General features: G+C 40.4%; 1 protein-coding gene across 2 annotated transcripts; it reads left to right on the plus strand.

The window, feature by feature from the left end:
- Positions 1 to 38,285: 38,285 nt before the first annotated feature.
- Positions 38,286 to 117,794, plus strand: AGL (amylo-alpha-1, 6-glucosidase, 4-alpha-glucanotransferase). Of its 2 annotated transcripts, none has more exons than XM_056139097.1 (34): positions 38,286 to 38,387; positions 38,981 to 39,118; positions 54,908 to 55,118; positions 56,138 to 56,304; positions 57,129 to 57,332; positions 62,364 to 62,545; positions 62,688 to 62,799; positions 66,676 to 66,802; positions 67,298 to 67,400; positions 67,501 to 67,598; positions 68,632 to 68,771; positions 70,795 to 70,982; positions 72,241 to 72,364; positions 73,367 to 73,530; positions 73,809 to 73,910; positions 76,402 to 76,557; positions 81,603 to 81,753; positions 84,004 to 84,128; positions 84,214 to 84,326; positions 84,426 to 84,560; positions 87,609 to 87,739; positions 89,994 to 90,130; positions 90,380 to 90,513; positions 91,598 to 91,773; positions 95,707 to 95,809; positions 99,137 to 99,362; positions 101,076 to 101,187; positions 105,575 to 105,710; positions 108,042 to 108,154; positions 109,302 to 109,513; positions 111,020 to 111,117; positions 113,553 to 113,640; positions 113,743 to 113,876; positions 114,943 to 117,794. In XM_056139097.1, exons 2-34 carry the CDS (start codon positions 39,037 to 39,039, stop codon positions 115,058 to 115,060), a joined length of 4,602 nt encoding a protein of 1,533 aa, XP_055995072.1. In that variant the 5' UTR covers positions 38,286 to 38,387; positions 38,981 to 39,036; the 3' UTR covers positions 115,061 to 117,794. The 2 variants fall into 2 exon arrangements, with proteins under 2 accessions (XP_055995072.1, XP_055995073.1); XM_056139098.1 differs by lacking the exon at positions 38,286 to 38,387 and adding an exon at positions 38,484 to 38,558.
- The last annotated feature ends 4,102 nt before the right edge of the window (positions 117,795 to 121,896 follow it).

Genomic DNA, 121,896 nt, shown 5'->3' on the forward strand with positions numbered 1-121,896 from the left:
TGAGAAGCAATAAACATACTGATTAGGTAAAACAGCATTAGTTTCTTCTATGCAAAGGACATTACGAAGTCTGGATAACCTTTTTTATTTTGTCTATGTGAGTCACACTAGCTCTTTCTCAGAACTTACTACTGACTCAGTGCTCAGGAATCATTCTTGGCAGTGCTCAGGGAACCATGTGTCATGCCAGGGATCAAACTGGTGTTGCTGCATGCAAAGCCATCTCCTTATGTGCTATACTATATCTCTGCCAAGAGTAATATTTTTAATGAAAGTTGTCAGCTCACATAACCATTGTTACAAAAACTCCTTTTCCTCTAGTGGGTGAAACACCAGTGTTGTGTGTTCCATGTTTTGGTTTTGTTTTTCAGTTCAACAAACTTAAAGTAATCAATAAGATAAATTGTTATGGTGATGGTGGTGAGGTAAACTTGCACATAAAAATCATCAACATTAACAGTGGTATTAACAATTTTACCTCAATGACATTCCTGGGTGTGCTTCCCCCCCAAAAAATGAGAGCTTTGGTTTTGTAATAGAATAATGTCCTTGATAATAAATGGTTCTAAAATTCATTGTTAATGTCACTATCACTGTCCTCCCGTTGTTCATCGATTTGCTTGAGCAGGCCCAGTAACGTCTCCATTGTGACACTTGTTACTGTGTTTGGCATATCGAATACAACACGGGTAGCTTGCCAGGCTATGCTGTGCGGGCAAGATACACTCGATAGCTTGCCTGGCTCTCCAAGAAGGGTGGAGAAATTGAACTCAGCTCAGTCTGGCTGGCCACACGCAAGGCAAACGCCCTACCGCTGTGCTATTCATTTTTATTTTATGTTGCATTATTTTTCTTTTCCTTCTACATAAAAGAGACAGATGTTAGATCATCAAGATACCAGGATATGTGTAAACTCAAAATAAGGACAGCAGCAGCAGCAGTCTATCTGTCCCGCCGCCAGCGATTGGTAGTCTCGGGCCGCTTCCCCCACCCCGGAGAGGTCGATGGTGATGGGCAGGTGAAGGAAGGAATGAGGGCCAGGCTGACTGATGTCAGTTGCAGTTTATTCCAATCCTCTCTGTCTCTCTCCTCTGCCTCCTGTCCTGCTTCTTCTTCCCCCATGCTACTTCATTCTCCTTCTCTGGAGTCTGGATTCTGATCCCCTTTCTCCTCCTTCTCTGGAGTCTCAATTCTGATCCCCCAGCCCACTCTTACAGTACAGTAAATCCCAAAGCATGAGGGGTTGGGGTAACATTTACACATAGGGGTGTGATCACAATCAATAGGGTTAGAATTCTTTCCCTTGGGGAAAGCTGCTTCTAGGACAGACACTGTCTCAGCAGGATGACCCACCCTAGAGCGGGAATCCCATGGGTGTGTTTCTCCTCTCCTTGTCCAACAAACATATATGCATTCATTATATAAATCATTTTGTATGGATACAGTAAGAAATACCTTAAACTTATAGAATTGCTCTCCTAGGGTCATCTCAATCTCAGACTACAGTGCTCAGGCCAGACAGTCTTTTCTATCCCTAGCAGGGTCCTAGTCTTGTCATTAGTTTTGGATCATGACTGCATTTGTCTATGATCAAGTTCTTAACTTATAGTTAAGAATCGTGGCATTTTGGCCTAGCCCATTTCAATGCCAGGGTAGCTCACTGCTTGCCCTGGGTCCATTCAGTCCCTCATTGGGACCCTGCTTTTGGGGTGCTAGGAACTAAGGGCAACTGAGGCTTAAGTCGAGAAAGCAGATGCCTGGGAGTCAATAATATTCAAAGTCAATTAAAACCTAAGTTACAAAGCATAATATTAACGGTCTTCCTGTAGCTATACAAAAAGGACATTGCTTTAAAGTAAACTATTCAAAAGACATAAGGAGAGGAGACAGGCAATATTAACTTACAATACAATTTCAGTGTCCTAGAAGGATCTGACCTTACAAATAAACAGATACTTATTAGGGGGGGAAGCTGATTAACCGGTTGGGGAAGAGAGAATAGAGAAGTGGTTACAGATAAAGGAAGGAATAGGAGTGACTTGGGAGCACTGTGATGGGTATAACCTGATAAACCTAAGCTCCCTGTGGAGAAAGGGAGGAAGGACAAAGCAATGTCATCCTGCAAGGATGTACCAAGGAAAGGGGTGAAAAGAGAAGCATGAGCAGCTCTTTGGCTTCAAGGACTCTAGTTAGCCAGCCTTACTGGCTCTCTTTAACTACTGATTATTCATTTATTCTCTCTCCCATATTTTGAAAACGGGCCTGAACTCCTTTGTTTTCTTTTCTTCTCCTGACCAAATCTAAATCCACAAAGTCAAGATACTAATTTTTGTTTCCACAGGACGGAGCTTCAGTAGTAGTGGGGACAGACTTCTGGCATCCTAAGCTGTATCATCAGTCAGGCAGTGTGGGGTTGATTGGGCCCTGCAGAGCTGGAGGGCCACCAGGGTCCACTGGGGCTCTCAGAGGTCACCACGGTCAGAGCCAGTGATATTCATGGGAGCCGTGTGGTGCTAGGGTCAAATTCAGGACCTCACAAATGCTAGGTATATGCTCTACCACTCAAGGTGTCTTCCCACTAAACACCCCCCACTAAGACTTTTTTCATTTGGGGAATAGTTTAGTTTACTGATAAATGGTAGGAAAACAAGGTCCAGAAAAGGAAGGTATGAAGAAGAGTTTATGAATCCTTTATGAATCCTTGGAGCTTACTTATGTTATCCTAACCATTCCTCAATTCTCTCTCTTTCTCCCTCTCTCCCTTCCTCCCTCCCTATCTCTCACAAACACACTCTTTCTCCCTGTCTCTCTCTCCTCTCTCTTTGTCTCTTTCATGCATGTATTCCCTTGCTCTCTTCTCTTTTACTGTATCTCTAGATGTCCTCTTTCCTATAAATAGATAAAACTAATACTAGTATCATAAACTCCTTCACTCCCTTCCCTCTTCCCCCTTCCATCACTTGATCACTTGACTTCCTGTTAATCGGCAATTTGCTTGAGCGGGCGCCAGTAATGTCTCCATTTGTCCCTGTCGCATGCTAGTATAGCCCAATGGTGTCTGTTCGCTCTAGGAACATGAAGCGCCTCAAACCGGTCATTCATGCTCTTGATGAAGAAGTCTGACCATCTGGTAGGTGGGCGGCCACGCTGTCTTTGGACATCCCGTGGAATCCAGTCGGTAACAGCTCTAGTCCAGCGGTCGTCTTTAAATCTCATTACGTGACCAGCCCATCTGATTTTCGACACCTTGGCAAACGAGACAGCGTCCCTGATTCTTGATCGTCGACGGATGTCGGAACTCCGGATTCTTTCTCTCATTTGAGTGAAACGTGATATTCCAAGCATAGCTCTTTCGATCCCTCTTTGGGAGACCCGAATCCCCCTTCCATACACACTCCAAACATCATTTCACATGTTAACTTCAAAATCAAATGTGACCTTCGAGGCTGAGGCTGTAGCTCTGTGGCAGAGCACTTGCCTGTGTGTGTGAGACTGGGGCTCTACCTGACACTGCAGCAAACAAACAAGCGCCCTACCTCACATAAGCATCAAGAACATAGAAACACTGTCCATCTTATTTTGCACTCTCCGCTTTGCACTAAGGCCTAAATCCAGGCCAATGCTTGATTTGCGCCTGTTGGAGATGAGTCGGGAATTACCGATGCAGTTCCCACTCTGTGGCACTTTGTCCATTGCGTGGTCCTCCTCACAGAGGAGCTATACTAAAGAGATCAGGCACAGGAAGCTGATTCTATAACAGCTTTCATAGGAGGGGAGGGACAATTCTGAGCACAGTGTTATTTGTCATGTTTATTTTGAAGAACAAGCCTGAAAGGATTTATATTGAAGCCCTGTCCAAAGAGAAGTGATTGACATAAAACAAACAAACAAAAAACTAGATATTAATCATCCAGGGCTGCATAACAAATATCACATATTTAATGCTGAAAACCAACCATGGGAGCTGGAGGAATGGCAGGGACTGTGAGTGGCCCCTATCCAATCCCCGTGGAACATGAGTACAAATCCTGTGTCCCACACGGGTTCAGGCAGTTCTGCAGACACAACAGACAATTTCACACACACCAGAGGTGTGTGTGTGTGTGTGTGTGTGTGTGTGTGTGTGTGAGCATCACTAAAAGATGTATGACCCCAGTGATTGTGCCACAAACAAACAGAAGGGCCAACACCATAACTGTGAGGTGACACGGCAGCAAGCACTGCAGTGTGCCCTGGTGACCCCCAGAGCCACCACCTGGGTGCTTTAGCTAAGAGCTCTGGAGAGCACTGTGCAAGTAGGTGACTCAAGGTGTGAGAACCTCCAGGAGCACCGTGGTTGAGCCCCTGGCAAGCCCCCAAGTCCTTGGCCCTCACAACAATAAAGGGAAAGGGGTACTGGGTTAAAAGTAAACATCTGGGGGAGCTGGGAGATAGCACAGCAGTAAGGATGCATGGGCCTGGGTTCAATTCCCAGCCCCCTCTGCTCTCATGAGTATCCCAGGGTGTAATGTCGGATGCCCCCAGCATCTCCAGGATGGCATAGGCACCATGCCTCCCCACACACATCAGGGCCTAAGTGGCAGCATATCTCCACACCCTTGCACTGAATCACCAGCCCAATAGGCTAGCAGGACCCCAAGTTCTCCTGGGCTGTGGGGCATGAAGGGTTGAGAGAGAGTGAATGAGGAGAAAGGCGGAATAGGCAGAAAACAGGAAGCTAAGATCCATAGAGGCACTGAGGCAGACTGGTGGGCCTCTGATCCATCCTTATTCTCTTCTTTCTGTCTCATTTTATTACTGTCCCATTCGCCAGGGCCCGCTGAGTCTCTGCTCTTCTGGGCTAGCCCCTGTGGAGGTTTGTCTCTGTATACACTGAGGCCCTCAGATGTGTAAAGTCTAGCCTGGATAGATTAGAAAAGCTGGGCAGTCATGGCATGCTGTTCTCTTCAATGACGGCTAGCTCAGAGCAACGAGCATCGGACACGAAGCACCATCGGGGCCAATTCCATCCTTATTCTCTTATTTCTGTCCCCTTTTAGTACTGCCCCATTCACCAGGGCCTGTCCCCAGCACCGAGCACTGCGCAGGAGCCTCCCCTCTGCCAATATGTACTTATTCTCTCACAGACCAGGAGCACAAAGTAAGCCAATCTTCTTTGTCAGGTTCTTTCTTGAGCCTGTCCTCAAGGCGTTGGCAGGGACTGGCTCTCAAAGAGAAACCCAGCGTGGGCGCCTCTGGAATTTGCGCGGTGGCAGAAAGAGCGCGCCTGAGCCTCCTGATGCAACTCGGAAGCTCTGGTGTTCCACGTGCGCCAAGCATATCCTGGTTGCTCTGTTGTTTGTGATCCCTGTGCTGCAAGTGATTTCCAGACACACCAAGGCCAGGGATGCAACACACACACACACACACACACACACACACACACACACACACACGGACTGCCAGTCCCAGTTAGCACAGCAACTGAAAAAAAATTGCATGTCCCACAGCCAGGATGTACACCCCCTGAAGAGCAGCAGCTGTGTGAGCCCAGCAGTGATCCCCAGGGAGCATCGCAACTGTGACTGATGCATGCCAGCAGTTTGTGCCCGTGTGAGCAAGCGTACATGCACAGCCACCAAAGAAGTGCACTCCCCCAGCAGGCACCAGGGTCAGGCACCCCCCACCCCCGCCCCTCATCATCACATCAATGAAAAGAGCAAGAAAGTGGAGAGAGAGAATGAAAACTACTGATAAAAAATAAAGAGCGAAGAAATAAAAATCTTCTAGCAATTTGGAAGTTCCTGTGCACCATCAGTGTAAGCGCGGAAGTATCCCTGACCTCTGCCATTCGCTGCTGGCTCCAAAGCAGCGAGTCACAGGTGTTTCTCACGGTCAAGGTGAAGAACTACGCGAGCGTAAATACCAGCAGACAGATCAATGGAGATCATTCTAGAATCTCTCTGCCTCAAATTGATTTATCAAAAACCTAAAAGCCACTGGGGGTATCAACCAAATGACTTAGCAGGTAGAAAATGCTTTAACAGAGTGAAACATGGAAGGAGTTAATAATGGAACCTCATTGTGACTCTGCAGAGTACGGAGACGGAACAGACTAGGAGCTCATCTGAAGCTGAAGGACACTGAATGAAAAGTGTACTTGGACTGAGGATCTGCTTTAACAGGGAAGCACTAGCGTTTGGCGTTAATGAATGTAAGTAACCACACGGTGGCAGCAGATACCCGAGAATTCTAAGTATTATGAGCCCCTGAAGGCACAAAAGGGCAAACTGATCTCTGATCTCCTGCACCCGCCCACAGTATCTTATTGTCTGGTCACTGACAGAGAAATAGACAGAGAAATAACTCGTATATTCTACCCACCCACTCCCAGAATAATACCCATAAGTAATTTCCCATGAAGAATGAGGACTGAGAACAGAGGGGAATGCCTGCCACAGAGGCAGGGGGGGAGGGGGGAAATGGGGGGTGGGAGGGATACTGGGATCAGTGGTGGTGGGAAAATGGGCACTGGTGGAGGGATGGGTATTTGATCATTGTATAATTGAAACCCAAGCACAAAATTTGTAAGTCTGCAACTGTACCTCATGATCTCTCACTGTTAAAAAATTTTTAATTAAAAAAAAAAATGAGGATTCACACAATTCACCCTATTTGCCCAGTTGCTGGATTGACAGAAAGGTCTTAAAGGGCGTCAGGAGGAAACAATATGAAATAGGTGCATTTGAGGACTTCTGGCAGTTACACTCAAATATTAATTTAAACAGTGACATATTTGGTACAGACATGACTGGAGCTAGAGCGATAGTACAGCGGCAGGGCGTTTGCCTTGCATGCAGCCAACATGGCCGACCCGAGTTCGATTCCTCCCCCCATCTCGGAGAGCCCGGCAAGCTACCGAGAGTATTCGATATGCCAGACACAGTAACAACAAGTCTCATGATGGAGACGTTACTGGGCCAGCTTGAGAAAATCGATGAACAACGGGAGAATAGATAGGATAGATAGATAAGATAGATAGATAAGATAGATAGATAGATAGATACAGATAGATAGTGACATATTTAGTCTGCTGTTAATTAAGTCTTGCTCAGAGTCGAAATCACTTTCAGAGTGGAACAGAGCAGAAGAAATGTTAAGTTCACGAGGGCTATTATTTCTACAAGGGATCACATTAAGAGACATAGGTAATACCAGTATATATGCCCATGTACACACACTCGCATATTCACACACTATACAGAGATTCGTGATCAGCAATACCCAACCAGAGAAGTAGATCTAGCATTAATTTAGTGGGGGAGGGGATAAGTACAGAGTGCCAAGAATGTTGCACAAAGTTTAATTGTCTAGACATCTGTATAAACTCAGAAATATTTTTTCAAATTCATTTTGTATTAAGATATTGTGATTTGTATTAAGACAAAGTTATACATAGTTGAGCTTCGGGCATACAATATTCCAACACCAATAACATTACCAGTATCAGTGTCCCTCCACCAAAGTCCCTAGGTTCCCTCCTTTCCTCCAGCTTTGGGGCACATTTTTGTGCCTTGATGGGCACATTTTGAAGTTTAGTTGCTGCAGTTTGGGTCTCGTGATTGCAAGTGTTGATGAATCTGCATCAGGCTCCCAAACAATTTCTTTCTAATACCTTTAGACACAGCACCAATACATCCAGGGTTGTGAGTCTCTGCCTATGTGGTTGGCACCCACAACTGACAGCAACAAAAAAGACAAGAAATTGGTCATCAGATGGCAATGATAGGACCCCAGAGGTAGGAAGGAGAGGAGAAGTTACATAGGTGGGATTTAAGCCCTTCACTCCCACTTTGAGTAGTTCTAATTTTATGTGAGTAAGGCATAACCTGTCACAGTTTAGCATTAAAATTATTACCCTTTTTTTTTGGAAAAAAAAATAAATAAAAGAAACATCCCATGGGACTCAGAGAGCCAGGTCACTGCTCAACCTTGCAGTGTGGGCCTGGCAGTTCATGCTGGGGCCCACTGCAGGAGGACCCACCAGTTCTACACTCAGTGGCATTTGGGAAGTCACGATGTCCTGGGAATCAAACTCAAGGACTCACACGTGCTAGGCAGGTGCTCTGTCTCTTGGGCAATCTCCCTGGCCTCCTTCTAGTGCAATAACTTGGTAGCCTCCCACTTCGTGAATATGAGAAAATAGAAGAGGAGCTTCAAATTGGAGGCTTGTTAAAGAAAGACAGTATTTTCTCCCCCTCCTGCAAAGTTGATTGACTTTTCATTTGCATCTCCTCAGCTCTGGATAAAAGTGGTGTGAGAGCTAGGTAGGAAAGTCAATCTCTCCTTCTATCACCACAGAGATGAAAATTTTGCTTCAGGAGACTTGAAATTTTCCTCAATTGAAGACACCAATATTCTGCTCCCTTTTCTGTGAGATCCTGGGTCATATAGACTCTGACCTGTCAGAGATAGAGCTTAGCAGTAAAACGCGTGTGTGCAATTCATGAAAATTGGGGTTGATCCCTAATGGTGAAAAAAGTGTGTGTGTGTGTGTGTGTGTGTGTGTGTGTGTGTGTGTGTGTGTGTGTGAGTTCAAGCTAGTCATAGGAAATTCAATGAATTTTATGAAATAAAGTTATTATGAACATATAGGGGAGAATAATGTCCAGCACTGAACCCAGTTCTGACCAAGGGAGGGGAAACCTTTAAGAGGCGAGGACAGTGTATGATGGAGTCCACCCAAAGCCAGTCTATCTTGGTACAGACATGACTGGAGGAACCACGGTGCAGATTCACTAAAGTCTTGTGTCAGGATCCTGGCTTACGGCAACAGCAGACTCTGTCAACCAAACCTGCTCTCGTGAATGACTACTTGGTTCAAACTCTGAGAAAGTAGGCAAGGGAAGAAATGAAAAGATTCTTTAACTATGGTAAGTTTGAATGGGCTCTTTTAAGAGCAGCACAGTGTGGAACTCTGGTCAAGACAGCAGCAGCTGGGGGTGGGAGGGATATTATCCATGGTGGTGGAAAATGGGCACTGGTGGAGGGATGGGTATTTGATCATTGTATAATCGAAACCCAAGCACAAAAATTTGTAAATCTACAACTGTACCTCATGGTGTTTCACTAATAAAAGTTAAAAAAAAAAAAAGACAGCAGCAGTGCAGAGGCAAGTGCCAGTGTTGATGGAGGGATGGCAGCTCCCAGTGCTCTGAAAAGCCGATGGGGCCATAATATTTCTGCGTGAGTCAATGTGGGTGCCCTTTGGATATTCTGTCTCAAGGAGACAGCCATTGAGCAAAACTGTCCTGTCGCCTACCACAGAGCACCTGTTTGGAATGGACTCTTGAGTCGGGATGGGCTACCTACCCTCATTTCCCAATACTCCTGGAAGCACTGGCAGTCATCCCCATGAGCCAACTCCAGCACCACCATGTAAGCTCTACTACTGACCTCATTTCAGAGACCCATAAATAAATCTCAAAAGAGATCAAAAGCCACAGTTAATCTCAGACCCACGCAAGGCTGAACAGACCAGGGTCCATAGGAGCGGAGTGGGTTAGTCAGGAGCCTGCCCAAAAAATGCCCCTGAGAGCTACTTACTCCCACAATCCAAAATCGCTGCCATGCCCCCAGCAGGACTCTACCAACTCCACACTGACCTGATGGAGATATTAACCTGCTGAAAATTCAGGTATGTGGGTTTTGTGACTGAAATCTTCAGGCTTTTTCAGGGCTGGGATGGGCTACCTTCCCCCACCTACCTGTACTTCCAAAAACCCCCCAGCAGTCATGTCCTTACTTCAAAGACGCCACACATTAAAATAAACAGTTATGCCAGCCTTACTTTCCCAATAAAAATAATGAACAACCTGAACAAACAAGACATGATACAGAAAATAATATTCTTAGTACCTGTATTGCAGTGGAGGCATGGGTTTTGGAACATTGGATAACCGAAACCCAATCAAAAGAAGCTTTGTGATAGTCTATCTCACAGTGACTCAGTAAAAAAAAAAAAAAATCAAGGCAGTCATTAATAAGGCTTATCTTTAAAATCATAATAGAAGAGATTAGAGATTCTCTCTGGAATAAGTGTTATGTAGTCATTTTGTAGTAAAGTAAGTAAAGTAAAGTAAAGGCCCTCCCATTGATCATCAATTTGCTCGAGCGGGCCCAGTAACGTCTCCATTGGAGACTTTGTTGTTACTGTGTCTGGCATATCCAATACGTCACGGGGAGCTTGCCAGGCTCTGCCGTGCGGGCGAGATACTCTCGGTAGCTTGCCGGGCTCTCCGAGAGGGGCGGAGGAATCGAACTCGGGTCGGCCATGTTGGCTGCGTGCAAGACAAACGCCCTACCGCTGTGCTATCGACATTTGTAGTAAGCTAAAGAAATTTGCTTTCCATCATATAAAAATAGCATAAAAGAATGTTTGTAGAAAACCATACATATAAGTAGTAAGAGTTATGGGAAAATGAAAATTCCAAGTTAATTTTTTTAAATAATAAGGTCCTTTGGTAATGAAGCCTGTAATTAGTAATGTGTATTTACAAAATTTATGTGTATGTGTTTAGTAATGTGTATTTAAATGTCAGTTAAAACATACTTCAATAAAACTGTAGTGAATAAAATTTTATGGTGATGATAATGGAAAATCAGTATGTGTGGTGGGGAGCAGGGAGAACAGTTAATGCAGGCCAGAAAGATGGACTGAGCACATGTTATGCAAGGCAAGAGCCAAGCTTTAATCCTCGCATCACAAAATGTGACTTTAACACTGAAAAAGACAGGCGTATGGTGCCACCAACAGGTCAATTTGTACCTGTGAGGCGAGTGCATCAGCAGCCTGATGGGACTGTCAGACTTTCAGATACCCCTAAATTTCTGCTGTGCCTTTGGCCCGACCCCAAAAACTTGGGGCAAAGTTTACCAAGAAAGTAAATGGCCAAAAGTTAGGTATGTGGGAAACACACCCACAAACCACCTCTGGCCTAGCTCTATAATTGGAGGCAATGGCCTCTCTGGTTCCTGCTCTAACTGCTTGATGGCCATGATCTCAGAGACTCAGAAACGAATCTCGAAACCCAAAGGCTTTTGGCGGAAATGTGTCCTGTTCTTGCAGTAGGTTACTGGCACTGGGCCACTCCAGGTGGGAATAGGTTTCATGCCTTGGCCTGCTCCCCCTGGCAGCCAGGTGACCGCCATCCTCCAGAGGCCACTGGACAATCTGGTTTGGGCCTACAGTGACGAGACACATGGGACCTCACCAGATGGGGGTGGAACCGGCCCTTTCCTCCCCATTCCAACAAGACCCTGAGTCACCGCCTACAAATGGCCTCTCTGGCTCCTGATCAAGCTGCTTAATGGCCATGATCCCAGAGACTCAGAAACAAATCTCGAAACCCAGTGACTTTTGGCAGAAATACATCCAGACCGCATACAAGGTGGCCGCCACCTCAGAGCTTATTGGAAAGTCAGGTATGGCCAGCAGTGACGGGGCAACTGCAGTTTCATGGGAAGGGAGGCGGTACCGGCTCATCCTTCATGCCCTACCGAGGTCACAAGTTGCTCCCCATGAGTGGCTCTCCAGCACAGCCATAACACCAGACGCAGAAACCAATCTTGTAATGATCTTTGCAGAAATCTAAAATCATTATATGATTCTCATAACCAACTATAGAAAACAAAGTATTTCACAATGCCTTTTCAGCAATTCTGATTGTTGGGGGGGGGGGGGGGAAATTCTGAACAATAATGGTGCATCTTTTGTCGAAATAATGAGTGTAATCAATATAGAGAAGAATTAAGTAGAAATCATCTGCCTCACAGGCATTGGGAGGGGTTGGAGAGAGGTATATTGAGGTTTTTGGTGGTGAAAAATGAGTACTGGTGAGGGAAAAGGTGTTTGATCATTGTATGACTAAGACTTAAACCTGAAAGCTTTGTAACTTTTCCCACAGTTATTCAATAGATAAATATAAGAAGAAAAAAAATTATGAAAAGGGGAAAAAAAGTAAAGTGGAGTTCATGCCCAATTCAGCTAATCAGTGGCTAAATAAATAGCAGTACTCCTACATAAAAAAAAGAAAAAGAAAAAACACTGAAAAAGAATAGAGTAGTTGAAAGTGAGAGTAACAGGAAATACCTTCAACTATCATTGATAGCTCCCAGCCAGTCCTACAAGGGATTTAGCCTGAGGTATGCAGGGAAGAGCTTTTGAACTAAAGACAGACCACTGACAGTGCAGATTTGCCAAAAGGATGCATCAAAGACCAACTCAGTTTCTCCCAAATTCTCACTTGTTCCTAAGTACTGAAAAGAAATGCACCAAGTTTTCCTAGACAAACTAGTGGGTGGCCTTCGAGGAAATTGGCCAGAACTGCACATGGTATAGACATCCAGCGCTGCATGCCTTTTCCCATATTACTAATGAAATTTATTTCCACCGAACACGAAAGAAAGTTAATCTCAATTATTTTTTATAAGTATTAGGTCTTAAAATAAGCAAACCAGCCCAGTGTTTTTCCAGACTCCAGTCTCCACCCATTTGATACAGCTGTCCACTGAAATCTGCTAAAAATAGAAGGCTGAATCCTTAAAGGAGCCATGAGTGATTTACATAATTTTCCATTTTTATCTGCCTAGATCATTTGTCTCTTTGGTCAAAATTTTTAGGATTATGTATCCATCACAATTTTTTAAGTTGACCCCCTAATATTTTAATATGTTTAACGATTTACTTATTCATGGGTTTCTATGACTTCATTGATAAACTAAATCAAAATTTAGCTATTCCCATTTTTATTTACATTTGTGGCACAAAAAAAAACTCTTCTATTTGTACATCAGTAGGTGAAAATTGAAGTTCTACTAAAACTTGAAGTACGTTAAGTATATATTATACATTCATTAGATTAACATAGAGAGGAAGGAATTTATCTTCATTTAACACAGCTATTTTCTAAAGTTTAGGACATATTACAGTTAGGATTTTTCTGCACCCATATACATTAGTATAGTTTTTTTTTTTTAGAGTAGAAAAAGAAGTGGGAAAAAAATAAAGACATAAAAACAAAAGATATCTATTACTGGGGGTCGGAGCAGTAATACAGCAGGAAGTGCATTTGCCTTATGTGCAGCCGACCTGAGTTCATATACCAAGTCCCACCTGGAGTGTTCCCTGAGTATAAAGGCAGGAGTAAGCCCTGAGAACAGCCAAATATGGCCCAATATCTGCATACACCGTCTGCAGTTTTTAATCACCTTTTAAGATTTTTTGGGGGGTGGGGAGCTTCTTAAGTGTGCCCAGGAGGTCCAGGAGCCCCACTGTTGTTTATCGGCCAACCAAGATGGCATTGCAGTTCAAGACCCTAAGGATTCCAGGCTGTATGGGACCTGCTGTGCCAGAAATTATCTGGGTCAACTCATGGGTGCTCAAGGGACATTGTGGTGCCAGGACCTGAACTTGGACTGGGTACATACTAGGCCTGTTCCCTAACCACTTTACTGTCTCCTGGCCCTGTATCTTTCAAGATTTTTAATCACCTCCTCAAATGACAATGACTTTTTTTTTTTTTATCATTTTCTAGGAAGGAAAAAAAATGAAGACATTTGTCAACTTTTTAAAATTAGTGACAATTTAGGGAACTTTTCTGTTTTTCTCATTATTGGCCATTATTGGTTAATACTTATCATTTCCTTCCAGCTTTTTACTCTGGAACTGTGCATTCTCCAGTGCTGTGATTGGTTAAGGGGGGAGATGGGACATCAGCACCAGCAGAGCATCCATCAGGGCCTCCCTGACTGCTTCTCACCCCACCTGAATGTTTTGCTCGGATGTGACTGTTTCAGATAGTCAGGCCAAACTTGTCATTGCTCCAACCTGCTAAATTTGGAACCTCCCAACAAGGATCAAATTACCCCCTTTCCAATGCCCTGACTCACTCAACATATTCACAAAGGACAAAAAATGGCAGTGACTTGTGAAAATTTATGATTTTCCACAAATGTATTAAAATACTTGTCCCTGTGGAGCTTTTATATCCCAAAGTGATATGTCAGAGATTAAGGATGGGTAGGAAAAATTCTTTTCTTTTGAAAAGTGGAAATATGATCACTATAAAAGGTAATTTAAGAAGAACCTGCATTAACATATATTTTATATTTGTTGGATTAATTATCCCCTGAGACAATACTAGTTTCTGACGAGAGCCAACATTAAAATAATTATTTGTATTATTCAGATCTCCTATATCTTTAATAGGATTTTATCTGTTTAATATATATTTGTAAGAGATGAGACATTTCACTTTTATTATGAGTTTGTTAATTTATCAATAGATTTATATAATTGGGCATGTTTTTAAGTATATGAAATATAGAAATGTGTGATAAATTTAATACTATTCAAACAACTTATTTCATTGTATTATAATAGTTCATTCATTTGTACATTTCCTAATAGACTGCTAGCTTGTTGAGGAAGGGTCAGAATTTGACTCATTAGTGAATAGCTGGTGTTATTATTATACACCAGACTTATGGTACCACTCTCCTTCCTATTTTAACCTTTTAATAAAATCAGCACTAAACAGCCAATTTTAGCCCCTTGAAGTCCCTGTTGGACTGATCTTTGTAGAGAACATCTCTTATCTTATCACTCTTTCTAAAATTGTGGGTTTCGTTGAGCACAGGAGAAGGTACATGGTCCACAATTAATCTTTAAATTTTTTTCCCATAAAGAAAAATGCAGGGGTCCAAGCCATATAATGGACTTTAAGTCCAGTATCCAAGAAAGTGACCTCACTGCACTCTACCTCTATTCTTAGAGAGCCAGCATGAGAGCCACCTTATCCAAAAAGAGAAGTTGACATTTGAATGCTATGTAGCTTTGTAGTCTGAATTACATGCTCTTTGTTTAGAAAAACTCACTGGAAAGATAGCTGCCTGCAAGGAGGATTGCCAGATACCACAGAAAGTCTTAGTTTTAGGAAGCCTGTACAATAGTGCCATTATACTGACATAACGGAGAGTTCAACTGTGACTTCTCCCAACGATAATTTCTCATTCTAGCTGGTTTGTTGTAACTTAGAATGCGTTCTGAGAGTCACTTTCAGAGCATTTTATTTCCTGTGTCATGAAATTCTATCATTCAGTTGATTACATTTAGAGTGGCTTGTTATGTTTCAGCAGACCTCTTTGACTGTGTTTCTTAATCATCCTGTGTGGGGTTTTTTAGAGGAAAAGAAGAAACAGAGGATATGGTTTCAAAGCAATAGGGTCTTACAAAACTAACCATAATGTTGTTAATACCAACTAAGAAAATTTCATTGTAACCTACAGGGTATATTTCTTTTTTTTTCTTTTTGGGTCACACCCAGCGATGCACAGGGGTTACTCCTGCTCATGAACTCAGGAATTACTCCTGGGGTGCTCGGAGGATCATATGGGTTACTGGGAATCGAATCTAGGTCGGCAGTGTGCAAGGCAAATGCCCTACCCACTTTGCTATCACTCCAGCCCCTGCAGGTTATATTTCTAAGCATGACTTCTGTAAGTAAAAAATACCATATCTTTCAAAATGTCAGCAAATTCCATGAGGAATTTTTCCCTTCAATAACAAAGGAAAAATAGATAAACAAAGAGCACAGAGAGGATTAAGTGTTCAGTGAAGATTTTCCTTAAGATGGTCTGAACTTTTAGAACAAAGTGTTAGAAAATGTATGGGTAAGACATAATAAGTAAGAAGACATAAGAAGACTTATGGGTAAGACATCTTGAATTTCAAAAATTTCTGAAGTTCAAGATGTTGAAGGCAGGAGATAGATAGGTAGCAGAGAGCAGAGCACTTGCCTTACAGGGACTAAGCTTGGGTTCACTCCTGCATACCTAATATGGTCCCTTGAGAAACTTTCAGGAGTGATCCCTGAGTTCAGAGCCAGGAGTAAGCCCTGAGCACTGCAGGATGTGGCCCTAAAACAAAACAAAAGTTTAACATAGCAAAACGGTTATAAAGCAATCTTTTTGGTGGCTTTTTTAAGTGAATTTTTTTATTTAGAAAAGATGATGAGAGAGAGAAAGAGAGAGAGATAGCAACAGAGACAAACAGAGAGAGTCAGAGAGAACACAGAGAGAGACATACACAGAAAGAGAGAGAAGAAAGGAAGTCCCATACAGAAATTTTACAACCCCTGAGCTGGATAACAGGCACCTCCAAAAGGGAGTGTGCTTAAGAGCCTTTACTACGTGTTTTGCATTGTTTGTTTTTGACCCACACCTGGTGGTGGGCTCAGCCCACAGTGCTCAGACGAATATTCAGTGCCAGGGATCAAACCCCTGCCTCTTGCATAAGGGCATGCCCTCAACCCACTGAGCAATCTTTCCTGCTTCTGGGGGCTTTATTTCTAAAGTGTGTGATACTGATTTTAATAAATGCTCACCTTTGGGATAGAATTTAACAGCAAACAGTGATCTCCATTTAATTGCAGAAGATGCCAAGGGGAAAAGTCTTCAAGTTGATCCAAAAGAAAAATAGATCACCTAGAAGTTAGATATAATGCTTTGCCTACAAAAAAAATCAATTCAAAAAGGTGGAGAATATAGGAATGCAAAAAAAAAAAGTCTTCTTTGTTTGACGAAACAAGGAAGGAACAGCTTAAGACATACAGAGTTGGGCCACAGAGATAGCTCAAAGAGCTGGAGCATGTGCCTAACATGCACAGGGTCCTATGTTCAATTCCTTCTTGCCTGAACCCAAAGAGTCTCCTGAGTATTGCTGTGGTAGCTCTGATGGCTGGGTGATCCTGCCCAAACGAACAGGAAGATATGCAACACTCAGGAGGCCTGGAGGTCTACTGCTAGGTCTAGATGCTGCATTCCTAATCATTTCTCACTTAGGTGGTACTGATTTTACAGGTCTTTGGATCACATTTTGAAAAGCAAAGTGCTGATGATGTTTCTGATTAAACATACTATCTAGGGAACCCAAATAGAAACTCTCCACATAGCCATCATTTAGCTTTATGATCTTGACCACATTAGGAAATTGGTGGCCTAGGGAAACAATCTGTTACCTTTGCATATGAACTGTTAATTTAATTTCTGCTTAGCAGTGCAATCAGGAGAATATCAGTGCTATTTTTCAGATAATCCCAGAAACACTGAGAAAATAATATAAGTTTACTTGGCAGAAAATATTCCTGGGATTTATTATAAAATGCAGAAGCACCCATTTACACAGGTAATGTGTGGAAACTTTATACTTGTGAATCTGTGGATATCTGTAGGCAGAATATTTCATTTTGAACTCAGGCAAAGCACATGGTTTGTAAGCTGAACCAGGTTCTCAAGTGCTAAAAAGGAGTAGCTTCTTGCTCTTGCCCAGCTGTGTCTGTCCATCAAGGAATATTAAAGATACCCAATCAGCAGGGTTGGAGAGATAGTACAGCAGGTAGGCAGTTGGTCTTGCACACAGCCGACCTAGGTTTGATAGCTGGCATCCCATATGATCCCCTGAGCACCGCCAGCAGTAATTTCTGAGTGCAGAGCCAGGAGTAACTCCTCAGCACTGATAGGTATGGCTCCCCGCCCCCCACAAAAAAAATGAGATCAGGAGATTGAGTCCTACTAGTGCGAATCATGCCTGGAATCTATTAAAGGGTCTAGAATTGGTCTTTTCTTCCCATCTTCACTGATAAGCTGAGTCTTCAGCCCATTATAGAGCAACTACTTCCTCTTTAAACACCAGACCCAACTCATACAGTTTCCCCAGTGTTTTGAATATGCAGCCTCAATAAATCAGCCCCAATTTTGACTTGTGCACCACCTCTGAAGCTAAGATTTGAGCCTAGAAAATGATTCTAAGTGTCATGATTTCTGGGACCCTGGCGTTGTAGTCCTTTGCCAGTTAACTCCCCTTCACTGTTTATATCTCCTAGCCAAGGCCCAACTTCAATGTAGTTGGAGAATGATTCTTCCATTTGATTCAAAGTATTGTGATTAAGGCTTCTATTACCATATCTCAACCAACTAGATTGAATCTGTGCCTATTTATACCAGCCTGGTTGAGATCCATATACCATCTCTGAAATTCTACAAAACATTGGTTCTCTGGGGCCAAGTATGTGGGACCTGTGATACAATGCATATCTTGTGTTTAAGAGGCCCGGATTCAAACCTTATTTTACTACAAGAAAAACTATTGATTTTGTGGCCTATTCTGTGTCATAAGTCTTTGTAACCCATAAGTCCTTGTGGCCCCATTTAGAAATTTTAAAAGCCTAGAAATCATTTCCTTTTTATTGTTGACTAATAAGACTATAATACCCAGATAACTTTACATTTCAGGACCTTATTTTAAATCTATAGCATGGAATTAGTGGGCTGGAGCCATAACACAGCGGTAGGGCATTTGCCTTGCACTCAGCCAACATGGCCGACCCAAGTTCGATTCCTCCACCCCTCTCGGAGAGCCCGGCAAGCTACTGAGATTATCTCAACCTCACGGCAAAGCCTGGCAAGCTACCCGTGACGTATTCGATATGCCAAACACAGTAACAAGTTTCACAATGATACTGGGCCTGCTCGAGCAAATCGATGAACAATGGGAGGACAGTGACAGTGACAGCATGGAATTAGTAAGCTTTCCTTCACACACAAAAACATCACTTTGACAATTGAGTGGAATCACAAATATTGCAACACTTTGAAAATCTATACAATACCAACTATGCAAAGCTACCAGATACTATCTTTGACATTGAAAGTTTAACCTGGCCGGTGAACAACTACTTTTATTCTTTCGGTTGGCGGCATTCCCAGCAAGCCCAATGAGGTATGCAGTGCCAGGAATCAAGCTAGGGTACTTGGGATGGTGTCAGAGATAGAATCCAGGGCTCCCACATGCAAAGCTTACATTCTAGTTCCTTGAGATATTTTCTCAGCTCTCAAGCTACTTTTTAAAAGGATTTCTCAGGATATGGTAGAGATTATCTCTCAAAGTCAGGAGTAAAGAATGAAAATTTCCTCCTCTGCCTCGTCTTTGTCCTTGTCCTCCTCCATTTTTCAGCTTTCTGCTTTTCAAACCCTAAGGATATGGAGACAATTTGTACCATAATCATGCTGCCAAATAGAATATAATTAACTTGCATGATTTAAGCAATCCTCTGGGTACTAGTTAATGAAGCGTTACTATTGAACTTGTAGTTGTCATAATATCCTGTGGCTCACTTCTTTGCATAAAAACTAATTCTGTTATTTTATGACTTCTATATCCCTTTCTGTATATTATGAATCAATTAATCAGTTATTATCAGACATTTTCAGACAATTAGATTGTCTTGCATTGAGCAGATTTCTACTACTCTAAATAGTGAAAAATGCAGTGAACTGTGTCAACCCAGAGATGATGCAATTTATAGTACACTTGGGGCTGGAGCGATAGCACAGCGAGTAGGGTGTTTGCCTTGCATGCGGCCAACCCAGGTTCGATTCCCAGCATCCCATATGGTCCTCTGAGCACCGCTAGGAGTGATTCCTGAGTGCAGAGCCAGGAGTAACCACTGTGCAATGCCAGGTGTGACCCAAAAAGCAGAAAAAAAAATCTATAGTACACTGGATGACATAAATATTTGACTCGAAGAATTATTCAAGGGGCTGGAGTGATAGCACAGCAGGTAGGGTGTTTGCCTTGCTGCTGACCCGGGTTTGATTCCCAGCATCCCATATGGTCCCTTGAGCACGGCCATGAGTAATTCCTGAGTGCATGAGCCAGGAGTAACCCCTGTGCATCACTGGGTGTCACCCAAAAATCAAAAAAAAAAAAAATTAAAAAATTATTCAAATAACCTGTACTCATTTTCCAATATTTGGAGAATAAAGGGACCAGCAAGATCGTACAGCAGGGAAGGCACTTGTCTTACACGTCACTGACCCAGGTTTGATCTCTGGCATCCCAGTAGACTTAAGCACCACTAGGAATGACTCTGAGCACCAAACTTGGATTAGCTCTTGAGCACTGGCAGATAGAACCCCAAAAATAAACCAAAAAAGTAGCAGCAGCAGCTAGGATCAACCCAACTAGTGACTTGGCAGGGTACGGTTATCTCACTTGACATATACTCTAAGTTATTTCTTTTATGTTACCTTACCTCCTAAACAATCAAAAATTATGAACTCAAGAATGTGTAATATAGTAGCACTGTCCTCCCATTGTTCATTGATTTGCTCAAGCAGGCACCAGTAACATCTCCATTGTGAGACTTGTTGTTACTGTTTTTGGAAGATCCGCAAAGATAGCTAAGCTGAAACTCCAAGCTTTATCCCATGCATCCCTTGCACTGCTGAAATGACCCAAAAAAGACTACCCCAAGAAAGTATAATTTTTAAAATATAGACTACAAAGATTTTTTTTAATTAAATACAAAATTAAAGACCCTAAAATTGGGGGCCATCCCAACAGTTCTCAAACCTTGGTCTCTTGAGTTCAAAGCAAGCAATCCCACCCTCTGAAAGCAATCTTTTTAAATATTTTAATACCTAAGAGTCAAAAAATATTGGGAAAGAAAGAAAAATAGAATTCAAGATGTATCTTATGGAGTATATTAAATGAACATGAAATAACTTTGCAAAATCAACTCAAAAGCTAAATGTTTGAATTCCTCCTGAATTTTTTCAGGAGGACTTTTGTGTATTTTTATGCTTGAACTTCAAAAGTACCTTGACTATCAGATTAAATAAGCATTTAAATATAAGTTTAATATATTAATCACTAGTTCTTTTCAATAAAGCAAAAAAAAGTGCAAGCTTATCAGTATTTTGGATTACAATCATTTGCCGTGATAAGACATGCAACCTATACTTATGGAATAAACTTTCCAAAATACTTATTAATTTTAATTAACCTTGGAGTTTTGTTGGTTATCTTCTGATTTTTCATGATATACAATCCTTTTATCTCTTTGTAAGCAGGAAAATGACTCCCACAGTAAATGGAGAAGAAAGCTTTTTTTAAACCTTAGGCAATTAAAATAGATTGGCCTTTGTAGTTATACTGTTGACCTTTCCTCTCAACTTACTTGACTAGCAGTGAAATATTTCTGTCAAGTGTTCTGGTAAAGTTGCTTGTGTAGGTCAGAAAACTGAGAAGGTATAATGAAGTTATAATTCATAAACCATATGTGACCGAAGTTTTCCCCCACACAAGGTACTAGAATGTAAACACCCATTTTGAGTAGTCAAAATACCTTTACTTCAATTTTGACTTGATACTATATTTATATTAATATCAAACAATCAACTTAACTTTTGAGAATTGAAAAATGTATGAGTCTACAGTGCTTTGAAATGAGAAAGTAATCAATAATGGCACAGTACAGAAGAGCATACACTTGTCAGTTCTAAAATCGAAATATTTCAGTTCAACAATTGAGTCAACAACATTGAGTCAAATGGAATAATTTCTCAACTTGCATTTCTCTGCAGAACCTACTCACTTTCATGTTTATACTTTTTATATGACTATATATTAGTCAAATACTATATGTAATCAATCTGTGTAATCATAAGAACCCTAATGGTTCCTAATATTGGATTTGCAGTGATTCCTAGCATAGGACCTAAAAGGCACAGAGAATGAAAAAACACTAGGAAAAACACTTGGTTTACATTCCCAGTATCCTTCCCCAAGCTAAAAAAAAAAAATTGGACTTCTGATAATTAAAATTTTCCTTGTATCAGAGAATACAATCACAGAATAAAAAGGCAAGTGCAACACACAAAGTGGGAGAAAATATTTAAATATCTTCTATCTGGTATGAAACTCCATGAAGTATCGAGAGAACTCATGAATGCAAGCTCAATCCAAAAATTGGCAAGGATGTTCTTTGCCAAAGAAAACTTTTAAAATTATTAACATACACCTGAAATGGTTCTCAATATTATTCATTTTAAGGGGATTGAAATAAAAACCACAGTGAGTTGTAGCCCCTCATAAACATAAGATGGTTATTATCAAAAGATGAACAAGTAACCAGTGTCAGCAAGTATGTGAAGAAATTTGAATGCTATATGTTACGGGTTGGGCTAGAAAATAAAAGTTACAGCTGCTCCTAAAAACTGTAATATTATTCAAACAATTAAAAATAAAATTATAATATGACTCAGGCCAGAGAGATAACACAGATAACAGAGATAACATTCTTGCTTTGAATGTGCCCTAACCTGATTTGGTCCCCAAGTCACAAGGTCCTCTAAACACGGCCAGTACTGATCCGTGAGTGAAGCCAGGAGTAAGGCCTACATATACCAGGTGTATCCTCCAAACCAAAACCAAACCAAATTACCAACTCCATTAGCCTAATCAATGGCTGAATACATAGCAACACTCGTACATTAAAAAAAGAATAGACTTACCATACATATGATTCAGCAATTCCACTTCAGAATATAAAGCCAAAATAATTGAAAGTAGAGTCTCTCTGAAGAGGACCCTTTACTCCATGTCCACAGCAGTGTTTTTACAAAAGCTGAAATGAGAAAGCAACCCGTGTCCACTAACAGATGAATGGATCAACAAAATGTGGTGCATACATACAATGAATTATAATTCAGTCTTCAAAAGAAAGGAAATTCTGACATGCTATAACAAGCCTAAACCTTGACAATATTATGCTAAAGGAAATGCTAGGTCAACCACAAAAAGACAATTCTGTGATTCCTCTTTTTTGTTTGTTTGTTTGTTTGTTTGTTTGGTTTGGGGGACACACAGTGGCATTCAAGGTTTACTCTGTCTCTGTGCTAACAGATCAGTTCCAGCAGGGTCTGGGACCATATGCAGTGCCAGGGATAGAACCTGAGTGGGCCACATGTAAAGCAAGTGCCTTATTCACTGTACCTTCTCTCTCTCATATGAGATGCCCACAGTAGTGAAAAATCATAGAAGCAAAAAAAGTAGAATGGTATTTTCAAAAGGCTGGAAAGATTGGGAATGGATAGTTCATTTTTCAATGAGCATACAGATTTCCAAGATTATAAAAGCTCTGGAAAAATGGCACAGAAACATGAATGACATTCCTATCAACTTTAAAATGTCTAAGACTGAACTGAATAAATTTTATAATGGTTAGGCTTTGCAATGCATGCAGTTGACCCATGTTCCATCCCTATACCACAAATGGTCCACAAACCTGGTCAGGAGTTATTCCTGAGTGCAGAGCCAGGAGCTCTGAGCCTACTCAGGTGCAGCCCAATACCTCCCCACATAAAAGAAATTTTTAAATAAAATAAAATGCCTAATGACCTCCAGGACCAGACACCACCATGCTGAGACCACTCTCTGCACACCTGAAGGTACCGGCAGAGGGACAAAGCCACGTGGGTTCCGGCGCCGAGATCTCCAAGCCTACTCAGATTGGAGTCGAGCATCCACCACCCACAGATCAGATCACAGATCATCCTGTTATTCGTCGATTGCCTCGAGCAGGCCCCAGTAACATCTCCTTCATCCTAGCCCTGAGATTATATTCAAGTCTTTTTAGGAGAATGAGACCCATCATTGTTACTGGTATTTGGCATATTGGGTACGCCACGGGGAGTTTGCCAGACTCTGCCGTGTGGGCAGGCTACATTCGGTAGCCTGCCAGTTTGTCAAAGTAGGAATGAGATGTCATAATAAGATGTCCGGGAGCTGGTTTTTATAGTCTCAGAGTCTTGGCCGCTGATGGGATTACACGGCGCCGGGGGGCCAGTTGGTGGGTGTGACCCCCGCCTACTGGAATTTGGAGGATCTGGGTGGAGGATGCTCGACTCCAATCTGAGTAGGCTTGGAGATCTCGGCCCCGGAACCCACGTGGCTTTGTCCCTCTGCCGGTACCTTCAGGTGTGCGGAGAGTGGTCTCAGCATGGTGGTGGCTGGTCCTGGAGGTCTTCGCCTGCTGGGGCCCAGGCCAGGGCGGGGAGGAAAGCTCAACCCGCTCCCCTCCAAGGGCCCTGGCGAGGAATAGCCAGGCACAGGGGCGGGAGACTGCGCTCTTCTCCTCCGGGAGCTGGTTTTTATAGTCTCAGAGTCTTGGCCTACTCGGATTGGAGTCGAGCATCCTCCACCCAGATCCTCCAAATTCCAGTAGGTGGGGGTCACACCCACCACCTGGCCCCCTGGCGCCATGTAATCCCATCAGCGGCCAAGACTCAGAGACTATAAAATCCAGCTCCCGGACGAGACCAGTGCAGTCTCCTGCCCCTGCGCCTGGCTATTCCTTGCCGGGGTCCTTTGGAGGGGAGCGGGTTGAGCTTTCCTCCCCACCCCGACCAGGGCTCCGGCAGCCACAGATCTCCAGGACCAGCCACCACCATGCTGAGACCACTCTCCGCACACATGAAGGTACTGGCAGAGGGACAAAGCCACGCGGGTTCCGGGACCAAGATTTCTAAGCCTACTCGGATTGGAGTTGAGCATTCTCCACCCAGATCCTCCAAATTCCAGTAGGTGGGGGTCACACCCACCACCTGGCCCCCTGGCGCCGTGTAATCCCATCAACGGCCAAGACTCAGAGACTATAAAATCCAGCTCCTGGAACCTGACATCTTATCAGGACATCTTTATATGACATCTTATTATCTCATTCCTACTTTGGACACACTTGCAGGCTATCAATGTAGCCTGCCCACAGGGCAGAGTCTGGCAAACTCCCCGTGGCGTGGCGTACCAAATATGCCAAATACCAGTAACATTGATGGGTCTCATTCTCCTAAAGAGCCTTGAATATAATCTCAGGGCTAGGATGAAAGAGACGTTACTGAGGCCTGCTCGAGGCAATCGACGAATAACAGGATGATGACTGAATGAATGAATGAATGAGTCTTGGCCGCTGATGGGATTACACAGCGCCAGGGGGCCAGTTGGTGGTGTGACCCCCGCCTACTGGAATTTGGAAGATCTGGGAAAGGGAGAACAGATAAAAAGAGAAGAGAAAAAGATAATAGGAGAAAGAAACCTATATACACCCCCTCCACCCAGATCCTCCAAATTCCAGTAGGCGGGGGTCACACCCACCAACTGGCCCCCTGGCGCCGTGTAATCCCATCAGCGGCCAAGACTCAGAGACTATAAAAACCAGATCCCGGACATCTTATTATGACATCTCATTCCTACTTTGACAAACTGGTAGGCTCCCAAATGTAACCTGCCCACACGACAGAGTCTGGCAAACTCCCTGTGTCGTACCCAATATGCCAAATACCAGTAACAATGATGGGTCTCATTCTCCTAAAGAGCCTTGAATATAATCTCAGGGCTAAGATGAAGGAGACGTTACTGGGGCCTGCTCGAGGCAATCGACGAATAACAGAATGATCTGTGATCTGTGAAAATGCCTAATATTACCAATGTTATGTGCATTCTACAAGAGTAAAAATTGGGAGCCAGAGGTGGGGGATAATGTAGTTCAACATATTAATTTTGGAAGCCTTAGCTAATGAACTAACCAACTACTTACACAATACCAAGATAATAATGACAATAATGCTGTAAATAATAATTCCTCAATAAAAATGGGAAAGGGAGAACAGATAAAAAGAGAAGAGAAAAAGATAATAGGAGAAAGAAACCTATATACACCCCCTCCCAACTGCTAGAAAAGGCTCCCTACATCAGAGCTGCTGTTGGATGTCTGTGCAGTGAGTCGGGGGAACTCACTATAAGTGAGTGGGGATACTCCGGTGGGTTTTCACAGGCACTGGGCTGAGTCTAAGTTCTCACCCCACATTAGAGGGAAAGGTGCTTAGTGAACACACGATGGTAGAATTCCCATCAGGTTTCACTTGAGTTAGTGCATGTGGAGTGTGTCTGTGGGCTGATGGTGGGTTTGCTGAGGGGCCGGATGAGAGGATCCTGAGGCACATTCACAGAAGCGGATGCTCTCTGGTTGATGGTCACAGAGAAAATTTGAGAGATTTTGACAGAAAAAGTCCTCACAGAATATTGTTAAAGGAAAAGCATATTTGCACAAAAGATATCTGTGACTAAAAAGAAATAAAAAATCCTCTTGGTTAAAAAAAAAAAGTGGGGCTGGAGCGATAGAATAGTTGGTAGGGTGTTTGCCTTGCATGTGGCCGACCCGGGTTTGATTCTCAGCATCCCATATGGTCCCCTGAGCACCACCAGTAGTAATTCCTGAGTGCAGAGCCAGGAGTAGCCCCTGTGCATCGCCAGGTGTGACCAAGAAAGAAAGAAAGAAAGAAAGAAAGAAAGAAAGAAAGAAAGAAAGAAAGAAAGAAAGGAAGGAAGGAAGAAAGGAAGAAAGAAAGAAAATGTTATGCAAGATAAAAGGATTTAAGATGTCAAAAAACCAATTGAAGCAAGTTGCTTATTATCTTTACGTATTTCTTTGTCTTTTCTGCATAATGCATTATTAAATGCCTTCAAGTGCACTGTATCACACAATGGACACAGATGCAATGGTACAGGGCTTGGGGGGGGGGGGGCGGTGGCCTCCTGAGATGTTCTCGGGAGGTTTGGGATCCCACTGATGATTCTCAGCTAAGCGGGCTGGGGGTTCATTGCATTGAACCTTGTGGTGCAGGAATACCGTGGCCCCCTGTGAATGCTGGGGGTCTCCACAGCTGCTTGGGTCAGGGGTCCCTGCAGCTGTATCCAGCTGTGATCAAGGACCATGTGATACCAGGAACCAAAGCCAGAAGTGGGCGTGTAAAACATCCACCCTAACTGACGTGCTATAGGTTAAGCTATTAACCTATTAATGCGCTTTCTCATTTGTTTGTATTACATGCAAGACTTTCCCCATTTAGCCTAAGACATCCATCTACCTCAGCAGGGGACTTGGATTATTACAGAACAAAGGGTAAGAGAAGAGTGAGAATTGAACATTTGACATTCAAAGTAAGATTTTGTAGCAAGACTATAGACACTTTTAAGGGGGCAGAAGAGTATGTGTTGTTTTATCTCTCTCACAGAATAGCCAAGAGAAATGAATTTGTTTCTGCCTGGTACAAACACTGGGCACAATGCGATATTCTAGGCAAATGGAGTATCCCACCTTTCAGGCCCAGCACAAACCTATGCCTCCCATATGCAAAGCACATACGCAAAACACATTAGCTCTGTAAGAGATCGATAGAAGGAAAGTCTGAGAATGAATGATGCGTGCGAGAAACCATTGCTAACAGTACTATGAAATACAGAATCTCAATCAATCATATAATAAAGAGAAAATAGAATGAAGTTAAGATCTGCAGAGATGGTGCCTTGCAGGTGGCTCACCCTGATTAATCCTTGGCACCACATATAGTCCCTGAGCACCTCCAGGAATAATCCCTGAGCACAGCGAGAAGCAAGCTCTGAACACTGCCAGATGTGGTGAAATATGCTGGGTTTACAACACACTATATTAGTCAGCACAACACACTATATTAGTGAGAAAACAGGTCTTCGAAGATCTAATCTCACTTAAGAGAGAAAGAAAGATAAAGATAAACATTATATCACTTATATGTATCACTGTATCACTGTCATCCCTTGTTCATGGATTTACACGAGCGGGCACCAAGTTACGTTTCCATTCGTCCCAGCCCTGAGATTTTAGCAGCTTCTCCTAACTGTCTTTCCCAACACTGCCATATTGGAGGCTCTTTCAGGGTCAGGGGAATGAGACCCGTTATTATTACTGTTTTTGGCAAATCAAATACGTCACTGGTAGCTTGCCAGGCTCTGCCGTGTGGGCGGGATACTCTAGGTAGTTTGCTGGGCTCTCCGAGAAGCATATATGTAGAATCTTAAATACTTAAATTCCATAAAACATAATAGAATGCTGGCTATCTGGAGTTGGAGTTAGGAAATTTAAAAAAGTTACTTTTACAAACTTGCAAGTAGTAGATAAACAAGTCCTAAAGATTTACTACACAGCATAGGGATAATAGACAGTAATCCTGTGCTATAAATGTTAAAGATGCTGAGAGAAGGTAATTTTGTTCCTACAAAAGAAAAATGATTATGTCAGGATAAAAGTACAAGCTAACTTTGTAAGAGTAATTATATTTATAGATAAATGTATCAAAACCTTATACAAATTAAACTTAAACAATGTTCTGTGTCAATTGTATCTTAATACAATTGTATCTTAAAACAAGTTGTCTTTTTAACCAAGGAAACTTCTTGAGAAAGTCTCACAGCCAAAATTACTCCATGGAAACAGGCCAACTAAATGCAGTGTATACCCTGCTAGGATCCTAGAACAGAAAAAGAACAGTATGTAAAACTAAGGAAGTATGAACAAATTAAACTGTAGTTATTGGCATCTCCATACTGGTGCATGATTTTTTTTGATGAGTTGTTGGATTCATTTTGCTAATATTTTGATGAGGATCTTTGCATCCATGTTCATCGGGGATATCAGTCTGTAATTTTCTAGTATCTCTGTCTGCTTTTGGTATTAGGGTGTTATGTGCCTCATAGAAACTGTTTGGGAGTGTTTCTGTTTCTTCAATTTCCTGGAAAAGCTTGAAAAGGACTGGCAATAGGTCCTCTTTAAATGTTTGGAAGAATTCACTAGGGAATCCATCTGGACCTGAGCTTATGCTTTTTGGGAAGACTCTTGATTACTGTTTCAACGTCCTTGTTAGAGCTAGGTCTATTCAGGTATTCCAAATTTTCTTGGTTCAGCCTGGGAGTATTATAGGAATCCAGGAATTTATCCCTTTTTTCTAGGTTCTCTTGTTTTATGGCATACAGACTTTCAAAGTAATCTCTGATAATTTTTTGAATTTCTTTGGTTTCTGCCTTGATGTCCCCCATTTTCATTTCTGATTCGGATTATTAGGGTTGTCTCTTTCTTTGTGAGTCTTGCTAGTGGTTTATCAGTCTTGTTTATTTTTTCAAAGAATCAGCTCTTGGTTTCATTGATCTTTTGGATTGCTATTTGGGAATCTAGCTCAATGACTTCTGCTCAAAGTTTCACTATTTCTTACCTCCTGCCTGATTTGGGCTCCTGTTGTTTGTCATTTTCTAAGATCTTAAGCTGTGAAGTTATTTATGTGGGCCCTTTCTTCCTGAGAAAGGCTTGCAGAGTTATAAATTTTCCCCTTAACATTGTTTTAGCTGTGTCCCACAAGTTCTGGTAGCTCGTGTCTTCATTCTCACTTGTTTCCAGGAATCTTTTGATTTCCTCCTTGATTTCCTCTCTGACCCATTCATTCATTCAACATTGAGCTGTTTAATTTCCAGGTGTTTGATTCTCCATTTCTGTAAGTGATTAATTTTTATCTTCAGTGCATAGTGGTCTGAAAAGATAGTTGATACAATTTCTATATTCCTGATTTTACTGAGGTATGTTTTGTGGCCCAACATATGGTCTATCTTGGAAAATGTTCCATGTGCACTGGAAAATAATGTATATTCAGGTTTTGGGGGATGAAAAGCCCTGTATACATCTACTAGCCCGCTCTCTTCCATTTTTTTCCTTCAGAGCTAATACTTCCTTGTTGAATTTTAGTCTTACTGATCTATCCAGAGGTGGTAAGGCAGTATTGAAGTTCCTTACTACTATTGTGTTGCTACCAATGTCCTCCTTAAAGTCTATTAGCAGTTGTTTTAAGTATTTTTCTGATCCCTCGTTGTTTGTGTATATGTTTAGGAGTGTGGTTTCTTCCTGATGTTCATAACCCTTGATTATTAAAAATAATTATCATTAACATCTTTTGCTGTTCCTTCTAATCTTTTTCAGCCTGAAATCTATGTTGTCCGATGCTAGCATGGCCACCCCAGCTTTTTTGAGAGAGGTGTTTGCTTGAAGGATGGTTTTCCATTCTTTGACTTTGAGTCTGTGTTTTCTCTGACACTGCAGAATTTTTCTTGAAAACAAAAGTAACTCTTCCTGAGCCATCTGTTGTGCTCCATATTGTTTTCATAACAATTAAAATAAATATTAAATTACCATGCCTAATATGTCTCTTTGTTTTTGTTTTGTTTGTTTTGTATTTTTGGGTTTTTTTTTTCTTTTTGGGTAACACCCAGCACGATGCTCAAGGATTATTCCTGGCTCTGCACTCAGGAATTACTCCTGGTGGTGCTTGGGGTACCATATGGGATGTCATGGATTGAACTCTGGTCAGCTGTGTGTAAGGCAAATGCCCTACCCACTGTACTATTGCTCTGGGCCCTAATTTGTCTCTCTGAATAAGGAGAAAACTCAAGATTTTATTAATTTCATTGATACCTTGACAAAAGCTACATTTGTCTGTACCGTGCTACTAGATTTTGTTTAATGAGATGAGTAAAAGACCTTTTGATTTGTCTTTTCCCTTCTTTGGATACCCCACCTTCATCTGATTTGTCTTACTGCCATCCTTGCTTGACTCATGAAAGATAATTATTCATCTCTCTTTCGTTATTTAAGTTATCCTTTATTAAAAACCTACTGTATACTAAAGGTAATGTTAGATACTCCAAATGCTTTCATTATTTCATTTAATCTTCCAGAGAGTAGTCCCTTTGAGAAAGGTATTGTTCTCTTTATCATAGATATGAATCAACTGTGATTCGGAGAGATTAAAACTCATCCAGACTCAAGATTAAATATCTAAAGAGATGAAAGCCAAACTGCTAAAATTCAGGCTGAAACCCTGGGTCACCCTTGGGAAGGGGACAAGCAGATTTCTCACCTTGCCAAAGCCCCAGCAGCTGCACTCACACCTCACAGCTGCCTCGATGCCAATGTTCCAAATCCAATGCTTCATGATTAATCTCTGCAGAGATGCCAAACTGATGAAAATACCAAGTACAAAAGTTTCCAGGCTGAAAACACTGGGATCTTCTCAGAGTGGAGTTGGCAGCATTACCCCAGGCTATCAGAAGCCCAGACCCCCATACTTTCAGAAGCCACACCCACATCTCACAACCATGTAAACTCAGAGCCTAGTTAGAGATCCTGGAGTTTTTGGAGTGTTCACACCTCCAAATTCCACAATACTGATGACATCCCAGTCAGACCACACTAAATTAGATGGGAAAGTAACACAGATGCCACCTAAACTCAATGCACAATAACACAAAAGGCTCAGATGCAACAGCTTAGTAAACCCTAGACAAGGACTTAATGACCGCATGGTGAGATATAATAATTTTCATAAATTTTATTTTGCTGAAGTATCGTTTGTAATTCCATTAGCCACTTAGCTGTAACAAGCAATATAAAATAAATTATTTTGTGCTGGCTAAGGGGGCAGGTGTGAGGAAGTGGTTGGGAAAATAGCAACAAAGGTCACATTGGTGGTAGGATTAGTGTTGGAACATTGAATGCCTGTAACAACTGTATTATGAACAACTTTATAAACCACTGTGTTTAAATAAAGGGAAAAAGCTCATCTAAGGTGTGTTTGTCTCTAAGGCCCGTTATCTTTATATTGTACTAACTCTCACACTGTCTTGAAAAATCTTTCTGTTTCTCCACACCTCATTTTGTTCAGGTCCTCCTAATTCTAATTTCAACTTCAACCTTCCCTTCTCAACAGCTCTAACTAATGTTTCCCAAAGGTCAAAATAATAAGCTGTTCACCTTAGAAGAAATTTTGGAAACATAATTAAAAATTTAAAAAAGTAAAAATATATGTCAGCATATATCCTAGAAAGTTAAATACACAGAAAATATGAAGAACATTAAGAAAATAAGGTTCCATCCTTTCACATTTAGATAATAAGACCTAATTATACATAATAACTTGCAAATAACTTTTTTCCCTTGAGAAAACATACACATAGAACATAAATCTGAAATCACAGGACTATAGTTCTTATCCTCCTCCCCAAATGAACTAATCTCAATGTATTAGACATTAAAAATCACTGTAAAACAGCTAAGATTATCCAACAGATGTTTCTCAGGGATTCTTCATCTGACATCTCTGGCATGAAATTATAGTGTGTACATATAGATTACTGTCACGCTAAGGACAGACACATGACAAAAGTCCACCAAAATGAAAGCTACTGGTGTCATCACTGCAGTCCAAGAACTTCACAAACAGCACACTAGCGTGACTTTTTTTTTTCTTAAAGGACGCTATGTAACTTGTAAAATTAATTTTGGAAGCATTAAGTCACAATGTCTCCATCAACATTCCCTTATAAAACCTCCACGATGGGGGTAGGGGGCAGAAGCAATAGTACAGTGGGTAGGGCCCTTACCTTGAATGCAGCCAACCCAGCTTTAACCCTCTGTATCCACATGGTCCCTAGAGCCCAACCAGGAATAATCCCTTAGTGCAGAGCCCAGGGCACGTGTTGAGCACCGCTGGTATGACTCCCTCACCAAAAAAACAATAACAAAACAACAACAACAAAAAAAAACCTCTACCATTAAGTCATTTTGATTAACAAATTTTCTTTTAAGATTCAAATCTCCTTGGAAGAATAATTTGCTACAAAAAGAATTTGTTTCATCTGTCTTTTTCATTCCTTATTTCTAGCTGAAAGATCAGCTACCAAAGTGGATGTTTTGCTAAAGTAAGAACAAAAGGAACGACTACTTTGCTGAAGAGTGAGCAACAAGAACGTGATACAAGACTGATTGTGGAAGGAGGAAGGAACGAAGAGTCTGAAGGCCGCGGATGTGGCTCAGTGGTAAGACACATGCTTTATGTAATTGAGCTCCTGAGTATTTTGCTCCTGAGTTTATTTTGCCCAGCAAAAATAAAGACAAATATGTATGTATGGTTTTTTTCCCACATGGTCAGAGCCTCATTCTGCTCTGTTTGTGTACATACATACTGGTATGTGCAAGACAAAGTTGTAGGTAAAATTTAACTTGTGGTAGGCACTATTTTTATCCTTGTTTTACATTTGAAAAATTCAAAAAGCAAAGAGCTTGAGTGTCTTTCAGAGTTTCACAGCAGCAGAGATAAAATTCAAAGTCAGCCAGTATTTCATAACCATGGATTATGATTCTATGTTTTACACAGCATCTCTTTAGAGCTGTGGCTCTCTAGCCCCTGATTCACAGATCATATAGTAAAAATATATGATCCAGTACATCAAAATATAGTAGGAGGAAAATTTGGCAAAATATCGCTCTTACCAGGTACAGCACAGTTGATTTTTTTTCTCTTTATAACGTGTGGTTGCAACTCATAAGTTGGTTTTATTTACAATCCTCCTGTTGATCACAGTGACTTCACAATTCAAAAAAACACTGTTTTAGAGACCAGCCACTTTTCTCATGAAGCTACTGCAAACTTGAAATGTAGGTATATGTATTGAAACATTCTGTAAGAGCAAATGACACACCAGATTTTCAAGGCTCAGTATGAATAAATAATATGAAATGTCCTAGTAACAACTTCAAATTGATTATTTATCTTAGATATATTGTTTTCATAAGCAATATATTATATATTTATATTTAACATGTTTTAGATTACATAAGTTAGATATATTGAGTTAAGTAAATAAATTATTAAAACTAACTTCCTATTTTTTAGAGTGGCAACTTGACATTTTAAATTATTTATATGGTATTTTATATTTCTATTTAATAGTCCTGATATGGCTAATCAGGCTAAAAACCTTGGAATCATCCTTGACGTTCTTTCTCTCAACAGGCAAATATAGTAAGTTCTATCTTCAAATGATCCAATGTCTTCACTGCTATGGCTTTTTCTAACACACACACACACAGAGACACACACATCACTGTCACACATCACTCTCTCTCTCTCTCTCATACACACATGAATACATGTATTACATGTGTGTACCAATTACTAGTGTGGGTCTTTAAGATAGTTTCCTTACTGGTCTCTTTACTTCCTTATCACACCCTACAGTTTATTTCTTACAATAACCTGTAGTTTGTTTGCTATTTCCTGTAGCGTGCAGAGTGATCCATTGAAAAGGTCAGACTGTATCATCCTTAGGTTAAAATCCTCCAGTGGCTCCTCTTTCTAGGATTAAAGCAAGCCCAAGTCCCTGCAATAACTTACATATGTGGCCAACAATTCCACCCATTGATCTGGTCTAATTTCTTGCTCCTCCTTTTCCTTCCCTCTGCTGCTGTTGTGATGATTAAGGATCACACACCTAGCTGTGGTGCTCATACATTGGCCACAGTGCTCATGCTTTCATTTTAGTTCTGGGCTCCAACATTGGCACCTGGGGTATCACACTCATATGAGTATGGTATCCTTCCTCATGGTGCACAACTGTAGTGGTTGTAGTGCATGCCCAGGGGCCGCTGCGGTACATGCTCTGGTGCATATTTGGCATGCTCACCTGCATTCCAGCCGCAGCGCTCATCCATCGTTAGTTGGGTGCTCGCACACTCCTGGTGTAGTGCTATGACTGGACCAGGGTCCCAGACAGCAGAGCTACTTGGCCTATCTGAGCACATAAGAGCAGTGCCAGAGACCAAAAATCATGTCCTTAAACTTTCAAGGCTGGAGCGATAGCACAGCGGGTAGGGCGTTTGCCTTGCAAGCGGACAATATGGCCGACCCGAGTTCGATTCCTCCGCCCCTCTCGGAGAGCCCGGCAAGCTACCGAGAGTATTCGATATGCCAGACACAGTAACAACAAAGTCTCCAATGGAGACGATACTGGGCCCGCTCGAGCAAATCAACGATCAACGGGAGGGCCTTTACCTTTTTAACCTAAACTTTCAAGGCAGTCATTCTGAGTCACCAAGACATCCCCTATACCAAGGATGGGGAACAATTTTTCTGCCAAAGGCCATGTAGATATTTATAACCTCATTCCCAGACCCTATGATACAAGCAGATACTTGTGAGCAGCTGAGGAGACGCACATGATCTGGCTGTCATAGACGAGGGTCAGACATCATGGTTTGGCAGACCTTATACTGATGGCCCAAGGTACCACATCATGCCCTGGGCCTTGGCCTATTCCTACTACTCTCTTCTTCATTCAGTTATAGTGGCCACTATGAATTCTGAGTATGCTCCAACTATAGGGTTTTTGCACTTCTGCTACCTCTGAAGTAATCGTCTATCTCACATACTCTCTTGAAACTTTGTATTAAATTTCCATTTACCAGCAAGTTTTTTATAATTGTACTGAGAACTGTAAATCCCTCTCCTGACATTTCTCCCTTCTCTGCTTTCTTACACTTTTTTCTTTTTCTTCTCTTTTTTCTTTTTTTTTCTTTTTGGGCTGGAGCAATAGCACAGCGGGTAGGGCGTTCGCCTTACAAGCGGCCAACATGGCCGACCCGAGTTCGATTCCTCCGCCCCTCTCGGAGAGCCCGGCAAGCTACCGAGAGTATTCGATATGCCAGACACAGTAACAACAAAGTCTCCAATGGAGACGCTACTGGGCCTGCTCGAGCAAATCGACGATCAACGGGAGGGCCTTCTTTTTGGGCTACTGGCTGATGCTCAGGGGCTACTCCTGGCTCTGCATGGGGCCATATGGGACACTGGGAATCGAATCCTGGTTGGCTGCATGCAAGGCAAGCACCCTACCTGCTCTACTATGGCTTCAGCCCCACACATTCTTATCACGTACCACTGTAGCACTGTTCTCCCGTTGTTCATCGATTTGCTTGAGCGGGCACCAGTAACGTCTCACAACAAATTGTGAGATTTATTACTATTTTGGGCATATTGGATACGTCACAGGTAGCTTGCCAGGTTTTGCCGTGCGGGCGAGATACTCTCGGTAGCTTGCTGGGATCTCCGAGAGGAGCAGAGGAATCAAACCCGGGTCAGCCGCATGCAAGGCAAACGCCCTACCCGCTGTGCTATATCTAATTAAATAACTTAATCCATTTGTTTATCTATCTCCCACCCATAAAATGGAGACTTTCAAGACAGATCATTGACTCCGACTCACTATTATGCTGCCTCCCACCTGCATGTCTGGCAACTACGAGTTGAATGAATGAGTCAGGTCCCCAAACTCAAGTTTTGGCTTGTTTGTAACTTGCCATTCTCTACTGAAGCAAACATTTCAGATTTTTAACATTTCAGATTATTATTCTTCCTGAATCTCTAACTATTTCACAATAAAGACAGAGAGATTTTTCTCTTCACTCTGCTTTGTACATTATTGTTTTTCATGCTTCTTTAAGGACACTTTTAAAAAAAAGTACTACAGGAAAATATTCATTCAAAGGAATATGCACAACATTGCTCATTGCAGCACTTGGTACAATAGCTAAGGTTTGGAGTCAATCAGATGTCCAACAACAGATCAGTGAATCATGAAGATGTGGTATATCTAAACAATAAAATACTATGCAGCTACAAGGAATGATGAAATCGTGCAATTCACTGCCACATACATGGAACTGGTAGATATCATATTAAATGAAGTAAGCCAGAAGTAGGATAAACATAGGATGTTACCACGTATATGTGGTATTTAGAATAACTATATTAGTGCATGCAAATAGTTTAAAGGGGGGGGGATGCCTAAATCGTCCTTGGCCCCAGAGTATAGGGAGGAGAAGGGAAAAAAATAGAGGGAAGAAGAGGGGACGAGAGAGATGAGCAGCAGTGGGAGTGTGTGTGTGGGGGGGGGGGGGGGGACAGAAGCAAAGGGGTCAAGGGGATTCAGGTACATCCATGGTGTCAAGGAATGATAGAACTAAATATCCAAACCATGAAGTCAGCAACACTGGAATCATGAGAGCTAAACTATGATCATGATCATCCTGTTGTTCGTTGTTTGCCTCAAGCAAGCACCAGTAATGTCTCCTTCGTCCTAGCCCTGAAATTTTAAAAAGTGCCATATTTAAGGCTCTTTCAGGGTTAGGAGAATGAGACCCATCATTGTTACTGGTATTCGGCATATTGGGTACACCACAGGGAGTTTGCCAGACTCTCCTGTGGGCACATGGGCAGTTGGTGGGTGTGACCCCTGCCTATTGGAAGATGGAGGATCTGGGTGGAGGATGCTCAGCCCTGATCCAAGCAGGCTTGGAGATCGCAGCCCCAGGACCCGCATGCCTGTGTTCCTCTGCTGGTTCCTTCATGCCTGTGGAGAGTGGTCTCAGTATGGTTGTGGCTTACTCTGGAGTTCTTGGGCTGCTGGGGGCTATACTGGGGCAGGGAGAGAAACTCAACCCGACCCCCTCCAAGGGGTCCCAGGGAGGACAGCCAGGCGTGGGGGCAGGGATAGGGGATAGGGGAAGGAACCTGGAAACATTCTGGTGGAGGGAAGTTGACACTGGCGGTGGGAATCACTTCTGAAACAGTGTATGTCTAAAATTCAATTATGAATAACTTATAAATCACAGTGCCTTAATAAAACTTTTTAAAAAAATTATAAGTCCTAGAAGATGGATTTTTCTTTCCTTGCAGGCATAAAATCTTGACTTTAGACAGCTGTGCGTCTTTCTGCATTTCTAGCAAAACGATCTGCAACGACAGCCAATGCTGATCCTATGCTATGCCTACATTAATTACAACCTGCCGCTGTAAACACTAATGGTGTCTGCACGCTCATTTGGGGACCTGCCACACTTCACCTCCCTACCCATGCTGCTTCTGTCGTCAGAAAGATGCGGCCTTTCAGTGTTACTAGTAGAGATAGGGGGCTCGCGCTGCATCACACCAGGGTGTATAGCCAGTCCCTTTAGGTCAGATACAGAGAAGTCAAGAAAATTTAGGCCAAGAAAACACTGGCCGCCTTTAGGAAGAAGAACATCAGCTGGAGAGAGCGCAGTGGGGTGGACGCATGCTTTGCACGTGGGGAGTTCTGACTTGAGGCACAAGGTGCAACTTTTAGGCATACTGTGTGTCGGGGCGGGGGTGGGGGAGCCCTGAGCAGCGTGGGTGTAGCTTCCCTGGGTGGGGGAAGAAAAGAAAAGCAAAGAAAGTGCAAAGCAAGCGACCCACACATCGTTAGTGGGAAGAGCAGGGAGTCAGGGCGCTTGCTTGACACCATACAACCCTGTCTTCAAACCCCCCGGCCGGCTCCAGCTCCATCCAGCACGCAGCCTGCTACTGCGGGGCTCCCAGGCTCCTGCGCGCGGCCTCCGCGGGTGTGCAGGGCGCAGGGTCCCCGCGGGGCGCACCGCAGCCGGCACAGCCCCCCACCCGGGAGAGCACACTCTCGCGAGACTAGCGGTCCTGGGCGCGCGGGGCCGGAAGTGGGCGAGGAGGGGCCGTGACCGCTGCGCCCCGGAGCGTGGACGCGCGCGCGCGGGGGGCTGGGGTCTCCGGGGGCGCGCGCGAGGCGGAGTCAGCGAGCTGCTGTCCGGCGCCCGGGCCGACGCCCCGCCCCGTGTCCTTCACGGCGCCCGGAGCGTCCGGCCTGTTTCCCCCCCCACCACCACCACCACGCGGGGCGTTCCCCCGCGCCCCCCAGCCTCGACTCGGCCTCGCGGGAGCCGGGGGGTGGCGCCGAGTCCGGAAGCGGCGGCTGGACTTGGTCGCGGGTAAGGGTCAGGGACGCGCGGAGGCGGGGGACGGGCTGCTGTCGAGGGCCCCGTCGGTGCTTCGTGGGTGGGTGACAGCTCCTCCGGGGTCAGCAAGTCTCCCGATTGGTGGCCGCCGACCCCGGGGACGGGGCGATCTCCCACCTGTTAGCACCCAGCACGGATTCTCGGGTTAGAGCGCGTGCCGTGGGGGACGCTCGCAGCGCCTTTGGCTCTGGGACTGGGAATGTTTCTTCCCCGAGACGTTTCCAAAATGTATTGCTTTCCTCTTGGAATAGGAAATCGCTATAGGATTTTTCGTTTTTTGTTTTTAACCTTGTTGTGTGTGTCCCTTTCTCGTAAGGATCTGTCATACCGCAATTTTTATTTATTTTTATGATGATGATGTTCTTTTACCTTTGGTCTCAGTGGTGATCCAAAGAATGAGGCAGCTCTTAAGTTTGTCTTCTCTCGTTTTCTTTATCAGATTTGTTTGGTGTCCTTTATTCTTGCACGGTGATCAAAAGACACGTAGGACGTCTTCAGCGCGGCTTGTCAGTCCTAGGGAGGTGAAGGTCAATGTTTTCTTGTCCTAATTGCTCTTTGTTTCGCAGGAGTGACTTCGGAGTTTTCGTTCTTCTGCAAGATTCCAAATCCTCTAGAAGCCAAAATGGGACACAGTAAACAGACTAGAATCTTACTTCTGAACGAAATGGAAAAGCTGGAAAGGACTCTCTTCAGACTTGAACAAGGTCAGCGAGTAATTTTAAAGACAGAGCCAGCAAGTCGATTTGCTCTGTCTTTAAAATTTTCTGTCCACTGACTGTCATAAACTTTTGAGATTTTGAATATAATTCCCGTGGACCTTTCCATAACTTGATTTGTTCAGAGTTGATTCAGTGCTCTAGGAACGAAATGAAAGTGATGTTAGCGGAAAATATTTTTTTGCCTGCCAGGTTAGAATGAGGATATGTAACTTCTACTTAAAAGCAGAAGTTGACTCTATGATCAGAAGAGTCACTACATTATTTCTAAGACCATGATGTATTGGTAAATTTCATATGACTTACTTTGGATACATATAGTTTTGCTTTTTTTTTTTAATAGCTGTTTTCCTTTTTCTAAAAAAAATTTTTTTGCAATGCCCAGGATCAAACAAAAGGTCCAGTACATGAAAAACATGCACTTTGCCACCAAGCTTCATCCTGCCCCTTTCCTGGTATTTGGGATTAGATAAATAGATCCTAACAGAAAAGCAAACTGTACTTTATGGTTAGCAAAATTTTTTCAGATATAGAGAAATTAAAAGCAAAAACTGGTTGGTTTCTTGTTTTCTTTGTTGTTACTGTTGTTTCACAGCAGTACAAAAGATGAAATAGCAGATCAGGTCATGTTTAAATGCATTTGAGGTGTGATTTAAAAGATTTCAAGGAGGCTGGAGTGATAGCACAGCACATAGGGCATTTGCCTTGCACACAGCCAATCCTGGTTCAATTTTCAGCATCCCATTTTGAGCACCGCCAGGAGTAATTCCTGAGTGTAGAGCCAGGAGTAACCCCTGTGCATCACCAGGTGCGACCCAAAAAGCAAATTAATTAATTAATTAAAATAAAAGATTTCAAGGACCAGAGAGGTAGTACAGCCACTCAGCCGACCCGGGTTTTATCCCTGACACCACATATTATCATTAAGTCCCACCAGGAGTGATCCCTGAGTGGAGAACCAGGATCCCAAACTAAAGCAGGTTTTTTTTTTAAATAAAATATTTATAAAATACTTTTTTTGGCTTTTAAAAAAATTTATTGAATCACCGTGAGATAGTTACAAGCTTTCATGTTTGGGTTACAGTCACACAATGATCAAACACCCATCCCTCCACCAGTGCACATTCCCCACCACCAATATCCCCGGTATATTCCCCTTTTCCCACCCTCCCCCTGCCTCCATGGCAGACATGATTCCCCATAATCTCTCTCTACTTTTGGGCATTATGGTTTGCAATACAGACCCAGAGAGGTTACCATGTTTGATCCTTTATCCACTTTCTGCACACATCTCCCATCCCGACCGATTCCTCCAGCCATCTTTTTCTTAGTGATCCCTTCTCTATTCCAGCTGCCTCTCCCCTTTGCTCATGAGGCAGGTTTCCAGCTATGGAGCAATCTACCTGTCCCATGTATCTACTATCCTTAGGTGTCAGTCTCATGTTATGTTGTTTTATACTCCACAAATGAGTGCAGTCCTTCTTTGTCTGTCCCTCTCTTTCTGACTCATTTCACTTAAGCATGATAATCTCCATGTCTATCCATTTATAAGCAAAGTTCATGACTTCATCTCTCCTGATAGCTGCATAGTATTCCATTGTGTAGATGTGCCAAAGTTTTTGGTCACATCTCGTAGTTCTCAGGGCTTAGTTCTGGCTCTGAACTCAGGAATCACTCCTGGCATTGTTCCGGAGACCATATGGGATGCTCGGGGATCAAACCCGGGTTGACCATGTGCAAGGCAAATGTCCTACCCACTCCAGCATCCAAAAAGACTTTCTTTAAACTAGTGTCATAATCAGAAAATTATTTCTTAAAAAATTACAACCCTCAAATGTGTTGCCAGATCTTAATCATCTTCAACTTTGGTGTTTGGGATCACTGGGTACACACTCCATTATTGACCTCCATTATTGATTTTCCTGACTATGCCCTCTTTTGCTCTTCTGGTATTGATTTTTTTGGGGGGGTCATTTTTCCCCTTACTCTCTTGAGTACTCCTGGTGGTGTGAGCTCTCACTTCCATGTTTTAATTTTATGTGATTCTGCAAGAAATCCCATTTTTTTGTGCTTCAAAAAGTGTACATTTGTATGGCCTCAGCATTGCCTGCATGCTGGTGACCTGTTTTGAAAGAAGATTTGAAACACTATAATTGTAAATGTAAGAGTTGTAAACACTATAATGTTTAGAGCTGTAATTCTAAACATTTCTTCATTTGTGCACTAAAGTATTGATTTCTGGTTTTCTACCTAACTGAATGTTGAAAATCTAAATTAATGTTTCTAAATAGATATAAAGCATTAAGAGGTTACCTAGTCTCACTCTGGTTGCTTGGCTTCATCCCAGCATAAATCTATAGAATAGTTTCAGGACAGCTTCACGAGGAAGATTTAAATCTAACAAGTCCAAAACTGTCTTCTCATTCCCAACCCTTTGTTTTCTAATTCCCCTGTTTGGTGACATTTAGTGATACAGTTTCGAAAGTTGGAACCTACTCTCATTTATTCTCTTTTACTGCCATCTCTAAACTCTATAATTTCTTTCCAAAGTTCTGCTAGTTGGTTACTATGTTCCTTTCATATGCCTAAATAAATACTGTATCCCTTTCACACCAAAAGAGGAAATAGTCTTATAAAAATCTCTCCCTTGTTTATTAACTTGTATCTCAAATTTAAACAACTCTTCCTGACAGCCAAGACATTCTGTTTTGGAATTCTGCCTTCCATAGCCAAGTTTGTGTCTCTCTGTGTTCTTCACTACTAGCATCTTTCATCCTTTAATACCTTTTGGAAACTCCCTTTCCATTCCCAAACTAGTAGTTTTTCTCATGTCTGACACCTCCATTAAATATCTCATGGCTGATACTGCCATTAAATTCCACTTTTGTTGTCATTCTTTGTGTTACCTACCACTGAGCAAAAGTTCCACCTGTTCCATGGAGTCTTTCCTTAATTTTCCTTTATTTCATTTCATTTCTTTGATTTTTCATAATACAATGATTACAGACATTACAGAATAATATAATAGTGTCTAAAGTTTGAGTCTCAATACTGTCTATTTAGAGCTTGTAAAGATAGCACAGTATACTTGATTTAATACATTCTTGTTTATTGATTCCTACAACTCCAGTTAAAGCAGAGAAAATAATAAAGTCAGCCATGTATTTGGAACCCTGTGGAATATTTAAGAATGATATGGTTGACTCAAACTCTAGTTAAACCAGTAAATTCTTCCATATGACTTGATGAGAACATGTCAGATATTTTTGTGTGTACGGTATAGGAATGGTGTGATCATGTTATTTTATAGTACAAAAGACAAAAAGATGGGAGACTAGAGAGAAGTCATTGAGAAGACTTTTTAATTCTTCTTTTAAAAACTTGTCTGTTAAAACTACGAGCTTAGTTCAGTGTTTGAGACATTTTTAAATACTCAGGACCTGGTGATCTGATAATACAAAGAAAAACTGACCTTTTATTGCTTTCATATTTAATTGACAACTTTTTATTAAAAGACCATATAAAATGGCCAAAAATGCCATTATTTTTCTTTTCCAATTACACACAAATACATTTGCATAGATTTCAGTTTAAGATATGATTTCTTTTCCATTTTAAATATTCTCTTTATAGATTCTTCTAAGTCAGGAAGTAGAAGAACAAATTATTGTCATTTCTTCCCAGAGTTGTGGCCTTTTTCTATATGGAAAGAATAATGAACAAACTCAGTAGTTTTCAAACGTGGAATTCTTCCATCGTTTATACACACTAGTAAAATTTCAATTTTACATTTTCTTGAGTCATACCTGGTGATACTCAGGGTTTACTCTGGCTCTCCCTCCACTCAGGAATCACTCCTGAGGTGCTTAGGGGACCATAAGGGCTGCCAGGGATTGAAGTCACATCACCTGCATGCAAGGCAAGCACCCTTACTTGCTGTACTATTGCTTCACCCAATTTTACCATTTTTAAAAAGAAAATGTTTACATATATAAAGTGTGTGTGTGTGTGTATATATATACATATATGTATATATACATATATATAAAGCGTGTGTCTGTGTGTATGCACATACACATATATAAGATCCCTTGAATTAGGAGCTCAAATTTATGTAAATTGAGTGATGGAAACAAGATAGAAAAATTTAATTAACAATAGTCATATAATCACACTTGATCACTTCCGGTTAATTGTCGATTTGCTCGAGCAGGCGCCAATAACATCTCCATCTGTCCCTGTCACGTGCTAGTGTCGCCCAATGGCATATAATCACAGATCTTAAAAATATAATCACAGATCTTGCTAGTTTCCTATTGGAAGAATATGGCAAATCTCAGTAAAGTATTCCCAGTATTAATATGAGGAATAAGATAGCTACACTGTGTACTGATATGGTTTAAGCTAATTTTATCAAACTCGGCAACTACTTATGAAACCAGGCATACTCTAGATATTCTAATATTTCATTTACTGTATATAAACATTTTAGGTTCAGTGACTTAGAGGTATATAGAATATGTCTTTGATAGTGTGCTATGATCTATCTGAAAGGCTATAGAAAGAAAAGATTCGTTTCTTAATTTTCATTTATTAATTTTTATTTTTAAGAAAAGATTTCTTTTTCTTGCCTTTGTCGTGGCTCTGCAGTGATCAGGGATTACTCACACATATGGTCATCCTGTTTGACAAGGTTGCACACATACTCACCGGGAACCACACTCCTTTAATTGTCATTTTTATCAGCAGTCACTGTTACTTGGGTCATACTCCTGACCATAGTGTTTGTATATCTTTAATTTTGATGCTTGCTAGAGGTCACATACTGTAGTTGCAATACTCGTAACTAAATGCACCCGGTTGAGGTGTGCACAGATCACACATTCTGTGGCCACACTAGGGGTTTTAAACAGCAGAGTCACCAGGACCCATGGCACACGTGGGAGGAGTCACAGGGATGAGCTCAGGTCTGTGAGCCAGGGACTTTTTTCATTGAGACATTCCTTGGGCTCCAGAATTTCTTTTTCTCTTTTTTTTCTATGTTTATGTCTATTTATTCACTACTTTTCTGCACATTTTTAGTTTTTTAAAAGTGAATATAGGGGCTCGGGAACTAAGTCAGCAGCTGGATCTCATGACTTGTATGCTCAAAACCCAGGTCTGGCACCACAGGGATCCCTGAGTACCTCTGAGTATAGTGCTGGTGGCCCGTGAGCATCAGGGAGTCCCCAAAAAAGGATTCTGTTTTGCTGAAATAGTAGCCTTAACATCAGTAGATTCTGGGAAAATGACATTGAGCAAACGGATATATAACCAAAGTGTGATTATATAAAAGGCTAAATTAATGTAAATGTTACTTAGTTCTGCAATTCATTTCTAGTCACAAAACATCTGCAAATGTCTAAACAAAGATCCAATATACTTTTAATATCACACAAAATTTTTGTTCCTTCACTATCTAATCCCCTTATTCCAGTTCAGTTCACAGCAGATCACTGACATAGTGGGACAACCCTGGGCAGGAAACCCTGCAGAACTCACACACATCCTCACTCAGACTGGCACAATTACAGCTATCTGTAAGCCTCAGTCCCCATTTGAGGGATGTAGGAGGAAACTAGAGTGGGAACCTATGAAGACACAGGAAAACATGCAAATGCACTGATTGGCCGCTGCCAGGAAGTAGCTTACTTTTTCTTGCTAGTGTTAAAATGTTGTTCAACGAGCTGCTGTATGTCAACTGACATTGGTGTTCTCAGTTTGCAGTCACATAAGTTATAAAGAAAAAATAGTGAAAGAATTAAGATCATAGAACTAGGGCCAGAGTAGTAATTCAGTGGGTAGGGTGCTTGTCCTGCATGCAGCAAACTCTGGTTTTGATCCCTGGTACCACATAGGTTTCCCTAAGCTCCACCAAGAGTGATCCCTGAGCACAGAGCTAGGAATAAGCCCTGAGCACTGCCGGTTGTGACCAATCCCTCACTTTGCACTCCCCTCCAAAAATCAGCAAAAAAGAGCTAATGAATATATATAAATATATAAATATAAATATATATTGAATATAATGAAACTAAAATGTTTCCATAATTCTATTAATAAAGGTTTATTAAATGTGTTTCAGAAAATACAAATAAGAGGGATGTGGCTTAGTGGCAGATTTCATCTTTCATATGTGTAAGACCTTAAGTCCCAGCACTTCATAGAAAAAGGAAAACAAATTCATTGCATCATATTGCTTTCGGTAATATGTTTAGTGAGAGCCAAATTATTTTTCCATCCATTGAAAAATAAATTTGGTTATTTATTGTTTTATCACTTAATTTTAACATTTTAATGGGATTTGTTTTCTTTTGTTGTTTTGTTTTATTTTGGGGTCACTTCCCAACAGATCAGCAGCTCACTCCTGATTCTGCGCTTAGGATCAGTTTTGGTGGGCTCAAGGGACCCTATGGCAATCAGACTTAGGATCAAACCCAAGTGGGTTGCATGCACGGCAAATACCCTACCCACCCTGACCCCTGATGTTTAATAATTTACACAACCCATTAAACTGTCATACAAATATAAGAATAATTATGTATGTTTAGGGTACATTTGTCATTTTTTTTTTCTAATGTAGACCATTGACCCAAATGTTTTAGAGGTTTTGGATGAGTTTTGACCTTTGTACTCCTAGTTCTCTGAACCCTTGTGTAATTAAAAAAATTTTTTGAATAAACTTATCACGGGATAGGTTATTTAAATAGGCTTAAGCCATAATCTCTGCTATCTATATCAAAATAGCATCATTTCATCTATTACAAATTTAATCATTTTAATTCTCATTGTCATTAAAGTTTTATAGCTATTAAGTGTTTTTATTCATGTTTCATTTCTTCGTGTAATTATTTCTTAATCTCATAATTATAGCTCATTTTAAAATGATGTCTTCCTAATTATAAAGTTAGAAATAGTAAAAAACCCTTTTCCGTCCTTTTTATTTCAAATAGATTTGGATTTAGACTGTCTAAACAACTTGGAAATCTGCTCACACCATATTTTGGTGTCTGACTTCTTCCCTGATTATTGCTCCATTTAGACATAGTGTCTTCTAGAAATTAATTTCAGGAGAGTTATATAGATACATAAATTTTAACAATGTAGAGTAAAAAAATCATTGTTATTTTCGATAATTCTGACTGGCTTTATGTTTCAATTTAGAAAACATCATCATTTCTTTTTCTTATTTATGTATTTTTGGCTTAGGGGCCACACCCATAGGTGCTTGGGGGCTACTCACAGCCCTGTACTTGAGGGGTTGATTGCTCCTGGTGGCACTCAGGGGCCATGTATTGCCATGTGTTGCCAGGGCTCAACCCACTGGCTCTACGACTCTCTTTTGCCATTTATTTAGTCATTCCCAGTAATTATATATTTTGATTATTGTCATTTTAATTATAAATATGGAATCTGTGAACATCCTACCTATTATAATCTATGTATGTCACTGATTAATTCCTTAAAAAATATGTCTGAAATTATTGGGTTTAAAAATATACAACTTAGGGATCGAGATGAGAGCTCTAAGGACTGAGATGTATGCCAGGCATATACCAGGTTCCATACACAGTTCTCAGCATGACATGGACCCCAGTCATTGCTGGGGGCAGGGGTCACTCTGGTAGTGCCCAAGCACCACTGGGGTAACCTTGGTATAACCCTCAGCCCTGTTGAGTCAGAGCACCACTGCATTTCCAAACCTGAACATTAAAAATCTGCCTCACACAGCTGGGTAGAATATCACTAGGATAGCCCTGAAATCCTCCTGAATACTGCTTGTGAGGTTCCCACCCATTCACCACCGCAAGCACAGTGGGTAGGGCGTTCGCCTTACAAGCGGCCAACATGGTCGACCCGAGTTCGATTCCTCTGCCCCCTCGGAGAGCCCGGCAAGCTACCGAGAGTATTCGATATGCCAGACACAGTAACAACAAAGTCTCCAATGGAGACGTTACTGGGCCTGCTCGAGCAAATCGACGATCAACGGGAGGGCCTTTACCTTTACCTTTTATAAAACTTATTAATACTCAATGTATTTGTGCCAAATTGTTTCATAGAGAAAAATTTGTGTTTAGCTAAGTAGTTGAATATGAGAAGTGAAAGTGAGTTCCTGGATTTTTGCAAATACTTAGTAACTTAGTGACTTTATTTCCTATAGCCATCTACTAAGAATAAATTTGTATTCCTATGTTAGCCAATCCAGGAATCAATTTAGCATTGTTTATCATTAGTTTATCATTTTTTCAGAATTTTTATTTCTTCATATTATCCATACTGCAGTGTACAAAAGGGGCCATTCATGCATTTATAGAAAAATGTACATTTAATTGGTTTAGAATAAAGTGGAAGAGACTACCCTTATCTTAATGTCTGTCTGTCTGTCTGTCCTCCCGTTGTTCATCAGTTTGCTTGAGCAGGCCCATTAACTTCTCCATTTTGAGACTTCTTGTTACTGTGTTTGGCATATTGAATACGTCACGAGTAGCTTGCCATGCTTTGCCGTGCAGGCAAGGTACTCTCGGTAGCTTGCCGGGCTCTCCAAGAGGGGTGGAGGAATTGAACCCGGCTCAGCCGGGCTGGCTGCACACAAGGCAAACACCCTACTGTTGTGCTATTGCTCCAACCCTCTGGTTTCTCTTCAGATTGTATCTTAATGTATTTTACTCAGATCTTTTGTTTTGCATACAATGCCTTGGTGTGTAATATTGTGATGTAGAATCTACCTGCTATACAATAATGGCTCTGAGGAATTTTCTATTCCACAAAGAGCAGTTTTAGTCATAACAAATATATCTATGTATCCTTCATTTCAGGAAGTGGATGAACCAAACTGACATCTCTTTTTATTTAAGTAATTATCTTTTAAAAAATGTTTATTTAAGCACTATGGTTTGCAAAGTTGTTCATAAATACAGTCGTTACAGGCTTTCAGTGTTCCAACAACATTCCCAGCACCACAGTGACCTTTTCTAAGTAGTTTTATTTAAAGAAATTTGCTTAGAGAAATATGAGGAGAGAGAGAATGACAGATAGATGTTCAGGAGAGAACATGGGCTTCTCTCTAAGGGTGAAAGCAAGAGTACACATCTCAGGTCAAGATACAGGCCAGTGTCCAGGGTGGAGAAGGAGCCAACACTGACATTCTTCACATAAAAATAGAGCAGTTCCTGCTGACTTCCCAATTAATAACCACCCAGCCCAGTTCACTGTGGCTTCCCTTCCTCCTTGCTTATTTGTAACATCAGATTAGGGGCTGGGAGCGGTGGAGGGGGGGAGGGGAAGCATTCTCCGGAGCCTTTGCTTTTGAACCAGAGCTTCAGCAGGGGTAAAAATCTTGCTGACGGTTTTATTCTTTTGGAAGTTTTAAACATGTTGCATCATAGTTGTGCGTTTGTTTCTCATGAGAAATCTGGTACTCTTTCTTATCTTTGTTCCTCTAACACACTCTTTCTCTTTCCTTCTCTCTGGCTACTTGGAAGATAATCTTTTTGTCACTGGACTTTCAGCAACTTGAATTTGATATTCCTGATATAATTTTATTAATGTTTGGGCTATTTGTTTAACTGTGTGCTGAAAGGTAAAGGAATAAACATGATACAGACAAACATGATAACCTCTCAGTACCTGTGTTGCAAACTATAATGCCCAAAAACGGAGAGAGAGAGAGAGAGAGAGAGAGACGAGAGAGAGAGAGAGAGAGAGAGAGAGAGAGAGAGAGAGAGAGAGAGAGAGAAGTGCCAGGTGCCTGCCATAGCGGCAGGAAGAGGGGTTTTCAGGTGGTGGGAGAGAGAGGGGCAGGAGGGAAACTGGGGACATTGGTGGTGGGAAATATACACTGGTGGATTTAGTTCTGAAATAGAGTTGTTCCTTAGCAATACTTTAATCCTTTCAGTTTTTACTTAATGATTTGTTGAGCCAGTCTAAAGCTTGGCAGGCAGTGTTAGGACTTTGCTTGATTTTCTGTCTCTTAATATTCAGAATCTTAAAAAAAAACCCAATAATTTCCATTGGTATTGTTTTAACTTCAGGATGAAGAATAAATCCTTTTTTTTCCAATGCAAAAGTCTTAGATCATTTACAATTTCTTTTTTTTTTTTGTAATGAATCACCATGAGATAAAGTTACAAACTTTCGTGATTACGTTTCAGTCATACATTGATCGAGTACCCATCCCTCTGCCAGTAACCATTCTCCACCACCAATGTTCCCAGTATCCTTCCCTCCACCCCCAACTTATCCCCCTGCCTGCCGCTGTGGCAGGCACATTCCCTTTTACTCTCTCTCCTTTTCGGTATTATGGTTTATAATACAGGTACTAAGTGGACATCATGTTTGGCCCATAGTCTGCTTTCAGCATCTATCTCCCATCCTGAGCGAGCCCTCTAGTCATCTTTGTGGAATGTTTGATAACAGATAGTGTGTGATCAATTCCTGGTCCCTTTTGGTGGGACTTTTTTTTTTCTGAATGCTGATTGTTGTATTTTGTTGTCCAACTTGAAAGGAGTGGTAAGTTTTGCTTCAGCAACCATTTATGTTATCTGTGTATCAGTTTAGACTTTTGAGAATTTGTTTTTAAGCATTGGTAGGAAGCTTTATAGTAGTTTTTACTATAAATGTCATGCTTTAAGTATAAGAGCATGACATATGAATACTTTAGGTCTTCAACAGAGTCTTTTCACTATGCCTCAAAAAAACGTAATCCCTGGACTGGAAATGTGGCTGAGTTATAATGTATAAGGCCCAGTGTTCACTCCTTGGCAACACACAGACACACACACAGACACACAACACATACACAGCGTCTCATGCAGGTGCAAGACAATCCTGGTTAAAGTTCTGGAGCTCTGTCTTTGATAACTTTCTTCTCTTCTGTGATCACAAATCACAAATCATCCTGTTATTCGTCGATTGCCTCGAGCAGGCCCCAGTAACGTCTCCTTCATCCTAGCCCTGAGATTATATTCAAGGCTCTTTAGGAGAATGAGACCCATCATTGTTACCGGTATTTGGCATATTGGGTACGCCACAGGGAGTTTGCCAGACTCTGCCGTCTGGGCAGGCTATATTCGGTAGCCTGCCAGTTTGTCCAAAGTAGGAATGAGATAATAAGATGTCATAATAAGATGTCCAGGAGCTGGTTTTTATAGTCTCTGAGTCTTGGCCGTTGATGGGATTACACGGCACCAGGGCGCCAGTTGGTGGGTGTGACCCCCGCCTATTGGAATTTGGAGGATCTGGGTGGAGGATGCTCGGCCCAAATCCGAGTAGGCTTGGAGATCTCGGCCCTGGAACCTGCGTGACTTTGTCCCTCTGCCAGTAGCTTCATGTGTGCGGAGAGTGGTCTCAGCATGGTGGTGGCTGGTCCTGGAGGTCTTTGGCTGCTGGAGCCCTGTTCGGGGTGGGGAGGAAAGCTCAACCCGCTCCCCTCCAAGGGGTCCTGGCGAGCGAGGACAGTCAGGCGCGGGGGCAGGAGACTGCACTGTTCTCTTCCGGGAGCTGGTTTTTATAGTCTCTAAGTCTTGGCATGAATGGGATTACATGGCGCCAGGGGCCCAGTTGGTGGGTGTGACCCCCGCCTACGGGAATTTGGAGGATCTGGGTGGAGGATGCTCAGCCCAAATCCGAGTAGGCTTGGAGATCTCGGGATCTCCTGTGATATGCCCTAAAAATTTCAATGTCTTCAGCCTCCCTATACTCTGAAACTCCTGTCTTTTCAGTTCAGGAAGATCACTTTTCCTCTTCCCTATGTGACAGCCCAGAGATTCCCCCAACTCTTAAGAGTTCATAGAGATCGCCCTTTTTTTTGCATGTCTATTGATCCTCACTTTCTCTCTCTGAAAACATTTGCTTCTAATTTGTTTATAATTTTTCAGCATAATGCAAGTTCTGGAGCGATAGCACAGCAATAATTTTTCAGCATAATGCAAGTTCTGGAGCGATAGCACAGCGGGTAGGGCGTTCGCCTTACAAGCGGCCAACATGGCCGACCCGAGTTCGATTCCTCTGCCCCTCTCAGAGAGCCCGGCAAGCTACCGAGAGTATTCGATATGCCAGACACAGTAACAACAGAGTCTCCAATAGAGACGTTACTGGGCCCGCTCGAGCAAATCGACGATCAACGGGAGGGCCTTTAATGCAAGTTCCATACCAATTACTCAGTAATTGTGGCCAGTAGCAGAAATCCTCAGAGTAATGTATTTTGGGGTGAAGAAAGATGAGCTGGGGGCCTTTCTGCCAGTACTCAGGAGTCACCAGGACTACAGCCTGTGTTTAGAGAGGACATGAGGTATCATGAACCCAGGGCTTCACATTTAAAAGGCATGTGCCCTGCCGTTTAAATTACATCCACAGACAGTGACATTTTAAACACATTAAGTCATGTCACACCTTTGCTCAAAACTGTTCATTCACTCCTCCTTTCAATTAGAATACTTTAGATGCTTATAAGTATGGTCTGCTTCCCCTGTGAATTCTACACTTCGCCCAACTTACTCCATTCCCGGCATTCTGAGCTTCTTGTTACTACTGGAACCATCAAGCATCCTTGACCTAGGTTCTACATCCTCTCTTTTTCCTTTCCTTGGTCAGCACTTGTTCTTGATAGGCATGGGTAGCCATGGGCAGCCTTTCTCTCAGACCTTTCAACTTCTTAATAACCTTTCCTTTTAAAATGTCTGTCATTTCTTTACAGTATCCAAGTATCCAGCCTTTTTTTTTCACATCACTCTGATTTTTTCCCCTAAGCATTTGTCTCTTCCTGACATACTATATTTTTCTTATTTTTCTCATTCATTTCTTTTCCCCCCCCCCACTTTATTTAAACACTGTTATTTACAAAGTAGTTCATGATGTGTTTGTTACAGGCAATACCTGTATATACTGTGTTTGGTCAGTATTCAAACACCAATCCCACCACCAGTGTGACCTTCCCTCTAACATTGTCCCCATTTTCCCAACCATCCCTCAAGTCCATCCCCCTTAGCAGGCCCAAAATAATTTATTTTATGTTACTTGTTACCATTAAATGACTAATTTAAAAATTGTTAATTAAAAATAGTAAAAGAAAATTTGTGAAAATTGTTATATCTCACTATGGGGACCTTACATGCTTGTCTGAGGGTTTACTATGCTATTGTTGCTATTTGAGCCTTCTGTGTTAATATTTTGTTAATTGAACTTAGTTGGATGCTATGTTACTTTCCCATCTAATTTTGTTTGATTCTCCTGGGATGTCAGTATTGTCCCATTTGGAGAAGTCCTGCAGCCCCATATGTGGCCACATGCTCCAGAAACACCAGAATATTTAATCGGGCTTGTGCTTACATGGCAAAAGTTGTGGGATATGGGTGTGGCTCCCGGGGCTTCCAGAAGTATGAGGGTTTGAGGAGAGGAGGCCTTCTTCCCCCACTCCAAGAAGACCCCAGAGTTCTTGGGGTGGGAGTGGGGAAGGTGTACCTGGAAATTTTGGCAGTTTGACCAATCTGTGCCATTCAGTCATGAGGTGGTGGGATCTGGCCATTAGGAAGGCAGCAGCTGTTCCGGTATGAGTGCAGATGCCAGGCTTGGGCAGGTCAGGACATGGCCCACTCCCCCTTCCAAGAGGGAGTTATTTACAAAGTTACAGTTTTTAACAGTGTTTACTTTGTAAATAACAGTGCCCCAGAGTTCTCAGCTGGAAACTGCATATCCATGAATATTTGGTGGCTAGTTGATCTCTTCTGAGATTTGATTATGAGTCTGTAAAGTTGGGCCAGTAGATGAGCTTACATGGTGGGTGATGTGGGATGTGGGTGTGTCACACTCATTTCTTACTGCATTCTGCCTTAAGAACCAAGCTTCACAAAGCCAAGGATCATTTGTCTGTCTTGTTCCCTATTACATGGTATATACTGAGTATATTATTTTATTATTTTATTTGATATTTTTTAAGTTAAACACAGAAAGTTAATATTAACATACTGCATTTTTCCTCAAAAAGTCCCTTAAGAATTCAAGATATAACTAGCTAAAACAAAATTTCTTGCCCATGATTAAGTGAAATTTCTCACTTACGTTTCAAGTTTATATGCCTTGCTTCTTCCTTCCTTCCATCTTTCCTTCTTTGTCTCCCTCTTTGCCTCTTTCCTTTCCTTCCTCACACTTTCAAGACAAGCGTTGTACTTCTGAGCTACATCCCAGCCTTTAGATGATTCATATTTCCAATAGACTTTTCTATAGTTACAATTTCCATGTCTAATAATTGCATTGTTTAAAGTCTGCCTTTAACCAATCAAATTTTTGTTTAACATTCCATTTGTAAATGTAGTATGTTAATCCTCCCCCTTAATGACATAATAATTGCAATACTGGACAGCGATCTCAGATTTCAATAGAAGAAGCCCAACTTGCACCAAAGTTTTTCGCTCTCAGAATTTCAGGAAAGGTTCAAGTAACTGAACCAGGAGGAGTAGGGGTTTAGATAGTTGTGAACTGGAGATTCTTGGGCTGACTCATAAAAACTGGTTGTATAGCTCTCTTTTCAGTTCCACAGTCAGTGATGTTATATTGGTTGCTTAAGTTTCTCTGTGGTAATACTCTCTGCAAGAATTAGATAGACACTGGAAAGAAAGGCCTCTTCACCACTTCTGTTCTCTTCCCTTATCCCCACTTGCTGTTTGTTAACTCTTTTACTCCACCACTAAATTTGAGCAGATAGGAAAAATGAAAGCTGGTGTCAGGGGCTTATAGGTCTTCAGAATTTTGCTGAGAAATCTGAGTTCTTCGCAGAGGTTCTTTTCTCAGGAAGGCTGACACCCTCTAATGAGATAGGCCTCCCGTAATGCCTCTGAAGTTAATGTTACTGCATACTCCAACACCATAGAGAAACTCATTTTCTCAGTTACAACATGCTAGAGAAGGTCCTTGGTTAGATTGGCACTGCTGAGTTTGGGGGACAGGAGGAAGACAAAGAAATTGAGGGCATCATCACAGATGGGCTATATTTATCCCAAAATTGCCATTTGAAGTCTCTTTCTTGAGGGAGAGGGAAGGGACTGTACAGACTTGATGTCTTTACTATACTTGCTCAAATATAAACTAAGTACAAATGCAAAATAGCTCACCAATAACATTTTAGTTTTGAATTTATTTTTCAAATAATTTTCATCATGCTTTAAACATCTATCTTGATAGAATTATTTCTTGGCGATAGCACAGCGGGTAGGGCAACTGCCTTGCACGCAGCCAACATGGCCGACCCGAGTTCAATTCCTCCGCCCCTCTCGGAGAGCCCAGCAAGCTACCGAGAGTATCTCGCCCGCACAGCAGAGCCTGGCAAGCTCCCCGTGATGTATTCGATATGCCAAACACAGTAACAACAAAGTCTCCAATGGAGACGTTACTGGGCCCGCTCGAGCAAATCGATGATCAACGAGAGGGCCTTTACTTTACTTTGGAAATTGTGTTTCCCCTTTCTCTCCCTTTCCATTGTTGTGGTGGTGGGGATGAGTGGGTTGAGCTCTTGATTGTGGTGCCCATACAGCTGATTGCAGTCTGCTGGTGGTCACACACTGGTTTTGTGGCCCAGGAGACTCAACTTAGCAAGAAGTTCAAGATCTCACTGGCATGGGGGCATAGGAGACAGGGCCCAGGATTGAGGCCTCATTTGCCTGCAAGTAAGGAACTCTGCCCCTGAGCTATGTCTGAGCCTCTAACGTGGTCATTTAAAATGTTGAGATGAGTTATTTATTTATCTTTTAGGGTTTGAGCTACAGTTTCGATTAGGCCCAACTTTACAGGGAAAGTCAGTTACTGTGTATACGAACTACCCATTTCCTGGGGAACCATTTAATCGAGAAAAATTCCGTTGCCTGGAATGGGAAAATCCAACAGAAAGAGAAGATGACTCTGATAAGTATTGCAAACTTGATCTTGAGCAAGCTGGATCATTTCAGTATTACTTCCTTCAGGGGTAAGTAGGATGTTCTGTTTGAAAAAAAGAGTTTACTTATTTTATAACTTTTAAGTTATCTCACTTACAAGAATGGAGCAATAGCACAGCAGGTAGGGCATTTGCCTTACACGTGGCTGACCCGGGTTTGATTCCTCTGTCCCTCCCAGAGAGCTTGGAAAGCTACTGAGAGTATCTCACCCACACAGAAGAGCCTGGCAAGCTCCCCATGGCGTATTCGATATGCCAAAAACAGTAACACCAAGTCTCACAATGGAGATGTTACTGGTGCCCACTCAAGCAAATTGATGGACAGCAGGATGACAGTGCTACAGTGCTACACTTATAAAAGTTACCTGAATCACAGCAGTGGATTTTTTACTAGAGTTACTTGAGATGCAAAAAGAATATAGCTGTGTTTTGGAGGTTGATAACAAAGCTAATTTGAGACAGTATTTTAATTTTTTTAAGTAATGCCATTATTATTATTCTAGTTTTATCATACAGGCTAATTATAGGGTGGTATTTATTTGGGTCCTCTCATTATTATTAAATGATTTTAGTATAATGATTTTTTCATTAAACTAACATTGTTATATACTTTATATATTGTATTATATAATTACATGTAAAATAGAAAAGGATAAAGCTGGATTTGTTCATTAATTTGTATTGCAACATTTTTGTTGTTGTTGTTGGGGGCCACACCTGGCACTGTTCAGGGTTTACTCCTGGCTCTGTGCTCAGAGCTTTCTCCCTGCTCTCTGTTCAGGGTTTACTCCTGGGCATGGGGGACCTTATGGGATACTGGGACACCTGCTGGCTTCTCTTGGTGGATTGGGCACTTGCAAGGCAAGTGTCCTCCCTGCTGTAATATCGCTCCAGCCCCTAACAACATTTTAAATAATTTTACATGCTTATAATATGTGGAATGCATTTTAAAACAGGACAATTCACCTTCCAGTTAAATAGAACTGATAGATGAGAAATTTTTTTTTGCCATTAATTGAAAGGTTTTTGTTTCGTTTTTTTCCCCTTAGAAATGAAAAGAGTGGTGGGGGTTACATAGTAGTGGACCCTGTTCTACATGTTGGTACTGATAATCATGTGTTACCCTTGGACTGTGTGACTCTCCAGACATATCTAGCTAAGTGTCTGGGACCCTTGGATGAATGGGAAAGCAGACTCATGGTCGCCAAAGAGTCAGGTAATGGCAACTTGCTTTCTTTTTCTCTTTCTTCTCTTAAAGATAATATTGTTTCCTGTCCTTTGTTGTACAGATTTTAAAGCCTTTTATTTTCATTCTGTTTCTTACATTATTAATAAGTTTAGCTTAGAACCATATGAAATTTTTGAAATGAGATCAATTGACAAGTTATATGATTCAACTTAACACTAATAAAATAAAAACATTTTTTCCCAAGACATTGTTCTGATACGGTTTTACTCTGACACATGAAAGTTGGTAGTAAACTACTCACTGTGTTAGAAAAACATGAAATCAATATATATATATATATATATATAATATTAACTTCTCCATGTGGAAGGCATATGCTTCATTACATACCAAGCGTAAAATGCAAATTAAATTGGAATTTACCTTTTTTAAGATTAATATTAATTTTACCTTCAGGTTAAATCTACTGTGAAATAATAAATGAGAACTTCATTGACTTAACTGTAACAGAATATAAAAACTATGGAACATCAAAAACAAATATGCCATTCAACAAATATAAACTGAACTCAGTTTCTAGACTGTTATTTTTTTGTTGCGATATTATATCATTATCCCTACCTTAAATTTGAAGACCCTGATATCATTACCAGTTTCAGTAACTTTATCCACAAATGCTCGATTAATCAATTGCATAATGTCATTTGTGGTAAAGCCAGATTTGAACCAGTCTTTGATTACTTTTTTAGCTCCATAATTGTCTTGCTGCTTAGAATTAGAGCTAAAATTTATATTTTGCTTAATTCTGTATGACTTGGTTTTTCAGTAGTCTTTATTTTCTTATATTACAGGTTACAACATGATTCACTTTACCCCACTGCAAACTCTTGGCCTATCTAGGTCATGCTACTCCCTTGCTAATCAGTTAGAATTAAATCCTGACTTTTCAAGACCTAATCAAAAGTTTTCCTGGAATGATGTTGGACATCTAGTGGAAAAATTGAAAAAGGAGTGGAATGTTCTTTGCATTACTGATGTTGTATACAATCATACTGGTATGAGATTAACTATTTTTATTAATTTTGATGAGTTTTTTACTCTAATTATTACATTTTTGTTTCGTGTAACTTCAGTTTTGAAAATATAAGTGTTGTTTAAATATTCTTCAATTTAAATCACCTTATGTAGCAAACCAATCTTTCAAAGAAAACACTAATAGTTGAAGATAAAATCAATATTCAAACATTTCCTATATTATATTTATAAACATAGGAAAGTGATCATTAAAAGAGCAGAATTAGGGGGTATGGTGCCTCCAGCAGGTCAATCTGTACCTGTGAGGTGAGTGTATCAGCAGCCTGATGGTGCCTTCAGACTTCCAGATACCCCAAAATTGCTGTTGTGCCTTTGGCCAGACCCCAAAAACTTGGGGCAAAGTTTACCAAGAAAGTAAACAGCCAAAAGTTAGGTATGTGGGAAACACACCCACAAACCACCTCTGGCTCAGCTATATAATTGGACGCATGGCCTCTCTGGTTCCTGATTGAACTGCTTAATGGCCATGATCCCAGAGAATGAGAAACAAATCTTGAAACCCAGTGGCTTTTGGCAGAAATGGTCCGGTCCCTGCAGTAGGTTACCAGTTCTGGGCCAACACAGGTGGGAATAGGTTTCGTGCCTTGGCCTGTTCCCCCAGAGGCCCAGTGGCTGCCATCCTCCAGTGGCCATTGGACAGTCAGGTTTGGGGCCACAGTGACGAGACATGCAGGGCCTCACAGGATGGGGGTGGAGCCGGTCCTGTCCTCCCCACCCCAAAGAGACCCCAAGTCATTGCCCACGAACGGCCTCTCTGGCTCCTTATCAATCTGCTTAATGGCCATGATCCCAGAGACTCACAAACAAATCTCGAAACCCAGTGGCTTTTGGCAGAAATATGTCCGGACCCCACAGTAGGTTACTGTCGCCGTGCCACCCCAGGGGGAAAGGGTGTTATCCCTCCGCCTGCTTTCCCCTGGCAGCTCGGTGGCCGCCAACCTCCAGAGGCCACTGGACAGTCAGGCTTGGGCCCACAGTGACGAAACTTGTTGGGCCTCATGGATGTGGGGGTGCCGGTTCTGTCCTCCCCGTCCCAACGAGACCCCAAGTCATTGCCCACGAATGGCCTCCCTGGCTCCTGATGAAGCTGCTTAACGGCCATAATCCCAGAGACTCAGAAACAAATCTCGAAACCCAGCGACTTTTGGCAGAAATGCGTCCAGACCACGCAGTAGGTTACTGTCGCCGGGCCACCCCAGGGGGGAAAGGGTGTTGTCCCTCCGCCTGCTTTCCCCCGACAGCTTGGTGGCCATGATCCTTCAGAGGCCATTGGACAGGTTTGGGCCCGCAGTGATGAGACATTTTGGGCCTCAGAGAATGGGGGTGGAGCCGGTCCTGTCCTCCCCACTCCAATGAGACCCCAAGTCATCATCCACGAACGGCTTTTCTGGCTCCTGATCAAGCTTCTTAACGTCCATGATCCCAGAGACTCAGGAGCAAATCTCAGAACCCAGCAGGTCTTGGCAGAAATCCCTCCAGATTTAAGTGTTAAAATTTCAGAATTTCAAAATTGTGCGGCCACTACTGCAGCCACATGACATCATATGTTATTCATAACCAGCAATAGAAAACAAATTGTCTATTGTTGCCTTTTCAGCAGATCTGAGTGTTGGGGTAAAATCTCAAATAATAATGGTGGGTGTGGTGTCGAAATATTGAATGTGATCAAGGTAGAGAGAGAGTAATGTGGAAATCATCTGCCCCACAGGTGGGGAGAAGGTGTGGGATGGGGGCATACTAGGGTTATTGGGGGTGGAGAATGGGCACTGATGAATGTACGGGTGTTTCATTGTATGACCGAGACTTAGACCCAAAAGCTTTGTAACTGCTCTCATGGTGATTCAATAAATAAAATTATAAAAAATTAAAAAAGTAAGGTGGAGTTCATGCACAATTCAATCAGCTAATCAGTGGCTGAATAAATAGCAGTACTCTTACATAAAAAAAGAAAAAAGAGCAGAATTATTACATCACATATTTCATCTTACAAATCCTATGTTGTCATAGGCTGCAATTGTGTTATATAATTTTAAAAAAAAACTAGGGCTAGAGAGATTGTTCGAAAAGCTAAGCAAGTGCTTTGCATGTAGGAGGCCCAAGTTGAACCTCATGGTCCCCTGAGTGACCCCTAAGTACTACGAGATATGGCCTAACTCCCCCTATGACTGAGTAACTATTATTTAAGAAGGGGAATTATTGGTAAATTCTTAGAATGGAAAGCTGAACAAAGAAATGTTTTTTTCATACTAAAAGGGTTCATTAAAGTTGAACTTTTGGAGACTGAGATTCCTCAGCAGTATATAAGTCTATAAAATATATCACAAGCTTTCCAATGGTCATTTTCAGGAAGATTATTGTTCCCTTCTCAGTCAGAGCAGCAGGACCTGGAGAATTTTCTAGCATTGATCAGCTTTTAGTTTAACTCAGTATACCTGGAGAATATTCTCTTCCACGTCTATACAATATAGAGAAATCTGAATACATTTTTTTCTTTTTGAGTCACACCCGGCGATGCACAGGGGTTACTCCAGGCATTTGCACTCAGGAATTACTCCTGGAAGTGCTCAAGGGACCATATGGGATGCTGGGAATCAAACCCTGGTTGACCGCATGCAGGGCAAACGCCCTAGCCACTATACTATCCTCCAGCCCCGGAAGTCTGAATACTTTTTGTGTTTTCTTTTTGTTTTTTTTAGGGCTACACTCTAAAGGTGCTCAAGGGATACTTGTGGCTCAGTGCTTGGAACTGAGAGTCACAGTTTGGGTACCTGTGCTGCTGGAACTGAACCCTGGACCTCCCAATACAAAGCTTGCACGCTAGCCCTTTGAGTTATCTCCCCTGGCCCTGAAAAACACTATCTTTTATCAATATTTATTTAAAATGTCATTATCTCAAATTCTTCCCAGTATCTTGCTTTTATTTATTAAAAAGTCTGGGAATCTACCAAGTAAACTGGTAAACTACCTTAGCTATCCCTTCCTTCCTTCCTTCCTTCCTTCCTTCCTTCCTTCCTTCCTTCCTTCCTTCCTTCCTTCCTTCCTTCCTTCCTCTCTTCCTCCCTTCCTCCATTCCTTTCTCCCTCCCTCCCTCCCTCCCTCCCTCCCTCCCTTCCTTTCTTTCGTCACACCCACCAGTAAAAGATGGTTGCAATGTACTTGTTGCTTTGTCAGTAATGTATACAACTAAACCTCTGGAGGTTTGTTACTAAAGAAAGAAAGGTGAATAAGGGGCCAGAGTGATAGCACAGCACATAGAGCGTTTGCCTTGCAGGTACCTGACCCGAGTTCAATCTGTGACATCCCAAACACTGCCAAGAGTAATTCCTAAGTGCAGAGTCAGGAGTAATCCCTGAGCATCACTGGGCGTGACCGAAAAAGCAAAAAAGAAAAAGAAAAAAAGGAAGAATAAAAACCAGGAGACAGAAGCCTCTGCCAAAGACTTTTTTCTGAAATATCTAATACATTTTGTACAATATAAGAGAACTAGTCTTTGCCTCAACCTAACTTATGAGTATTACAGATGACAGTGTGCTTTCTGTAAAGCAGATAATTTATTTTAAAAATTATCCAAGGCGAAATAGTTCAGTAAGATGAACACATACTTTGTATCAGGAAATCAGTTTGGTGTCCATCACTGAATGACCCCCTGACCACTCCTGGGAGCAGCTCCCTGAGCACCATCAGGTGTGGCCCCAAAACAAGAATTATCATAGGAGAGTCAAAATCCAGAATGACAGACGAGGACTTCACAGGCATACCCAGAAAAACAGCCATAATTGGCGAAAATTATTTTTTTAAACAGCCATCTAAAAATCTATGGAAATTTCCCTAAGTGCTTTCAGCTTATGGAAAAGCATTTATTCAAGAATATCAACTACTAGGCCCAAGGAGATGGCTTATTCCTTGTCTTGCCGACATAAGGCCATGAGTCCAGTTACCAGTGAAATCCAGTTACATATGCGGAGCCTGGTCTCCAGCTCTGTCATGTGGGACCCCCAACACCACAAAGAGTGTTTGATCTCCAACGCATAGCCAATTGTGAGCAGTCACTATAACCCAAGTGTATATACTGTAACGAAAAGATGCGTGAGCACTGAGGCCAGGAGTGTTACCCTTAGCCAGCACCACAGCTAAGTGAGCTCCCAGAATGCACCCAAGTCAGACATGCAGTTCACCAGGCACCCCACAAACAAGTATGTTCGACAACCCCAGTCACTCCCAGAACAGCAAAACGAAAGGAAAGGAGCAGAAAAGAAGGGTGTCCTAAGTGATAGTACAGTGAGCAAGGTATTTGCTTTGCCTGCAGCCGACCTCAGTTGGATCCTTGACACCCCATATGGCTCCCCAAGCAGCGCCAGGAATAATTCCTGAGTACAAAGCCAGAAGTAACCCTGAGCATTGCTGGGTGTGACTCAAAAAGAAAAAAAAAAGAGAAAGGAAATCTTCTAAGTCTCAGTAAGACCAGTGAGTGTCTGTGACATTGGAATCACAGCCCGCTTTCTCCTTCCACCCCGCCCTAGCTCCGAGTAGCAAGTCTACCACTAGCTGGCACAGCCAAGCATAGGCTCTCTCCAGCCTAAAGTTATTAGACTTTAACAATTGCAGTCTAATTAACAGTTGTATGGAGCAAGCTCTCAACATTGCTCATTCCCCCAGTGCTCTGTTGCCAGAACTCTGTATTCTAGGTAAGAACAGCTGAGAAGTCTGGGGCTCACTTACTCTGCCTATTCCCCATACAGTGAGGGATACCTCTACCCTCGGCATGGCAAGTCAGGAATACGCGGCTCCAAACGCCTTTGCTTCAGATTTCTTGTGAGGTGGAGATTCCACACCTGTAAAGGCAAGCCAGGAAAACCAGAGACTGCTGTCTCCATCACTAGTTTGTAGGGCAGTGACAGGGAAAAGATGAGTGTTGATATCTTGTTTCATCTTTAAACTTAACATAGGTACTAACTTCAGTTTATTTACAATTTTTTTCTTTTCTTTTTTAGCAACTAATAGTAAATGGATCCAAGAGCATCCAGAATGTGCGTACAACCTGGTGAATTCTCCACACCTGAAACCTGCCTGGGTCTTAGACAGAGCATTCTGGCATTTATCCTGTGATGTTGCAGATGGAAAATACAAAGAAAGAGGAGTCCCTGCTTTGATTGAGAATGACCATCAAATGAATGTCAGTATGTATAGAGGGGTACCACACTAAAATGATAAAATTTTAGTAAGCGTGTGGTGGAAAATTATTCAGAATCTTTTAAAATTATATATAATATTTACTAAAATCTATATATTTATGTGTAACTATTAAAATTTTTCAGTGCATTCGAACAATCATTTGGGAGGATATTTTTCCAAAGCTTCAACTCTGGGAATTTTTCCAAGTTGACATTTACAAAGCCGTTGAGCAATTCAGAGGACTTCTTTCACAAGGTGAAGTATCTGTGTGTATATACCAGAATGTTCGTATCAGTTAAAAAATTAACATGACTCTTAAGTGATAACTATATCTTCTTGATGAACAATTCAATATTTTATTGTATAAATAAAAATAAAATTTTAATTAAATTTTATTACATATTTATATTGTTGATTCTGTAAATTATCTGAGAGTTAGCTGTTCCAGACAGCTAAAGGCATAATTGAGATCTTGAGATCTTGAGACCTTTTCTTACTACTGGTTCCTTAATGCAGTGCTCAAAACACAGTAGAGTTCAATGTATGTTTCTTAAATGCATGAATGGAAATTGGACAGTGATTTTATCAGCTGACAGCAGGCTTGGAGGTGAGAGCTCTAATAAAGTATGTAGCCTGCAAACAGAGAGCATTTTGTGGCTATTCAAATAAGGAATTATAGAGCTAGAATAGATCCCAGAACTACTGCCTTCAAAGTAGGACCAGTATGGCGTCTTGGGTCAGATTCACGTGTTACTCTTAATACATGTATCCTTGGGGCCAGAGAGGTATTAGGTTCTTGCCTTGCTTGTGGCCAACCTGAGTTCAATCTCCAGCATCCTATGTGACCTTCCCTCCCCCTTGCCCCGCCAGGTGTGATCCCTGAACACAATAAGCCTTGAACATCACCAGGTGGTGTGTCCCCCAAACAAAAAACCATGAATGTTTTGACATTAATTTTTCCTCATGTCTCGTTTTGCTTTTAAAGGCCCTCTGTGTTCCCTTTCCTCTCATGTCTTTTCTCTTTCTAACCTATGTTTTATTATGCAGTAAAGAGAGGGAAAGTTAAATAATGCACAAATAAGACATGTCACTTCTTTTCCCCAAAATTTTCTTAGAGAGGACTATTAATAGGTTCTTTGCTACCCTTTGATAATTATGTTTCTTCTCAGACTCTTTCAAAGATACTAACATTAATGTCTTTTATGTAATTATGTGTGTATAAAAGATACGCATACACGACTACAACGTACTATTTAACAACATGCTCTTGTAGTTGACAGGAAGATTTTATTACAGCTAATTTTTTTCTTTTACCTTCTGGGTAGCAGCATGCTATTTTAAAATATTTAGATTCCTTTAGTCTGTTCGATAGATTGTATTCACTTTTTTCATTGCTCATTCAGTTGGTTTGAATGGAACTGCCTCTTCTGTGTTAGGGACTCTTCCAGACCTGGGCCTTCGGTGGTCAATGTAGCAAGGTCCTTGCCCGAGCACAGTTTCTATTCTTTTTGTCTGCCATGGGGCCACACCCACTGGTGCTCAGAGGCTCCTCTAGGCTCTGTGCTCAGAGGCTTCTCCTACCAGTGCTCAGGGACTATGAGTACCAGAAGTCAAACTGCTGCTTCCCATAGGCAAAGCGTGTACTCCCCGCCTCCCCCCTCATCCTAGAGAACTTGCTGTTTTGATGGTGGGATGGTCTCCCCACTGTTGGTGCCAGCTGGGCTATCGCCAGTGCTGCTTGGAGGCTCTGCAGAGCCAGGGCGCAGAGCAGAGCACTGTGCCTGCCAGGCCTGGGCACCGCCTTTGAGCCAGCTCCTCAATCTTTAATTTCTAGAAGCCAAGCTAGAGAATATTCATCCTCCTACCTGTATTACTCACCTGAGTAGTCAGGTATAACAAACTGTTAGGCAGAATTACTGGGTCCCAGAACATACAAATCTGGTCAGAGACATATCCAGGGGTTAAGGTGTGTGACTTGTACGCAATGGAAACTGCTTCAATTCCCAGTCCTACATGGACCCCCAGACATCCCCAGAGCTGTCCTGGAGTCCTCCCAGCTCTCTTGGGATGGCCGAGGGATTCCTCGGCACCACACTGACCAAACAGCACCATCTTCTTGGGCCTTAGCCTTGACCAAACAGCTTTCTAATAAAATATGTATCAGTTCACTAAGTCTATACCCTCACCAACAATAGGTATCACTGATTTTTATAAGTTTTGGCAATCGGGTAAATATTCTTTAACTTTTATTAGCTAAATGTATTTTCACTGGCTAGCTGTCCATTTAATTTATTCCATCAATTTCTTATTAATGTGCTTTTTCGTTAGAAAATTGTGGACTCTTAAAAATATATTGATTATAGTTGTTGGTATTAGTTTTTTCATCTTCACTTAGATGTACTGTGTTGCTTTTGATCTTCCAAATTTTTTTGTGATAAAGCTGTCTTTTAAGGCCATATCCAGGAGTGCTCAGGAGCTGTTCCCAACTCTGTGCTGTGTTACCCCTGGCAGTGTTCACGGCCATGCAGTACGGGGATAAACCTGCCCCTTCCTCATGCAAAGCATGTGCTCAGCCCATTGAGCTCTCTCCGGCTCAAAGCATTTTTAATGTAGTCAAATGTGTTCTTCTTTTCTTTCATGACTACTGATTTTATTTATATCATGCTTAGAAAAACCTTCCTCTATGTTTTCTCCTAATAATTTTGTGTTTTACATTTTACTTTTTTTTCTTAGCTTTTGGGGTCATACCCGGAAATACACAGGGGTTACTCCTGGCTCTGCACTTAGGAATTACTCCTGGCAGTGCTCAGGGGACCATATGGGATGCTGGGAATTGAACCCGGGTCTTCCTCGTGCAAGGAAAACACCCTACCCACTATGCTATTGCTCCAGCCCCACGTTTTACTTTTAACATTCCCAGAATCTGTTGTTGTGTTATATATATAAACATATAGGTGACCTTATTTTTAAATGATATTTAGTTATAAACAATCTTTTTACACTGCTTTCCAGTTCTAGCATAATATTTCATAGTGTGTGATCATATCACTTTCACTGTCACTGTCCTCCCATTGTCATCCATTTGTTCGAGCGGCCACCAGTAACGTCTCCATTGTGAGACTTGTTGTTTGGGGCATATCAAATACGTCACAGGGAGCTTTCCAGACCCTGCCCTGCGGGCAGAATACTCTCCATAGCTTGCTGGGCTCTCCAAGAGGGGCAGAGGGTGTAATCATATACTAAGTATAAATTCATCTCTGCTAGTCTAGTGATTTGTCTGTCCTTTATTTGACTATTAATTAACACTTTTATGCTTTACATTGATTACATAGCCTTTTCTCTTTTTTTAAGTCTCCTGGAAAGCTTTTCATTTTTATACTCGTCCATAAGAACTGCAGATACTAGATTTTAAGATTTTGTATTTTATTCGATTTTATCTTGCTTTTATAAACCATTTCAAAGTCTCTGAAATAATCCAGATAAGGGTGACCTCCCAAATAAACAAGTTCCTAAAAGAAGAATAAAAATTTCTCCTACATATCATTACTTTTTTAATTACTTTTCAAAGAATGTACTATTTAATGAAAAGGAGAATATATAAAAATCAGGCCAGTTTGCCTCTTTCATAGCAAGTCAGGTTCTGGATAAAGTTCAGTTTAAATAAATGCAACTTGAGGCAAAATTAAAAAATTAGTTCCTACTTGGGCACATCAATTAAAAGAGAATGTGTACCACTAAACATCCTCAAGGTACTAAAGAATATATAGAATAATAAGTGCTAGCTCAGGCTGAAAAGTGAGACTGGGATTGAACTGGTAAGAATGCCTGAGCTTTTCTTCTGTGTTCTTTTATCTCCATTGTTCAATTGGTCTATCTTTCTCTTTCCCTTTTCCTCGTCTCAGTTTGTGTGTGTGGTGTGCATGTGTGTGTGTGTGTGTGTGTGTGTGTGTGTGTGTGTGTGTGTGTGTGTGTGTGTAGAGGAGGATGGAGGAAGAATTAGGAAGAAAGCTTGTGAACTAATACTTGTCTTTCTGTCTGAAAAAAATGAAGACAAATAATTGAGGAATAGTAATAACTATAGTTTCTCTCTGAGATGTTTGCACTTAAAATATCATCTTCTTTTTCTTTTAGGAAATAGGACAATAGCATCCAAGCCTGATCCAGGGCAACACCTTCAGATAATTCAGGATCCCCAGTATAGACGGCTCGGCTGTACTGTAGATATGAACATTGCACTTGCGACTTTCATACCACATGAGTATGTCATCTATTTTTCATGTAAATAAATAAGATTATTACTTGTAAATCTTTGTGTTTAGTATATGTTTACAATGTTGATTCAGAGCCTGAGTAGAAAATGAAGTGACTTACCAGAGAGTCTACTGTTTCAAACTCCTGACATTTTCTCTTTGTCATATGTTAGTCCAAGTTCTTAGACATGCATTTAAAGTTTTTACAATTTGAGAACTTCCTTACCGTAATTGAGGTACTGATAGCTGAATTTATAGTTTCTGTGGGGGACTGAGAGATACTGTGGTGGCTGGGGAGGATGCCTGCCGTGCGTGCTGCCAACCTGGTTCAGTTCCTGGCACCACATCTTACCTGTAACACTGCCAGGAGTGAGCCGCCTGGTTGTCAACCCCAAAAAAGAAAATAAATTAAGTTTATATGACCTTTATTAAAAAATTACTAGATGTATAATTTGTAAAAAAAAAAAAACTAAACTAAAATTGTATTGTTCTATCTGCTGTAGCAGTGGACCAGCTGCCATTGAAGAATGCTGTAACTGGTTCCGTCAGAGAATTGAGGAGTTAAACTCAGAGAAGCGTAAAGTCATGAACTATCATCAGGAACAGGTTTGACCCATTTTTGAATGTATGTTTTCTTTTGGATTTTGTCATTGTTGTTGTTGATGATGATGAAGATGATGATGACGTAACACTTCATGTTTCCTAGGCAGTGAATTGCCTTTTGGGAAATGTGTTTTATGAGCGACTAGCTGGCCATGGTCCTAAACTCGGACCTGTCACAAGAAAAGATCCGTTAGTTACGAGGTATTCCATTTTGTTTTCATTTCATTAAAGGTTAAGAACTGAACATTGTATTTTCAAATTAATCCACATTTTCCCCTTAATATGTGACCTTTGGGCCAAAAAGTCCAATACAGTAGGTCGGGCTCCTGCCTTGCTTGTGGCTGACCAGGGTTCAGTCCTCAAAACCTCATCTAGTCCCTCAAGCCCTCCAGGAGGGATCCCTGAGCACCAAGCCAGAAGTAAGCTGGGTGTAGCCAAAAAAAAAAAAAAGTGACTTATAAGTTTGCAGAATTGAAATAGGACTTTTTATTTGACAATAAAACTTAATATTAATTCATTTTGTTAGGCAAAGGGGTAGAGCGATAGCACAGCGGGTAGGGCGTTTGCCTTACAAGCGGCCAACATGGCCGACCCGAGTTCGATTCCTCCGCCCCTCTCGGAGAGCCCGGCAAGCTACTGAGAGTATTCGATATGCCAGACACAGTAACAACAAAGTCTCCAATGGAGACGTTACTGGGCCTGCTCGAGCAAATCGACGATCAACGGGAGGGACTTTACCTTTACCTTTTGTTAGGCAGATGCTTAGGGAAACTATCATCACATGAACCAATGTACAATTGTATCCATTGTTTCTGAAGGACTGTATACTGAATAAAAGCTCAACATCCATGAAATTGAGCATTTATCACCTTTATAAGTAGTACAGCTTAGACAACTGAAGTATAGTAAAAGTATAGTTATCTACCTTTGGAAGGTAACATCTTAGTAATTAGTTATAATATAAGATTTTTAAGTACTATTTAAAATGTCAACTGAATATTAATGTTAACTGGATGTACTCAAAGCTAATTTCCATCCTGCAAATCCTACTATATTTAATAAAGTCCATTGATAATTTTTTATCTGTATTAGTTTGTTTTTTAAATAAATGACAACAAACTAATTTTTTTATTCCATTGTTAGGGAAGAAGTTTAATATTAATTTTAATAGTGATAATTCAAATTCTCTTTCAAGAAGTTAATATGTGTATAATACTTAATCATGTCTTTATAGATATTTTACTTTCCCTTTTGAAGAGATGACCCTTTCTGCAGAAGAATCTTTGATTCATATTCCAAATAAAGCCTGTTTTCTGATGGCACACAATGGGTGGGTAATGGGAGATGATCCTCTTCGAAACTTTGCTGAACCAGGTATGTCATTTTCACTAATTTATTTATGAGTAGGAAAAGAAGAATATATGACACGCACTGAAGTATAAGAACTGTATATAATTTGGAGATAGAGAAGAGATTGAAAGATAGCATAGTATTTGTTTTCTCCGTTCTCCTTTCCTTTATCTCCTCAAACAGAATAACTGTATTTTAATTTATTGAATTACTGTGAGATACAAAGCTACATAGTTTTTTATGATTGAGTTGCACGCATGTGGTGTTCAAGCAACCACCCCTCCACCAGTGTCCCAATTTCCCTCCTGCTCCGCCCCCTCCAGCCTGCCGCTATGGCAAACACTTTTCTTTTTCCTCTTTTCCTTTTAGGCACTTTGATTTATAATTATGTTATTGAAAGTGTACCACACATATCTCTTTATCTTCTTTCAGCACCCAGTTTCTTGTCCAGAGTGACCACTTACCATTATTATTGCCACAGCAGTCCCTTCCCTGTCCTGTCTGCTCTCCCCTCATCTTTATAAAATGATTTTAGGAACCATATCAGTTGTACAAGAGATAAGGCACTTCCCTTGCACGCAGCTGTGATGACTGATCTGGTTTTGCCCTCATTGCTGCTCCAGAGCACTAAGCCAGGATTAGTCCCTGAGCACCACCAGATGTGGCCCCAAAACCAAAAAAAAAAAAAAAAAAGAAGTTGAAAATATCTGCTATTACAATTATATTGTACAAGAGAAATTTTTTTTTTTTTGCTCTTTGGGTGACACCTGGCAATGCACAGGGGTTACTCCTGCCTCGTGCACTCAGGAATTACTCCTGGCGGTGCTCAGGAGACCATATGGGATGCTGGGAATCGAACCCGGGTCAGCCGCGTACAAGGCAAATGCCCTACCCGCTGTGCTATCGCGCCAGCCCCATACAAGAGATATTTTTATTAATTTTTATTTTTATTAATTGGCCAGACGGGTTATTTGAATGGCAGTTACAGTCGGAACCAATTGCTTTTAGGTTTCTTTTTACTTAATCCTAGACATGAAAAATATGAATAATAGTATGAATATGAATAATAATATGCTTACTTTGCATGCTGCCAACCTGGGTTCAATCCCTGGAACCACATATTTTACATAATCATGAAAAATATGGTTTTTCATGGCCAGGAAGAATTTTTCATGAGACCCATAAATGTGTTAAGTTTTCAACACTAAAATACTAGAAATTTGTTCTATTGCCATTAAATTTAATTCAGAAACCTCACTTTTTATAAGAACATGGCTTGAATTCAGATATCTCTTCTCTCTCCTTTCTCAACATGCTAAATGTAAAAGCCATTCTGCTCTCTGCCATAGCTTTGTTGTTTTCATTACTATTACCTTAACTTGAATTTTGACATTAAGCGCACATCTTTACAAGAGACGATGGCAGAATTTTTTTTTATTAGTGAAACACCATAAGGTACAGTTGTAGTCTTACAAATTTTTGTGCTTGGGTTTCGATTATACAATGATCAAATATCCATCCCTCCACCCATTTCCCACCACCACTGATCCCAGTATCCCTCCCACCCCCATATCCCCCATCCCACCCTGCCTCTGTGGCAGGTCCTTCCCTTTTGTTCTCTCTCTCCTTTTGGGTGTTGTGGTTTGCAAAAGAGGCATTGAGTGGCAATCATGTTTGGTCTGTAGTCTTTCAGCATGCTTCTCCCATCCTGGGAGGATCCTCCCAACACCCTTTATTTGGTGCTCCCTTCTCTATCTGAGCTGCCCTTTCCCCTAGAATGCCCGGCTGGCCTCTAAGCCATGGAGTAATCCTCCTCGTACTGATCTCCATGGCAGAATTTTAACAGAACATTCGTGGTATAAAAAAAATTTCCTCTAACCATATTAGAAATAATTTTTAAATATAATTTTAACCAATATTGTTTGTGGTAGAAATTCTTTTGTGATTTAAAAACAATTATTTCTTTTATTGAAGTAATTAACTGAATGGAAGTAATTGTTTTTATTTTATTTCTGGAATGATTATAAGCAAACTCCTTTCTTAACAGGTTCAGAAGTTTATCTAAGAAGAGAACTTATTTGCTGGGGAGACAGCGTTAAGTTACGCTATGGAAATAAACCAGAGGATTGTCCTTACCTCTGGGAACATATGAAAAAATACACTGAAATAACAGCAAATTATTTCCAGGGAGTACGTCTTGACAACTGCCATTCAACACCACTTCATGTAGCTGAGGTACAGATAAAACAAATTATGTACATTATGAAATTGGCTGTTCTTTCATAATTCACTTTAAAGCATAATAAATCATTTCCAATTGCTAGTTGGACACTGCATTGACTTGGTAGTGGTATTTAACACATGCATTGTTTGCATGGTTCCGATAGACTCTTTTAATGCAATAGTTATGGTATATTGAGTGTTTAATAGTGATATTTTTTCCAGTTTGTTTTGTTTTTGTTTGAATTTTGGATTTGGGTTTTTTGTTTTGTTTTGTGGCCAGATCCGGCAGTGCTCAGGGCTCACTCCTGGCAGAGTTCAGGGTATCCGTTTTTGGTGCTAGAGACTGAACCTGGGTTGGCAGCATGCAAAGCCAACACCTAACCCACTGTACTCTTTCTGTGGCACATATATCATATATGTATGGTTCAAATTGTCTGGAAAAAATTTATTTGAATTAAAGAATTAAAATTAAAGTGGAAGAGCATTTTTAGTTTCCCAAAATGGCAGAGGCCTAAAGTGTGTATGTGTGTGTGCGTGTGTGTGCATGCATGCACATGCAACTTTAGTGAAAGCAAATATATATGTATATATATAATTGTTTTAATATATAGCAAACAATACTAAAACTTAACTTTGCTTAACTTTAAGTTACACAATCCTTTAGGAACCTACCTGTTAGCAGCTTAGATGTCAAATATTTTATTAGGGTTTGTCCAAACTTGATGTTAAGAATTATTTTTGAACCTTTCTTATTTTAGAGTAATATTCTATTGAGAGGATGAGTTCTAGTCATTCAGACTTAATTTTTGTAGTACCTAAATGAATTCACCAGCAGTAAATTTATCAATAATGGCTTAGCTGTTTGTTACTTAATAGTGATATTAGATAATTTACAAACAAACTACATATAATATAGCAGGAAACCTAGAAAAATTATAGAAAACTAAAAAAAATTTCATTTTCTAAATGACACTAACATTTTTTTCTTTCTATTTTTTCCTCCCTTGTGTGCCTACATCTTTGCAAATATGATTTTTCTTTAAACTATTTTATTCTCTTTATGAATTCTTTTGTTTCTTGTGTGTATGGGTCTGCTTTATTTTTCTTAAATATGTGAGTTGTATTTATTTGGAAATTCTTGGATTTCCATTTTGTCTTGCCACATGAAATTTTCCTGTGTCAAATCTATGCCTAGTCTTGCCTCCTCTCCTTCCCCACCTCCCACTTTGCTTTTCTCTTTCTGTTACATTTGTGACTGTACTTTTTGCAGTACATGTTGGATGCTGCAAGAAAATTGCAACCCAATTTATATGTAGTAGCTGAACTGTTCACAGGAAGTGAAGAGTTGGACAACATCTTTGTCACTAGACTGGGCATTAGTTCTTTAATCAGAGGTAAGCTTGTTGAAACATATTTTCTTCCTAAACCCTAACTTTTAAGATTACAAGTTTAATAGTTTTACGTATACTAAATAGTAATTATTGACATGTCATGTCTTTTTTTTTCTTTTTTTGGGGGGGGAGCCACACCTGGCGATGCATAGGGGTTACTCCTGGCTCATGCACTCAGGAATTACTCCTGGCGGTGCTCGGGGGACCATATGGGATGCTGGGAATCGAACCCGGGTTGGCTGTGTGCAAGGCAAACGCCCTACTCGCTGTGCTATTACTCCAGCCCCATGTCTTTTAAATATTGTACACAATTTTTCTAATATAACTCAGTCTGTTATTAGTAATGTTTTTTCCACCATGGCATGATTTATTTTAAGTTGAAAGACAAATGTAATGAATTGATGACTCGTGACGAAAAGTATTCTTGCTGTTGTTGCAAATATATAAATCTGAGAAGGAGATAGTACAAAAAGCTAGGGTCATGCATGTGGAAGCCCAGTTTTAACAGTCCCCCCAAAACTGTAGCTGCCAGAAGCAACCCCCAGGCAACTCTAGGTATAGCTTCACCCCCAAAAAGGAGAAACTATTTTCACCTGCTTTATATCTCCTGCTTGGATATATGATGTAATCTTTATATCTTTCCCATAGATTTTTATATAATGTGATCCCAACAACCAGGTATTTCTTATTACCTTTGTGAGTTAATACCTATAGTTAAGTTACAGAAAAATTTTTTGTCACATAAATAAATAGGTTTGTTTTTAGACTAATGAGTAAATGGAAATTTTTTGTATTGTTTTATTTGTGATAACATTTATGATTTGGGAGAGCATAAAATAAAATATTTAAGAAAAAGAGAAAGTAGCAAAGAGCAAACATTATTGCATGCTTGGGGAGTAAGAGCTCGAGGGGAAACACCAATATTTGTGTCTTTAAGTCACTGATGATAAGAAGCCTTGGGCATTAACAATGAAGTTTGTTAAAATATTTTCTCATACTTTGTAGAGGCGATGAGTGCATATAACAGTCACGAAGAGGGCAGGTTGGTTTACCGATATGGAGGAGAACCTGTTGGTTCCTTTGCCCAGCCCTCGCTGAGACCATTAATGCCAGCTATTGCGCATGCCCTATTTATGGATATCACCCACGACAACGAGTGTCCTATTGTGGTAAGCATGTCATCTGTTTCTGACATTCATTTTGCCAATCATGGTATTTAATTTTCTGATAGTGACAATAATATTCACATACTTCAGAACAGTACCTTCTATTTTTGTTAGTGATTGTGTAGTACATCATTTTCTGAATGTCTTATCTCTTGTTTTAAAACAAACACTGTATCTTATAGAATGTATTTATATAATTATCCCTTTAATTTATTACGCCATCAGGTGCTCAGGTTGCTCTTGAAAGAAGTAAACTCTTGTGTCCTTTGGCTCTTTTCCAGCATAGGTCAGCACATGACGCTCTCCCGAGTTCTGCAGTCGTTTCTATGGCCTGCTGTGCTAGTGGGAGTACTAGGGGCTATGATGAACTCGTGCCTCACCAGGTGTGTTTGTGCTATCCTGTAATTTTTTCATTTTTATAAAGTTGTCCAAAACAGTTTGTTACACTTAATATTCCAACACCAATCCATCACCATTGCACTTATCTACCTCCATATTTCAAATGTTTCCACCTAACCTCCAAACCCTCTCCCCAGAGTCGGATCTAAATAATTTATTTTGTATTGCTTGTTTTGAATAATCTACTAAAAATGATCCAAAAAAGTTTCCTTAAAAGAAAGTGTGTGAAGATAGTTGTGTCTCACCCTGGAGCCAGTAAGCTCTTGTATAAGAGATTACCAACACATAAAATGTCATGTGGCCAGAAATGCAGCTGCATGCTCCAGGAATTCTAAATTTTTAAATATATAAAATATACAGCTGAGGTTAATTTACTTTTTTTTTTAACTAAATGGTGACTCCGGGGCCCAGAAACTACTCTCTGGTGTATCATTCTGTATTTCTCCCTTCCAAAAGCTTTATTTGTGCATCTCTGTATCATGGCCTTTAATTAGCTTAGATGGCACCAGAGGCAGCCCCTGGGCATGACTGACAGGCTACCAGAAGCACAGGGAGACAGAGGGGAGGTCACCCATTCCCAACTCCATGAGAGCCTGGAGATTTCAGTCACAAGTTCCACATACCTGGGTTTTTGAGCAGATTCCCTAATGGATGAGGCTACTTAGTAAATTTTACAACACTGGCCACTTTGTATGTTTCATAGTATCCAAGTTCACCTTGTAATTAAAAAGCATATGCTGCTAAAAGTTTTTAAATATTAATAGGTGGTCTGTTGTTTACAATGCTATTATAATGCTCATATTTTTTACGATTTAACATCTTTTATTGATTAAAAATCTTGCAATGAGTTAGGTATAGAATAAATGTACATCAAAGGTTATATTTAAGCTCTCTGGAAAGAAAGATGGCGGCCGCACGGGAGCCTTGTGGACAGCAGGTTTGAGCCGGGCTCGGCGGGAGTGGCGGGGACCTCATGGGAAGGGGGGCTTTGTGGGCCGTCCCCCACGCCCCACCGAGGTCACCAGCTGCCCCCCCACGAGCGGCTCTCCGGCACGGCCATGGCCCCGGAGGCACAAGGACTTAGCACAGAGAACCAGCCGCTTGGAGCAGAAAAGCAAATGGACTATGTGTTAAACCGCGCCACCAAGCCTGCCTGGAGGGGAAAGGGTGTTGACCGGCCCGCCCGCTCCTCTCTGGAAAGAAAGATGGCGGCCGCACGGGAGCCTTGTGGACAGCAGGTTTGAGCCGGGCTCGGCGGGAGCTGCAGGGACCTCATGGGAAGTGGGGCTTTGTGGGCCGTCCCCCACGCCCCACCGAGGTCGCCAGCTGCCCCCCACGAGCGGCTCTCCGGCACGGCCACGACTCCAGGGCACAGAAACCAATCTCTTAACTATCTAACTTTTAATAGAAATTCTTCCAGGGTTAATAAGTAAAATAGCAGAAATCCAAAACCACGCGGCTGCAATAGCGGCCGCGCGACATCATTTTATTCTTAAACCAAGTTGTAGAAAGCAAATCATTTCACAACGCTGTTTCAGCATATCTGATTGTGGGGGGTGGGTCGTAAACTCTAAACAATAATTGTGCATCTTCTATCAAAACAATCTATCTAGTCAAAGTAGATAGAGTATTAACTAGAACTCATCTGCCTCACAAGAATTGGGAGGGGTGGGAGGTGGGGGTCTATTGGGGTTCGGGGTTAAAAATAAGTATTGGTAAAGGGAAATGTGTTTGATATTTACATGACTGAGACCTAAACCCGAAAGCTCTGTAACTTTTCCCACAGTGATTCAATAAATAAATAAATTATTAAAAAAAAAGGTTATATTTAAGAACCATATTGACATCAGGCTTAACAGTGAAATTATTTTTTAAATTTTTATTAGTGAAACACTGTGAGGTACAGCTGTAGACTTACAAATTTTTGTGCTTGGATTTCAATTATACAATGATCAAATACCCATCCCTCCACCATAATGCACATATTTTAAATACTATAGCAATTACCAATGCATCCCTCCATCCCCCAAGGACCCAAGTGCCCCTTCCTTTCCCCAAGAAACCTGAGGAAAGGAAACATTCCTTTCCCCAAGAAACTCCTCCCTTCCAAGCTCCCCCTCACTCAGTTGTATGGATCAGATCTCCCAATATGTTGCCTTGAGCCTTTGTTGCTTCCTTTGCCGTGTATCTTTAAGTCCCTACTATGAGAGATCATTCTACATCTATTCCTTTCCTTCTGACTGACTTTACTCAGTATGATACCTTCCAGTTCCATCCATGCTACTGAAAATTGCATGATCTTGGTTTTTCCCATTCTGTATACTACAAATTATTGACCCATTCACCTATAGCTGGGCATTGAGATTGTTTCCAAATCTTGGCTATTGTACTAAGTGCAGCAGTGAATATAGGTGTGCTTATGTCCTTCTGAATTGATGTTTTTGTGTTACATGGCTAAGTTTTAACTTTGTTTAGATTTCAGTGGTTTCTGAGGAGCGGTTTTACACTAAGTGGAATCCTGGAGCTTCGCCATCAAATTCTGGAGAAGTTAATTTTCAAAGTGGTATTATTGCAGCCAGGCGTGCTATCAACAAACTTCATCAAGAACTTGGGGCCAATGGTTTTATTCAGGCAAGAAATAAAATTTTCTTAATTTCTTTTTAAATTTATATTTTGTTTTGTTTCTTTTCTTTGAGAGGCTGTTTTTTCTATGGGGAGGGCACCATACCAGACAGTGTTCAGTGCATACTACTAGCTCCGCACTAGGGGACCACTTCTGGTGAGGTTTAGGGACCATACGGGATGCCAGATATCAAACCTCTGTTGCCCGCATGCAAGGCAAGTGTCCTACAGGCAGTACTTTCTTCGGCCCTCTCAGTTTCTTTTGTTTGATTTTAAAAGTTTTTTATTTTCCTCTATGAAAATAATTAAAAAAATTTATTTATTGAATCACCACGAGATATAGTTACAAAGCTTTGGTGATCAGGTTTTACTCATACACTGTTCCAACACCCATCTCTCCACCAGTGTACATTTCCCATAGTATCTCTTCTGCCACCACCCCCTCCCCCAGCCTACGTAAATGGCAGGCACTCTCCCTCCCTCCCTTCTTTCCTCCCTCCCTCCCCCTCCCTTCCTCTCTCTCTCTCTCTCTCTCTCTCTCTCTGTCTCTCTCTCTCTCCCTCCCTCCCTCCCTATTATGATTTGCAATACAATACTGAGAGGCCATCATGTTTATTTCTTTACTCACTTACAGCACACATCTCCCACCCAGAATGATCCCTTCCAATCATCATTGTCATAATGGTCCCTTATCTATCCCGGGGGTATATTCCCACAGTTGGTATTACTGGGTCATATGGAAGCTCAATTTCTAGTTTTATTTTTTTTTCCTGGCAATTCTTTTTTTTTTTTTTTTATCAGTGAGGCACCATGAGGTACAGTTGTAGACTTACAAATTTTGTGCTTGGGTTTCAATTATACAATGATCAAATACCCATCCCTCCACCAGTGCCCATTTTCCACCACCACGGATCCCAGTATCCCTCCTCCCCACCCCTCCCCCCCATCCCACCCTGCTTCTGTGGCAGGGCATTCCCCTCTGTTCTCTCTCTCCTTTTGGGTGTTGTGGTTTGCAAAAGAGTCATTGAGTGGCAATCATGTTTGGTCGCTAGTCTACTTTCAGCATGCTTCTCCCATCCTGGGAGGACCCTCCCAACACCCTTTATTTGGTGCTCCCTTCTCTCTCTGAGTTTCCTTTCCCCCTAGCATGTGTGGCTGGCCTCCAAGCCATGGAGCAAAATTCCTGGTACTAATCTCGGCCACTCTTGGGTGTTAGTCTCCTATTTTGTTACTTTATGTTCCCCAGATGAATGCAGTCTTCCTATGTTTGTCCCTCTCTTTCTGACTCATTTCGCTTTAACATGATACTTTCCATGTAGTACGGCTTGTATGTAAATTTCAGAACTTCATCTTTTTCTCGAGCAGGCCCAGTAACGTCTCCATTGGAGACTTTGTTGTTACTGTGTCTGGCATATCGAATACTCTCGGTAGCTCGCCGGGCTCTCCGAGAGGGGCGGAGGAATCGAACTCGGGTTGGCCATGTTGGCTGCGTGCAACGCAGACGCTCTACCCACTGTGCTATTGCTCCAGCCCTCCAGGGTAGGGCGTCTGCCTTGCACGCAGCCAACATGGCCAACCCGAGTTCAATTCCTCCGCCCCTCTCAGAGAGCCCGGCGAGCTACCGAGAGTATTCGATATGCCAGACACAGTAACAACAAAGTCTCCAATGGAGACGTTACTGGGCCCGCTCGAGCAAATCGATGATCAACGGGAGGGCCATCTTTTTCTAACAGCTACATAGTACTCCATTGTATAGATCTGCCACAGTTTCTTTAACCAGTCATCTGTTCTCGGGCACTCAGATTTTTTCCAGATTCTGGCTATTGTAAAGAGTGCTGCAATGAACAAACAAGTGCAGATGTCACTTCGACTATACTTTTTTGCCTCTCTGGGATATAATCCCAGGAGTGGTATTGCTGGGTCAAATGGGAGTTCAATTTCTAATTTTTTGAGAATCGTCCATACTATTTTCCAAAAGGGCTGAACCAGTCGGCATTCCCACCAGCAGTGAAGGAGGGTCTCTTTTTGCCACATCCACGCCAGCACCGGTTGCGTTTGTTCTTTTGGAGGTGGGCCAGTCTGTGAGGTGTGAGATGGTATCTCATTGTGGTTTTGATCTGCATCTCCCTGATGATTAATGATGTAGAGCATTTTCTCATGTGCCTTTTTGCCATTCAGATTTCTTCTTTGAGAAATTTTCTGTTCATTTCATCGCCCCATTTTTTGATGGGGTTGGATGTTTTCTTCTTGTGGAGTTCAACCAGTATTTTGTATATCCTGGATATCAACCCCTTGTCAGATGTGTATTCGGTGAATATCCTTTCCCATTCTGTAGACTGTCTTTGTATTTTGGTCACTGTTTCTTTGGAGGTGCAGAAGCTTCTTAGTTTAAGATAGTCCCATTTGTCTATCTCTGTTTTCATTTGCTTGGCCAGTGGCGTGACATCTTTGAAGATACCGTTAGCTTCAATGTCATGGAGGGTTTTGCCAACTTTTTCTTCAATGTACCTTATGGATTCTGGTCTGATGTTAAGATCTTTAATCCACTTTGATCTTACTTTTGTACATGGCATTAGGCAGAGATCTGAGCCCATTTTTTTGCATGTAGCCATCCAGTTTTGCCAGCACAATTTGTTAAAGAGGCTTTCCTTACTCCACTTCACTTTTCTTGCCTCCTTATCAAATATTAGATGATCATATGCTTGGGGGGAGATGTCGGTATATTCAACCTTGTTCCATTGGTCTATTGCTCTGCCTTTGTTCCAGTACCATGCTGTTTTAAGTATTACTGCTTTGTAGTAACGTTTGAGGTTAGGGAGGCTGATTCCTCCCATTTTCTTTTTCCCAAGAATTGCTTTAGCTATTCATGGGGGCTTATTGTTCCATATAAATTTCAGGAGTGTTTGCTCCATTTCTTTGAAGAATATCATGGTTATCCTAGGGCTGGAGCGATAGCACAGCGGTAGGGCATTTGCCTTGCATGCAGCCAACATGGCCGACCCAAGTTTGATTCCTCCGCTCCTCTCGGAGAGCCCGGCAAGCTACCGAGAGTATCTCGCCCGCACGGCAGAGCCTGGCAAGCTCCCCATGACGTATTCAATATGCCAGACACAGTAACAACAAAGTCTCCAATGGAGACGTTACTGGGCCCGCTCGAGCAAATCGACGATCAACGGGAGGGCCTTTACTTTACTTTACTTTATGGTTATCCTAACAGGGTCAATTTCTAGTTTTTTGAGGAGTGCCCATATTGTTTTCCAGAATGCTGGAACAGTTGGCATATTCCCACCAACAATGAATGAGATTCTCTTTCTCTCTGCATCCACACCAGCACTGGTTATTCTTATTCATTTTGATGTGTGTCAGTCTATGTGGTATAAGATGATATCTCATTGTTGTTTTGATTTGCATCTCTTTGATGATTAGGAATGTAGAGCTTTTTTTCATGTGCCTTTTAGTCATTTGTATTTCTTCTTTGAGGACATTTCTATTCATGTCTTCTCTCCATTTTTTGATGGAGTTGGAGGTTTTTTCTTATAAAGTTCTGTCTGTGCCTTATATATCTTGGGTTAATATCCCTAACCATCAGATATTAATCCCTTATCTGATGGTTATTGGGTAAAACAATTTCCCCTTTCATGGGCTGTCTCTGTACCTTGGTCACCATTTCTTTTGAAGTTTAGAAGCTTTTTAGGTTAATGTTTGCTTTTTGTTCATTGCATTTGGGCTGGAGCGTGTAGGGTATTTGTTTTTCATGCGGCCGACCTGGGTTGGATTCCTCTTTCCCTCTCAGAGAGCTGGCAAGCTACCGAAAGTATCCCGCCCACACGGCAGAGCCTGGCAAGCTCCCCGTGTTGTATTTAATATGCCAAAAACAGTAACAACAAATCTCATTTTGTGTTCCTGGAGCAAGCAGACAGGGACGAATGGAGATGTTACTGGAGCCCACTCAAGCAAATCAATAAACAACAGGACGACAGTGCTACAGTGCTACAATGCATTTGTTTATCTTTGCTTCCACTTGTTTGATTAGTGGTGGTTCATCTTTTTTTTATGTAGGAGTACTGCAATTTATTTAGCCACTGATTAGACTGATTGAATTGTGCATGAACTCCACCTTACTTTTTTTTCCATTTTTTATAATCTTATTTATTGAATCACCATGAGAGTAGTTACAAAGCTTTCGGGTTTAAGTCTCGGTCATACCGTGAAAGTGGTGTTTCATCTTTAAAGTTGCCTTTAACTCCAGTGTCATGGAGGGTTCTGTCTACATTTTCCTTCATTACCTTATGGATATGGTGTACTTGATATGCCAAAAACAGTAACAATGATGGTCCTAATTTCTCTAACCCGGAAAGAGCCCCCAGTATGCCATTGGGCTACACTAGCATGTGACAGGGACAAATGGAGACATCACTGGCGCCCGCTCGAGAAAATCGATGAACAATAGGTCTTTAATTATATTTGAGGTCTTTAATTATATTTAATTATATTTGATATTGAGATTTTTAATTAATTTTGGTCTGACTTTTGTGCCTGGCATTAGACAGAGGTCTGAGTTCATTTTTTTTTTGCATGTAGCTGTCCAATTCTCCCGGCACCACTTATTGAAGAGACTTTCCTTGCTCAACCTCACATTTTCTTCTCATTTTTCTTTTTCCTTTTTTTTTTTTTGGCTTTTTTGGGTCACACCCAGTGATGCTCAGGAGTTACTCCTGGCTCTGCTCTCAGGAATTACTCCTGGTGGTGCTTGGGGGAACATATGAGGGATTGAACTCGGGTCATATTCAGTTTCTTTCTTTTTTTTTCCTTTTCGGGTCACACTCGGCGATGCACAGGAGTTACTCCTGGTTCATGCACTCAGGAATTATTCCTGGCGGTGCTCAGGTGACCGTATGGGATGCTGGGAATTGAACCTAGGTCAGCTGCGTGCAAGGCAAATGCCCTACCCGCTGTGCTATTGCTCCAGCCCCTCAGTTTCTTTTTATAGTTCAATTTTAGAGTAAATATTTGCAGTTTAAGCACTGACCTTTCTTTCTTTTTCTGCTTCTCAGGTTTTTGTGGATCAGGTTGATGAAGACATAGTAGCAGTAACAAGACATTCACCTAGTAGCCATCAGTCTGTTGTGGCTGTGTCTAGAACTGCTTTCAGGAATCCCAAAACTTCATTTTACAGCAAGGAAGTTCCTCAAATGTACATCCCTGGTAATTCAATTTAAAAATTATTGCTGAGGGGCCAAAGTAATAGTATTGTGGTTAAAGCACTTGCCTTGCATACAGCTGACATGGATTCAGTCCCCTGCACTCCATTTGGTTACCTAAGTCGACCAGGAGTGATCCCTGAGCACACCGTCAGGAGTAAGCCCTGAGTACCACTGGTTGTGTTCCAAAAATAAAAGATTATTACTGTGATTATAATATATTGCTCTATTAAACTTTGTCACAGTAGACTATTGTATATCATCTGTAATAATAAATTGTAAGTGCAGATGTAGTTAAGAAGAGAACTAACAATTTGGGGTGACGTTTTTTTAAACCAATGGAACAAACCCTGGACATAAATATTCTAAATGTCAACATTTTCCCCTACTCCTCTCCCCTCTGTTGACATATGTTATTGTGATGACATGGGACTTTTCATAAACACTTGGTTGTGTGCTCACACATTTGGTTTTGGTGCTTGCCATAACCACAGTGCTCACTATGATTCACACTCCTTCAATTGAGGGCTGGAGAGATAGAACGGGGGTAAGTCGATAAGTCACTTATTTTGCAAGTAGTCCACCTAGTAGATCCGCTCGCACTCCATGTGTTTCCCAAGCACCACCAGCAGTGGTGAGCACAGGAGTAAGTCCTGAGCACAGCCAGGTGTAGCATAAAAACAAAGCAAACAAAAAAAAATTGGTGTTATCTGGTGAAGGGAAGGTGGCACTGGTGGTGGGACTGGTGTTGAAATGGCATTTGCCTAAAACTCAACTATCAATAACTTTGTAAATTACAGTTCTTTAAAATAAAGATAAAAAGATAAAGATAAAGGCCCTCCCGTTGATCGTCGATTTGCTTGAGCAGGCCCAGTAACGTCTCCATTGGAGACTGTTGTTACTGTGTCTGGCATATCGAATACATCATGGGGAGCTTGCCAGGCTCTGCCGTGCGGGCGAGATACTCTCGGTAGCTTGTCGGGCTCTCCGAGAGGGGCGGAGGAATCGAACTCGGGTCGGCCATGTTGGCCGCTTGTAAGGCAAACACCCTACCGCTGTGCTATCGCTCCAGCCCCATAATTAAAAAATTAAAATAAAAATTATTTTAAATTAAAAAATAAAAAAAACTCATCACAAGAGATAAAAAGGTGTTGTTCAGGGAAACAACATATATGTAGTAAAAGAGACCAGAGGAAGCCCAGAAATACAGTTTAGGAGTTAAAGCAATGCTTGCCTTGCACATGACTGACCCTGGTTTGAGCCCCTGCAGCACATATGGTCCCTCAAGTACCACCAGCCGTGCTCCCTAAGCATATAGCCAGGAGTAAGTACTAAGCACATCCAGGTATGGCACAAAGATAGATAGATAGATAGATAGATAGATAGATAGATAGATAGATAGACAGACAGACTAGCTGGTAATTACCTCTGAAAGGAAAGCAAGAGTATACAGAAACTCCAGTTGTATTTGTAACTTTTTAAATCCTTTTAAATCTGAGTATTAGAATTTATTTGGTGATTTCTTTCTTTCAGAATTTCTGATACTTTGCGTTTCTAAAGTAAAAGTCAAGTGATTTACTTATTCTCTGTTCAAAATTAGGAGGATTATGTATTGTTTACTCAAGCTTAGCCATTTTATTACTTGATTAGATATCTCCTCAAATAAATCTTTATTTATTAGGTTTTGATTTTAAAAAGAAAAAAGAAAAGAAAAACTGGGACTGGAGCGATAGCACAGCGGGTAGGGCGTTTGCCTTGCATGCGGCCAACCCGGGATCAATTTCCAGCATCCCATATGATCCTCCGAGCACCACCAGGAGTAATTCCTGAGTGTATGAGCCAGGAATAACCCCTGAGCATTGCTGTGTGTGACCCAAAAAGAAAAAAAAAAGAAAAAGAAAACCTTTGTCTGAAAAATGTATGTCTTAGAATCCTGTTTTCAGATTATTTTGGTTTGGAGTCTTTGTTTGTTTGGTTTGGGGACACAGACTGCAGTGTGCAGGACTTCCTCCGGGCTCTGCATTCAGGGATCACTCCTGGCTCAGAGAATCACGTGGGATGCAAGGAATCAAACAGGGGTCAGACACATGCAAGACATGCGCCCTACCTGCTGTATATCTCTGCAACTCCAGTTTTGCATTTTTAATTGATATTTTGTATTCAAACTTATGCTTAATGATTTAAAACCTCTTCATCAATGCCTAATTTTGGAGGGTTTATAGTAAATTGTGTGCAAAATTGTACGTATTCCCAGGCAAAATTGAAGAAGTAGTTCTTGAAGCTCGAACTGTTGAGAGAAACACAAAACTGTATAGAAAGGATGAGAGTTCAATCAATGGAATGCCAAATCTCACAGTCGAAATTAGAGAACATATCCAGGTATGTGGGATTCTCTTCTTCCTGCTATGTTGAACATTTTAAGGAATTAGAATTATTTTTGAGTGGTTTTGTATTTTTTCCGAAGCTTAATGAAAGTAAAATTGTGAAACAAGCTGGGGTTGCTGCAAAAGGACCCAATGAATACATCCAAGAAATAGAATTTGAAAACTTGTCTCCAGGAAGTGTTATCATCTTCAGGTATGCTCTGACTGTTGATGTAGATTAAAGTAAGTCAAATAACCTGTCTATTTCAAACAAATTACTTCTAAAAATTTTTTTCTTCATTAATGTTTTCAGAGTTAGTCTTGATCCACATGCACAAGTTGCTGTTGGAATTCTTCGAAATCATCTGACTCAATTTAGTCCTCATTTTAAATCTGGGAGCCTTGCTGTAGAGAACCTCGATCCTATATTAAAAATTCCGTTTGCTTCGTGAGTATTATTTATTGTATATACTTGCCACTTTAATAACTGATATGTTACACTGTTCAGGTTTAAGTAGTTTTATGGCTCCTGCACATGCTATGTGCTATTTAAGAACCAGCAGTAAGAAGCGAAGCTATTAACATTGTGCCCTACTGCTTAATGACTAGCTCATGTATTTACGTGTATACTGTCCCATTCAAGTACTCTCTCTGTGAATATATACATGCATGCATCTACACACATGTATATACATACGTGCATACAATTTTTCTTAACTATCAATTTAGAAACAATTTAATTATTTAATTAGAAACTGAATTGCATGCATAATACCTTATTTTGTCCTTTGTGGACATGGGTAAGAGGGGGCAGTTCTGGTTATACTCAGGTAACACTCGTGGTTTTGTGCTCAGATATGGCTCCTGATGCTATTCAGGGATTACTCCAATTCTGTACTCAAGGATTACTACTGGCAAGTTCAGGGGACCATATGCGAGGCCGGGGATTTGAACCAGTCAGTGGTGTGCACAGCAAGCCCCTTACCTGCTGTACTCTCTGACTTATCATTCTTGAATACCAACATACAATCCTATATTATAGTTACATTCCTATATTATAGTTACATTATAATATATTTAATATTGGTCCTTTGTCTTTGGACACTTAGATTGCTTCCTGATCTCTGTACTGTATGTCTTAATGCATTCCTGTTTTCCTGTTTGTATACATTGTTACTAGCTGGTACCACATAGTACTGAAGAATACTGTGAAATTTAGAGTTGTGTTTAATGCCAGTACAGCACTGTCAAGTGTGGAATTTTTCCTTTCTTTTTCTTTTTCTTTTTTTGGGGGAGAAGGGTGGTGGTTCTGGGTCACACTCAAGAGTGCTAAGGCTATGTGCTTAGAAGTGATCCCTGGCAATGAACTGTTCAGGGATCATATGTCATGCTGGATATTCAAACTAAGCTGTTCTGCATGCAAAGTAAGCATATTACCTCCTGTGCAAACTCTCCAGTCCCTGCCAAGGTGATGTTTGACAAATCATTTAGACATTCATTGTCTGTTTCCTCACTTGGAAAAACAGAACTTCTAATAGTACAATTTCTTATATTTTGTAAGAATTAAAAAAAACAAGCTAACTAATTCCTACCATAGTAATTTAATGTATGGCACATAATAAGATTCAGTGTATATTTTCTATCATGAATACTAGGGTAAATTTCCAGAGATAGAGTTTTTGTAATAACTATTTCTATGTTCGTCGATTTCAAGCTTTTAATATTGCTAACTCCTTTTTCAGAAAGATTATCGTATTATTTTCAACCATACATCCTTACCAAATTTATATATTATTATAATGTAATGTATCAATTACAAGAGTATAAAGTATGAAACCTGGCTACTTGGGTTTGAGTCTTAGCCTGTACAACCTTGGCTAAGTGCCTCTCTATTAGAGCTGTGAGAATTAATTACTTAAAAAATTTAGAAACAGTGATTGACACAGTAATGTTTAACCAGGTAAATAACAATGCAGTCTCAGAGGGGAAAAGAACAGAAGTACAAAGGCAAGAGTACTGTAGTACTTCTCTGATTGTTTATTGTGACTTTTGTCAATTCCTTTATTAGTCCTTTGGTAATATTTTAAGATAATATGTCTCATAGAAGAATATGCAAAGGAGGTTTAAAAACTATGCCCAGACTAGAAAGGTTAAAAGAAAACAAATATGAGAACAGGGTTATAACTCAATAGTACTGCATCACCTTTCTGCCTTTTTGTGTGAGGTCTAGGTTTAATCCTAGGAAAGTGGGGACACACACACACACACACACACACACACACACACACACACACACACAGTAGGATAAAGGATCTAAGGAATCCAAAGACTTTTGTTTGTTTGTTTTTGACTTTGGAACCTTCCCACATGGTACTGAGGGCTACCCCTGTCTGAGTTAGCAGGTCATATCTCTCAGTATTTGAGGGAGGAGGGGGGAGAGGCTAGAAGACTCTGGAAACCAAACCTGGACCTCCTGCATGCAAAGCATGTGCTCAGTCCATTAGGCTCTCTCTCTCTCTCTCTCTCTCTCTCTCTCTTTCTCTCTCTTTCTCTCTCTCACTCCCATTCTCCCATTCTCTCCCTCCCTCTCTCTCTTTCTCTCTCCTTTCTCTCTCCCTCTCTCTCTCCCTTTCTCTCTGTCTCTCCATTCCCATCTCTCTCTCCCTCCCCCTCTCTCTTTCTCTCTCCCTCTCTCTCTTTCTCTCTGTCTCTCCATTCCCCCCCCCTCGCTCGCGTGCTCTCTCTCTCTATTCCCAACTCCCCCCCACCCAAACTTTCAAGGATAAAATTTGGCTCCATTTGATTTTTTGCTTTTAGAGAATTTATAGCATATCTTATCCTTTGTTACTTACAGTGTATGTATACTACTTATGTAGCACTGTCCCCCCCCCCCCCTTGTTCATCGATTTGCTCGAGTGGGCACCAGTAACATCTCCATTATGAGACATGTTGTTACTGTTTTTGGCATATTGAATACGCCATGGGGAACTTGCCAGGCTCTGCCGTGTGGGTGGGATACTCTCAGTAGCTTGCTGGCTCTCTGAGAGAGATGGAGGAATTGAACCCGGGTTGGCCATGTACAGGGCAAACGCCCTACCTGCTGTGCTATTGCTCCAGCCCACTGCTTATATAATATATATTTGATATTATATATATACATATACACACAAAAAATAAGATATTGGGAGACTGGGTTTTTAAAATATACATTGCTGGAACCAGAGAAATAGTTCAGGAGCTGAAACCCTTGCCTTGCATGGGGCCAACTCCAGTTCATTCCTAGCACCAAATATGGTCCCTGAACACTGCTGGGAGTGATCCCTGAGAATAGAGCCAGAAGTAAGCCTTGAGTACCACCAGGTATGCCCCCCAAAATAATAAACAGATACATATATACATGGCTAAGATATTCTGTGCTCATATTCTGATTTTTTTGTCTTGATTGTTACTGATAAATTTTCAATGTATTTATGAATTGTATTTTTCTAATTCTTAGTATTGCCTCTAAGTTAACTTTGGCTGAGGTGAACCAGGTACTTTACCGATGTGAATCAGAGGAACAGGAAGATGGAGGAGGATGCTATAACATACCAAACTGGTCATCACTTAAATATGCAGGTCTCCAAGGTAGGAAAATATAAATATAATGAAGCTTTCTGGTGTTTTACTAGGGTCATATGTTGTTTTCTTTATAGAACTAGAACTGTAGATTTGTATTTTATTTTATTTGGTAATGGTTTGGAGTTTTTTCTGTTGTGTTAAAATGGAAAGGAAATCCATATGGGGTATCCCTGGGATCTGGGAGAGGCATGCAGTCATGCCCAGCAGGTAGGCGCTGGAGGTGGCGGGGGGGGGGGGGGGGGGCGGTTGGGAAGGGTCCTAGAGTTACCCACGTCATTTACCCCTGAGCCGCAACCTTAGCCCAATAGAAGTATCTTAAAGTTGGAAATTATTTGATTAGTAATAACAAATTTCATTTTTCATCAGACTAGCAGGATCTGCTGCATAAACATAGGAGTTCTAATACTTCTACTTGAATATTTGTTGAGGATATACCTATATACTTCACTTTTAAACTGTTTGGGTCCCAGTATTTCCTTCATATTTCAAACATTCTTTTAGAAGAAGAAACTTTGGTACATCTACACAGTGGAATACTTTGTAGCTGTTAGAAAAGATGAAGTCATGAAATTTACATACAAGTGGTACTACATGGAAAGTATCATGCTAAGTAAAATGAGTCAGAAAGAGAGGGACAGACATAGAAAGGTTGGATTCATCTGGGGAACATAAAGTAACAAAATAGGAGACTAACACCCAAGAATAGCCAAGATAAGTACCAGGAGGTTTACTCCATGGCGTGGAGGCCAGCCGCACATGCTAGGGGAAAAGGCAGCTCAGATAGAGATATAAATATAAATAAAGGGTGTTGGGAGGATCCGCCCAAGATGGGAGATGCATGCTGAAAGTAGACTCTAGACCGAACATGATTGCCACTCAATTCCCCTCTTGCCAACCACAGTACCCCAAAGGAGAGAGAGAACAAAAGGGAATGACCTGCCACAGAGGCAGGGTAGGATTGGGGGAAAGGGGATGGGAGGGATACTGGGATTAGTGGTGGTGGAGAATGGGCACTGGTGGAGGGATGGATACTCAATCATTGTATAACTGAAACCCAAGCACAAAAATTTGTAAGTCTACAACTGTACCTCATGGTGTTTCACTAATAAAAAATTTTTTAAAAAGAGGTGACACCTAATGGATTAATATACTTACATGTTATACAATATTTAAAAAATATCAGACATTCTTTTTAAAGTTAATTTTACTCATACTTTCTTCACAGATGTTCCTTTTTTTCCAGGCACAAAATAATTTGTTTATATTGCGTGATACAACAAAATTCTAATGGAATTATAAAAATAAAAATAAGTTTTTAGTAAAAGAAACTTTGTGAAAGTTGTTAAATCTCACCATGGGGTCATTAAGTGATTGTGAGGGTTTACTAAGCTCTTTGTTGCTAGTTGAGGCTTCTGTATTATTGTTTTTGTTTATTGAGCTTAGTTAGCTTCTGTGCCATCTAATTTGGTGTGTTCCTACTGATATGTCAGTGTTGTGGAATTTGGAGATGTTACATGGCCACACATGAAGCCGCACACTCTGGGAATTTCAGCATCTGTAGAACTGGGTGGATGAGTTCACATGGCTGCAGCTGTGATATGTGGTTGTCACTGCTGGGGCCTGCAGAAGTTGGGAGAAATGGAGGCTGTCTGCCCTCACTCCAAGAACACCCCAGAAATTTCAGCCTAAAAGCTAGTGTACCTGAAATTTTTGTGGTTTGACTTCTCTGCAGAGATTAGTTGTACATTAGTGGAATTGGGCCATTGGCATGTTGGCGTCTGTGGGGTGTGGGTGTGGGTGCGACTGCTAGGACTTCAGCAGAGCAGGAACATACCCTCCCCCTCCCCAGGACACCCCCTCCATAGGTGTTCTTGCATTTTAAACACTTCTGTAATTCTATGAGAATCTGTCGGAATGTTAATTGTCTTTTCAGCATAAAAAGACAAGCATCACTTAGGCAGGGAAAACACTTGTTACCTTTGATTATTGTGACATTAATGTCCAAAGGAGTAAGGCCAGTCTCACAAGGTGGAATCCTGGAAAGTTCTGCCTAGCTCCTGTGGTAGTAGCTCCTACTCTCAGTTGACCTAAGTAACATGGCTCATTCATGGGAAGTGCTACTCACTGAGGATCATGTGATCCTTTGCAGGCAGCCCCAATATCTATTTAGCCCACATCAGTAGAGACTAGCAGTAGCCCAGACCAAGGGAACAAGTCGTCTCTACCAATAACATAACAGGATATCTTTCTAAACTTTCAGGATTAATATCTGTACTGGCAGACATAAGACCAAAGAATGATTTGGGCCATCCCTTTTGTGATAATTTGAGATCTGGAGACTGGATGATCGACTATGTTAGTGGCCGACTTCTCACGAGACCAGGCGCTATTGCTGAAGTAAGAAAAAAAAAACTATACTTTAATCCAAAAAAAAAAAAAGGATACAATAAGAACTGAGTTGCATGTGGTATTTGCAGTCTTTTCTAACATGGACCATTTTCCTCCCTTATCACTTTTTAATTCTAATAAATGGAAACCTGGTTGATAGATTGCTACGTGGTATCTTTGCTTGTTTGGATTTGCCTCTTATAATGCACCTAGCCTGTAAACACACCAAATTAACTTTTAAAATTATCTTTGTAACAGGTCGGTAAATGGTTGCAGGCTATGTTCTTCTACCTGAAGCAGATCCCACGTTATCTTATCCCATGTTACTTTGATGCTATATTAATTGGTGCATACACCACTCTTCTGGATATAGCATGGAGGCAGATGTCAAGGTATAACCAAAAAAGCTTGAATGAATAGGCATTTTTTTCAGAAACCATATGCAAAATCAGGCTATACACCCTTTGAAGACCAATACACAAGGTTTTGTCATAGATTCAGATGACTGAAAAACGTTTGAAAATGAACAGCAAATTAATTAACTGTCTTTGATCTGGTACATATTTTTTAGAGCTTAGTGAATTCTGTTCTATAACTAATGAAAACTATACTGATGAAAAATTTTAATTATTTTATATTTTATTGACTTACATTACTTTGTATAATATTTAAAATCACTGTCACTGTATCACTGTCCTCCCATTGTTCATCGATTTGCTCAAGCGGGCCCAGTAACATTGTGAGACTTGTTACTGTGCTTGGCATATCAAATCATCATGGGTAGCTTGCCAGGGCTCTCCGAGAGGGGTGGAGGAATCAAACTCGGCCATGTTGGCTTCGTGCAAGGCAAACGCCCTATCTGCTGTGCTATTGCTCCAGCCCAATATTTAGAATATACATATGTAATTTTTGTAATTATTCACTAAGACAAACATATTTTATCATCATGAATAAAACTTATCTTTAAAAATGAATTTCCCTAAAATGAAACTAGAGATCTGAATGTATCAGTGAGGAGACACTAAATTGATTTGGGCTTATTTGTGCAGAAAGAACAAAACATGAACCTCGTCATTTATTTTGTAACATGCCTTAGACTTAAAACCTGTTAGAATATTGAGTGAAATTAAAACAACTCTGAAAACTATCTAAATTGAAATTTTTTCAACAGACAGTAACACTATCACACATTTGTACAGTCTATTTGAAAAGAAACCAAGTAAAATAAAACTTCTAAAATATTTTAATCAATGGTTATGAAATTTTAATTATATACTTAATAAAGTTTGGAGATCTGCTTATTAAAAAACAGCATGCCTGTATGACATTACTGTATTGGAATCTGATAAAGGTATATCTCAAGTTACACCTTCTGACCACAGTTAAGGATTTTTAAAATATGTACTACAGTTTTTCTAATTGTTATTAGTGTAATTGCAATTGATAATATTTTAAGTGCTATTACTTTTGTTGCAGTTTTGTTCAGAATGGTTCTACTTTTGTGAAGCACCTTGCACTTGGTTCTATCCAAATGTGTGGTATAGGAAAATTCCCTTCTATGCCGCGTCTTTCTCCTTCACTTGTGGATATACCATATAGACTAAATGAGATCACAAAAGAGAAGGAGCAGTGTTGTGTGTCTCTAGCAGCAGGTAAGAAATTGTACAAAATGAAAATATGTGAGTATTTTTCAGAGGAAAACTTGCAGGGGAGGATTACTTTTTTTAAAAAAATGATGTTGTAATAGAAGTGGTAGTATAGGGGTACAGAAATTGAGGCATTTTGATCCACAGCACCCTGTATTGCCCTCTGAGTACCATGAGAACTGATCCCATGAGCATAGAGCTAGAAATAAGTCCTGAGCACTGCTGGGATGCCCAAAAACAAGTTTGATGTTACCCCAGTGTGAGTCCACAAAATTGTGTGGGCTGTGGGATATATGTGCGTCTATGGTGACAGAGAGCTGCCTTTCATCTTCCCCAGGCTTCCTTTCAGAAGGCTGTTAACCAAAAGGTCGGCGGTACAAGCCCACCCAGGGACTTAAGATGTGAGTTCATAAAATTGTGTGGGCTGTGTGATACAGCATTGCATCTGCATTAGGTGGCAAAGAGCCACCCCCCATCCTTGCCAGGCCTCCCTGGAAGAGAGACAGAGAGACAGGCGGGCAACCACAGCCTGATGGTGGAAATGGCCATTTATTGCAGAGCTACTAGCATACTTACAGAACATCTGAGGGGCGTTGAGGTATTAGACCTAGGTGTCATTGATCATTTACATAGATAAAACATCTGGAAATTTTCATAGATCATTTACATAGATAAAACTTAGGAAATTCTCTTGAGGAGATTAAGGCAAGGAGACATCCTGTCTACCAGGGACATCTACATTGCTTTTATCTTTCCCTCTAGTTGTATATGTTTTCAGTACTTGCAGTTGTTTGGATAAACACAGTAAGAGACGAAGATCCAAACAGTTCTCTGGGCTCTGAGATCAAGCAAGGCTTTTTAAATTTTATTTTATTGCTTTTTGGGTCACACCCAGTGATGCTCAGGGGTTACTCCTGGCTGTGCACTCAGGAATTACTCCTGGCGGTGCTCAGGGGACCATATGGGATACTGGGAATCGAACCCGGGTTGGGCACGTGCAAGGCAAACACCCTACCCGCTGTGCTATCACTCCAGCCCTGCAAACAAGGCTTACCATAAATCCCAGACTAAGTCTTCTCAGGCCAGTTCAGGTTGTCCTTCCCCATGGGGGTCCTGTCTCTTAAGTCGTAACAGCTTGCATCAAGACCATGCATTTATGCTTTCTAGACTGTCCCATTTCAATGCCAGGGTAGCTTTGCCACTCGCCCCGGGTCCATCCCAGTCCCATAGCGGAACCTCCCTTTTTGGGTGTTAGGACCTATAGCGACTGAAGCCTGAATCAAGTAATTATGACAAATGCCCAGGAGTAGATATATTTCAGAGTCAGTCAACTCCTAAATATTAGGAGTGTAGCATTGACGGTCTTTCTGTGTTTAACCAAAGAACATTGCTCTTTAATATAAAATAAAATATAAAAAGGCTATAGGGGAAATAGAAAAGCAGGTACTTTTCTGCTTTTCAGAAACGCTTACACAGCACTTCAAATTCAAAGCACTAGAAATACAAAGTTCAGTATTACCAGAAATTTTTAGCTTATAAGTAATCAAGACTTACTTGAGGAACTGTGACAATGAGAGGTAAAATACAAAGTAAAGGTTAAAGATAAACTTTAACTAATTTAGGGATGCTAGCAAGAGCATAGTAAGCTTCTCTGGGAGGAGGAAAAGGAGCAATTCACTGATGAAGCCAAAAACACTTAGGGTTACTATCCAACACCCCAGATTTTATATTACTGCTTAGTAAAATTTCATAGATATTTATGTAAAAAAACATGTTTACTATTTTAATTATTACTGCATCAGCAATTAGGGGTGTATATGTTTTTTGGACCGTTTCTCTTTTACAGTTCTTCATGTACTCTACTCTCAGACCACATTTATATTACTATCCTTCCTATAGCATTGTGTTACATTTTTTCCAATTTTTAAAAATTATCCCAACTTTGGAATTACCAAGATATCAAATAAAGGTTCTCTGTCAAACAAACACTGTCCTCCCGTTGCTCATCGATTTGCTCAAGCGGGCCCAGTAACGTCTCCATTGTGAGACTTCTTGTTACTGTGTTTGGCATATTAAATACATCACGGGTAGCTTGTCAGGCTCTCCGAGAAAGGTTCTCTACAAGTTACAATATTAAAAGCAAATATCAAACAACTTTTTGTTATTAGTGTAATTGCAATCAAATGCTATAAACTATATTTAACCCCATTTTCTGCAGATAGCTATAGAGCCTGAATTGAGTAATAAATCTAAGTAATAAAAAATAGACTAAGGACAGCTTTTGTTTTCTTCCTAATTTGAAGCTGTTTCTAGAAAGTACTTAGTATTTGAGGCCTCTGAAATTTAGAAATTTCAAAATAAACCAAAAAAATACATAAACTGCATGATGAAAATAATATCATCTGTGATTTCCTGTTCCCCTTAACTTCACATCCACTCAGACCTAAATAAATAAGATGGTGATCCAACAAGTTAGAAACTAACTTTTCATCTAGAATGATTAGACTTTTCTGAATGTTTCATTTCATAGTGTTTTAGAGTTTTATACTTCTATTTGATCTCCTTCTGGTACTTACCTTTCTGCTGTGAATCCATGCAGATACTCATAAAAAAACTAAAGTAGTAGTCAGGAGCTAGTAGGCATTTTGGGCGCACGCCTGGCATGCACCTGACCTGGGCTTGACCCCCACCACGTGGTCTCTTGAGCACATTACAGGGAACAGCCCTGGAGACCTGGGAGCATTATGGGGTGACTCCAAACCCAAAATGATAATGGTAATAGTAAGAATTAAAGCTAGGGTCTTTTCAAATATATCAATGGTATCTATTATTTTGAATATTTCTTTACATGTTAAAGGTTTTGTTTTTCTTTAAATCTTTTACTAATTTTTACTGAGATTTGGCAAGGCCAAATGAACTTGTCTGCGTGCCACCCGGAGCTTCAAGGTAAAAGGCTAGTCCTTGACTTCTGTATTGTTGTTAGCTGTGGGTCTACACTGAGCAGTACTGTGAGGAGGGCATTCCGGGGGACTCAAGTGGGACCCAGGGTCACACCTGGAGTGCAGGAGTAGAAAGGGGCTCTGTTGTGCCTGGGAGCAAAGCTGGGATCTTGCATCCATGAGGAATGTGTTCTACCACCTGAGCCATATCCCCATCCCTACTTTTTTAGGGTTTTTCAAAACATTTTTAGTTTTTAGGGGTTTTATTATTTTTAAAAATTCTTTTTGATTTTGAAGGAACCTCCAGGAGTGTTCAGCTTTTACTCCTGAATCTGTGCCCAGGAGTCACTTGTAGACAGTGCACAGGGTACCATGTGTGGTGCCAGGGATTGAGCTCAGGTCAGCTACATGTAAGGCAAGTGCCTTATCTGCTGTACTAAATTGTTGTCCCCTAGCTTTAGAGCACATAGTGAAATGAGTCAATAAAATGTGAGATCCACTAAGTATGAAACTACCTTTTCATCTGGAATGATTAAGTGACATCTCTGAACATAATTGTGTTTTAGATTTTTATACTACTATATAGATTTTATACTAATTAGAGTCTATAGATTATATACTATATATTATATAAAATTATATATAATATAAGGGCTGGAGCGATAGCACAGCGGGTATGGCGTTCGCCTTACAAGCGGCCAACATGGCCGACCCGAGTTCGATTCCTCCGCCCCTCTCGGAGAGCCCGGCAAGCTACCGAGAGTATTCGATATGCCAGACACAGTAACAACAAAGTCTCCAATGGAGACATTACTGGGCCCGCTCGAGCATATAAAATATTATTTACTATAATATATAATTATATATAATATAGCATAATATATTATAGTATATAATATAGATTATATACTAATTAGAGTCATTGCTATATAATAGAGATCATAAACTTGAGAATATTATTAAGATGATGAATAATGTTACTTTTTTTGTTTTTTGGTAGGCTTACCTCATTTTTCTTCTGGTCTTTTCCGCTGCTGGGGAAGGGACACTTTTATTGCACTTAGAGGCATACTGCTGATTACTGGACGCTACTTAGATGCCAGGTAGGAGAAACTTTAAATACTTTTGCAACTCATTACATGTCTGAATGAAACTCTTTAAACCTTCCTTCTTCTTCACCTGTTCTCAGTGTTTTGGGAGCTATGTTTTCCTTAGGCTGGAGCGATAGCACAGTGGTGGGGCGTTTGCCTTGCACATGGCCGGCCTGGCCAACCCGGGTTTGATTCCTCCGCCCCTCTCTGAGAGCCCAGCAAGCTACCAAGGGTATCTTGCCCGCACGGCAAAGCCAGGCAAGCTACCCGTGACGTATTCGATATGCCAAAACAGGGTACAAGTCTCACAAGAGATGTTACTGGGCCCACTTGAGCAAATTAATGAACAATGGGAGGACAGTACTACAGTGCTATAGTTTTCCTTAGATATCTTGTTGCATTTATATATTCATTTAATAGTATCAATGGAAATTTAAAAGCATCAGAGTTTTGCCAAGTTCTCTAGCATTTCAAGGTCACAAATGAAGTTATCTTCAGTATTTTCTGATTTATTTCAATGAAATAGAAAAGTATAACTACATACTGTTAGCATTATTCACTAAACGGTCAAATTTATATGGTCGCATTAAATATAAGAATTTAAATGGTAAAATTAGGTAAAATTTTAGTTCTACCACCTTTTATTCCACTACAATGAGGGTATTGCTGACTCTGGAAGTCACAGAAAAAAATGTATCATGTTTTTCTCTGTGTATTGACCTTTCAAGCTACAGTTTTATATTTTATAGATTTAAAATGAGGTTTTGTTCATTCAGAACAGCATGAATGAATTTAGCAGAGCTAGAAAAGATAAATTCTTCAGCGTTGCCATTCAAAGTGTTTAAGACACCAGCAACGTGACTGTTAACTGAGAGCTTGTTAGAAAAGCAAAACCTTGGGGAATCAGAATCTGGCACTAGTAGAGCAGGTAAGGCACTTACCTTGAATGTGGCCAGTCCGGGTTTGATTTCCCCAGCATCCTGTTTGCACCGCCAAGCCTGCCTTGACTGATTTCTGAGTGCAGAGCAAGGGTAACCCCTGAGCACTACCGGGTGTGACTCAAACACCCAAAACAAGGAAAAAAGAAATGCAGAATCTTGGGCAGAAGAGAATATTCTGGCTAGGAGACCAGAGGACATGAAGTGGGAACCAGGCACCACAAGATCCCCCAAGCACCACGGGAAGCAAACCCCTCCTCCAGCACTGCAAAGTGCTGCCCTCGCCCCCCAAAAAGGACAAAATTTGGTGCCTTTAAACGTTAGGTTTTCTTAAATCCAAACCCTGTGGTAAGGAAGACAGAGTTAGCAAAAGGAAATAATCTGTTTTCACAATGGCTCAAAAGTTCGAGTGCACAGCTCTATAAGGTAAAACTTTCATGGGACAGGAAAAAAGCACCATTTACTGGTTTACTGTTTTGACATCAGAAAAATAACTGAAAATTTCCTCTTCAGATGACAAAATGTATGTTTTGGGGCTGAAGCGATAGTACAACGGGTAAGGCATTTGCCTTGCACAAGGCCGACCGGGGTTCAATCCCCAGCATCCCATATGGTCCCCTCCACTCAGGAGTAATTCCTGAATGCAGAGCCAGGAGTAACCCCTGACATTGCCAGGTGTTACCCAAAAAGAAAAATAAATATATAAATTTTTTTTTAAATAAACGAACATGCTTGTGTCATTCACATCCTTTTGCCTAGAATTTAGCCATCTGACCTTAAGCAGCTCTTCAGTTATTTAGGAAATGTAGGACGTCATTTTGGTGCCTGCCTGGCTGTCTCTTCTGCTTCTTTCTGCACATGTATTCATGGACTGGGACTTTTTATACAACCTTCAAATATAGAATTTTTTTTCTAGATGGTTAGGTGTGCTAGCACTCTGACCTTTTATTTTATTTGAAGTTTCACTGGCCATAATAGTACTTCTACACTGTAGAAAATAAAACATTTCGCATTACCCTATTAAGAAATGGGTATTAAACTGAGACATAGAATTTATAAATTTGTCAGTGATTTATCCAAAGCACTGAGGCCTTAATTTCTTTAATCACTTTTTCAAGGTCATACAGATTGCAAAACAAGAAATTAAACCTTTATTTTAATTTCTTGGTTTCATGTTTCTTTTAGGATTCCAAGCTATCTATAAATTACATTGTCATTTGGTATATGACAGAATAATGCTTTAAAAATTAAAGTATCCTTTTTCAGTTTTTAAAAGGAAATCATATTTTTGAACTAAGAGACAGGACAAACTAAGAGGTGTGAGGTGCTTCCCTTGCACATGGCTGACACCAGTTTGATTTCTGGCACCCTATATGGTCCTCTGAGCACCACTAGGAATGATCCCTGAGCTCAGAGCCAAGAATAATCCCTCCTTGAGCACTGCTGGGTTTGCCAAAAAAAAAAAGTAGAAGAAAAAGAATTATGTTTCTAAGATCAGCTTTTACCTATTTCTTTTCTTAAATGATTAGTTTCTTCTTAGCACCCACCTAAAATAATTCATGTTTTTAGTTACTTAGAGCTTAAAATATCAGAGATTTCAAAACTAGAATCTAGAGCTATGAGGGACTTAAAAAAAATTACAGGATACAATCCTTGTTGGAAAAAAAAATCACAGAGAGTAAATCATACCACTTGCTTTAAAAAATGCAGAGGATAGGGGCTGGAGAGATAGCACAGCCGTAGGGCGTTTGCCTTGCATGCAGCCAACATGGCTGACATAGGTTCAATTCCCAGCATCCCATGTGGTCCCCCCGAGCACCGCCAGGAGCAATTCCTGAGTGCATGAGCCAGGAGTAACCCCTGAGCCTCGCAGGGTGTGACCCAAAAAACAAAAAAACAAAAAAAAAATGCAGAGGATAGAATCAAGGATTCTTTGTTTAATTGAATCGCTATGAGCTACACAGTTACAGGGTTGTTCATGATTCGGTTTCAGGCTTACAATGTTCCAGTACCCTTCCCTTTACCAGCGTACATTTTCAACTACCAGCATCCCTAGTTTCTGCCCTCCCTGCTATCCTCTCCCCCATCATCCCAACCTCCCTCTATGGCAGGCACTCTCCTCCTCCTCCTCCTCCTCCTCCTCCTCCTCCTCCTCCTCCACCTCCTCCTCCTCCTCCTCCTCCTCCTCCTCCTCCTCCTTTTGCAAGGTACTGAGGTTATCATGTATAAGGGATTCTAACTTTTAATTCAGTGCTTGTTCTATAATTCACAAAAACTTTCTATGGAAACAATTAAAAATAAGGATAAAAAATGTTTCTGAAATTTTAAAAGTACCTTTTTTGTTGACAATTTTTCAACGTTTGTTTTCCTGTCAATGATATGCCTGACTCTGTTGTTGCAGGAATATTATTTTAGCATTTGCTGCTACCCTGAGACATGGTCTCATTCCCAATCTCCTGGGTGAAGGAACTTGTGCCAGATACAATTGCCGGGATGCCGTATGGTGGTGGCTGCAGTGTATTCAGGATTACTGTAAAATGGCTCCAAATGGCCTAGATATCCTCCAGTGTCCCGTGTCCAGAATGTACCCTACAGATGATTCTGTTCCTCTGCCTCCTGGCACACTGGTAAAGACTATTTCTTAAAATTAACTTTTTCTTAGAAAATAACCTTTGGTTTCTAATATCCCGGTACATGAAAGTAGAGCCCGGGGATGGCTCTTAGGACTGGAGCATGTGCCCAAGTTAGTCCCCAGCACCGCCAAGTGGAATCTGGAGACCCCTGAGCACTACACAATGTGCTCCTGGTGACTCAGCATCACACACTCAGGCCCAAGTAATGAACCTTTGAACTGGGTTGGCCTGGGTCATCGGGAGTGGCCTGGATCCCCTGAACATTGCTTGGGAGCCCCTATTCCCCCAAACCATTTAATTAAAAGTCCAAATCTTAAGAATTCTGCACATATTAATTTTATTTCACATCTTTTGATACTGTGAATAATTGGAGACATAAGATTTGTTTCTTTCTGGGGCCACAGCAATAGTGCAATGGGTAAGACACTTGTCTTACACGCGGCCAACCCACATTTGTTGATTGGTACCCCCATATGGTTCCCTGATTCCTCCAGGAGTAATTCATGTGTACAGATCCAGGAATAAGTCTTGAGCACTGCCACATGTGGCCCCAAAACAAACAAACGTTAAATACTTGCTCCTTTCTTAGAAAGCTAGCAATCTGGTAGAAGTAGATAATATGAATATTATGTTCTTTAATAATGTTATTACCAAAAGAGGAATACGGGAAATAATATATAATTTCAGAAAAGGGAGAGAGATGTAGTGTCTTGGGAAAGATTTCAGGAAGTACTAAAATTTCACCTAAACTGAACCTCCAAAGGTGAGTCGGATATCATCAGGGATGAGGGAATATATCAAAAATAAAAAATAATGGGCCAGAGCAATAGTACAGTGGGTAGGATGTTTGCTTTGCACACAGCTGACCTGGGTTCAATCCCCGACATATCAAATGGTCCCCCCAGCACCAGAACCAGGAGTAACCCCTCAGCATTGTTGGCTGTGAGCCAAAAAGAAATAAATAATGATATAACACAGGGTAGGTTGAAGCATAGTTTAGGATGCACTGCCCAGTCCCACCTGACTTGCACTGTGGGGCAACCGCAGAGCAGTCTGAGACTGGAAAGGGGGAGCCCGGGTGTGAAAAAGCCTTGACATCTTGAATTTATCTTATGAATGGTGCACGGTAAATAAACATCTGAGTGTTTTTCTCCACTCAAAAATACACAATAATACTATAATCATGTCACTTCTGACCTGCTCATTAGGTTAGTTTGTTTGGTATGTAAGGAGATTTCTAAGCTACCTCAGATCTAGCATATATTTGCATCCCGTGATACATAGATTGCAAGAATATTTGTCCACTGAAGTTCCACTTTATTTTATCATAATTTGTGTGTGTGAATAAATAAGAATAGTAAGCCAATTTAAATTCAGATTTCTGTATATTAATCTAGATTCACTTACTAGCTGTACAAGTCAGTCTAACAGAAACTGTGCAAGCTCAAAGGATTTCATATCCACGGTCAGTAATGTTGCATATTATTTCATGCCATGTATATGAATAGACTAAACTACAGCATGTTAAGTATTCATATGGTAAAGTTCAAGTGTATTATTTGGTGTGTTAGCGATGCTGCTTTTACCAGGTTCACCTCTGATTGCCACTTCTCCAAAAAGTCTTCACAAAATTTCAATTGTGGCATTTAAAGGAAGAAAGAAAAAAGTAGTTTTTAACAGAAGTAACATCAATTATATCTCAAACAGGATCAACCATTGTTTGAAATAATACAGGAAGCTATGCAGAGACACATGCAGGGAATACAGTTTCGAGAAAGGAATGCTGGTCCACAGATCGATCGAAACATGAAGGATGAAGGTACTTAGCTCTAGGTTCTCAGTAAGGATTTACTTCAGAGGCAGAATTAAGCCTTCTAACTACTATTTTGTCTGTGTGTGAAACTTCACAATGTAGCAGCAAAAAGAAATACATATATATATATATATAAATGCACAGTTAAAGATTTCACTGGCTCAGTTTTAATTTCTAAAAGAAATATATGTTTTCTATCCTTTGTCAGATAGTTTGCAAAGTAATTTTGTAATTTTAGAATCACTAATAATTGAGTACTCACTATGTGCTAAGTAACATGTTAACTACTTACTGAAACACCATTTAGTGTAATGAGAATATGAACGTCAGTTATATCTCATTGAATACATTGAATACTCTGAATAACACTGAGGAGAATTTATACTTTTCTCATTGTTATTATAAGGATTACTGAAACAGTAATTTGTCTAGCCATCTAGCTACAAAATGACAGATCTAGGATTTCTCTAGACTATTATAAGATGCCTATTATGAAAAAGGCTAATCTGGTATGCAGAGGTAAATTAGATATACTCTTTAACCTATTTGAAGTTTATCACATTCCTATTCATACAACATACTCCCTTTACTAGTCAATACAAGAGTAACAGTTACTTTGTCTATTACCCTTTACTCTTAGAGACATTCCTGTGGCCTAGTACACAGTGATGATTTGTTTTATGTGGTTATAGATTTTTTTATCTTTTCATTTTTAAGGAACTTAAAACTGATTTTTAAAAAATTGCAAAAATGATATATCAGAATACTTTTAATATTTCCCCCAGTTTCTGGTAATGCCATCTTATATAATTATAATCGAATATCAAAGTTAGAAAATAAACATTAAGCTAATACTGTTAACTAGACTATAAACCATACTCAGTCCTTACGTTTTGCATGAATTTGTGGGTGTGTGTGATTCTATGCAGGTTTTCGCTATTTATAGCATTCTGTAATCACTGCACAGTAATAATACTTTTGGATCAACATAAAGTTTGGCTACAACTTTGTAATAATAATACCAGCCATTCCTGATCTCTGGCAACTACTACTCTGTCATACATCTCAGTATTTTTATCATTTTGAAAAAATACATAGAAATGGAATCATATTCTATGTAATCTTTTAGAACTAGCTGTTTCATTAAGCAATGTTTTCCTTGAAAAACATGCTCTTCACTGGATGTAGCAAATCATCATTTCTTTTCACTGCTCAGTAACATTCCATGTTATAGATCCCATGTATCTGCTGAAGGATGTCTGGGTTGTTTCCATTTTTCAGCTAGTACAAATAAAACTACTGTGAACATTCATATGCATGTTTTGTGTGAACATTATACTTTTATTTATTTTGAATAAATATTCAAGAATTTGATTATGTCATATGGTAAGTGCATATTTTGTTTTGTAAGAAACTACAAACTAGTTTTCATAAAGATTGTTCTACTCCTATCAGCAGACTGAAAAGAACCAGTTTCTTTACATCGTAAAGGTAAAGGTAAAGGCCCTCCCGTTGATCATCAATTTGCTCAAGTGGGCCCAGTAACGTCTCCATTGGAGACTTTGTTGTTACTGTGTCTGGCATATCGAATACGTCATGGGGAGCTTGCATCAGGTTTCTTTACATCAGGTTTCTTTACATCAGGTTTCTTTATCAATCTTTGGTCTTTGCATTTTAGAACAAACAAACAAAAACCTATTCTCATAGTTTTCTAGACCACTACACATTGAAATTACATTTCCCTAATGGCCAATGGGTTTTTAATTTCTATTCATGCCATTTACCGTTCGTATTCCTCTAGTGAAATGTCTTATCTTTCACCCATTTGCCAGTTGAATTGCTGTTTTTGTTATTGGTGAGTTTTTCTTATGCTCATGTTTAAATTCACATATGCTTACAATTTTAATCATGAACTATTTCATTTTAACCATATTGAGTGAATAAATTCAGTGACTCTAGGTACATTCTCAGTGTTTTGCACCTGTTCTCACCATCCGTCTCTAGAACTTTGTATCACTCCAGAGTGATACCAAGTGAAACTCTATACTCAGTAAGCAGTAGCTCCTCACTTTTCCTCCCCTACCTTCAGGTTATCACTATTCTACTTTCTATGAATTTGACAATTCTGGATTCTTCGTATGAAGGGAACCATGTAACATTCAGATATTTTTTTATCTGGCTTATTTTACTTAGTATTGCTATCCCAGAACTACATGTATACTTAATGGCCTTTGATTGAATACCACATTTCTTTTCAGAATTACTGCACCATCTATATTTCTGCAGGGCTGGAGTGATAGCACAGTGGAAGGGCATTTGCATTTGCCTAGCATGCGGCAGGCCTGGCTGAGCCAGGTTCGATTCCTCCGCCCCTCTCAGAGAGCCTGGCAAGTTACCGAGAGTATCTCGCCCACACGGCAAAGCCTGGCAAGCTCCCCGTGGCATATTCAATATGCCAAACACAGTAACAGTAAGTCTCACAATGGAGACGTACTGGGCCCACTCGAGCAAATCAATGAACAACGGGAGGACGGTTTTACAGTGCTATATTTCTACTAACATTCAAAGTATTTTCCTGGGGCTGGAGAGATAGCACAGCGGGTAGGGCGTTTGCCTTGCACGCAGCCGACCCAGGTTCAATTCCCAGCATCCCATATGGTCCCCTGAGCACCGCCAGGAGTAACTCCTGAGTGCAGAGCCAGGAGTAACCCCTGTGCATCGCCAGGTGTGACCCAAAAAGAAAAAAAAAACAAAGTATTTTCCTTTTGTCTTTTTTAAATTAAATTACCATGAGCTACACAGTTGCAGAGTTGTCCATGACTGGATTTCAGTCATGCTATGTTCCAACACCCATCCCTTCACCAGTGTACAGTTACTACAACCTGTGTCCCCAGTTCCCCTCCACCCCCAGTCTGCCTCAATGGCAGGCACTCGAAGTACTTTCTTACGTGCCCATGTGGCAACCAACACATAGATTACTCATTAATCTCGTGGGTGGAAAGCAATATATAGATATATATTTTAAATCCTTCTCAGTGATGAATTTGAGAATGTATTCATGTTCATTGCCCTTTTGGGAAAGTTTTCTTTTCTGTAAATTGTCCATTCATATTATTTGCCTTTATTGGTCTAGCTTTGGGCACTTAAGTATTTTTCTTGGTTTTCATGATTCCTTGTATGTTCTAGAAATTTGTCCATTGTGAGATTTTAAACAGTATTCAAGCCTTTCTTTCCAATCCGCCAAACAATTTAATGTGATCTGTGATATCCTGCACCAGTTTGAGGTATCAGAGATTAGGATTTCCAGTATATTCATTGGAGGGTTACATAATTCAGTCATAACAAATAGTAATAATGATGGTTTCTAGTTTTGACTGGTATTCATTTACTCCTGATTGCATTGCAGATTTACTCTTTAAGGTAGAAGCAATTTTGACATATGTCCAAATATATATATTTTTTAATTTTTATTAGTGAAACACCATGAGGTACAGTTGTAGACTTACAAATTTTTGTGCTTGGATTTCAGTTATACAATGATCGAGTACTCATCCCTCCTCCAGTGCCCATTCTCCACCACCACTAATCCCAGTATCCCTCTCACCCCTCATCCCCCTCATTCCCCCCTGCCTCTGTGACAGGGCATTCCCTTTTGTTCTCTCTCTCCTTTTGGGTGCTGTGGTTTGCAAAAGAGGCATTGAGTGGCAATTATGTTAGGTCTGTAGTCTACTTTCAGCATGCTTCTCCCATCCTGGGAGGATCCTCCCAACATCCTTTATTTGGTGCTCGATCAGGGTTTACTCTTGGCTGAGCACTTAGGGATCCCGACTGGGCTCAGGGGACCTTACGATGTGCAGGATTGAACCTGGGTTGGCCACATGCAAGACAAGTGCCTTACCCTCTGTACTATTTCTGTCCTCCCCCATCCTCAAAGTCTTTAAAAAAAGAACAAGGGGCCAGAGAGATAATACAGCCGTTTCCTGGGCCCATTTTTACTTGACTGTCAAACAGCAGATCCGTCAACTAGCTCAGGTGACAGTTTCAGCACTCAAGGCCTTGTTCTGGCCAGGCAAATGCATTAAGCCACTAAGCCGTCTTCTAGGTTCCCCAGTTCATTCTATTCAAATGGTATGGAGAGTTTCTCATTGGACATGTAAGGTGTGGTGTTTATTTGTTTTTATACTCAGCAGTTATATTCATTTCTTGCTAATATAAGCAGTGTTCTCATGAATATCCTTGTACATTTCTCCAAGTACAGAGTTTCTTTTAAGTTATAGATAACATTACTACGCATAGATTATACACATCTTCAATGTTTATGGTTTTATTAAATTGCTCCACTGAGCAGTTGGTCTAATTTATCACAGTCCTTTGTTTTCTTCTGCATTTTTAGGTTTTAATATAACTGCAGGAGTTGATGAAGAAACAGGATTTGTTTATGGCGGAAATCGCTCTAACTGCGGCACATGGATGGATAAGATGGGAGAGAGTGACAGAGCTAGGAACAGAGGAGTCCCAGCCACACCCAGGTGGGGTTTAGTGTATAGTGCTCGTAGCATTTTGCTCTGTTAAAAAATCAGTTTAAAACTCATTCACTTTATGTCTGAGTAGTCTTTAATAAATCAGTCCATATTTTCCTCATTCCTTCCACTCAGCACTTTCTCTCCCCCATTACAGTCATGTACCAATCCTCTTGTTGTCAGTCATCAAGAAAACTACTCTCTTCAGTTACTCCTCATGAGTTGGTTCTCTATAAGCATAACAAAGAAAAATCTCATGATTCATTAACCTGAAGTGCTTTTATTATAAACATCTCAATATTATTTTTTAAAAATCTATAAAAAATAACTAATTGTTCTGTCAGACTGGAGCAATATCGCAGCGGGTAGGGCATTTGCCTTGCACGCGGCCAACTCGGGTTCGATTCCTCCATCACTCTTGGAGAGACCAGCAAGCTACCAAGAGTATCCTGCTCACACAGCAGAGCCTGGCAAGCTCTCCGTGGATTATTAGATATGCCAGAAGCAGTAATAACAAGTCTCACAATGGAGACGTCACTGGTGCCAGCTCAAGCAAATAGATGAACGGGCGGACAGCGCTACACTGACAGTGCAATTGTTCTGTTGTTTATGATATCCCTTCACTTTTGAACCTTTTTCCCCCTTAATTTTTTGATATATATTTAAATTTATTGTAAGAGGTATTTTTTATAAATATTCATTGTAATTTAGTAGCAAGTTTACTAAATGTGCCTTAACCTCTGTTAACGTTTATGGTTTTGATGCACAATTCCTGAACCTCCCCACCATCCAAGTACCAATGACCAAGTACCAATCACCAGTGACCAATGTTACTTCTGGTCCATCTGTTTATTCCTACTTTCTCTCTCCACCAGCTTGGTAATCTCAGTTTTGTAATCTGCAGCCAGAGTTTGTCATTTTTTGATACTGTCTAAGCCTATTTTGCATCTCAAAAATCGCGGATGAGTGAGATCATCTGTTTTTTTTTCTTCTCCCTCTGATTCATTTCACTTCGTCAAATAAAACACTAATGTCCAAGATACATAAAGCACTCACAGACATCAATAATAAAAACCCAGTAGCCTCATTCAGAAATGGGAAGAAGATATAAACAGACACTTCCCCCTTAGTTGTATTTTTTCCTTTTTATTCACTTTTTAAAACAGCATCACCATTAGACACACAGTAATAAAGTTGTTCATGATTGAGTTTCAGTCAGCCAATGTTCCAACACCAGTTCCTTCACCAGTGTATATTTCCCCCCATTAGTTGGTTTTCTTCATCCCATTCCATCCTTTTACAATTATGATGTTGGATACAGTATCAAGTCTGAGAATCTGATCTCGTATTCTTAGTTCTATCTTCAGTCAGAATTGAAAAATATATATATTTATTTATATATATAATTGTAAAAATACACACACACACATATATAATACTAGATGATGCTACATGCTTTGCTGATTCTTTGGGGGTGGAAGTGCTCCCAGGCTGTGCTCAGGAAGCCCAGAGTCCCTGCGCAGTGATTCTCAGCCAACTGTCTCAGGGGCTCAGCACGCGGGCTCGAGGATATGGTGCTGTTTGGTCAGCTTGTGCTGGTTGGGAGCCACTGGAGCCACACCTGATGGTGCTCACAGGAGACCAGGGCTCCACTTGGCAATGTTTTCAGGCCACTGTGATACTGGGAATCGAACTAGATTCCAACCAGGCCTGGCCACATTCAAGCCATCCATGTGCCTTAACCCCTGTCCTGACTCTCCAGCCCCTGCAGATTATTTTGAAAACCTGTTTGTGGTACATTATTAGACTATTTTCTTTCTTCTGTCTTCCCAAAAGATGAGTTTTGGGTCCAGGAAGTTGCTCAGAGGCTGAGCACATGATTCACACGTGTAGTCACATGCTCAGTCTGCAGCACGGCATGGACGATTGCCCAGGACCGAGCCAGGAGTGACTCCTGAGCACCACCCAGTGTGACCCTAAAACAAAAAAATTAACTTAGAAGTGAGCTTCCAAGGTTTTGTATTTCTTCCCTGACTTTCTTTAGTCTAATATTCTTGTTTACTCTCTTTTCTCTGGTACTTTTCACCTCATCATTTTCTGATTTCTTACTCCTGCCTTTTCTCAGCTACCTCCTTTAACTCTATCATCCCATTTTATTTCATAAAACATTTTTAATATGTTAAGACAGTAAGCAATGGAAAAACAGTAAAATAAAAAAGATTCTTATATGCAATACACATTTCTATAAAGTGAGATTTTATATATAATTTTCATGATAGAGGTTATATTGTTTTCAGAATCATTTATTTCATTGCATGTAAATTTATTTTTTAATTTCAGGGATGGATCTGCTGTAGAAATTGTGGGGCTGTGTAAATCTGCCGTTCGTTGGTTGCTTGAATTATCTCAAAAAAACATTTTCCCTTATCGTGAAGTTACTATTAAAAGACATGGTAAGCTCTTCAGTTCATTTATTTAAAAACGTCAAATGTATTGTCTAAATTCTTAACCTTCATAATCATTATTTGACTTAATATTTAAAAAGTCTTAAGATTCAAATGAAAGAAAACTATTAATTTACTATTTTATACATACTATTAATGTATGAAAATAGTGGCACTCTCGATTGCTAACCATATATTTTTTTTTTGCTTATGTTTTGTTTTTTGTTTGTGGGCAATACCAGGTGATGCTCAGTGATTACTCCTGATTCTGCACACCTGGTGGGATAGAAATGACTCATGATGTTCAGGGAACCAGGTGGGATACCGGGGATCAAATGTAGGTGCTGAGCAAGCACCCTACCCATTCATTGTACTATCACTCCAGCCCCCTCTTAATAACAACTTTAAAATAAGATGTGAGAAGCATCATAATTATTGCCTTGTGCATTTCATTTTCCTTAGTATGGCTTTGAGCAAGTTTCATTTTTGTTAAAAGTTATGAAATCTTTACGTCTCTTTTTCTAGAACACTGCTGCTCAGTAGAAATATAATGTGTGCCATTCATTACTTTCAAATTTTTCCCACCCTTATTAAAAGTATAAATAAAGAATGGAAGTATGATTATTATGTTTTAATAGCAAAAGAAATGCTGAATTTTATTTCAACATATAATCAATATGAAATTGTTTATGGGACATTTAATATTCTTTTTATGGGGCGCTCGGTACTTGAAGTCTTTGAAAACTTCTGACACTGAAGGACCAGCCTCACTTTAGGGCTAAATAGTGCTATGTGTAGGGCGCCTGCCCTGCATGGTTTAATTCCGTGCTCCACATAGGGTCCTCCACGTGCTGCCCCGAGTTATCCCTGAGTGAAGTGCCAGTTGTGGTCTCCCCCAAAAAATCCAGACTAGCCCCAGTTCAAGTGCCCAATAAATAATATTAAATATATTAGTAACACAAAGACAAATCACAGGTTATTTAGAGTCTAATCCTTTTTTATATATATAATGTAAAGAAGGATTACTTTTAATTTCAGGCTAGAGGAGATTATTCACTTTATTTATAAGTGAATAATTTGTTTTCTACTATCTTTGTTTATAACTAATTGTATTGATTTATTTGCTAAACCTGTCAAGTTTTTTCTTATATTTCAGGGAAGACTGTGAGTGTGTCATACGATGAGTGGAACAGAAGAATACAGAAAAATTTTGAAAAACTGTTTTTTGTGTCAGAAGATCCCTCTGACGTTAATGAGAAGCATCCTCACTTGGTTCACAAACGTGGCATATACAAAGATAGTTATGGCGCCTCCAGCCCTTGGTGTGACTACCAACTCAGGCCTAACTTTACCATAGCAATGGTTGTTGTAAGTCACTTGTTATTTCAAATGTTTTTTTAATTATAATATGGTTTACTTAGCTCTTTATTTCCATTTGTTTTCAAATTCATGAAGTTGCTTAAAACAGTCTTCCTTTGCCAACAAATTGTATGTCTTTTCTAATTAATAAAATCTATGCCTATGTCTCATATCCTAACATTCAATTTCGAAAAAAATAGAAACTAATGGCGGGTGGCTCATGAAGTCATTCTTAACGTTTTTCATATCAGAGCACACATAGAAAATGTTGGCATTTGTACAGCACACAGAGTTTATATTAGCCTGCTCCACCAAAGCTGCCTCATCTCTGGCCCCAAGTGCCTTGAAAGCGGGCGATCTGTGCTAGCACACCTGTGCTTTGACTAGTACATCCTCTTGCAGGTTGGAAAGCCCTGGACCTAAAGTGGGTAGCTTAAACTCACTTTCTGTTTTCTTTGTTTCACTCTAATTTGTTGTATCTATCCAAGAATTCTACTATCTCGTTGTCTCTGTCACTGTCACTGTCCTCCCGTTGTTCATCGATTTGCTGGAGCGGGCCCAGTAACGTCTCCGTTGTGACAATTGTTACTGTCTTAAACTACAAGGATATTAAGCATCTAAAAGAGTAGTAAGATTGAGCCAGAGAGTGGGTGCAGAGGGGAAGGGCTTCCTTGCCTTTCATCAAGGCAACACAGGTTCAGTCCCCAGCTCCACATATGGTCAGTCCCCTGAGCACCACCAGGAGTGGTCACTTTACAGCTACAGCAAAGCAAGAAGTAAACTCTGAGCACTGCTGGGTATGCATCCCCCCCCCACCCCGAGAAAAAGCAGTAAGGATAGGACCATTTTATCAAAAATAAAACAAAACATAGAGGCTAGAGAGATAGTTACAAGAGCAAAGGTGCTTGCCTTGCATATGGCTGACCAGTACCCCTGAGCAGAGCCAGATGTAAGCCCTGAACACCTCTAACTGTGTGTGTGAGGGCGGGGCGGGAGGGAAGAGTACTAAACATAACTATGCATTATAACAAAGGTCACTTTTGCTCACTGTGCATTTGATTTCACTTAATCATGAAAATGATTGCACATTCTTAATCACCAAAGCTTTCTCACTTTATTCTTTGTATCAGAAACGAATTTACTCAAGCTAATGAAGTGGAAGCCCTTTGGTGTTTTACTATGACCCCAAGAGTGAAAAAAAATGGTGGTAGACATATTTTAAGGGAGCTATTGTAAATCCTATGACAAACGAATTCCTTGGATTTCAGTGTGCTTTTCCATCATTGTAGCTGGCAGCTTCCTTCTGAAACCAGTATATGTTCTTGAGTGACACCAGCATTAATCACTGAGGTGTCAGATAGCTTTCCTCACTTCTGAAATTAAGAACCAGTGCTTCCAAGTCAGCTCCTTAGTTTTAGATCTTATTAGACATTGTCACCAAGTTCCAAATGTCCCACAGCAGGTCAAATATCATAATTTTATGATCCTAAAATGTTTTTTTTTTTAATGTACTAGGCTCCTGAGCTCTTTACTGCAGAAAAAGCATGGAAAGCTTTGGAGATTGCAGAAAAAAAATTGCTTGGTCCCCTTGGCATGAAAACTTTAGATCCAGAGTAAGTTGTGATTTAAGTTCATTATTCATACTGTAGTTAGTATATAGTTACATTTAATCTTGGTATAAAAACTTTAGAGCCTGAGTAAATTGGAATATATATTGTAAATGTGGATATTGAGCCTGGCATGAAGTTTGGTGGTAGAGCATGAGCAAGACCCTGGGTTTGACCTGTAGCACCACTAAAAATATACATATTGATATTATATGACCATAACTTGCTTATCAGTAAAATCTCTTCAATTGTGTTAAAACTTTTTAAATGCTTCTATATTTTCATTCACTGAATATTGATGTTTGAATTATCTTTGACTTGTTCTACATTTAACAGTAAAACTCTTTAATTCATAAAACAAATATAATGAATATTTCTAATGTCTATTTTTTTTCTTTTTTTTTTTATTGAATCACCATGAGACACAGTTACAAAACTTTCATGCTCGAGTTTCAGTCATATAGGGTTCCAACAACCACCTCTCTACCAGTGTACATTTCCCACCACCAATATCCCCTGTATCCCTCCTGCGACCACCCCCAGCCTGCCTCTATGGCAGCACTTTTCTTTTCTCTCTCCCTTTCTCCCTCTCTCTCTCACTCTCTCTCCCTCTCTCTCTCTCTCACTCTCCCACTCTCTCTCTCAACGTCTGTTTTTTCGATTGTAAAAGTTATTGTAGACATTGCAAGTATAGACATACTGTCTTCTCAGTGACAATTTGTATCTTCTAATTTGTTACTCCTAGATCTTACTACATTTTTCTATGTGACATATATGCATATGTATCACATATATATGATGTATATACACACAGCTACTTCGTGACTTTTAAAATTTTATACATTAGTTGCTTACTTCGTGTGATTCTAGATTAAGATTTTACTCTATCCTTTCCACACCACCATACCTTCCTTGCCTTCCTATATAAACATAAAATTCTTTAAATTTTATGGTAGGGGCCTTTGGTGCCTCACACACATACCAGCCCTTTGAATTATCTCCTGACTTCCACTTTTATCATTTTACCCAATCATTTTTTACCTCATAATTTTATGTTTTATAATGATATAAAACTATGTTTTATTTCTTTTCAACTTTTGTTTTTTCTTGAGTTTTGAGTGAACTTTTGGTTTTCTTTAGCTGTCTTCCTCAAAACTTGATAATTTTATCAGTTTGTTTTCTATACTAATATGGGTCTAGTTTGTAGAGATAAGATCTCTTACAGGCTCTCTTCGTTTTTGATGTAGTCATTTCAGTCTTGAGATCCAAAGTTATATGTGTCTATTTATCTGCTTGGTGAATTAACTTGCACGTTTCTGAGGAGCTAAGAACCACTGAGCAAACTCAACCCCTCAGATAAGGAGCTCACTCATGTGGGTAAACAGCTTTCTCTCTTTCAGTGAATTGAAAGTCATAATGTAAACTGATTCTAGATGACTGTCATATTATCTACTACGATAAGGTTTGTAATCCTTTATGAGAGTGTCTAAATTCTCTGGATATTTTCAACTGATATTTATAAACTGATAACGTACCAGATAATTTTAAAATATTGGCCAAGGGTACGGCGCAAGTAGTAGAAAACATGCTTTTCAACATGTGAGATCCTGATTTCAAATTTGAGCACTGCATTAACCCCCTCAGTACTGTGCAGTGCCCCAGATAACATAGGTGCACCCCCCACAACCAACAAAAATAAATAAATTCATGGAGGAGCTTTTTCTTTGTGTGTTTTGGAGGGAGTTTGGGCAGTGCTAAGGGCAACCCCCAGTTCGGTGTGCCCAGCCACGTGCAGGGGAGTCTGCAGAGCTAGGGATCAAATTAAGGCCTTCCACATGCAAAACAGGAACTCAGTCCATTGAGCCATCTCTTTGACTTCATAGAGAAGTTTTTAATAATGCCTTCCAATATGTAGTAGCTATAAAAACTCATATTTATTTTTACATTACCTTACAATAAGAGCCTATGCATACCAGCTCAAATTTTATGTATATTTTAATTGTTATAAACATTTTAAAGATCTAGAGAAAAAAATTACTTTTTGCTTTAAACTAACCAGTACTTAGCTTCAGGCTAACTCCTTGAAGATAATATATGTCTGTGTTTGTGTTTGTGTGTGTGTGTGTATGTGTGTGTGTTAACTAGTAAGTTTTTATTGATTATTCTCTAACACATTACAGTCATGCATCATTTAGTGATATTTTGGTAAATGACATACAACAAAGTTTCCAATGAGTGGTCCCCAATACATTAGATGTGTGCTGTGTTTGTATAATCAACATACTCATGTTATTGTAATTTAAGATTAAATCAATGATGACCTTATTCTATAGATTAGAAGACAAAAAAATCTGATTATTTTTCCTGTCTTTGCTGTTGATAAGCTTCCTAATGATTCTTGTATCTGATTTTTTTAACCTGTACTTCAATCATTTTTGCAGTGATATGATTTACTGTGGAGTTTATGACAATGCATTAGACAATGACAACTACAATCTTGCTAAAGGTTTCAATTATCACCAAGGACCTGTAAGAATTTTATCTCTCTTTAACTTTTCTATTTAAGTTGTCCAAGTATTTTTAGACATTCACAGTCCTTTGTTTTCTTTACTTTTAAATCATGTTTTTTAGGAATGGCTGTGGCCCATTGGGTATTTCCTTCGTGCAAAATTATATTTTTCCAAAATGATGGGTCCAGAGATAAATGCAAAAACTATATTTTTGGTTAAAAATGTACTTTCCCGACATTATATTCATCTTGAGAGGTAAGTTGTTGGAGAAATGTAATTTATGTGAGTAGCATTTAGTCACTTTGTTATATATCAGGTAAATGACAGTAACAACAAAGTCTCCAATGAAGACATTACTGGGCCCGCTCGAGCAAATCGATGAACAATGGGAGGACAGTGACAGTGACAGTGACATTTCCCTATCATTCATTTTTATATTTTCTAGAGGTATCAATGAAATTTGAACAGTTTATTCTTTAATACAAGTTGTATAATGTGATTTCCACCATTCTTTGTTTTAGTTTTTCTTTTTGTTTTTGTTATTCACAGAGGGTGGGGAGGGCACACACTAGGTGTGCTCAGGGCTCCTCCTGGCTCTGAGCTCAGCACTACTCCTGGTAGTGCTCAAGAGACCATATATAGTGCCAGGGATAGAACTCAGGTCAGTCACATGTAACGCAAATGCCTCCCATGCTGTGCTATCTCTTTGGCCCAGTATGCAATGGTTTTTTATTCAGTCATCTGTTCTTGGACACTTGGGTTCTTCCAGAAAACTACCACTGATAGTATGAATAGTCTTGTTAGAATAGAGTTGGGGGCTTTTCAGGTTGATGCCAAGATGCAGAATTGCTGGGTCATATCAATTCTTAGGGATTTTCTAGAGGTGTTCATGTTATTTTCCAAAAAAGATTGAACTAGTTGACATTTTTATATATTTTTTAAATATTCTTAAGCTTTGTTGTTAAACATAGTTAACTTGGAAAGAGTTGATCCTTCACCTCTTAAGTCTAAGCTTTATTAGACCTGATTAGAAAAGGTTTTATTGTAGGATTAAGTATTTTCCACTCTAAAATTCCCCATGCCACTGTCCTAAAATTGTGAATTTTTTTAAATGTAACTGGTGAGAATAAGTAACTTGATCTTGTGTGACCATCATAGTTCTTATAAAGACTGAATATTATTGTTTTCATTTTTTATTTGTAGCACATAACTAAACAATTGTTTTCTAATTTAAAATTAGTGGGTACACTGCCTGTTTTGTTCATCTAACAAAAATATGTTTTACAATAGAATTCACAAAATATTTTTTTCTTTTTTTAAGATCCCCTTGGAAAGGACTACCAGAACTGACCAATGAGAATGGCCAATATTGTCCTTTTAGCTGTGAAACACAAGCCTGGTCAATTGGTTGTATTCTTGAAACACTCTATGACTTATAGTTAACTCACACATATTTATTAAATAGCAATCACTTGTATTATGGATGCAAGATCTTAAATGCTTTATATGCACAGGCCTTAATCATTTAAAAATCTCCTTAATATAAATACTTAATTAGACTATTATCACTTTTTTTTGTCTTAGTTGTGTGTGTGTTATGTGCAAGCTTTTGATTTTAATCAAAAGAAAAATTATCATCAGGTCAGAGTGATAGTACAGCAGATAAGGCATTTGCCTTGCTGAGCTGGGTTCAATCCCTGGCATCCCATATGGTTCCCTGAGCACCGCCAGGAGTAATTCCTGAGTGCAGAGCCAAGAGTAACCTCTGGGTATCACCGGGTATTACCCAAAAAGCAAAAAGAGAAAAAGAGAGAGCAAAGAAAAATTATCATGAGTGGGATGTTTTTCTTTTGAATTCAAGAAGTATTCTTTAAATGCCTAGAAATAGAGATTGAAATCCAGAGTTTGCAAAGAAGATTCATATAATCTTTTACTTGCACATAAGTGAAAAATTAAATATGAATAGGTAATAAAAGAAATTTTAAAAGATCTTTAAACCATGATGTACATTTTCATTATAATATATACCTGATTGACTGGTTAATGTTTTCACATTTTACTCTGCTATTCCTAGCATCTTTGTACTGCATTCAATAATTAAGAACTGAATCATGGAAGTGCCTACCTTTAATATATGTTCATAAATGCAGCTCAGATATTCAGAATGTGCTTTTATCTTTTCACTGCTATAATAATGACTTAATATTGTGAGTATTGGGCTGGAGCAATAGCACAGCGGGTAGGGCGTTTGCCTTGCACTTGGCCGACCCCATCAACCCAAGTCTAATTCCTCCGCCCCTCTCGGAGAGTCCGGCAAGCTACCGAGAGTATCTCGGCCCGCACAGCAAAGCCTGGCAAGCTCCCCGTGGCGTATTCGATATGCCAAACACAGTAACAACAAGTCTCACAATGGAGACGTTACTGAGCCCGCTTGAGCAAATCAATGAATAACGGGAGGACAGTGCAGCATGGTGCTAATGTGAGTACCAGTATTATATTTAACAAAATTCACTGTGCTAATGATACATAGGATATATGAGGAGGGGAAAACAAAGCATTAGGAATTTCTTCCTAAAAACAGTTTTATAAACTTAATCTTCAATTCCAGTTTTTTTTCCAGTTCCAGGTTCTTATGATATAGTTTACATTTTTGTGAAGCAAATTGTTGAGATATTTCTGAGAATCTCAAAGAAAAAATTTTTGTTTTCCAAAATTTGACAACTATTTTTAGTTTGTGTGTAAAGATCATCATAAATACTTGTTTTCTATTAATCAAAACTATAGTGACACATTTACCTTTGAAGAAAATCTTAATTTAATAAATGTATAATCATGAATTTTATAGTCATCTTGAATTTAGCAAAATTATTTGTAAAGACTTTCAGGTTATTTTAAGATATTTTAAAGCTGAACAAGTCAAAAAGAAAAGGGATTTTTAATATTTACAACTTGATATTTTTTAATAATACTTATTTTCTAGACAAATTCCTTTTTACTCTTGTCTCACGAAAACACTTAGATCATTATACTTTTAGTTCAAAGAATGTAGTTGCAAAGACCCTTTTATTTAATTAAATAAAATAGATATTAATTAAATATCTAATATTAGTCAGTGGTATACTTAAAGTTAAAAGTGATGTTACAACACTTTTCTCAGTTAAAGGTCACATACTGAACAATCTTAACTATGCTTACAAAATAAGAATAAAAAAGTAAGTCAAATGAACTAAACTCTGGATAGCAAAAATATGTAACTGCTTCAGATGTCATATACTCTGCCTGAAGTTCATACAGTTTACTAGAGGATTGCCTGCAAACTCTCTGACACTGCTTCTAAAATTGTTTTAGACAAATTAAAACTTGTCTGTTTTCCCAATCCAGAGCAGACTCAATCCCACAAAGTTAAGGGCAGTTTTGGTAGTAATCTGTAAGCAATTTGGTTTCCAAGTTTTCCTTCCTTCATTACTCAGTATACAGTCTTTTAGAAAAATGTCCTTCCTTCCTTCCTTGGGAGAACCATTAGTCATCAGAAGTTTGTGTAGTTATGTTTCTCTATTTTAACATCTGTATCAAAGGTGGAAAAAAATGAACAGAAAACCAGCATTTTTAGCAAAAGAAGTGACTGAAAGTTAGATATGATGATATAGATAGATAATGAATTGTTACAAAACAGCTATATTGGATTATCTATAGGACAACAAAATTCCTAATAAGGAATAGTAATGAAAGAACATTGTTTTAATCTGCATGGTTGTTTTAAAATTTAAGAAGGCATGCTATACTTTATTCCATCAAAATGAAGTAGTTAAGATAGCAGTTTCAGATTTAGAGGAATAAATGTCAGTTGACTTAAGAAAGTGTAATAGAATGTTATTTCTTACTTTTGTTGCATTAGGTACCATTATGTTAGAGTTTAACACTGGTTCTCTGCCTTAGTTTTTTCCTAACGCAAATCAGTCTTACTCTCTAACATGAGAAGTTTGTTATTTTAACCAGTATGTTGTGATAATTTAATAAGTTTCAAAGATAAGAAAATATGTCATTATTTCTATGACCATTATAACATGTGAATTATAATCCATGTGTTAATGACTCCAGCTGTTCTACCTAGGGGGCAGATTGTCATTTTTATGTCTGTGCCAAGAAAATAAAAGTCTTTTCTGAACAACTTTATTCTGCTTTCATTCTATTAAATTTGTCTAATTTGTCACTCTTCATCATCACCTTTCATTCGGGGTATACTTATTTTGGTTGTTTACCATTTTGTTGAATGTATGAGCAAAGAACTTAAGCATGGGTTGGAGGCCTGGCACCACATATGGTTCCTGGACCTCTGCCAGGAATGATCCCTGAACACAGAGTCAGTTTCAAGCCATGAGCACAGCTGGCCCAAAAACAAAAACATATATTATTAAGAGTGATAATATAGGGATTAAGACATCGGCCTTGAACGCAACAACATCTGTGATCTCTGGATCCACATACGGCCTCTAGAGCACAGAGTCAGGAGTAATCCCCGAGCAGTGCTGGGTGTAGTCAAAAGTCAAAAATAATTTTTTAAATACAATAAAATATAAGTCATAAAATATATCTCGCCAACTGGGAATATGGCTCAAGTGGTCAAGCATGTGGCTGGCATGTTCCAGGCCTCAGTTTCCATCTTCTGCACCCCTGAGCAAAGCAGTAGGTTGCTCTGACATCTCAGAACTGGCCCCAGGACTCCAACTGTCAAGCCTCCACCTACAAGCTATGCTTGACAGGGAGTAGCTCCAGCTTCCCATCACTGTAGCTGGGGCCCTCATAGAGCATGAATTTGGTCACACCTTGTGGTGCTCAGGAGCTTCTCCCAGCTCTGTCCTTGAGATGGGTTCAGTGGTGCCAGGGCAACCATAGGCAATGTCAGGATCAAACCAGAGTCGGCCACATATAAGGCAAGGGTCTTTCAGTGTCTTTGGCACATGTTAAAACCAAACATTTGAGAGAGAGAAGAAAAGTGCCTGCCATAGAGGCAGAAGGTGGCAGGGCTGGAGGGAAACTGGGGATATTTGTTGTACGAAATGTACATTGGTGAAGGGACAGTGTTGAAACATTATTTGAAACCCAATCATGAACAACTTTTTAACTGTGTATCTCACTGTGATTCAATTACAAAAAATATTTTTTAAAAAAACTAAAGATTTTTAAGGATCTGGAGAGAAAGTACAATGGTAGGGTGCTTGCCTTACATGTGGCTGACCCAGGTTCAATCCCCAGCACCACACATAGTCCCTAAGCACGGAACCTGGAGTGTCCTGAGCCCTGAACACTTCTGGGTATGGCCTAAAACCATAAAATTTGAAATAATAATAGAAAATTTTTAATGAAATTATGCTAAAGTCTCCTTCTTTGTGATATAGATGGGTCTTCTGTTTCTCTAGACCAGATTCCTCTTTTTTTTTTAATTGAATCACCATAAAATAGACCCTTACAAAGCTGTTCATGATTAGGTTTCATCATACAGTGTTCCAACACCCATCTCTCCACCAGTGTACATTTCCAAGCACCAGGGTCCCCAGGTTCCCTCCTATCACCCCCTCCAACCTGCTTCTATAGCAGGTGCTTCTCTCTCTGTCTGTCTCTCTGTCTCTGTCTCTCTCTTTGTCTCTCTCTCTCTCTCTCTCTCTCTCTCTCTCTCTCTCTCTCTCTCTCTCTCTCTCCCCCTCCCTCCCTCCTCACCTTTGGGCATTGTGGTTTACAATACTGATACTGAAAGGTTATCAAGAATCACTGTATCACTGTCATCCCGTTGTTCATCGATTTCCTCGAGCAAGCACCAGTTACGTCTCCATTCGTCCTAGCCCTAAGACTTAGCAAGTGCCACATTGGAGGCTCTTTCAGGGTCAGGGGAATGAGACTCATCATTGTTACTGGGTTTTGGCATATTGAATACGCCACGAGGAGTTTGCCAGACTCTGCTGTGCGGGCAGGATACTCTCGGTAGCCTGCCGGGTTCTCTGAGAGCGAGAACGAGACAATAATAGGTCATTTGACTGCTTCCGAGAGCTCGGTTTTATAGTCTCTGGGTCCTGGCCGTTGCTGGAATTACACGGTGTCAGAGGCAGTTGATGGGTCCAACACCTAGCTACTGGATGATGGGGGATCTGGGTGGAGGAGGCCCAGTCCCTTGGAGATCTCAGCCGGGGATCCCACACTCCTGGGTACCCCTGCCGGTTCCTTCATGCATGAAGCTCGTCTGAGGATGTGGAGAGTGGTCTTAAGCATGGCTGTGGCTGGTTCTGGAGGTTTTCAGCTGCCGGGGCTCTCTCTGCTCAGGGTGGGGAGGGAAACAGCCTGCCCCTCTCCAAGGGACCCCGGTGAGGACAGCCAGGGTGAGGACAGACAGGCGCAGGGGCAGAAGACTCTGTGTTGTTCTCTTCCGGGAGCTCGGTTTTATAGTCTGGGTCTTGGCCGTTGATGGGATTAGGTTATTCTCAAAAATAACCTAATAATAATAACCTAATAATAATAATAATCAGAGGTTATACCAAGAATAACCTAATAATAATAACCTACTTATAATAATATGATAATAAGAGGTTAAACCAAGTTCCTTTTATGCTCTCACAGGGCTTGGTGAAATTTCTTTGTTGTGTTCATATGATCATAATTCTTTAGTATTTATTACAGATTTTCCCCTCCTAGACTGAAAAGTCTGCCTGATAACATCACTGCACAAGTGCTTAGAACTTGGGTTCAGGACCTGCTACCCCAAAATAGGGCACCTGACACATAGAGGTTTATAGCACTATAGCACTGTCTTCCCATTGTTCATTGATTTGCCCGAGTTGGCCCAGTAACGTCTAAACTGGAGAAATTTGAGAAGCAGGAGGCTCCCTCTCCTGCAAGGTGCCTCTATATGCAGAGGAGAGGACTGCATTCCAGTTTCCCAAGACAGAAGAGCACCAAGACATATTCTAAGAATTCAGTTCCCCCAGTTTTTTTTTTCTTTTAATAATGTAGGAGTACTGCTATTTATTCAGCCATTGATTAAGCTGATTGAATTGAGCATGAACTCTACATCACTTTTTCTTTTATAATTCAGAATGTCAATTTTTATTATTTTATAATTATTTCCTGCCACCCCCTCCCCTTTTTTTTGATTCACCGTGAGACAGTTACAGAGCTTTCATGTTTGAGCTTTGGTCATACAATCTCAAACACCCATCCCTTCACTAGTGCACATTTTCCACTACAAAATCCCCAGTATTTCCCCACCCCCCCCCATTCCAACCCTTCCCCTACCTGTGTGGCAGACAATTTCCCCCGTACCCTCTCTCTACTTTGGTTACATTTGATATTTCGACCAGTCCCACCACCACTCAAACCTGCTGAAAAGACAATGCTAGACGATTTGTTTTGTATTGCTTGTTATGGATAGAATATAATGTCTAGAAAATTCTGTGGCACTCTCTTTGGGAGCTTTAGTTTATTGTCTCTGGCTCTTGGCTGTTGATGAGATTACATGGCGCTGGGGGCTGTTTGTGGGTGTGACTGCCGAGCTATTGGAAAGTGGAACCTGCTGGGAGGAGGCCCAGTCCCAATCCCAATGGACTTGGAGATCTCAGTTACAGGTTCCTGCATACCTGGGTTTTCCTGCCGGTCCTCAGTTCCCCCACTTTTCTACTCTGTTCCTTTCACATCTTCCTGTGACTTTCCAGTCTCATCACATTTACCACAGAAGCCCTTGGGTTTAACAATTTCTTCAGTTCTTCATTTTCTTCTGAAGATGCCCAGGTCACATAAAATTAAAATTAAATTCTATGCTTAGCTCCTGCTGTTCTTTGTCTATTTAATTTTCAGACCTGCCATGCTCTAAAAGAAAAACATTTTTCTCCCCTACATTAGCAACAACTCAGTAATCATTTGAATACTGAGTTAAAGCTTTCTGAATTTAATAAACATTCTATGGTTCACTACACTCAAGGGAAGCTGTTTAATTTCAATGCCAAATCTAAAGCTAAGTATTAAAATGGGCTCAAGATTAAGGCCTACAAATAGGTCAGTGACTTTTTAGCATGACTCAAAAATATTTTTAAAGTATGTTGCAGTACTTTGCCTTCTGGTGATCAGTGTCAATATAATCCTGAAATATGTTTAAAAGCCACATCATTTGTGATGTAGATGCTGGAATAGGTGTTTGAAAAGTGTATGAAGCTCATAGTTGTATGAATAATTTTCATGTACTTCAAGATACCCTCTTAATTTTTATATTCGAATGAGAAATTATTTTTCTGAA

This window comes from Sorex fumeus, unplaced genomic scaffold (genome assembly GCF_029834395.1).
Source record: "Sorex fumeus unplaced genomic scaffold, SorFum_2.1 ptg000131l, whole genome shotgun sequence".
Taxonomy (NCBI): domain Eukaryota; kingdom Metazoa; phylum Chordata; class Mammalia; order Eulipotyphla; family Soricidae; genus Sorex; species Sorex fumeus.

What these genes read in the sequence shown, in the direction of transcription:
- AGL (XM_056139097.1), top strand. Translation starts at nt 39,037, where the DNA reads ATGGGACACAGTAAACAGACTAGAATCTTACTTCTGAACGAAATGGAA. An exon ending in AGAATGACCATCAAATGAAT is followed by an intron (nt 62,546 to 62,687) that starts GTCAGTATGTAT and finishes AAAATTTTTCAG; the next exon opens with TGCATTCGAACAATCATTTG. An exon ending in AAAGATCCGTTAGTTACGAG is followed by an intron (nt 67,599 to 68,631) that starts GTATTCCATTTT and finishes ATGTCTTTATAG; the next exon opens with ATATTTTACTTTCCCTTTTG.